The following is a 138,536-nucleotide window of genomic DNA, read 5'->3' as shown; positions in this document are numbered from 1 at the left end:
TGGTCACAAACCACCTAGCTGATCTCCCTGTGCTGTGCGGCTGCTTCTCACTAGCTATCTATTTTACGTTTGGTAGTGTATATATGTCCATGCCACTCTCTGACTGTCACAGCTTACCCTTCCCCCTCCCCATATCCTCAAGTCCATGCTCTAGTAGGTCTGTGTCTTTTTTTTTTTTTTTTGCGGTACGCAGGCCTCTCACTGCTGTGGCTTCTCCCGTTGCGGAGCACAGGCTCCGGACGCACAGGCCCCGGACGCACAGGCCCAGCGGCCATGGCCCACGGGCCCAGCCGCTCCGTGGCATGTGGGATCCTCCCGGACTGGGGCACGAACCCATATCCCCTGCACCGGCAGGCGGACCCTCAACCACTGCGCCACCAGGGAAGCCCAGGTCTGTGTCTTTATTCCCGTCTTGCCCCCAGTTACTTCAGGACACAAAGCATTTTAAATACTTCTACATGAAAAAGATAATCTCTTTAAAATTTAGTAAACCTATAAAATTTGTAGGGACACTCCTTTAAATGAAATTTTTTTTTCACTTCTAGTTATACAATGGCTATCATGGAAGCAGTAACCTTATTCCACTTAATTAAAACTGGTGACGCTTTATCAATTACACACAGCTGTACCTGAGACTATTGGGATTAATATTAGTTTGGAATCAGTAGCATTATAGTAAAATCCCCGAGAACAGGGATTATGCATTAAATTTTATGCTAGAACTTTTGCTGACTAAATTAGTGCTAAAATGTGATAAAGTTAATTGTGAAGTATGCAAAATTTCCTTTCTTCTCTTTATTTGGAACTTTAATTCCCATCCCTAGGCCTTCAGCTAGGATTCGTTTTGCAGTACTTTTTCTCTCTGTAGTATTTTAGATGCACCAATAAGATGTTAGTTACCAAATGCTAACCTTCCTGTCTCAGTAAATGCTATTTTGGATGCAAGTAACAAAATCCTACTCAAATTATGTAGGAAAAATGACGAGAGTTGATTTTATGGTTATAGAAGTATCTTGCTGGAACTAAAGTACCCCAAATCCATCAGGAGATAATTTCTCCATTTTTCCCATCTCTGAGGCTACCTGATCTCCCATTTTTGCCTCTCTGCTCATCTGTTCCATTATCATCTATCTGCAGAGTAGCTTTCTCCACTTTTCTGTACATAGGTAGGACTGTGACTAACTAATGGCCCCTGAGTTTATTTATCCACATTTCTAGGAACCAGCAAAGACTATGATTTCTGGGCCCAGTTTGCTTAGTTGCCGTAGTATCGAAATCAGCGATAGCCAAGGGGTAAGGTGACATAGCAGACATCTGGCCCAGAGCTTCCTATATTTATTTGAACACAGAACACTACCCACCCCCAGTCCCTGGCTCTGGGTAAGGGTATTGTGGGGTATACCCGTTTATATCCTTCAAAAGAGAATTCCTCAAGATAGCAGTTTGGGATGTTCTGATCTAATTTACTCCTTGAATTTTAGGGAGAGGCAAACATAGACCTAAAGAGATAAAATAACTTGCTTAGGGGCTTCCCTGGTGGCGCAGTGGTTGAGAGTCCGCCTGCTGATGCAGGGGACATGGGTTCGTGCCCCGGTCTGGGAGGATCCCACATGCCGCGGAGCGGCTGGGCCCGTGAGCCATGGCCGCTGAGCCTGTGCGTCCGGAGCCTGTGCTCTGCAACGGGAGAGGCCACAACAGTGAGAAGCCCGCCTACCACAAAAAATAAAAAAGTAAATAACTTGCTTAAATTATCAAGATAATGGCAGAGTAGGGATTATGAGTAATGATTATTATTCAGTAATTAGTATGATTAGGGCTGAGTAATTTGACATGTTATACCTTCAATCCAACCTTGATACCAATAAAAGTATAATGGCTACCTGGGCCGAAAGTGAAGGTTGAAAGTTGACTATTTCCTTCCCCCCTCCTCAGCTAGTTTACAAGTTAAGGCTTTTTATCACAAGCAAGGCTATACTAGTGTCCTAGGGCTGCCATCACAGTTTCCACAAACTTGGTGGCTTAAAGCAAAAGAAACTTATTTTCTCACAGTTCTGGAAGCCAGAAGTTGGAAATCAAGGTGTCCGCAAGGCAGTGCCCCCTCTGAAGGCTCTAGGGGCAAAGCCTCCCTTGCCTCTTCCAGCTTCTGGTAGCTCCAGGTGTTCTTTGGCTTGTGACCACCCAACTCCAATCTCTGCTTCAGTTTTTACCTGGCCTTCTCCTCTGTGTCTTCTCCTCTGTTTCTTTTAAGGATGCTTATCATTGGCTTTAGGACCCACCAAAGATAATCCACAGATCCTTAATTTAATTACATCTGCAAAGACCCTTTTATCCAAATAAGCTCACATTCACAGGTTGCAGGGGTGAGGATATGAACATATCTCTTGGGGGCCACCATTCATACCACTACAAAGACCTTATAAGGTACCATATGGTACTTAAAAACATCAAGAGGGTGGCAAAAGGGAAGGGATGAAAGGGTAATGATTTGGTATTTTTCTTCTCAAAAATAAAGGATGCAGAATGGAGGAAGAAAATGTAGTAGAATTTCAAGAAAATACAGTATCCTATTTTCCAGGATATAAAATTTACATTCCTAGATATTTACTAATTCATTAACTAATCTAACATTTGGGCCATGTTTTTCAACCTATCACACAAGTATGGTGCTGTTTTTTGTTTGTAAAAAAATTTTCCTGACAGAAAAATTGTTTGATTGTATGAGAGACAATTCACATCATATGAATTTTGCTACACCATCATAAAAAATCATTCTTTGAAAGGGCTTCATCAGTTTTCCCCTGGTGCTTCTCAATCCTTTGGTATTTAAATCACTCCTTTTGGAAGAAACTATTGTGTCCTAGAGACACCAGTGTTAAACTGAAGTTAGTGCAGGCTAACATTTTTAGAGGTCAGTTCATTAGTGAATATTTTTATCTTATAACGACTCTTGCTTTTCTCCACAAAGTTGTATCTATAGAGATTGAATATTCTGATAAAAGAACTTCCATTAACAAATGAGAATGTGTCAAACAAGTAAAGGGAACAGGAATTGCTCTGTTTGCTCTGGGGTGGAGTCAACTTGAGCTGGGGCAGATGAAGGGGGCATGATACTGTTTACAGTTACTTATACAGTACCTCACACTTTTTAAGCTAAATCAAATGGTAAGACTCATATGGCAAGAAGGATAAGATTTATTTTAATTATGCGAAAGGAGAAAGTCTTAGAAGAAGTTGAAATTACAGAGAGCCAATATTCTTCCCACTGTGAAGAAAGGGTTTCTGATAGAATTGTCCATAAACGGAAAGGATCATCATGCAGAATAGGAAAGCAGCCACCATTAGAAATTTTTCAACCCGAGGCCAATGACTCTGGGGTACATTATCAGTGTCCTTCCGTTGATTTGGGGAATGAGAGAGTATAGGGTGGAGAGGCTGTTGGTTTAAAACTCTATAACCTTTGAATGAAGACAATGTGCCCTAGACTAGATCAGTTCAAGCCTGGAAAAAGAGATTGTCTATCCTCTCCCTGATGTAGCTTCTAAATCAGCCCTGTTCAATAGAAATATGGTATGAAATCATAATATAATTAAGATTCTTCTAGTGGTCACATTAAAAAAGTGCAAAGACAGATCAAATTAGTGTTCATAATATATTTGATTTAACCTGATGGATTTAAAATAGTATTACTTAAACATGGAATCGATATTAAAAAATCATCAGATCGTCTACATTATTCTTTCACAACAGGTCTTTGAAATCCAGTAGATATTTACATTTATGGACTAACCACATTTCAAGTGCTCGACAGCCACACGTGGCTACTGGCTACCATGTTGAATAGCACAGTTCTTGAATTTGCTGTTAATGAAATCACAAATCAGATTTCTGGGAGTTGGAAGAAACTTCATAAATGCATTAAAATGGTTCTAAAATCTAGGTTTCCTGGAATACTGGAAGAATGCAAGTGTTGGGAAAACACTTCTGATTCACACTTACTTGGGTGACTATTCTCCTAATTTCCCCGCTTTCTTACGAAAACCTAATATTAAGTAAAGTAAATAACTTGGCAAACCACTAAGTTTTCTTATCAACTTCCAACAGGATCCACCCTCCAAAAGTGAAACAGTAAATAATAGCCCTCTAGTACTTTTATGTTAATCCTACTATATTTAATTCTTTTATTCCAGGAGCGACTGCAATTACTGATAATATAGCTTTTACTGTTTACTAGCTGTCTCTTCTCCCCACGAGATTTAAGTACTCTCAAGGGAAGCTGTCTCGCAGTATTTCTAGTAACACACCGTCTCTATGCATCTTATACACATGAGACAGGATAAGGAAAGTCATAAAGATAAGCTGGGCTACCTCTGTAACCAAACTTTCTCCAAGGTTCAGTCAAAATAATGTTTTTTAACACCTCTCCCAGGAGACTCTATTATTTATTTACAGTATTTGGGGATTTGACAGATAAACTATATATAATAAGCAAAATTAAAAGTAAAACAGGATTTTCCAGAGTTATCCTATTTTAGTTTTTAATCTAAAAAACTCATACTTGGGGGCTTCCCTGGTGGCGCAGTGGTTGAGTCCGCCTGCCGATGCAGGGGACGCGGGTTCGTGCCCCGGTCCGGGAGGATCCCGCATGCCGCGGAGCGGCTGGGCCCCTGAGCCATGGCCGCTGAGCTTGCGCGTCCGGAGCCTGTGCTCCGCAGCGGGAGAGGCCACAACGGTGAGAGGCCCGCGTACCGCAAAACAAAAACAAAAACAAAAACAAAAACAAAAAAAAACCTCATACTTGGGGCTTTCCTGGTGGCGTAGTGGTTGAGAGTCCGCCTGCCGATGCAGGGGACACGGGTTCGTGCCCCGGGCCGGGAAGATCCCACATGCCGCGGAGCGGCTGGGCCCGTGAGCCATGGCCGCTGAGCCTGCACGTCCGGAGCCTGTGCTCCGCAACGGGAGAGGACACAGCAGTGAGGCCTGCGTACAGCAAAAACAAACAAACAAACAAAAAACCTCACACTTGCATCTGTAAGTATAATCATGACTGTAAGAACACCAAAGCAAGAGTTTGGCACAGACTGCCAAGTGTCTCCCAATATTTGTTATCCTCTTCTCCTGTCCAGTAACAGAATCTCCTGAGTTTAAGCTTGGCACATGGCTGCTCAGTTAGAGGCTAAAAATCTCAGCCTTCCTTGCAGCTCTGTGTGACCAATTGAATAACTCCTTTCCGATGAGATGTGAGCCTAGGTTGTGTGTGCACCTTCCTGGTCACATTCCTTTATGAAGGAAACTGCTTGCCCTCCTCTCTCTCTCTCCCTTCAGGGGAGCTGGAAGGTTTATATGATGCTGGTGAACCAGTTTCTACTGTTGAGATGCCTACCAGGGGACAGAATAGCATCCTGAGTTCCTGAATGACTTCGTGGAGTAGAATTGTCTATCAGGCCTGAATCACGCATCTGCTTCTGAATATTACCTGGGAGAGAAACAACTTTCTATCTTGTATAAATCACTGTATCTGGCATCTCTTTCTTGCAGTCCCTTGGCTTATATCATAATTAATAAAAGGGTTTACCATCAGCACCACTATCATTTGAACTATGTTCAAAACTTTTGTCTATTTTTAAATTAATTTATTTAATTTATTTATTTTTGGCTTTGTTGGGTCTTTGTTCCTGCGTACGGGTTTACTCTAGTTGCGGCGAGCGGGCGCTACTCTTCTTTTTGGTGCGCGGGCTTCTCATTCCGGTGGCTTCTCTTGTTGTGGAGCACGGGCTTTAGGTGCGCGGGCTACAGTAGTTGTGGCATGCGGGCTCTAGAGCACAGGCTCAGTAGTTGTGGCACACGGGCTTGGTTGTTCCGCGGCATGTGGGATCTTCCCGGACCAGGGCTCGAACCTGTGTCCCCTGCATTGGCAGGTGGATTCTTAAACACTGTGCAACCAGGGAAGCCCTTGTCTATTATTTTTAACCATCTTTATACTATATGAGACTACATGCTTAAAAGACATAGGGACTTTTTTTTTCTTTTAGCTTATAAGAAAGGCTTCTATGACTACTTGCTTAGGGGGGTGGTGGGCGACTCTTAGTATTAAATGATACTATACAGTGTTTATGAAATCTTTATAAACTTAAAAGGGTTGCAAATAAAAAGTCAGGATGTTAATCTCAAGCTAACAATCCACAATAGTAGTGGGTTAATGGTATTTCTGCAAACATTTTAGCCAGCTAATGTTTGTAGCCCACCTCCCAGGTGACATAATCCAGTCGACGTGCACTTGCTTCCAGAATAATCAGTTTTTCAGGCACTGTAGTATAGCAGGAGGAACAATGAAGTATACAGAGACATTGTCTTTTCATTCACGTCATAGAAGGGGCTGTTTACTAAACAGCTTTAGAGCCAACTGGAGCTGGCTCTAGTTATTTGGGAGATTGAGTCAGTTCACCACTTAGAAGAGACTTTATAAAGTGGCCTCATAAGGTCTTAACTGTCTAAGTTCTTATATGTTTCATGTGTTAATGTGACAGCAAACCTAATTAAACCTGCCATTGGCATATCACTCTATTAATTTTTCTTTCACCCCTCTCAAATGATTTAATGGATATAATTTTTCTGTCAACATTTACTGAGTATCCACTGCGTACAGAACACTCCTGAGGGAAGTGGCAAGAAAGATAAGGACCTTTCTGTCCTTATCTCATTTGAACTTTCTGCCACATGGGACACTATTGACCACTCCCTCCATGAAACTTTCTCATCCTTTGACTTCTGTGACTCTTTCCAAATATTATGATCTTTTCTTTGCTGTTCTTCCACTTCTTAAATGTTGGAGATCACTGCTGTTTCTTCCTGAACCTTTTCTTTTCACCCTTCATTCTTAGCCTTTTTGGAGTCACAAATTCCTTGGAGAATGTGATGACATATGTCCTGTGGGGAGGGCTTGTTGCATATAATTTTAGGATTACATGGACATCCTGAAGCACCTGGTGACTCCCTGTGGGTCCTTACCCCTCAGGTGAAGAACTACTTTTCCATGGCTTGAACTACTACCTATGGTGCTTGATGACTCTCAAATCTTTTATATTTAGATGGGCTCTCTCCAGACCCAGACATCCAGCTTCTTAATGCATTCCTTCACTTGGATGTCAAATAGGTACCTTAAACTCAAACTCAGCATGTCCCATTTGAACTTACCATCTGTCACTCTCTCCCCAATTGCCCCCATCCTATGGTTTCCGTTTTGGTGAGTGGCACCACCATCCAATAAATTGCTCAAGTTGTAAAGAAATAAAAGCATCAACCCTGATTACTACCTCTGAAAAAGAGTTTGTCAAATGACTAAAAGAATGGAAAGATGGATCAAGCATGATGAAGACAACAAAGGATAACTATTGAGCATGATATAATGAGACTTATGTTCAACTGTACAAATGAGTGCTAAAGGCTGGCTTAATTAAGCAAAGTCTTCAACCAAATGAATATATATTTATTAAGCACCTATTAGGGCGAGGCACTGACTTCATTAAGGATTAGACTTTAACAATATTTTTTTAAATTAATTAATTAATTTATTTTTGGCTGTGTTGGGTCTTCGTTTCTGTGCGAGGGCTTTCTCTAGTTACGGCGAGCGGGGGCCACTCTTCATCGCGGTGCGCGGGTCTCTCACTGTTGCGGCCTCTCCCGTTGCGGAGCACAGCCTCCAGACGCGCAGGCTCAGTAGCCGTGGCGCACGGGCTTAGTTGCTCCGCAGGCTCAGTAGCCGTGGCGCACGGGCTTAGTTGCTCCGCGGCAATGTGGGATCTTCCCAGACCAGGGCTCGAACCCGTGTCCCCTGCATCGGCAGGCGGACTCTCAACCACTGCGCCACCAGGGAAGCCCAAGACTTTAACAATATTTTCAAGGAAATGAGGAGTATGGTTTGTCAGAAAAGAGTAATCTCAGTATTTCAAATGAGATAAATATTATTTACTTAAATCCAATTAATCTTACCTCATGACCAAGAAATGCTAAATTACTAACAGCTTCTTTAGGTCCTTATTATGATACTTTCACAGATCTCATCATAGTTTGCACATAGCAGCTATGACAATGGATACTCAAGGAAATGGGACACTCTTTGGAGTTTAAGATCATTAGATTGGGCAGCTTTGCCTCCCTGAACTCCCTTAGCTCTTTATTTGCCCTTCTCTGATAGCACTTATTTTCTGTTTCATTTTATAATGCTTTGTGGGCATCTCTTATCTCTCTTAGACAGGCCCCACCCGGCACCGCTCTGCCCAAAGACTCTGTGCTTACCCAATTTTGTGTCTTATATCTGGAAGGCGAACAGAAAATATTGAGTCAATGAATGTTTTTCAATGTCAAAAACCCATTTAAAGATAATATCAAATGTCCTATAAGTCAAGGAAATTGTGTTACAATTGGTGTTATAAAGTTTGTCATGTTTTCCAATATGACAGCTGCATGTGGAACAATTAAGCAAGTTACAGATGTTTGTTTTAGTACTTTAAGGCAGCGGGGAACATGCTAACCCATTTTAGAAAGTTTGTCATGAAGCAAGGAATTGGCTGGTTGAACGCCGCCTCCAGGGCCAGACTGCGTGCCTTTGAAACCTGGCTTTGCCATTCAGTGGCTGGGAGGCTGAGGGCCTCTTGGTGTCTCACTTTCCTCATCTGGAAAATGAGAATCGTAATAGTACTTACTTCACAGAATTGTTAAAAGGACAAAAAATAATGTATACACACAATGCACACAGAATGGTGTTCAAATTCATTAGACACTAGCCATCATTTTCTTACAATCCCAACAAGAAGAAAGGGGGGGGATCACGATCACGTTATTAGATTAGGAAAGAATGAGATTTTCTTCTTTGGAAATATGATATAGACAAGATCTGTCCTATCTTCCAAGCTCGAAACACTCCCAGGACGTCCGCCTTGACCATGACACCACAAATGCCTAGTGGGTATTTTTAAGATGTAGGTAAGAGTTGAAACACATTTTATTATCAATCAAATAGGTGTAAATTTCACACAAACCATGTTCTATCCTTTTTAGCATTCCCTACTCAAAAGACTCAAAAAAAAAAAAAAAGACTCATTTGCCCTCCAGGACCAAGGTAACAGATTTTACTGTGTGGTTGTTCCCTTCCCTTCTCCCATCTTCCCCACCCTTTACCCCAAAAAGCTTCCTAGAATTTAAAGAAAGAGGCTGGATCTAACCAAGGGCACAATGCAAAGAATTAATCAGTGAATCCCAAGTTGTCTAGTTGGTCTTGTTGGCCTTCTAGAATGTTCTCAATCTGCCATTGCTGCCAGCCCACTGTTGGCAAGACTTCAGGCAATATCAGAGGTGGGAAGAGGGTGTGGCTGCAGCTTAACCTTAGTGCAGAAGCTACAAAGAATAGTACACTTCAGAGAGGGAACCATTAGAAACACTGAAACAATAGCCTCTGATAGTCAACCCAGTCATGGGATGATGAGTGACAGAGGGCTGCCTTTGCCTCACACAAGAGCGCTTCTCAGTTCTGGAGGCCCGCTCACTATGGGATCACGTGGTGATGTGTCTCTGCCATGGGGAACCCACTGATGAGCAAAGGCCAGCATTTCTCAACCCATATACATCCACAGATGGCTGTATTTATCTTGTAAGAAAAGGTCATGGCAGGGTAAGGAATTTTAGTATTGCTTAGAGAAGGAATGCTCTGAGACAATTTTCAAGGAATCCTAGAGAAGTGCTTTCTAGTTCCCACAACTGAGGTAAATCTAATTCTATACCGAAGATGTGCGTGCGCGCGCGCGCGCGCGCGTGTGTGTGTGCGCGTGTGTGTTTTGAGGTATAACTGACACATAGCATTCGTTTCAAGTGACAATGTAATGCTTCAATATTTGTATATATTGCAAAATGACCACCACAATAAGTCTAGTTAACATCTGTCACCACAGTTACAAAATTTTTCCTTGTGATGAGAACTTTTAAGATCACTCCCTTAGCAACTTTCAAATATGGATTACAGTATTATTAAATACAGTCATGTTGTACATTACATCCCCATGACATTGATTTTATAACTGAAAGTTTGTAACCAAAGGTATGATTTTTATATTATACCTAAGGTGGTAAAAATTGGGTGCAATTTTTTTCTCTTTTAGTAAGGATAAATGGAAACAGACAAAACAGACACCGAATTTAATCAATATGAATGTTCTTGGGCAAACACGGTTGAAAATATAGCTTAACTTCAATAATGGTCTTATTCTTTTTCCCATAATTTTCATCGCATTTTATAATCAGTTACTTCAGTCTGTCCAATTTCTTGGTGACTCATTATTACATCTTTCTTAATAAAGGAGGAGACTTATATTTCCTGTTAGCAGGATTTTCTTTTCCTGAATTTGTGCCACCTAATTATACTGTTTTTTCTCCCTTTTATTCAAAATAGCCTGATGGGGCAAGAAAAAGCCAGGCCAGGCGCACTTGCTTGGTGTGTTCATACATCTGAGAGAATCTGATATAGTTGGGGAATGGAGATCCCTAGATTTTGAAGGCCATGTAATATAGTTTGGATGATTATATGTTATTATTTAAACTGGGACAGTTTTGAAAATGAAAGGGGGCACTAATCGGATAGGATAATATTGTAAATCAAGACTGTCACAGGCAAACCAGAATTTAGGGTCATCCTAATATGGTAGAAATGGTCTGGACTTATATCCAAATCTTGACTGTACCATTTCCCTGCTTTTGACCTGTGCAAAGTGATATAACCTCTCTGAACTTCATTTTCTACATCAGTAAAACAAGGATAATAATTCTCATGTGGTCAGGGCAGGGGCATGTACCTGGCGTACTATATATACTTTGTAAATATTATCATAATGATGTCTGCCTGTATATCTAAAATTCTTTACCATAGGCAGTATGATATTATGAATGGATTAAATTGCACTTGAGGTGCAGTCAGCTGCCCCATCACAAATCCCCGCTCCTGGATGGCAGCCAGAGATCTCATCAGGGAGACTCCCTGTAGAGGTGGGTACTACAAGTACATTTCTCCATCTTATCTCTATTAACATCAAAGATCATTTTATTTAATATAACAAATGTCAAAAATGAATTTTCATTGTTGAAATTAATGGTTAGTCATCATAATGAATGTTAGAAATAGTCTCTCATTGATAGAATTTGTGATTTCCAAGATATACGGACTAGCTAAAATATTTTAGAGGTACTCCCACCCTGGCATGAACAAGTTGTAAAAAGCTGGACCATTAGAAATGGTGTGGGGGATGAAGGGATTCCTTGATGCTTACTAAAAGGATGATAGAATCCTGGCTCTGGAATATTGTTCATATGCCCCCAGTGAATCTTTCATGCAAGGTCATGATTACAGAATCCAAAAGGACCAACACCTGGCATTTCATCAGACTCACAGAACAGGTGGTATATGTTAACTTGTCTCTGCTTGCTAAACAAATGTTTAACAAATGTCTGTATGACAGAAACTGGCCTAAGACTTGGTTTAATTATAAACTGGTTATGAGGTTGTTGGATCAAACAAACAGGTTGTCAAAATCCTGATTCCTGTATTTTGGTTGCTATCACTATCTACCAACAATAAGCCGGCAGTTTTGCATAATTAAATTATTTGCAAGTTATTTGCTCCTTCTTAACCACTGACCACTAATGTGATTCCACAGCTAGAACTTCAGCCTATCTCTGTTGGCCATATGGAATGAAAAAACAAAACAAAATGAAAACCTGAGTCTTAGAGAAACTGACGTGCGTAGAATGGTAAATGGCAGATCCAGGTCGAGAACTCAAGTCATGTGATTTGAAGTTCAATGCTCAGCAGTGGGCACAAAACAAATGTGTGTTTGTGTGTGTGTGTGTGTGTGTGTGTGTGTGTGTGTGTGTGAGACACACACATCCATGCCAGATGAAGAGAAGGAATAGGAAGGAAAGGGAAGTGACGTGAGGGGACATGGAGAAAAACCAGAAAAAAATTAGACATTAGAATGCGGTGCCCTGGGACCCCAAAGAGGGTGCTAAAATTGAGTTTAAGCCCCCAAAGACGGGATAGGAAAGCTCTGAAGATATTTGTTCAAGAACTAGTTCTATAAATAATAATAGAGTCCGTTAGAAAACAAACTTATGGTCACCAAAGAGGAAAGATGGAGGTGAGGGATAAATTAGGAGTTTGGGATTAACATATACACACTACTATAAATAAAATATATAATCAACAAGGACCTACAGTATAGCACATGGAACTCTACTCAATACTCTGTAATAACCTATAATGGAAAAGAATCTGAAAAAGAATAGATACGTGTGTATGTATAACTGAATCACTTTGCTGTACACCTGAAACTAACACAACATTGTAAATCAACTATACTCCAATATAAAATAAAATTTTTTTAAAATTACAAAGTCCATTAATCTTCAGCCGTGGACTAAGAATAGTTCATTTGCACCCTTGAATCCTACTCTGAAAATGGCAAATTTTCTACTGCATAATAATGAGAATATCAATAGCTATTATTTATTGAGCTCTTTCAGACTGTGCTAAATATTTTACACACATCATCTTAACATCTTCACAACACCCCGATAATGAAGGTATTACAACAATTAAACAGTTAAATCCTCCTAAAAAATGCAGGGGTAGGTACTATTATTCCCATTTTACAAGTAAGGAAACGAAGGCACAAAAAGTTGTGTAATTTGCATATGATAACATGGCTAATAAGCAGCAGAGCTGGCTCAGAGTCACCATTAAGCTACCAATGCAAGCTGTGCAGAATGTTGTTGAATGGTACTGACTTAAAACCTTGTGGCCAGACTAACACGTGAAGTAGAAACTAAATTGGTAGTACAAAATGTGGACTTAGGAGAGGGGCCAGAGGCAAGATGCACTTGCTTGTGAAGAGCCATGTGACTTGGAGTTGTTTCTGATACATGAAGTACATGAAAAATGGCTACAGAATGAGAGACACAAGCACAAGGGTGAGATCAACCTTAAACATGCCGTGGGAGAAAAACCTTCTTGCCTGAGAGAGCTGGTGCAGGTGCCACTGAGAGAAGCGAGATAATAATCTAAAGCTGAAGCAATGTGGAAGATCTCAACTCTAACTGAGAGGCGGAAAAAGCCCTGGGGACATCTCTGGGGGCAGTGAATCATTCAAATTTCCCATTCTCTTTCTTGGAATTTAGAAACCTCAGTCAGAGAGCCAATAATGGAGTCAGGCCACAACATTCACCGAGTACCTTTTTCATGAAGTACTCTTTGGTTGTAAATGTAGAATAAGTACTGTCTTCATTTATTTAACGTTTGCAAGACTGAGTTCTCAGGAAGAAAAATGTTCTTGTAAATTCCATACATTCTCGAATAACAGGAAAAGCAATTTGAAGAATGACAAAATCACCACTCCCAAATTACACTAGAGTTTTAGGAGTAATTAGATCTGTCATACTAAAGAATTCAAGTCATTTAGGACCTGCTGCTATCGGTCAGTCTCACACAGCTGGTCGCAGCCTCCTGGGACAATTTCTCAGCCATAATATTAAAGTGGAGACTCTCCTTTAGGTGTGTGAATCCATATGATTCTAACCAGGGCTCCAACCCCTCCCTACTTCCTGATTCTAACCAGGGCTTCAACCCCTCCCTATTTCCTGATTCACCCAGGCAAGCAAGTAATGAGAACACCAGGTGAGCATACATATTTACATAAGCTGCAAGGCTGTGCAAACAAACTCTTATCCAATTAAAGGGCTTTTTATAAATGGCTCTTATTTCCTACCATGTTTAAGGGGCTTAATGCATCTAAAATCTCTTCCATAGTCTTTAAAAGTCCTTATCCCTATTCTCCTTAATGCTTTCCACCAGTGTTTTTCCTGTATAACACACCAAAGTCTCTCGTTTAACTCCTATATGCATTTTTTTAAAACATCTTTATTGGGGTATAATTGCTTTACAGTGTGGTGTTAGTTTCTGCTGTACAACAAAGTGAACCAGCTATATGCATACGTATATCCCCATATCCCCTCCCTCTTGCGTCTCCCTCCCACCCTCCCTATCCCACCCCTCTAAGTGGTTGCAAAGCACCAAGCTGATCTCCCTGTGCCATGCAGCTGCTTCCCACTAGCTATCTATTTTACATTTGGTAGTATATATATATGTCCATGCCACTCTCTCACTTTGTCACAGCTTACCCTTCCCCCTCCCCATGTCAAGTCCATTCTCTATGTCTGTGTCTTTACTCCTGTCCTGACCCTAGGTTCATAAGAATCATTTGTTTTTAGATTCCATATATCTGTGTTAGCATACGGTATTTATTTTTCTCTTTCTGACTTACTTCACTCTGTATGACAGATTCTAGCTCCATCCACCTCACTACAAAGAACTCAATTTCCTTTCTTTTTATGGCTGAGTAATATCCCATTGTATATATATGCCACACCTTCTTTATCCATTCATCTGTCGATGGACACTTAGCTTGCTTCCATGTCCTGGCTATTGTAAACAGTGCTGCAATGAACATTGTGGTACGTGACTCTTTTTGAATTATGGTTTTCTCAGGGTATATGCCCAGTAGTGGGATTGCTGGGTCATATGGTAGTTCTATTTTAAGTTTTTTAAGGAAACTCTATACTGTTCTCCATAGTGGCTGCATCAATTATATTCCCACCAACAGTGCAAGAGGGTTCCCTTTTCTCCACACCCTCTCCAGCATTTATTGTTTGTAGATTTCCTGATGATGGCCATTCTGACCAGTGTGAGGTGATACATTGTAGTTTTCATTTGCATTTCTCAAATGATAAGTGATGTTGAGCATCTTTTCATGTGTTTGTTGGCAATCTGTATAGCTTCTTTGGAGAAATGTCTATTTAGGCCTTCTGCCCATTTTTGGATTGGGTTTTTTTTTGATATTGAGCTGCATGAGCTGCTTGTATATTTTGGAGGTTAATCCTTTGTCAGTTGCTTCATTTGCAAATATTTTCTCTCATTCTGAGGTTTGTCTTTTTAATGGTTTCCTTTGCTGTGCAAAAGCTTTTAAGTTTCATTAGGTCCCATTTATTTATTTTTATTTCCATTTCTCTAGGAGGTGGGTCAAAAAGGATCTTGCTGTGATTTATGTCATAGGGTGTTCTGCCTATGTTTTCCTCTTAGAATTTTAGTGTCTGGCCTTACATTTAGGTCTTTAATCCATTTGGAGTTTTTGTTTGTTTGTTTTTTTGCAGTACGCGGGCCTCTCACTGTTGTGGCCTCTCCCGTTGCGGAGCACAGGCTCCAGACACACAGGCTCAGCGGCCATGGCTCACGCGCCCAGCCGCTCCGCGGCATGTGGGATCTTCCTGGACCGGGACACGAACCTGTGTCCCCTGCATCGGCAGGCGGACTCTCAACCACTGTGCCGCCAGGGAGACCCCTGGAGTTTATTTTTGTGTATGGTGTTAGGAGTGTTCTAATTTCATTCTTTTACATGTAGCTGTCCAGTTTTCCCAGCACCACTTATTGAAGAGGCTGTCTTTTCTCCATTGTATACTCTTGCCTCCTTTATCAAAGAAAAGGTGACCATATGTGTGTGGGTTTATCTCTGGCCTTTCTATCCTGTTCCATTGATCTATATTTCTGTTTTTGTGCCAGTACCATACTGGCTTGATTACTGTAGCTTTGTAGTATAGTCTGAAGCCCAGGAGCCTGATTCCTCCAGCTCCATTTTCTTTCTCAAGATTGTTTTGGCTATTCGGGGTCTTTTGTGTTTCCATACAACTTGTGAAATTTTTTGTTCTACTTCTGTGAAAAATGCCATTGGTAGCTTGATAGGGATTGCACTGAATCTGTAGATTGCTTTGGGTAGTACAGTCATTTTCACAATGTTGATTCTTCCAATCCAAGAACATGGTATATCTCTCCATCTGTTTGTATCTTCTTTAATTTCTTTCATCAGTGTCTTATAATTTTCTGCATACAGGTCTTTTGTCTCCTTAGGTAGGTTTATACCTAGGTATTTTCTTCTTTTCGTTGCAATGGTAAATGGGAGTGTTTCCTTCATTTCTCTTTCAGATTTTTCATCTTTAGTGTATAGGAATGCAAGAGATTTCTGTGCATTAATTTTGTATCCTGCTATTCTACCAAATTCATTGATTAGCTCTAGTAGTTTTCTGGTAACATCTTTAGGATTCTCTATGTATAGTATCATGTCATCTGCAAACAGTGACAGTTTTACTTCTTCTTTTCCGATTTGGACTCCTTTTATTTCTTTTTCTTCTCTGATTGCTGGGGCTAAAACTTCCAAAGCTATGTTGAATAATAGTGGTGAGAGTGGGCAACCTTGTCTTGTTCCTGATGTTAATGGCAATGGTTTGTTTTTCACCATTGAGAACGATGTTGGCCATGGGTTTGTCACATATGGCCTTTATTATGTTGAGGTAGGTTCCCTCTATGCCTACTTTCTGGAGAGTTTTTATCATAAACGGGTGTTGAATTTTGTCAAAAGCTTTTTCTGCATCTATTGAGATGATCATATGGTTTTTCTCCTTCAGTTTGTTAATATGGTGTATCACATTGATTGATTTGCATATATTGACGAATCCTTGCATTCCTGGAATAAACCCCACTTGATCATGGTGTATGATCCTTTTAATGTGCTGTTGGATTCTGTTTGCTAGTATTTTGTTGAGGATTTTTGCATCTATGTTCGTCAGAGACATTGGCCTATAGTTTTCTTTTTTTGTGACATCTTTGATTTTGGTATCAGGGTGATGGTGGCCTTGTAGAATGAGTTTGGGAGTGTTCCTCCCTCTGCTATATTTTGGAGGAGTTTGAGAAGGATAGGTGTTAGCTCTTCTCTAAATGTTTGATAGAATTTGCCTGGGAAGCCATCTGGTCCTGGGCTTTTGTTTGTTGGAACATTTTTAATCACAGTTTCAATTTCAGTGCTTGTGATCGGTCTGCTTATATTTTCTATTTCTTCCTGGTTCAGTCTCGGAAGGTTGTGTTTCCTATATGCATTTTATCACTAAGTATATAAGTTCTAAAATACTGTGTGTAGGTTTTGAAATAATGAATGTCAAACTTTCCTGGTGTTCACAAATTGCCAGTTAGCTAAGAATTTCTATTATTTCCAGTAAGGGGTTTAAATGGGTTCTTTTTTGAAATGCACTTTGTGAATATATTTTTATTTCACTTCCACAGGCTCCACTTTAGATACATTAACTTGCAATGCTTTTTAGGCCACAGCTTTTATCCTTATGGTTTTGCAGAGATTAGTGAAAAATGGACTCAACCATTGGCTAGAAATTGAATTTCAGTAAGAGAGAAAAAGATGCTTATTATTTAGCAAGTCAACAAAGAATATGTTCTGTGTTATCATTATACACCTTTAAAGTGCAGTGTTAGCTTAAAAACAAATAAGCCAAGGGAAAAAAAAATCCCAGAAAATGCTACACATTAAAAGCCAGTACTTTTTCTTTTTGAGAACATTGTTTCTCAGTGACAGTTACTAGTCAATATTGACTTCTTATAAAGGATTGGAACATCAGGAAGGCAAAGAAAATTGACCACATTTCAATATAATTGAAGGTCGCTGACTGTTTTTCTATTTTCTTTGTTCCTAGTTTTCAAATTCTGAATGATTCGTGTTGACCTTTAGCTTGCCATGTTCTCTGTGCCAGAGCCAAGAACAATTCACAGGTATTATTTACTTAGCTAACTTCATCATTAAAGCTGCCAAAGAGGATCCAGGATGGAACCAACATAGGGTTGCAGGTCTGTACAAAGGATAAAATGAAATATTGTACAGAAGTGACCTCATGTGTTTTCACAGCCTCCATGTAAGTAGATAAGAACTATTATTCCTACTTTATAGATACGGAAACTGAAGGGATAAGGAAACAGGTAAGTATACCCAACATTTATTGAGCATGTGTAATATGAGAGGCACAGTGCTGAGTTTTGGAACATACATATAAATAAGGTAAGGTCAATACCCTCCATGCAGTCACAATGTAGTGGACATGGCTGACTGTGAAAAACACAATAATAAGGACACAGAATACAATGGGAGGATGATGTCTAATGGCTGGAAGGTTTTGGAAGGATTTTGTTGAGGTGGAATCTGAGCAGAGACTTAATGGGTAGTGAGTATTCTACAGACAAAGATGGTGGGACAGCAGAGGGGATGGTAACAGCAAAGGCATAGAAAGGATATAGTATGAGAATCTGTTAGTTTTCTCATAGGACTTGAGTGCAGGGCAGGGGTAGAAGGGAGATAACATGTTCAGAGGATTTGTAGATGTCCTTGAATGCCAACTCTGGTAGCAATGTAGAGAAAAGTTAGGGTGGCAAGGAGATAATTTAGGAGGCTATTGTGATGGTTCAGGGAAGAGGTAATGGAGGCTTGAACTGAAAAGAAGCAGGAGTAGAAAGAAAGGTAGTGATAGCAGAAGTAGAATCTATGTAATTGTCAAGTGATTGGGCATAGACTGTGAAGGAGGAGGATGAGTTGAAGATGATTCTGACATATTGAGTCAGTTAACATTATTATATTTGAGCTTACCCTTGGGCCAGACATAAGGGAATTTCTAGTGGGGAGGTGGAAATGTGGGTCTGGAGATCAGGACAGACACTGAGTTAGAAATCAACCACAGGGATATGATGGTACAAAGAGAAACCAACGTAAAGAAAACCTTAAAATTTTAAGACAGAGAGGGGTAATAAAGGTAGAGGAGTCATTGGTGTCACCTGAATGGTCGGTCTGAGAGGGAAGCAGAGGATGTAAGATGATAGAAATCAAGGAAGAACAGCTGAGCTGCTGAGGGTAAGAGTAAGTGTTTTCCTGTGGTCACAGAGGTCACGACCAAGCTCCTAAACTCCGCACCTACCTACTGAATTATTACACAAGAAAAACAGTGTGGTTTTTCAAGAGGATTTTACTCCTCATTTTCCCTCGGCCATCAAAATTAATTGCAAGTACCAATTTTCATTAAACTTTCTTTGCAGCTCACACTAGCTTCCTTACATTGAGCTTTCTAGATGACTATTATTAATCAAGTACGAGGCCCCCCCGTGCCCTCCTTCACTCTTATGGTTACATGCAAGGGCTTCCAAGTCACAGAGGCTGGCTGGAATCTAACCCAGCAGTGTGACGAGGCTCATTACCTAACTTCTCTGGCCTCGGTTTCCTCGTTTGCAAAATGGGGGCGGTGGTACTCACCTATTAGAGTTGAGAAGAGTGCATGAGAGAATGCAAGTAAAACTCTCAGCACATTGCCGTCAAAGGCTCAATTCATTTTTGCTGTTACAGTATTGAAATCTCCCTGAAGGTAGAAGACTACTCCAATAGGACTACTTTTCCCTAAGGTGTGCAGCACTGATCTGAGGCCGTCTGAGCCTCATCCTGCCAGCCCTCAGCGAAACGCACACGTAGGAAGAGGGATAAAGAGCTGACGGGCTCTCCGGGACTCGGCAGCCCACGGAGTAGGGCGGCTGGCTGCAGGGAGCCGGAGGAGGAGGGATCGCAGGAACCGCCCGAGCCCCTCGGGGGACCACACGTCACAGGGTGCAGCGCGCCCACCCAGAGTGGAAATTTAGCCCGGTGGAGTCGGATTGCGAGAGAGCCGCGGAGGAAGCAGTGCACGCTGGGAGCGGTAGTTTTCAGGCCTCAAGTTCACGGGTCGGAGGATGGCCGAGGCGAAAGGTCCCTCCCCGGTCCCGCCTTTTGTCCACGTCTCACTTCTCCCAGCCAATGCTCTCTCCTTTCCCCCGGGCCAGCCCCTCTCCGATCCGGCCCCCATTGGCCTTGAGGCTCAGCGTCTTGGGCCCTACCCGGAAGTAGCGTTTGGGGAGGTGGTTTCCTAGACTACGACACCGGAAAGCTGGGGGAGGCGCTCTGGGCTGCTGAGAGCGGAGGGCGGTGGCAGCGCTGGTGCTGGGGACCGGCTCAGTGGCTTCGGGAAGCAGCTCGGCGACGGCGGCCGCTCGCGTTCCTCCGCATCCCGGCCTCGACACGGCTCGCAGCTCCTTTGCCACCGGCGTCCGGCAATGTGTCCCACCGGCCGGGCGTAGCAGCTGCGCGTGCGCGGAACCGCGGGGCCATGAGCGAAGCCGGCGGCGGCCGGGGCTTTGGGTACTCGGTCCCCCAGCGAGCGCCATGGAGCCTGGTGGCGGCGACGGCCGCGCTCTGCCTGGTGTCGGCCACGTCCGTGTGGACGGCGGGGGCCTCGCCCATGAGTAGGGAGGAGAAACAGAAGCTTGGGTAAGGGTGCTTGGAAGCCTGGGGTGGGTTTCCTCGTGAGGCTGACCACGGGCGAGGTGCCTGTCATTGCGACCCGGGCGCCCAGTGGCCTCTCCTGTCGCGATTGGGACGGCTGTTGCCTCGAAAGAACCCTGGCGGGGTGGACAGGGTCCGGGAAAGTGGGGGTCGCCGCCCGCGATGCTACCTCGCGGGACTGTCGGGGTGTCGCCCGGGCCGTCTGTGACACGTGCAGGCTCCTTAAGGCCAGCCGCGGTGTGTCAACGCGGCTGCCATGTCACTGGCCCGTGAAGGGGGCTACACACCGTTTCCCTGCGCGCGAGAGTTCCGAGGTTGCCTTTCATCAGAGACGTGGTTAGATTTCTTGCACAAGTGAGCTCCCAGGTGGGAAATGTTGCTGATCTCACAGCAGTTAAGGAAATCATGTTTACACCTGTTACGGAATAGGGGGCGTTCATTGGAACTTGAACTTTACACATTTTACCATTTCCTTGCAGTGGTTTTTTGCACTGCATTTTCATAGTAGAACAATATTTGATGGTAGTATTCAAAAGCCTCAATTAAATATACCTATTCACTTTACTCAAAGTAGTTTTATCAGTCTTGAAAGTCATAAAATCATCCGTTATATGTACAGCATTTAATTTAGAGTAAGTGTTCCTAATACACACCAGGTCCCACAAATGAATAAGGAAAAAGCCAAGAACCAGTAGAAAATGGGCAAAGGGCGTGAAGAGTTAATTCACACAAGAGGAAATGCAAATGGTCAATAAACATGAAGTTACTCAACCTCATAAATGTGAGAGATGCAGACTAAAACAATGAAATAGCTGGGTTTTTTGCCATCAGGCTGGTAAATACAAAACACAATACATGGATGGAGTACTGACTGGATAGTTGAGGTGTGAGAAGAAACTTGGTGGGAGTGTAAATTGCTGTAATTTATTGACAGTCTCCTAAAATTTAAATTGTATGTATTCTTTGATTCATTAATCCCATCTCAGGGAATCTATCCTACAGAAATAAAAGCACTATTAAAGTAGAGATAGGTGTACAGGGATTTGCATTTTGAAAGAACAGAGCTGTTCCTTGGAGCATCCATATTACGGAATAATATTCAGATATTAAGGAGGAGTTAGGTCGTCGGAAGGCTACCCAGAATATACTCCCAAGGCCAAAAAGATGTAAGCTGTAGAATACTATATGTAGTATCCCATGTTTAAAAAAAAAACAAAAAAATGGAGAAGAAATTGCTTAAGCTCAGAAAAACATGGGAAGATGACTACCTCCCAGAGTTACAATGGAGGTGAGGTCAAACCATCAGGTTTTATTTTATCGACATATACAGACTTCCATATTGTTTAAATTGTTGCAAGAGTCTTGTCTTAGTTTTTTTTTTTTTTTTTTTTGCGGTACGCGGGCCTCTCGCTGTTGTGGCCTCTCCCGCTGCGGAGCACAGGCTCCGGACGCGCAGGCTCAGCGGCCATGGCTCACGGGCCCAGCCGCTCCGCGGCATGTGGGATCTTCCCGGACAGGGGCACGAACCCGTGTCCCCTGCATCGGCAGGCGGACTCTCAACCACTGCGCCACCAGGGAAGCCCGTCTTAGTTTTTAAATAAAACAGCAATAAAAGACACTTGTTGGAAAATTTAAAGTGTCAGTTATCAAAACAAAATTACCAGTAAACTCTAATAAGTGTCTTAAATTTTCTCTTTGTGAATTTAATGTATCACTGATAACTGCTTTACTGAATACCCTACTCTGTGCCAGGCACTTCACATATACTATCTCTGTAATCCTCTCTACTTCTTAATGAGGTGGATGCGATCCCCATTTTGCAGATGAGGAAATTGAGACTCAAGGTTGACTTGTTCAACGTTGCAGAGCTAAGTAAATGGTGGAGCCAGTATTCAAACCCGGGTCTGTATGACTTCAGAGCCTGTGCTCACTCCACTCTGCTACACTTCTATAAGACTTGGAGAGAGAAGCTTCAAGTCTGTTAAGGACAGCAAGTATTTTTATTTGATCACGACTCCCCTTTCTCCTTTTTTTGTTAAAAATGTTTGTTTGAAGAAAAGTCATTGGATAACTCATTTTTGACCAAAATAAATTTTTAACTGTAGAGCTCCAACCAAATTGGCTTGAGATTTCAGCTCAAATTTTGAGATCATTTATGAAAGTGAAGTTACAATTATTTAGGCTTGTTAATTTAGATTGCCTTACTCTAGGGTAAGAGTAGAATAAGAGTCTATAGCTACAAACCACAAATACACATTGCTTGACTGCTTTCTCATCCAGGAATTTTCAGGAAACGAAACTATGATTTATTAGGTTTACCTGTACAATTTTTTTTGAAAATCCAAATAATGATTTATGATAAAAAACAGAAAATGCCTATCCCTTTCCCTACCCCCCGCCCAAACTAAACTGATGATAAAGACTGAAATTATCATGAATAGTAATAGCAATTGCTCGGTTGCTTGCAGTTTATAGTTTATGGAATTATTTACCTGGTTATATGTAGTCTTATACTTCCTGGAATTCATTTTTTGCTTTTTAAATGTTACAAAAGTTGTTAATGTTTTTACTTAAAAAATGAAGTATAAAACAGTTCAATTTCTGTAGCATGTTGGCAAGCAATGTAACTATAGAAAAAGCTGATTTATAGATCTAATTTCCAATACATTTTTATCCAGTTGTTGAATAGATATAAAACCTTATAGAAAAAAAAATCTCTGTATAATATAGTAATTATTCTACCATTCTGTATTTAAATGAGTGTTAGGACTTATATGTGTAATTAGGAAAGAGAGAGAGCTCAACTGGATATTAAATACCTCCACTTTGAAGTATTTGTTGTGAAATTTGATGATCATGTTCTACATAAGTGTAAGGATTGGAAAATAATGTGTCCTTGTTTGCAGTCGTGATTTATTCATAGTCTTGAAGCTTGAATGCTTGCAAAGTTGGGTTCACAAGTTAAAGCTTATGTTACCTGTAATACACGTGTCTAGGCACTACTATTACCAGTTACAGAAATTTACTTCTTGACAATAATTTTGTATTCTGTTTCAGGGGAAGGAAAAAAGAATTTCCATATTCCATTTATTGATATCAGTGCTTGAAGGGAAAATTTAGCTCCTTTTTTTTGTTTGTTTATTAGCTAATTTGAGAGCTCTTTATCACCTGCAATATAATAAAAAAAAAGTCTAGAAGGATTTTTTGAGATACTCTGTAATTTTCTGAGATAACTTGATCCATATTCTATCATACATATAAACATATAAAGAATTAGTGTTTTGGCAAAGTGACTTATCACCTTGTTAATGATTAGGTGTTTTTAAATGATTATTATTTGTAAAAAGTTGTCAGGACTTAGCTTGTTCAGTTCACAAGTTTGAGTGTACTTGATTCTGCTGGTTATTATAGCCAGGATCTGGAAATAAGTCCTTTTCTGTCTGCTAGCTATATTATAACCAGCATTTCATCATCCATGATTACAATTTTTAAAATGATAATTGCAATATAACCGGAGGTAAAGTAAAAATATACTTTAATATTTAATAGTCTCTTAATATTCTCTTCAATTCTTGCCATTAGTGATTGGAACTTTGGGAATAATAGTAAGAATTAATAAAAGATTATTAAAATATTTTTCTTCTGCTAATTATTGAGAGACTTGGCCTTTCCTGGCCATAACATTTTTTGCAGTTTTTCCTATAACCCTCACTCCCCCAGTTTGAGTGTTTAATTGAAAGACTGATTCCTTGGTCCCAATTTTGCAGGTTTTGACTTAGTAAATCTGGTGTGGGGATCAGAAATTTACATTTTACACAGTCATTTTGGGGATTTTGAGAAACAGAGTTAGCCAAAATACACAGATCTCTTTTCGAGGATTAGTTTTCTCGTATCAGGGGTGAATATTGTTTATTTGACTTTTGACAGAGTTTTTTAAAGGAGCCAAAGGTACATCATAAAATGTATCTTTTGGAAATACGACAAACATTAACAGAAATGTGTTAAACTAGGCATTAGTGATCTTATTCATTTAAGGGGAAAGGCAGAGGCTTCATAGAGTATCGTTATTTCATAGCAATACACACACCAACCCCTTTCTTTTGGTAGAATGTATAGTATAAGCAATAAATGGTAACAATTATTTCTTTTGGGTCTCTTCAATATTTTCCCCTTTCAAGACATTTATTTTAAATAATCTTGTTAAGAGGTAATTGTTTTTCATCATCAGATTTTCTTCTCTCTGCATGGCATGTATCATTCAGCAGTTTTCTTAGGAAATATTATAAAATGACTTTTACATAAATTGCTAGAATAGGAAAACTTTGGCTCATCTCTGTGTGATTCATGAAAGCTTGTCTACTAACATAGGTGTATTTCCTGACCCTTTTTATGTTCCTTCCTAACTAAATTTTTCTTTTGTTTTTTATTGGTATAAGTTTATGAAGGAGCATTAACTTTTTGAAAGACAATAAATAGAATATACTTAACTTTTTCCCATTTCTGCTCTTTTAAAATTAGGAATCAAGTACTGGAAATGTTTGATCATGCTTACGGTAACTACATGGTAAGTAGAAAGCTTATCTTTATATACTATTTATGAGAGCTGATTATTATGTGAGCACAGTCAACTGGGAATTTTAAAACCTGAATTAATAAGTTTTATTTCCTTTAAAAAATTGTTATTAATTTTTTTAAAGGAAGTTTTTAAAAAATAGTACAAACATAGGCTAACAGAGTATTCCTGATATTGGTTCTTAGAGAACCAATTTATTGAATAGGTAAGAATAAATTGAATTAGATTATGAAACTTTGTATTTAAATAGTTTCCTTTGATGCTATCAACAGTGTTTATTAAATATATAGTTAAGGTGGATGTAAACATGAATAAGATGTTATCTCTGGCCTTAAGGAAAATGATTCTCTTAATTAAAAAAAAAACTATTTACAAAATTACTTTATTCACTCTGAAAAAAACAATTGCTTAAGAGAGTCAAACTGTCACCTAGTTTCTGTCCAAATTATATCCTCATAGTATGCCTTGATTTGAATATATTTTGCTTTCTAGATATGCTGATCCATATTGTTTTAAAATGTCTTAGTGCTCACTTGAGATGAAGTAGCAAGTTCAGTTTTACAAGATGAAAAAGTTCTGGAGACCTGTTGCGCCATGGTGAATATACTTAACGCTGCTAAACTTACACTTAAAGATGGTAAATTTTCTGTTACATGTTTTGAACCACAATTAAAAATTTAATCCCCCTATAGTACAGGGGTAGGAGGTGGGGAAGGACATCTGTAGCTGCTCCCCCGCCCTGGCCACCTCTTGCCACTCAATAAAATGATCTTAAACTGCAAAAACATAGTGCTAATAATTTTTAAAAGATAACTAGCCAGCAAATTTTAGAGTTCAAGACATAATTTTACATGTAAATTTGTGTAATAATTTTGAAGAGTTTAATCAAATTATTCTGAGAATTACTTCTTAAGCCTTGTTATGTCAGCAGATCTTCTTTTATGATTAAGGCCTATAAAATGTAGTTGGGAAAAATTTGGCAGAGAACTAACTTTAATTGATTCTGCTTTAAGAATTTTTCAACTGATTCTGAGTCTATTTTTCTGTTACCCAAAAATCTTTATATATTGACATTATCTTTATGAACATGTAAGTACATATGCTTTTATGCATTTTTGTATTTTTTAAACATGTCTTATATTTGATAATTCTTATTCCCTTTTATACTGTACAGTTTTTAAGAGTACATACTGAGTTCTTAAATGTTTTTAGGACATGATGGAGATGAAGTTTCAGGTATTTTTAACCATGTTGAAAACACAGTTTTGAATTCATTTCTCAAGACTCAGCCATTCCCTTAACACTTCTTTCAAAATCATTTATCCCTGGTTAATTCAGTTCGGGCAAAGCATAATTTAACAAACCTAAGCTAGTAGTTTTAAGGCGGCCAAGTGGGTCCAGGATACACCCTCAAACCTAAGCCATGTCATAAATGCGTACTTTTCGTTCCAAAGTTGAATGCAGTGGTGTACAGCTGGATTAATTCAATACATCTCACTCTGAATAGGGTCCTCTCTTTGTAAAGCACGGTATCTTTAACATCTTGTTCCTTATTAGGTAAACAGCTGAAAGTTATATCAGTACATTTTTTCCTACTATAGAAATGGGTTTCTGACAGAGCAGCTACCAAGGGCAGCCCTCAGAGGACTTCCTGGTCCAATTCCTATTTATTGGACCCTAACTGGGTAACTTTCTATTATACCTACCTGCCTACAAGATCTAAAAGAGAGGGATTTCAATTCCAAAGACTGGAAACTCCTGGAATTAACACCCCTCTCCATTTTTCCAGTGAAGTCACACCCATCTGCAGTCTACTGCAATATGTATTTTAAAATATTCAACTGTTTTACAACATGAGTGACTCTTGCAATGTGCTTGTGCTATACTCAATTTATGTGAGGTTTGTAACCCAAGATTTAGTCTAGAATTCACACTTCCCCTTTTCAAGTTCTCAACTAACATGAAACAGTTCTAAAATATTAAACAGAGACCAGGTGCCCTGTACTTGTTATATGAAGTCAGCTGAAAATTTTTTCTAGTTCCTATACTCAGAAACACTGTTAGCTTGCTGTAGAGTAAAAGTGTATATAGGTTTTATAGTGAGACGGGTTTGAGTTCAAATCCTATCTCAGCTATTTAGCTTGGACCCTAAACAGATCATTTAATCCCCCTGAGCAGTGTCTTCCTATGTAAAATGGGGATAAGTACAAAGGATTATTGTAGATTCTAGGATTTTTGAGAACAAGAGACCATTTTCTTTAATTTTTAATAAATTCATCTTCTGTGCCTGTGCCTAGCTAGCATCATGCCTGGTACATAAATGTCTTATGTTTTGGTTTTTTGGTTTTGAAAGAACTGAATTGAATTCTTGTGAAGGTGTAATCAGATTTTTTTTTTGCATTTGATTATTGTGATATATCTTTGCCTTTTAAAATCAAAGAAATCATTTAGTAAATTTTATTAAAAATACAAGTTAATGGTAAATTTGGGGATCTATAACTGTTTACTTTGGTGTAGTCAGTTGCCTAGTATGCTAAAATGTAAAATGCCTGGCACATGGTAGGCATTTAATAAATGTTGAAAACTTTTCATTTCTTACTAGTTTTTAAAAATATTTCTCTCCAGCCTAGTATACAATTACAGCAATTCCTTTTAACTTTCTTGGTTCCCGGGAAAACACTGTTATTTTCCAAAGATTAAGAGCAAGAACTCTGGAAATGAAGCAGGACACCCTGAGGTGGCTCTGCCACCTACCAGCTGGGTTACAATGGGAAAGTTACCAAATCTCCCTGAACCTATTTCTTCATCTCTCTACAATGGTTCACCTGCCTCACAATGTTGTTGTAAGGATTAAACAAGTTAATACAATTAAAGTGCTTAGAACTTGTGTCCAGCAAATAGGAAGCACTGTGTAAGAGTTTACTGCTACCAACTGCTGCTGCTACCATCACTGCTACTAGTAATTCATTCTCTACCTGAGATTGAAATTGCCCTCCTAAAATTTGTCGAGGCTTTAACTCAGAACTCATTCCCCAGATTGTGCATAGAACTTTCTTCAAACACACTCATTCTTGCCTTGTTCTAGGCATGCAGCCTTTGAGCTTTTTTTTTTTTAATGACTCCCCAGGTTCTATTAATGCTGTTTTTCAATAACAGTGCCCTGCCAGCCTTAGGTAGATTACTGCATCTCTACCATCTCTTGGTGTTACATCCAGGAATTTTCTGATTTTATCAATTAATAGCATAAGTACCGACAATCGTAACAACTGTACTTGACAGATCTCTAGCCCCAATTAGACTGCAGTTTATCCACAATGAATTGCACAGATGGCTTTCTCTTTTCCCCAAATAGCATGAAATTAGATGTTTGTTTTGGCAGTTCTTGAGTAAGGTAAATACCTTAGACCACAGCTACTTTAGGGCTTCTATTAGCATGTTTTTAGTATTTGTACTGAGGTCTGTTTGCAGATTAATTTAGATGACAAAATAAATGTATTTAGGCCACCAAATAACCATTTTGGATCTGAGCTCTCTGATCTGATCTTTGTCTTGTAATGTTTTTCCTGTCTACTGTAGATAACTCAATTATTCACTGTTATAAGCAGAAACTACTTTGGTAGAGCCCTAAACATTATAAATAAACTCTAAAATCGTTGGTAAGCACAGTTTCCTTTAACTAGTAGCATCATACCAATAACCACTTTTAAGCTTGATTTTGTGAGTGCACAGTTCAGAGAAAGAGATCAGTCTTTATCATTTAAATAAAAGGAACTGTTTTAAAATGTAACTTTCTTGTGGATTTCTAGATTTATGTAAGTTTTCTTAGAATTATTTTTTTTCTAATTTTTTAAAAACATTTTTTATTGTGGTAAAATATACATAACATAAAATTTACCATTTTAACCGGTTTTAAGTGTACAGTCCTATGGCATTAATTACATTCACATTGTTGTGTAAATATCACAATCCATCTCTAGAACTCTTTCATATTTCCTTTTTGAAACTGTGTACCTAATGTTTCTTTTTGATAGTTTCTTCATCAAAAAGAGTACTTCTGTAAATAAAGTAGTTTAGAAGTGATATTAATAGTTGGGAGGAGGGAAGATATAAATGTATGTACATTTTTTTGCATAGACGATTGTAGGACTACCTTTTATTAACCATTGTTCCTTGGCCTCTACTTATAGAACATCCTAAAAATCTGCCAAAATGACTTAAGAAATTCTCTAGTATCCTCTCATAGTTTTTGTTTTTTTAAATCACACTCTGATACTCCATGTAGGATTTTAATAGAACCAGGTCTTTCTATTTATTTAGGTAGAATTTATAGAGAAAAAGATTTCCAATTTCAAATGCATGGTTCTGAGTCAGACAGTTGTATATAGTTGTTTAACCACCACCACATTTATGATCTAGAACATTTCCATCACCCCAAAAAGCTTCCTCATGCTCCTATGCAGTCAGTTCCTTTTCTCCACCTCTGACCTCTAGCAACCATTGTGATTGGCTCTTTGTCACTAGTTTTCCCTTTTCTAGGATTTCATATCAGTGGCATCTTAAAATATGTATGTAGTGTTTTGGTTCACATTCTTTCCTGTAGCGTGCTGTTTTTGAGATTTGTCCATGTTGTTGGAGATATTGTAGTTCCTATTTATTGCTCAGTAGTATTCGTTGATTTGATAGAACACAGTTTATTTATTCATTCACCAGTTGATAAATATTTAGCTTGTTTCTGGTCTTTGGCTATTACTAAAAGACTGCTGTGAACCTGTGAATGCAAATTTTTATGTGGACGTACATTTTCATACTTAGGAATGGGATTGCTAGGTCATATGGGAAGGTTAAGTTTAACTTTTTATAAGAAACTGCCAAACTTTTCTAAAGTGACTGTAACATTTTGCATTCCACACAAGCAATTATAAGAATTTTAGTTGCTCCACACCTTCTCCAACACTATGTATATTCAGTCTTTTTAATTTTAGCCATTCTAGTGGGTGTGTAGTGGTATTTTGTTGTGATTTTAATTTGATTTTTTTCTGATGACTAATGATGTTGAAAATCTTTCCATGTGCTTAGTAAATCTTTTTTTGGTTAAACATCTGTTCAGATCTCTTGCCATTTTAAAATCAGGTCATTTGTCCTGTTATAACTGAGTCATAAGAGATATATATTTTCTGGATATCAGTCCTTTATCACATATGTGCTTTGCAGGTATTTTCTTCCCATCTGTACTTTGCCTTTTAATTTCTTAATGTCTTTTGAAGTGCAAATGTTTTAAATTGTGACCAAGTCCAATTTATCCTTTTTCTTTTATGATTCATCTCTTTTATAGCCTACCTAAAAAAATATTTGCCTAGCCCAGGGTCACAAAGATTTTCTTGTTTTCTTCTAGCTGTTTTATAATTTTAGCTTTTTCAATGAGATCTATTACCCATTTTGAGTTAATGTTTGTATATATGATGTGAGGTAAAGGTTTCTTTATATATATATTTTTTCTATGTGGATATCCAATTATTCCAGCACTATTTGTTGAAAAAAGTATTTCCTTGCCCCACTGAATTACTTTGGCACCTTTGTAAAATCAATTAGCTGTATATGCATGGATCTGTTTGTAGACTCTGTATTTTTTTCCACTGGTAAATATCTATTTGTACATCAATATCACCCTGTCTTGAGTTACGTGATATTAAGTCCTGAAATCAGGCAATGTAAGTCTTTCAGCTTTGTTCTTTTTCAAAATTGTTTTGAGTATTTTAGGTTCTTTGTATTTCCATGTAAATTTTAGAATCACGTTGTCAGTTTCTACAAAAAAAAGCCTATTGAGCTATTGATTGGGATTATGTTGAAATCTATAGATCAATTTGGAGAGATTGACTTCTTAACAGTATCAAGTCTTTCAATCCATGAATATGATGTCTCTGTCCATTTATTTAGTTCTTAATGTTAGCAATGGTTTGTACTTTCCAGTGTACAGGTCTTGCACATCTTTTGTTAAATTTATTCATAATTATTTCACATTTTTTATGCAATTGTAAATGGTAGTTTTTCAAATTTTAATTTCCAATTGTCCATGTTATACAGAAATACAACTTTTTTCTGATAACCTTAGATCCTTGCTAAATTCACTTATTTCTCGTAGCTTTTTTGGTAGATTCCTTAGGATTTCCCACATGGTCAATCATGTCATCTGCAAACAAAGACTTTTCGTTCTTCCTTCCTCCAAACTATGTGCCTTTTATTTCTTATTATAGCAGTGGCTAGTACTTACAGTATTATGTTGAAAAGAAGTGGTGAGATCCTTGTCTCATTCCTAATCTTATGGAGAAAGCAGTTAGCCTTTCACTGTTAAGTATGATGTTGGCTGTAGGTTTTTCATAGATGCTCTATATTAAGTTCCTTTCTATTTCTAGTTTGCTGAGAATTTTCATAATCACAGGGTATTTATTGAATTATGCCAAATGCTTTTTCTGCATTATTGATAACAATCTTCCTAAAACAATCTGTTGGTAGCAGGACTTTATTTCATTATAACATTATTTATTATCATTTATTTATTTCATATAATATTATTTCATAAGTTCAATTAACTTTATCATTGATCAAAACCAAATTGATTAACATATATTGAAGAATTTGGAAACTTTTGTTCTCATCGTATTTTGATTAGAAACTTTTAAAGCATGCTAACACTCTACTCTGTTGTGATTAATTTAAAATTTTATGAGACAACTGCAGTTTTGTTACTTATTTCTCCTCAGCGCTGAGAAACATTCCAGAAAATATGTTACCTCCAAGGATCATATGTTCAATGTAGAAGTATTAATAATTTAATAGTTTAGATAAATGGAATCCTTAACACCTGAAAAATGGTTTAATAAGTGAGTATAAATAGTGAACAAAAGGAAAAAGGAAAATTTGACTTGGAGTGAAAAGAGAACTGAGAAATTATGCAAGTTCAATCAGTAATTAGCATATGCTATCAATATATGATACATCTATCTTTTATTAAGTATCATTTAGTTTTTATTTTAGGAAGGAATACCTTACCTGCCTCAAGGAGGGAGGTGTTTAACAATAAGGATCTGGAATAAACCATTTGAAATGTATGTAACTTTATGGGAAATTAAATAGATTTGATATCTTCAATAACTCACTATTATAAATAATACTTTTGTCTTATTAGTAGAATAAAGTCTCTTCCCTTTGCCTAGTTTTTGGAATTGGTTTTACTAAAAAGTCAGTTTTGGATGCCACTTTGATTTGAGTGTTTTGAAGCAGAGTTATATCAAAGTGGCAGTAAATTTAGAATCTGATGTGGAGAGTCTACTATGTTTTGTTTTATTTTATGTTTTTGCTCTTACTTTTAGCTAGGCACCTGTTCTACTTAATTGATATAGGACTCTTTTATCACCTGAGTTTTATTTTGAGTGATAATTTTTAAAAGTTTTTTTTTTTTCTGGCTTTGAGTCATAGCAGTATGAATTTCTTATCCTTTGTCTTGGCAATACATTGTGAAGAGAAGGCATTACTGTAACCTCAAATAGCCAGGATGTTTGAAGTGTAATACAGCTGTTTATGTGCCATGTATGCATTTCTCTGAATTTATGCAAACCAACTGTAGTTAGCTTTGTGGTTAACCCAAAGAAAAGGCTGTGGTTTTGTTTCTATCGTTAATGTTGAAACAGGGACATAAAGTATTTTTACACCTGGTTCAAAACTCCCTTATTTGATTATTCTGGTTTGCAGTTGCTATTAATATTTTTCTTACCTGGATGAGCTTCGGGTTTGAGTTTATTTCAGACAAAGGTGTTTGTGTATGTTTGTGAGTGTTTTGCAAAACCCTAAAGGTAGTAGTATTAAGCTTTATAAGCAGCGGTTTAAAAAGTCAAGAGCTCTTTACAATCAGATTAACATTTGAATGATCTCTTACAAAGTACCTTGCAAAATATATCAGCAAGTTTTAAAAAATATTACTTACCTTGAGTTACTTCTAAGTGTTGTTTATATGTGTTAGATATAAAACTATAAAGCAGGTGGGATAGGGAGGGTGGGAGGGAGACGCAAGAGGGAGGAGATATGGGAACATATGTATATGTATAACTGATTCACTTTGTTATAAAGCAGAAACTAACACACCATTGTAAAGCAATTATACTCCAATAAAGATGTTAAAAACAAAAACAAAACTATAAAGCAATAAAAACATTGTGCATTCTGATAAATCACGGTTCTATTGGAATTAACTGAAAAAGTAGTTAGGAACTTGACATCTAAAAGACACATGTAAAAGTAATTAGGAATTTATACTAAAAATATATATATAGTATTAATATTATGAAATATTGAATTCAGAATTTAGTAGCTGCATGTGGATTCTAATTATATCAAAACATTTGTTGCCTGGAATCCTTTCCTCAGGAAATAAATCATTGTAGAGCACAAAACTTTTTAAAATACCTGAAGGATTGAAGTCTGTGGTGCTTTTTGTATTTAGTCTACTTTAATTTAAAAAAAATTTTAATTAATTTATTTTTGGCTGCATTGGGTCTTTGTTGCTGCGCACAGGTTTTCTCTAGTCGCGGCGAGTGGGGGCTATTCCTCGTTGTGGTGTGCGGGCTTCTCATTGTGGTGGCTTCTCTTGTTGCAGAGCACGGGCTCTAGGCACGTGGGCTCTAGAGTGCAGGCTCAGCAGTTGTGGCACATGGGCCTAGGTGCTCCGTGGCATGTGGGATCTTCCTGGACCAGGGCTCGAACCCGTGTCCCCCACATCGGCAGGCGGATTCTTAACCACTGCACCACCAGGGAAGCCCTTTAATTTAAAAAAATTATTTTTGATCTTTCCCTTTGTGTTCACCATGTGTTTAGTGTTCCTGACCTCTGTTCTGTTTTTCTGCTGCTAATGTGCTGTGAGTTTGGAATCTAGATAATCGAGTTTAGTGAGAGGCAGTAGGATAGAGTTGGACATTGGGAATCAGGAATATTTTTGCTGAATTTTAAGAATTAAGAATCATGTGGACATACAGGTATAGGAGGAACAAGTCATCTTCAAGGTACAAAAGATCAGACTAGTCTTAGAAACTTTGCCAAGGTGATACTTAATGAACAAGAAGGTTGTGGAATAGTATTTTCAAATTTCTGAAGCAAAGAACATATGTTGCAGGCATTTTATAACCATTCAGATTGTTCTTCAGGTATAAGGCAAGAGCCAGCCTAACCCAGAAGGACCAGAAAAATAACAGTACTGATGACACTATTTTAAAATAACTAAACAAAAATAACTTACATGAGAACAAAGTTCAGGCAACCAAGAGATGAATCAAAATAAAAACTCAAGAATGGAGAAGCCAAAGAAAAATGGTGTGTGTTGACTCCATTTAAGTAGAATTCTAACACTAGCAACTGTGGGAATTATAGTTCCAGACCAGAATACAAATGTTATAAACCTTTTAAAATCTTTGTCAAACATTAAAAATTTTCTTTCTGATGAATATAAATGTACAGAGAAATTTTTTAAATAGCTGAAACTATTATTTAGTATACCATAATTCAAAATATTAGAGACTTTGAAATTTAAAATGTTATTTCTTTGCAAAAACTTCACTAAGTTAGAACAGTGCTTGCCTTGCTTGCCTTCTTCTCATTGTATAACTCAAGATATGGACCATACATCTCTGCTATACCTTGTATAGAAGGTATAAAAATTTCAATATTTGGATCAGCTTCAAAAATTTTATCCTTTGCCCTCTGTGTCATGAAATATCTCTGGGAATTCCTTTAATGGGGAGTTTTCTGCAGGCAATATTTCCTCTGCAATGTCTTTATCCTTTTATGACACAACCAGTTTTTTCATCTACGTGGATAATTTGGCCTTCACTAAATTCCTCTGGCTGCATATCTAGATACTGTTTGAATGGCAGCAGTATCAACATTCCATGGTCAGCTGTTTCTTCTATAACCCCTTTTATGTTCAATTTGAATTTCACTTACAGTGTTATCACTTTTCATTTCTTTGTGAACTTCCATCCTCGTTGGTTAATTTCCTCTTTTGATTGTTTATTTTTATAAATTGTCAAACTGTCATGTAGGATTATCACTAGGTGACAAGGAGGCACATAACTTCATGCTTGCTGTCTGTGAACTAAACAGTAGATACACAGTGATCAGTCACTAATTCCACTTTGAAAGGAGTTGTGTGATTGATCACTGATTATTTACATAGTGATCTGTGGATTGAAGAACAAGCATCAAGGTTTGCATTCTGTGCAATTACTTAATAATACAGTGGTACCTGAGATTTGAACTATGTTTTTGAGAGTTTATTTAAGTAAATTGTGGATCTCAATTTTTAAGTGTATAGTGAAAACATGCAAAGTGAAAACTGCCTATAATAATATAATTGATAAAAATTCTGAGTTTAATTGGGGAAAGGTATGAGTATATTAATCCTATTATTCTTGTCAAGTAGTCAGTAAATATTGTCTAAAGTTGAAATATGTAAATACAGTGATTCTAGCTTCTAAATGTTTCTCATAGTCACATTTTATTAATTTTAGAAGAATCTTTTAGGGACACTCCCCTGGTGAAGAAAATACAAACTTCAGCAGGTTTTTCTTATTTCCCTCCTTTTCTGTTAAGACCCTCAACCAGTAGGTGGAGATATTCTAGTCCAGTTTCATTGAAGCACCTACCCAACTTAAAGAACCTACTTCACTGGCTTATGGCCATGCATGCAGGGCCAACAGCATCAAATCTCATACCCTTTGGGCATTAACGTATTTCCCACTAAGGCCTGTCTTTTTATTCCTAATGCCCATGTTGTGGTCAGTGCAGCTTCACCTTCTACACTCAGCTATTCAGTTTTAGTACTTGAACATTTCTTTCCTCATTCTCAAGCTCAGCTATGTATTCAAAAGAATTTTAAAAATTTATACAACATTTCACTGTGTGTAGTAGACAGGAGGGAGGATTCTTGCATGTGCTTCATTATCACCTAGACTAGAAATACTGTGTCATGATCATTCATTAAAAAAATCTATTCAATAGTATGCCAGACTATAAAGTGCCTATTAGTTGAATCACTGTTGTACATCTGAAACTGACATAATTTTGTACATCAACCTATTTCAATAAAAAAGCACCTATTAAGAAATATGTGAGACCTATATGAGGAAACTGAATTCATAAAAGAAGATCTGAATTAATACATTGATGTAGTATTCCTAGATTGGAAGATTTAATTGGTAAAGATATCAATTCTCCCCAATTTAAGCTCTTCCAATTAAACTCTCAGTGGAATTTTAAGGAAATTTTAAAGTTATCCAGAAGAGTAAACTTGAAAAAGTCATTAAGAAAATTTAGAAGAAAATAATTGAGGGGAGTGAACTGCTTAACCAAGTAGCAAGGCATGTTGCAAAGATAGAATGATTAAGATAATGGTTTTGAAGCAGGAAGTAGGTTTGTGGAACAAAGTAGAGGCTACACAACTGTATGTTTGTGTAGACACTTTTGAACTAATAAGCTGTATTTCAAGCAATTAAGGAAAGGATGAATATTTTAAAAGGTGGTATGTAAGAAATTGGCTATTTGGGGGAACAAATACAGTTACATCCCTATTTCACATCATAAACAAGATTAGATTCCAGGTGGAGTAAATATCTAGACATAATAAAAATAAAATTATAAGAGTACTGTTTTCAGAGACTCAACATAGCCTTCTTAACCATACCTGAAATTTAGAAACTATGAAGAAAGAGACTAATAGATATAACTACATATATAAAGCTTAAAGTAGAAAGTACCATAAATAAAGTTAAAAGCCAAATGAAAGATGGGAGAAAAATGCTTACTGTGTATAACAGTGTATAAGGAGTCTCTTGGCTAATAAGACAACCAATAGAAAATGAACAAAGGGTATAAACAGACATTTCAAAAAAAGAAATAGCAATGGCTAATACAAAAAGATATTTATCCTCATTAATAATGAAACTTGAGATATCATTTTTTATCCACGCTATTGGCAAAATGTAAACTATTGATCATCTCCTATGTTAGAGTATTGTAGGAGTGTAAATCGGTGTCTTCAGTTTGATAGTAGCTATCAAAAATTAAATATCCATACCTTCGACCCATTGGGTCTGGCTTTAGGGATTTAATCCATAGAAATACAAGTATATGTACAAAAGACATGGGCATATAGCTGTTTATTGAAGCATTTTTTATACAGTGAAAAATTGAGTTCAACCTGCACATTCATCAATAGAGGAATAAATAAATAAATTTTAGCATATTCATTCTTTGGAATAGAATATGAGGAGCAAGTACTATGAAGTAAGTGTATAGGCTCTGGAGTCAGGTTGCCAGGTTCGAATTCTGGATCCATCATTTGCTAGTTGCATAACATAGGCTTACTTAACTTTTCTGGGCCTCAGTTTTCTCATCTATAAAATGGAAATAATTGAATCTGTTTCAGAGGGTTGTGTGATAAATAAAGTATATAGAACAGTGCTTAGAACATAAGTACTCAATAATACTAACTAATATTAAATTATCACTTTGCAGTTATTAAAAAGAATAAAATACATCTGTAAAATTCCAGCATGGAAAACCCCATAGTGATTTAAGTAAACAAATTTTAGGACAGTGTATGCATATGGCATGAGTACCTATTTGTAAATGAAATTTTTCAGTGATATATGTACATGTATTTCAGTGTGTGTGGATAAATCTGGAAGGATAAATGCCAATTGTAACAGTAATTATCTCTGGGGAGTGAGATTGGGTGGAGGGGAAACGGATTGTCAGATTTTCAAAGAAATATTTTCCTGTATTTTTTTTCCAAGCATGTATTGTATTTATAGCTAAAAAGTTTTTTTTTTCTTTTAAGGTTCCATACACTGTAAGGATAGTAGAATTTTTGATTAACTTTTATTTTACTTAAAAAAAAAAAAACCTGTGAAAAGTTGTGTTCTCTAAATGATGGGTGCTTTCTCTTGTTTTCCTTAGTGACTCACTGAGATTTTCCTTGCAGGAACATGCGTACCCAGCTGATGAACTCATGCCTTTGACCTGCAGAGGTCGAGTTAGAGGCCAAGAGCCAAGTCGGGGTGATGTTGATGATGCCTTGGGAAAGTGAGTATTAACAAAGGGATGGCAAGGCATCTGAGAGTTCCCAAGTCTTAAGACATCTCAGAGGCAGTGTACAGTTGTATATCTGGGGATTGGTTAAATTTCAAAGACTGCTTTAAGTATTACATTAAGTTCCTTTATTCCTTTCTGTTACCTTTTTTAAAATATTAATCAGTTTACCTCTTAGATCAGTGAAAAGTTGAGTAGTTTGTTAAGATGGATGTAACTTTTAGAATGTATATAAAGTCACTGATGTGTTATAAGATGTTGATGCTTTAGTATTTTTATTTGCTTTTAAAAGAGCTAATGAATATTTTTATTCATTTTGAAAGATATGTAGTTATGCTGAACATAAATGTGATGTTAAGGCTTTTCAGGTTCTTTCAGTGTTTTACAAGTTACACGGTACTGTAGATGGATGGAAGTCCTAGTTAATGGAAGCTTCCAGTCAGTAGGATGTAGATATGTCTGCTTATACATTCATGGATAAGATATTCAGAATTCTAATGTATATCTTACTATACTTGTTTCTTAGATTTTCCCTGACACTGATTGATTCTTTGGACACTCTTGTGGTAGGTTTGATTCTTCTTGAATTATTTTATATATTTCTTAATATGTGCACTCAAGTATTACGAATATAATCGTTACACAGTAAGTCTGAAATAGAAGCCTTCAGAATTTAAGATGATTTGATCTTTGCTTCTAAATAAATCTTTCACACTCTTGAATTGATAACGTCATATGAATGTCAAGTGAAATTATGTAGAATCATGGAGATACTCAAATAATTTATAAGTATTGTCAGTTTATGTGATGGCCCCTTAATCAGGAAAGTTGTTTCCCTTTGGACAAGGAGGTTGATGATATTGGAAGAAAGTAATTCTAGAAGATGCCCTTGATATTCTTGTTCCAGAAAGACGTGCCACAATCGTACTAAAATTGTTAAATTAGAATTCTTATGTGTTATGTTCATTAAAAATTAAATTTTTTATCAGAAGTGATTTTTAGCACCAAGTGATCACTACTTGGCACTCCTTTTAAACCTCATGGGATACAAAATCATTTAAATTAATTCTAGTTGGGGACAGTTTGTGATGGCAGAGGGGAACGATTGAATTCCAGATGTCATGATTTCTAAAGGTAGTATCTTTCTAGTTCTTCACTCTCAGATCATTTATGGTATAAAAATTAGGCTTGTTTCAGGATTTTCCTTAAGGCATAGTTCTCAACTTTGAGTTAATGTCTGAAGTATTGATTAATATTTTTTTAAAAAGACAAAAAACCTTTGTGGTGGCAGAAATTTTTCAGAACCTGGCTTTTCTTCCCAGTATTGATTCTACATTCTTCTTTCACTGGGTGATTCTTTTTTCTTTTTCTTTTTTAACCAGAGACTGTCAACTATATCAGCACCTTGGAAATATTACCTGTGAAGTTTTAAAAAATACACTTCTCTCCCAAGTTACTCTGATTTAATTTTCCTGGAGTGGGACTGGGCATTATTATTTATTCCTCTAAAGCTTCTTCTTGCTTATAAAATTCAGCCATGGTTGAGAAGACCTTTTTTGTTAAGAAGACCGTGGTTGTTTAGACCTTTTTAGCTGTATCAGGGTTTTGAAAGTTGTGACTTCAGTTTTCAGAGATTAAAGGAATGTGTGAACCATGTTATAATGGCTATGAGAATGAGAGAATATTGTGTACCTTATTTTTGGTTTAGTGGTCTTATTTTTGGTATAGTGTTCTGCTGTAATAGAAGAGAAAAAGATAAACAAGTATCCCAGGAGGCACAAATTACCACCCTGGGAGAAGCTAAGTGGTGTTATTTATTTATAGGTATAGCTGGATGATGCACATCAGCTCGATCTTGATATGGTAGGGTGAGTGAGGAGCAGTAGCTGTGTATTAGGAAAGACCATAGGTGGACTTAAGTTTGTTTCTCATACTGTCATCTTGGCTTTATCCTTATATACAGTAGGTTCTCCATCATCTCTCTGTAAGCTCTTACTGATTTTTATGAACATGGACCTCAGATATTCTCTGTGTTTTTAAAATTTTTATCAGAAATGAAGGAGAAAATGTGTTTCTAGGCTGCCTAACTTTCCTATATTTAGAAACCTATTGGTCTCTAATTGAGCAGCCATTATTATAAAGGTTCTATTCTGCTTTGAAGTTATACCACTTCGACATTGGTTCTCAAAATATGATTCCAGCACCACCAGCATCAGCATCACTTGGCAGCTAGTTAGACATGCAAATTGTAGGGCCTCATCCCAGACATTATTGAATCAGAAAGTCTGGGAGTACGGCCCAGCAGTCTGTTTTTTTAACAAGCTTCCAGATGATTCTAACGTATGCTAAACTTTGAGAACCACTGTGTAATAATGCAGTGCTTTTTAAACTTCAGTGTACTACAAGTCATCTGGGGATCTTGCTAAAATAAAATGCAGATTGTGATCCAGTAGACTGAAGATGGGGCCCAAGGACATGTGTTTCTAGTAAGTTGCCACTTGGTGGTGCTGTTGCTGCTGGTCCATGGACCACACTTTCAGTAATGTTTGGTGTAACTTGAGTTCTAACTCCTCGTAGCCGGGAGTACCAAGAAGTGATCACCTAATATTGATATGTGACCTTGGCCAAATTATTTAGCTTCTCTGGGCCCCTGTTTTCACTTCAGAAGGACCTAGATTAAATATCTAAGATATCTATCAATAGATACCTATTTAAACAGAAGTAGTAGAAGAAATTAAAGTAGTTTGGAAGTTGTTTCCTACGTTTAGAAGGAAAGTTATCTTGTACATTTTATCAATACAACTATTAATATTTCTAATTTACTTTGTGATCTTTTTTTTAGATGTTGGGTATAGGATTTTATTAATTAATTAATTTTTGCTGTGTTGGGTCTTCGTTTCTGTGCAAGGGCTTTCTCTAGTTGTGGCAAGCGGGGGCCACTCTTCATCACGGTGCGCGGGCCTCTCACTATCGTGGCCTCTCTTGTTGCGGAGCACAGTCTCCAGACGTGCAGGCTCAGTATTTGTGGCTCACGGGCCTAGTTGCTCTGCGACATGTGGGATCCTCCCAGACCAGGGCTCGAACCCGTGTCCCCTGCATTAGCAGGCAGATTCTCAACCACTGCGCCACCAGGGAAGCCCCTGTGATCATTTTTTGATTTGTGGTTTGTTTATTTGAAAATCTTAGAGGACATATCACTTGGGACAGGATGCAACCTTATTGTTTTTATTTTGGTCATACCATAATATGTAAAGTAGAACTTCTCTTGTCAAGTTTGATCTTTCAATTTAAACTCTTGTTCATAATTCTAGCCATCTAGTTTCTATTGATTGTAATGAAGTCAAGCACTAAAACTTTAAATTTACCACTAAATTCAACATGGCCATGAAATCTACAGAAAGAAAGATATTGAACAAATTAAAGATAATGGGGGAAGGGAAGAGACCTGAATTTGTTCTTTGTTATCAGCTAGGTGCTTAAGAAACTCATCAGCTAATGGAGATGTTAGAATGAATTTTTAGCTAATTATGGACAAAGAACTCTCTTCCCATTTTTATTCTCCTTTGAAACAAATAGCGTTGGTACTATTCTTGGGAACAGTTCTCGGGAGATAGACTTTGGAAGAATAAAATGAACAAAATGATACTAAGAAGGGGTGTGTGTGTAAGGAGTGAGTAGAACAGTTGTGTTTCCTTCTAGAAGTGATAGAGGGCTGTGCGCATCTGCATTTGTGGCTGCAGAATTTGAGGACTTTGAGATTAAGAAGGGAAAGCACTCAATTTAAAATCAGGTTTTGTATTATATTTTACTCAAGGCTTACCCTAAATTTTACTTGAATTTTAGTCAGACGCTCTTATGGAATGTTTAATACCTAAATTAGAATTTTTAGTGAAGTATCAAATCAAGTGAGAAAGCACTATAAAATATTATCAAACAAAAAGATTAAACAGTCAAGTAAAGGGAAACCACTTTTAATGGACCTGGGATCTAAGTAACATCTACTTGTGCAGCCTTAATTTAGACTGAAAAATTAAAGCAACCTGTGTAATGACAGTGACCCCCCCCCACCCCCCCCACCCTCCCTTCATGGAGCTCATTGCAAGCATCCAGAGTTCTTAACTTAGGATTGTAGACCCTTATGGTAATAATGGTAATAATAGTAATGATATCAAGCACTTAACTAAGTCAGGTGCTCTACTAAAAGTACTTTACATACATTACCTCATTTAGGAAAACAAACCTATGAGAGTAGGTGTTCCCTCTTTTTGTAGATGAAGGAATAGGCTCAGAGATAGAAGTAAGAAGCACAATTCAAATCAGGGCTTGGTCTTGACCCCAACATTGCACTGCCTCCTTAGTTAGGGGCTGCGGCATCCATGGGGTGAAGACGGCAAGTGGTGTATGATTTAGGATCAGTTGAAGGATGTGCTTTCTTCTGAGACTAAGCAACTTTTTAAATGATGTTTGGTGAATAGGGCGGTTTTTGTTTTGTTTTGTTTTGACTTGGAAGCCAAATCCCAGTAGAGCTCACCTCTTGTAGCTCTAAGTCATGGGTCATACACACCAGCTAACAGTTCGGATGATGATTGTTTTAAAGTCCTAGTGATATTTCAGTGTGTCTAAAAAAAGAAATGTGTCTAAATAAAGATTCCTTGCAATATAAATAAGCATTTAATTTTTTTCAGTTTTCAATAGTATCACATTTTTATAATAGGTTTAAGAGAAAAGTTTTTTGTATGTGTTACTTTTTAGAGTCTTAAGGTATTAATTTGCTATTAGCAGCTCATTTTGAGGGTATTTCTCTATGTCTTGGTCAAAAAAGACTTTGTTTTCAATAATTTTCTTCTCCTAGGTATTAAATAAAACTAAAGAATTTGAAGATGCGGTGAGAAAAGTTTTAAGAGATGTTAATTTAGATAATGATGTAGTTGTATCAGTCTTTGAAACAAACATCAGAGTTCTTGGGTAAGTATGTGAGACACTAAAGCTCTAATTTTAATAACAGAAAAGCCAAGGGTACACTCTTTATTTCTTGATGGTAATAAAGCAAGAAATTTCTTATGTTTAAAAGATAAAAGTTGGGGTATTATAAAACACAGAGGCTGTGGGATGACCCTGCATTATATGAGGCACAGAGAGCAACAGGCTTTGGGAATAGTTGTAGACTCAAATCAAAGGCAATCTTTGTTTGTTGTTAAAAAATGACTGACTATAGGTTGAATATTTGAGTATTAGCTACGTCGCAGGTTTTTCGCCAGATTATCTAGTTTACTAACCTTAAGCAGCACCTCTTCAAGCCAAATGAAACTGAATTTATAGAATTACCTTTGAACTAAACAGTTTGAAATATTCTTGGAACACAGGAATTACAGGATTTATTAATTCATGTTTCAACATGTAGTTTTATATTTAATGGTTACTTTTGTGTTATTGTAACTCATTTCCTTTTTCAAAAAAAGTGAATCTATTCTTCAGTTAAATTTAAGAAGTAGCTTTGTAGTTTTTCACAGAGTGTATTAGTCTATTACATTTAATACAGAGTGGGGAGTTGTTTTTTTTTTAATGTTATGCTAAGAGTCAGAGATTTCATGATACTATAATTAAATTTAAAATTTCTTAAAATCAAATCTGTTAAATTTGTTAAGATAAATGATTTCTAGGATGTTTTTTATTTTAAGAAAATTTAAGGTATTTAAGAATGCCAAACACTTTACAACAGATAAAACATCTGATTTTTATTTTTTTTTAATACTGGCTATGTAATATGGTTTGCCACAAAATGAGTAGCCAGAGTTAGGGAAGAAGTTAAGTTCTTCTGTGATCTTTGCTTATGTACTCTAAATTGTTGATAATAAGATACCCACATCTTTTTAGGTGATGATGTTTAAGTATCTGTACAATGTGGCTAATGTTTCACCTCTGTGATTTTAGGGGTCTTTTGGGTGGACACTCATTGGCCATCATGCTGAAAGAAAAAGGCGAGTACATGCAGTGGTACAATGATGAACTTCTCCAAATGGCAAAGCAATTGGGTTACAAACTTTTACCAGCTTTCAATACTACCAGTGGCCTTCCTTATCCAAGAGTAAGTAATTCTGAAAAATATGGCAGTCTTTTTATCCTTCTTCACTATTGTAAAAAAATCAATTTTTGTGATCCAGCCATTGTTCCTCACCTGCTTGAGGCTGGAAAAAAAATTCTTCAAGCTATATAAGAAATTTATATTGACATTTCAGTTAGTTTGCATTTGAATGGTGTGAGAATTTAGATTAGTTAAAGCCTTTTATGTGTCATTGCATAACACAATAGATTATGCTGCAGAAGGAAGAAACAGATGCCAGACTGGAATTTGGGCACAGAATTATTTGTGCAGGAGATATGGAAGCGTAAGAGTAGGTGTTAACTCTCCAGAGGAGAGGGTATAGAGAGAATATAGAACAGAGAGGAATGAGGAGGAAGTAGAGCAGTGAAAAGGAGATTGTTCGGAGACTGAGGAGGAGAACCACAAAGTAGTGTAAGGTATTATAAATTCCTAAAAAGAGAGTTTCAAAAGGAGATGTTCCAGCAAACATTAGGAGAATTAGGTGCAAACAGAGCCTTGAAGGATATAATGTGGCAGAATAAAGGGGGAAGAAGGATTCAAAGTAGGTGGAATCTCATTTTGAGATTTCCTCTATGTTGGTAGTTAAAGAGAGTTGGCAGCAGAGTCAGTTGAGGGAGTTTTGTTGCTTTCTCCCCAAGAAAATTGTGTATTTAAGGCAGAGGGAAAGAAGCCATTGAGATGGAAAGAACGCTCTCCTGGTATATTTCATTCTTTATTAACACTACTACTCTTTCCCTCTTATCCAGGCCAGACACCTCAGCCATTACCAAGCTCTATTAATTTTTTTCTCTTCTTACTGCTGCTATGCTTGTTGAAACTAATATAATTTTATTCCTAAGCTATTATAAATACCTATTTTACTCTTTTCTCTCTGGTTTTTGCTTCAGAGACTTAAAAAATTAATCTTACTAAAACATAACTTTTATCAAATTACACTACTCTCAGAATTTTACTGACTCTGCCTGTTGCACTGAATGTCCTTTAGCTTTCAGGTTTCTTTATGGTTTGACAATAGACTTTCTTTCTGAAGTTCTTTCATACCCCATACTCCAATGAAATGAATGTCCCATTTCAGCCAGAATAATCTATTTGTGTTCCCCAAAGCACCTAGGGATTTTTTGTTTTTGTTTTTGTTTTCATTTCCATGCCTTTTGACTTGCTGGAGTAACTTCTCTACCAATATAAATAAGACTCATTTCCTCCATCAAGAAATCTCTGACTGGAGATCCAGCATGATATAGCGTGCTTTTCAAACGGGGAGGTCACAGCTCATTCGTTTACCCATTGATTTAGTGGATCGTGACCAACACCATTTTTTATTTTTTTTAAGAAACAGACTAGTATTAAATTTCTTATTTAAATTTCTAGTTTGTGATATTTTTAAACAGCTCTTCTTTGAATATCCTTATATACATCTTTTTAACTTATTTCTCCCTTAGGATAAATTACTAGAAGAGGAAATAACAAGTCATAAAACAGGGAGAGCTTTTTAAGGCTTTGTGTACTTACTGATCAGTTGCTCTCCAGAAAGGTTCTACTTTTATACTTCCTGTGTTGTGTAAAAGTGCATGTGTCGTACTGCTGCCCACACTGTATATTATCATTCTTTTGCGAATTTAAGGAGGAAAAAAATGGAAACATGTTCTAATTTGAAATTTCTTTGCTTGTGTGGTTTAAAATTTGAAATTTCTTTGCTTATTAGTGTGGTTTAAACTTGTTAATCTTTTTGTTTTCTTAGCATATTAAAATTGAAAGCAAAGTTATTTTAAACCATCTGATGTTTATTTAATTAAATTTACTTTTAGTAAATATATTTAGTTTTTGTTATAAATGGAGGCACTGAATTTTGAAGAATCTGGCATGTCTTCACTTTTGCCATAACACGAGAAGCAGACAAGAAATTGAAACAGAAGCTACTAAGAGCACTATAGTAAAACAAAGAAAATTGTATTATTTTCTTATCCTCTGAAGTATCAAGAAAATTTTTTTTTTATGAAACTCAATTTATCTATTTTTATTTTTTTTAACATCTTTATTGGGGTATAATAACACACAATGGTGTGTTATTTTCTGCTTTATAACAAAGTGAATCAGTTATACATATACATATTTTCCCATATCTCTTCTCTCTTGCATCTTCCTCCCTCCCACCCTCCGTATCCCACCCCTCTAGGTGGTCACAAAGCACCGAGCTGGTCTCCCTGTGCTATGCGGCTGCTTCCCGCTAGCTATCTACCTTACATTTGGTAGTGTATATATGTCCATGCCACTCTCTCACTTTGTCACAGCTCACCCTTCCCACTCCCCATATCCTCAAGTCCGTTCTCCAGTAGCTCTGTGTCTTTATTCCTGTCCTACCCCTAGGTTCTTCATGACATTTTTTTTTCTTAAATTCCATATATATGTGTTAGCATATGGTATTTGTCTTTCTCTTTCTGACTTACTTCACTCTGTATGACAGACTCTAGGTCTATCCACCTCACTACAAATAGCTCAATTTCGTTTCTTTTTATGGCTGAGTAATATTCCAATGTATATATGTGCCACATCTTCTTTATCCATTCATCCGATGATGGACACTTAGGTTGTTTCCATCTCCGGGCTATTGTAAATAGAGCTGCAATGAACATTTTCGTACCTGACTCTTTTTGAATTATCGTTTTCTCAGGGTATATGCCCAGTAGTGGGATTGCTGGGTCATATGGTAGTTCTATTTGTAGTTTTTTAAGGAACCTCCATACTGTTCTCCATAGTGGCTGTACCAATTCACATTCCCACCAGCAGTGCAGGACTGTTCCTTTTCTCCACACCCTCTCCAGCATTTATTGTTTCTAGATTTTTTGATGATGGCCATTCTGACTGGTGTGAGATGATATCTCATTGTAGTTTTGATTTGTATTTCCCTAATGATTAATGATGTTGAGCATTCTTTCATGTGTTTGTTGGCAATCTGTATATCTTCTTTGGAGAAATGTCTATTTAGGTCTTCTGCCCATTTTTGGATTGGGTTGTTTGTTTTTTTGTTATTGAGCTGCATGAGCTGCTTGTAAATTTTGGAAATTAATCCTTTGTCAGTTGCTTCATTTGCAAATATTTTCTCCCATTCTGAGGGTTGTCTTTTGGTCTTGTTTATGGTTTCCTTTGCTGTGCAAAAGCTTTGAAGTTTCATTAGGTCCCATTTGTTTATTTTTGTTCTTATTTCCATTTCTCTAGGAGGTGGGTCAAAAAGGATCTTGCTGTGATGTATGTCATAGAGTGTTCTGCCTGTGTTTTCCTGTAAGAGTTTGATAGTGTCTGGCCTTACATTTAGGTCTTTAATCCATTTTGAGCTTATTTTTGTGTATGGTGTTAGGTAGTGATCTAATCTCATACTTTTACATGTCCCTGTCCAGTTTTCCCAGCACCACTTATTAAAGAGGCTGTCCTTTCTCCACTGTACGTTCCTGCCTCCTTTATCAAAGATAAGGTGACCATATGTGCGTGGGTTTATCTCTGGGCTTTCTATCCTGTTCCATTGATCTATCTTTCTGTTTTTGTGCCAGTACCATACTGTCTTGATTACTGTAGCTTTATAGTATACTATGAAGTCGGGGAGCCTGATTCCTCCAGCTCCGTTTTTCGTTCTCAAGATTGCTTTGGCTATTCGGGGTCTTTTGTGTTTCCATACAAATTGTGAAATATTTTGTTTTAGTTCTGTGAAAAATGCCAGTGTTAGTTTGATAGGGATTGCATTGAATCTGTAGATTGCTTTGGGTAGTAGAGTCATTTTCACAATGTTGATTCTTCTCAAGAAAATTTTAAAGCTTACTTTCTTAGAAGAGGACTACAGGTAGAATATAACTGCCTTCCCATCCTTTCTTAAACACGCTTAGGAAATACTTCTTTTGCTCATGAAAATTTGTACAATCAACCTCTTGGATATGAATTCATAATTGATAGCATTTGCATTAATGGGTTTAACTCAGAAGTGTTTGCTGGATAGAAATGCTACTGTAATTGTCCATAGTCATTTTTAAAACTCACATAAAACCTTAAAGCTAGTTTCTGGTCAGGTTGGTTTTGGTTAATCCAGGTTTATATTGTGGTATTATTTGGCCGGCTGAAAAAGTTTTCTTTGTGTTATTTGTTAGTCTATCAGCAAGGTAATATACTCTATATTTCAAAATTATTTAAACCTGTAAATAAAATTTTAATCTCCTTTTAAATATATACTATAACTTAATTAGGTTTTTCTCTGTGAAAGACTATTTAATATAGTACTGCTTTTTCACAAATTCTGAATTAAACCTAATTTCTTTTAGGACTGGTATGGTTTCTATTCTGGTACTAACTAGTTCAAACTGTCCAGAGAACAGGATTGTAATAGAAGGTATTTCCTCTGTGTAATTATTATAATGATATTGAATTTTGATATCATTGAGGAAGGAGCTAAGTGAAAACTTATTTATCCCATGAATATTATGTGCTTAGAATGTACTTCCCTAGATGTTAATTGGGTCACAGTGATCATCAGATAAAATTTCAGTGTTTAGTTATTTTATCAGTTATTTTCATGACTTGATTAAAAGTCTTGTTTGAAAAATGGTTTCTTATCCAGAAGTCATTATCTCTTGATAATTGCTAATGATAATCTTCTGATTTTATTTAGATTAATTTAAAGTTTGGTATCAGAAAACCAGAAGCTCGGACAGGAACTGAAACAGATACCTGTACAGCTTGTGCAGGTACCTTGATCCTTGAGTTTGCTGCTTTAAGTCGATTCACGGGAGCAACAATATTTGAGGTTTGCTTTTCATAGTCTTTGATTTCCTGGGTATTGGGCATAACTAACTTTATAGCTTTTCTTCATTGATCAAGTATTAAGATAATGAACTGGATGATTTCTGTTATTTTAGTGAACTTTTTGTCTAAATTCCAGCACATAGTTTTTAATTTTGAAAAACATAGAAGTTATATTAAGTACAACTTTGCTTTTTGTTCACGAACTATAAAGTAAATTTTTAGATTTATTCTTACAAAATGTTTTAGCCATATTACCTATATGAAATTTGATATCACAAATGTCTTACATGAAATACTATCTGTGTTTTATTGTTATACTTCTAGATGGTCTATTTCATTTCTGAAAACTTCACTTATCTTCTAAAACATAGTGAAATTTTCGCACTTAAGTCTCATTGAGTTTGTTTTTTGCACTTAAGTCTCATCTGTAAGTTTGTTTACTCCAAGGGGAAATATTATTCATCATCCAAAGACTTAATGTCCCCCAAATAGTTTGTTGTGGACTAGCTATGTCTTGCAGTTTTTATTTTAGCTAATTGTTTAACCATGTCATTGGAGTGCAATAGTAACAGCCAATTTTTAAAACATTTAACTTAGAAGAATTTTTTTTTTTCTTTTTTTTTTTGCGGTACGTGGGCCTTTCACTGTTGTGGCCTCTCCCGTTGCGGAGCACAGGCTCAGGACGTGCAGGCTCAGCAGCCATGGCTCACGGGCCCAGCCGCTCCGCGGCATGTGGGATCTTCCCGGACCGGGACACAAACCCGTGTCCCCTGCATCGGCAGGCGGACTCTGAACCACTGCACCACCAGGGAAGGCCTAGAAGAATTTTTTTTAATTCAGCAAATGGTACACATAGAACAATCAGAAATAGGGACTATATACTAGCATTAGAGACCTTGGATCTGAGTGTAAATAAAGCAAGTTAAATGGTCTTTGTGTGGTTGTATGTTCAAAGTATCTTAAGGACAAGTTTATCTTGTTTGGTTTAATTTTTGTTCTATAACTTGCTGTGATATTTTCCCTTCATTTACAAAAATGTCATTTTTGCATACTTTCTAATTTAATTTGATCTACAGACTCTGAGATACTGATGCATCTACACGTGAGGAAAGTGAGGTTCAAAGATATTTGACTAAAGGGTGAATGAGTGGAACCAGAATTAGAATCCATGCCTTTCTGAATTCAAAGCCCAACCTTTTTTCACTGGGTTATTTTATATTTTAAAACTGTGATTTTTCTTTAACTTCTTGAATGTACAGTGATTTATTATGAGAGAAGCAACCTAATGCAGTTGACAGAGACTCAAGCTAATACAGGGCTGGTAAACTACAGTCTGAGGTGAAATCCAGCCACTGCCTGTTTTTGTAAATAAAGTTTTATTGGAACACAGCCACACTCATTGATTTATTTTTGTCTATGGCTGTATTTATGCTACAGTGGCAGAGTTGAGTAATTGTGACAGTGACCGAATGGCCCATAATGCCTGAAGTATTTACTGTCTGGCCCCTGTCAGAAAAAAGTTTGTTGACTTTTTGGTCTAATATATTGCTATATAAAGAGATCTGAATTCTCATATTAGTTGTTCTATTATTCGGTTTTAAACTTTTGTTAAATCTTTGATTTCACTGGGCCTCTTTCCTTAGCTATAAGATAGGAATAGGGAAATGTAATCTTTATGAAACTTTCCAGCTCTGAAATTATACCATTAAGTAAAGTTGCAATCTGCCTTTGTTTAAAAAATTCAGCATAAATAGTCAAGAATTAAGACTATTTTACATCCTATTCTTCAATCTGCAGAGTGACAAATTGGTTTAATGATTTCTTTTATAGAAGTACTTCTGCAATGCTGAGTAGATTCATGCTCTGAAATTAATTTTAACTTAGAAACTCTTTTGTACATGTTCTTTGCTTTTGTTTTGTAACATCTTTTCATCCAAAGCCAAAAATTTGACCAGAAATAATTTTAATTTAGTGTCTAAGTGACAAAAATAAATGAAAAAAGAAGAGAAAAATATTATTATAAGGTTATAATTTTGGTATTGTCAAATGAATACTAGTTGATTTACTTACTCTTCACTAATGAAGTTGCTGGCTGTTTAAAATGTAGGATTTGAAATGTCTATTCTGTTTCAAAGATGGCATACCAACTTTGAAATTCTCTTCCAGTTTAGAGTATCTAAGGAGATTTTTACTTTGCATTTGAAAGATAGAAATTGAGTCTGCCTGCTGATGCAGGGGATGTGGGTTCGTGCCCCGGTCTGGGAGGACCCCGCATGCCGCGGAGCGGCTGGGCCCGTCAACCATGGCTGCTGGGCCTGCGCACCGCAAAAAAAAAAAATAAAAGATAGAAATTATTTTAATAATTTAATTATGCCAGTTCTTTTTACTTTAATAATACATGTGTGTGAATGCAGACCTGTACTACAAGAGTAGATGAACGAGGATGGTCTCAAAGTGAGACCATTGGCACTAAATAGCATTTTTAGAGTCATTCTTTTTAACTAAACTCAATTGGCTGAAAGAGCCAGTAGTTTTGACTTGCAAGGAAATTTAATGTATGTTATAAGTATCTTTGGAATTTTTCTTAATCCTTGAAATATACTATGGGCCTTTGATTTTTGTTTCTTTGTTTCCTGTTTGCCAAAGATATGCAGTTCTTCAAGTATACTTTTCTTTTTTTATTATAGGAATATGCAAGAAAAGCTCTTGATTTTCTCTGGGAGAAAAGACAGCGAAGTAGTAATTTAGTGGGCGTGACTATAAATATTCATACTGGAGATTGGGTACGAAAAGGTATGTAAGTTGGGCTTTTCAAATTAAGCCTTGTCATCCTCAAAATGGTTGGGAAATAAAGGATTTTTATTTGTTAAAATAGTCTTTATGACAGTATAAAGCATAGTTTCTCAACAAGATTGCTAGAATTTTAACCAGTGTAGCCAAATTTTCTTCCTTGGTGCCAAATAATAATAGCACACTTAATCTAGATGGCTAAGTGTACTATTTCATGCCTTATAGCATTATAGATGAAACAATAGAACTAATTTCTTTGAAGATTAGAGGATCAGAATACCTCAGCCATCTCATATCAAGGTGTAATTAAGTGGAAATCTGTATTTAATAATGTTATCACCAACCCTTATGTTTTTTCTTCCTACCTCCAGAAGTAGTATATAGCATGGTAGCTAAGAGCATAGACCCTGGATTCATATTGTTGGAATTGAAGCCATGTGATCTTGGGCAAGTTATTTAACCTCTGTGTGCCTCTGTATCTGTAAAATGAGGATAATAGTACTTACTTCATAGAGTTATTATGATTTTTGTTTTGTTTTTTTATATAATCTTTATTGGAGTATAGTTGATTTACAATGTTGTGTTAGTTTCTGCTATACATCAAAGTGAATCAGTTAGAATTATGATTAAATGAGTTAATGTAAAGAACTTATAACAGTGCCTGGCATATGCTACACTTACTATGAAGTAAGTGCTCACGATGTTAGTTCCTTTGATTAAGAATTTCACTTTTGGACATCTAGCCTGAGGAAACAATATAAAAGGTAGAAAATCATTTGTTCCCAAAGATGTTAATCACATAAAATTATTTGTAGTAGTGGAAAACTTGGAAACAGTCTAAGTGATCACCAGTAAAGAATAACATCAGTGTTTGAGAATTATTTCGCATCAGTGTTGAAACAGTAAGTTTTTAAATTGAATTGGATCAGGGGACAAAGCATATAACAATGTTTTATGAACAAACAGGATGTAAGATCATATAAAAAATATTTTATCTTTATAAGACACTCCTATAAAACAGGCATAGACAAATGGAAATATACTAGACTATTCCTAATGAGATTTGATTGTCTAATTTACACATTTCTCTGTTTTCCTAAAGGCTTATGTTATATATAAAATAAATAACTGCATATATTTAAATGAATGAAAATGATATAAATATTAATTTGAACATATTAAAATAAAATTATTGCCTCTATTCACTAATAGAGGCAATATTGTCTAAAATTTTTCAAAGTGTTATCTAAATGGTCCCTTCCTGAAACTGATCTGAATCCTGGCTTCAGAATTTTATAATTTCTTTTGTTAATTCTTATTTCACTCTCCTCATTGGCCCATGCATGGCCTGTTTTATTTAGTCATTTTTAATAATGTAGTAACCACCCACAGATGGACCATCCATTATAAAAGCAACTAACTTGATAACATACTACTTCTGCATATGGTCCTTGACTCTCCATACCTCTGTAATCTCATACCTCTGTCTCTAACTGAAATAACCATCATTCTGATACTGTATTGATCATTCCCTTGCTTTCCTTTTAGTACAGTTTTATTGCATCTATATGTATTCCTTAAAAATATATTTTTTGTTTTGTTTTTAACTTATAAAACGGCATCATGTCGTATGAGACATTTTGAGACTTTTCACTTAAAATTATATTGCTACAATTCTTGCACATTGTTGCATGTAGTTCTTTCTTTTTGACTGCTGCATAATATTTTATTGTGTGAATAAACCATTATTTCTGAGCATTTAGATTGTTTCTACGATTTTACTCTTGTGAACCCTAGTGCCATGAATATTTTTGTTTCTTCTGTTATACATGTATAAAAGTTTCTTTTGTCTGTATATCTAGAATTTTTAGGTCATAGGATAAGTTAAAGTTCAACTTCAGGAGACATGTCAAATTGTTTTCTAAAGTTGTTTCACCACTTTACACTTTCACCTGCAACATAAAAGAGATCCTGTGGATCAGCATCCTCTCCCAACACTTTGCATTGTCATACTCAAAGATTTTGCCAATCAGATGGGTGTACAAATGATTTCCCATAGTGGTTAGATTTGTATTTCTTTGATCACCAATGATGTTGAACACTTCTTCGTATTTATTGGCTATATATGTTTCCTTTTTTTTTTTTTAACGTGGATGTTCTTATATATTGTCCATTTTCTATTGGGTTACTTGTGCTTTTAAAAAATATTATTGATATTATATGATACTTATGATCTATGTGATACCTATACCTTTGAAATTTATTAAGGTTATCTTTTTGCCCTAGAACATGGTCAGCTTTCACTTGTGCTTAAGAAAAAATATATATATTTTCTAATTTTTGGTTATAAAATTCTATATATGTCAGTTTGTTCAGTTAATAATGCTGTGCAGGTCCTTGCTGATTTTCTGTTTGCTTGACATATCAAGAATTAAAGAAGGTGGATAAAATTTCTAATAATGATTGTGGACCTATTAGTATCTCCTTTTAGTTGTATTTTTGCTTTATACATTGGGTGCATTCATTTAAAATTGCTGTCTCTTCTTAGTTGAACCTTTCATCATTATGCAGTGACCATCTCTAATAATACTGTGTTAAAGTCTATTTTATATGTTGGTAGTGCAGCTACACTGGCTTTATTTTGCTTAATATTTGCCTGATAAGACTTTTTCTGTCCTTTTACTTTCAATTTTTGCAGGGGCTCATGCCATAAGTGTAACTTCTGTAAAATTTATAGATTTTACAGATTTACTGACAAAAATCCATTTGTCAGTCTTTGTCTTTTAATTGGTAAATTTAGTCCATTCTTGTTTATTGGTATTTTAAATATATTTGGGTTTATTTATACTACCTTATTATTTCAGTGTGTCTCACCTTTTCTGTTTCCTTTTAATCCTTTTGTTTTTAATTGAAAGCTATATTTACCTTCTAGTGAGACATGAACTTTAGCATGCTCTCCCATCCTTTTGTTTCCTTCTGTTCAAACCCTCATCCTCTGTTATGTTGATATCATATAGATATTTAGTTCTTTTTGATTATGAATGTTTTCTTTTTTTTCTTTTGCTCTTAGTGCTGCCCCCTCCCTCTTTCTTTAAGATAATAAACTTTAACAAGGTGTTTTGTCACCTGTACTTTGTATATTTCTTGCAACATCTCTTAGATTTGCCTCTCTTCTTATATAAGTATTTATCCCAAACTGTTCTCAGTAGCTTTTAATAGCTTCTGAGGCCTTACATGTCTAACAATAATTTTATTATGCTTTCATATTTGAGAGACTGTTAGGCTGTAAATAATTTTCTGTTCAAGTTCTTTTCTTTCAAGTCTTTGAAAATATAACTGTATTGTTTTCTTACATCCTGTTAAAAAATCTGTTATTCTGATTTTTATGCCCTTATTTGTGATCTTTTTCTCTGGAAAATTAAGAATATCAGTGACAAAGAGAAATTTCTGAAAATGTCACAATAATTTTATGTGTAGAATTTTCTTTATCTCTCCTTTTGGTATTCTGTGGGCCCTTTCAATATATAATTGGTGTTTTTAATTGCTGAAAGTTGATCTTTTTTTAAAAGTTATTTTATCTCTTTCATTTTTATATATCTCTTTTTGCAATTCCTTTTATTACATGCAGTCTTATAGTTTGCTAATTTGTTCTATGTATCGCATCTATTATGGAATTTTGTTATATTTTTATTCCATAATTTCTTCTCAATTAATGATTTATTTTATTCTCCTTTTGTGTTGCTGATATCTTCCCTATCTCTTTAGTGTGTTTATTACACTAATTTTATTCTTTTTATTTATTTTATTTATTTATTTATTTTTACATCTTTATTGGAGTATAATTGCTTTACAATAGTGTGTTAGTTTCTGCTTTATAACAAACTGAATCAGTTATACATATACATATGTTCCCATATCTCTTCCCTCTTGCATCTTCCTCCCTTCCACCCTCCCTATCCCACCCCTCTAGGTGGTCACAAAGCACCGAGCTGATCTCCCTGTGCTATGCGGCTGCTTCCCACTAGCTATCTATTTTACGTTTGATAGTGTATATATGTCCATGCCACTCTCTCACTTTGTCACAGCTTATCCTTCTCCCTCCCCATATCCTCAACTCCACTCTCTAGTAGGTCTGTGTCTTTATTCCTGTCTTACCCCTACGTTCTTCATGACATTTTTTTTTCTTAAATTCCATATATGTGTCTTAGCATACGGTATTTGTCTTTCTCTTTCTGACTTATTTCACTCTGTACAACAGACTCTAGGTCCATCCACCTCATTACAAATAGCTCAATTTCGTTTCTTTTTATGGCTGAGCAATATTCCATTGTATATATATGCCACATCTTCTTTATCCATTCATCCAATGATGGACACATAGGTTGTTTCCATCTCCGGGCTATTGTAAATAGAGCTGCAATGAACATTCTGGTTACATGACTCTTTCTGAATTATGGTTTTCTCAGGGTATATGCCCAGTAGTGGGATTGCTGGGTCATATGGTAGTTCTATTTGTAATTTTTTAAGGAACCTCCATACTATTTTCCATAGTGGCTGTACCAATTCACATTCCCACCAGCAGTGCAGGAGTGTTCCCTTTTCTCCACACCCTCTCCAGCATTTATTGTTTCTAGATTTTTTGATGATGGCCATTCTGACTGGTGTGAGGTGATATCTCATTGTAGTTTTGATTTGCATTTCTCTAATGATTAACGATGTTGAGCATTCTTTCATGTATTTCTTGGCAGTCTGTATACCTTCTTTGGAGAAATGTCTATTTAGGTCTTCTGCCCATTTTTGGATTGGGTTGTTTGTTTTTTTGTTATTGAGCTGCATGAGCTGCTTATAAATTTTGGAGATTAATCCTTTGTCAGTTGCTTCATTTGCAAATATTTTCTCCCATTCTGAGGGTTGTCTTTTGGTCTTGTTTATGGTTTCCTTTGCTGTGCAAAAGCTTTGAAGTTTCATTAGGTCCCATTTGTTTATTTGTGTTTTTATTTCCATTTCTCTAGGTGGTGGGTCAAAAAGGATCTTGCTGTGATGTATGTCATAGAGTGTTCTGCCTGTGTTTTCCTGTAAGAGTTTGATAGTGTCTGGCCTTACATTTAGGTCTTTAATCCATTTTGAGCTTATTTTTGTGTATGGTGTTAGGTAGTGATCTAATCTCATACTTTTACATGTCCCTGTCCAGTTTTCCCAGCACCACTTATTGAAGAGGCTGTCCTTTCTCCACTGTACATTCCTGCCTCTTTTATCAAAGATAAGGTGACCATATGTGCATGGGTTTATCTCTGGACTTTCTATCCTGTTCCATTGATCTATCTTTCTGTTTTTGTGCCAGTACCATACTGTCTTGATTACTGTAGCTTTGTAGTATAGTCTAAAGTCAGGGAGCCTGATTCCTCCAGCTCCGTTTTTCGTTCTTAGGATTGCTTTGGCTATTCGGGGTCTTTTGTGTTTCCATACAAATTGTGAATTTTCTTTTTCTAGTTCTGTGAAAAATGCCAGTGTTAGTTTGATAGGGATTGCATTGATTCTGTAGATTGCTTTGGGTAGTAGAGTCATTTTCACAATGTTGATTCTTCCAATCCAAGAACATGGTATATCTCTCCATCTATTTGCATCATCTTTAATTTCTTTCGTCAGTGTCTTATAATTTTCTGCATACAGATCTTTTGTCTCCTTAGGTAGGTTTATTCCTAGATATTTTATTCTTTTTGTTGCAGTGGTAAATGGGAGTGTTTTCTTGATTTCACTTTAAGATTTTTCATCATTAGTGTATAGGAATGCAAGAGATTTCTGTGCATTAATTTTGTATCCTGCAACTTTACCATATTGATTGATTAGCTCTAGTAGTTTTCTGGTAGCATCTTTAGGATTCTCTATGTATAGTATCATGTCATCTGCAAACAATGACAGCTTTACTTCTTCTTTTCCGATTTGCATTCCTTTTATTTCCTTTTCTTCTCTGATTGCTGTGGCTAAAACTTCCAAAACTATACTGAATAAGAGTGGTGAGAGTGGGCAACCTTGTCTTGTTCCTAATCTTAGTGGAAATGCTTTCAGTTTTTCACCATTGAGGACGATGTTGGCTGTGAGTTTTTCATATATGGCCTTTATTATGTTGAGGAAAGTTCCCTCTATGCCTACTTTCTGCAGGGTTTTTATCATAAATGGGTGTTGAATTCTGTCAAAAGCTTTCTCTGCATCTATTGAGATGATCATATGGTTTTTCTTCTTCAATTTGTTAATATGGTTTATCACATTGATTGATTTGCGTATATTGAAGAATCCTTGCATTCCTGGACTAAACCGTACTTGATCATGGTGTATGATCCTTTTAATGTGCTGTTGGATTCTGTTTGCTAGTATTTTGTTGAGGATTTTTGCATCTATGTTCATCAGTGATATTGGCCTGTAGTTTTCTTTCTTTGTGACATCCTTTTCTGGTTTTGGTATCAAGGTGATGGTGGCCTCGTAGAATGAATTTGGGAGTGTTCCTCCCTCTGCTATGTTTTGGAAGAGTTTGAGAAGCATAGGTGTTAGCTCTTCTCTAAATAGAATTCATCTGTGAAGCCATCTGGTCCTGGGCTTTCGTTTGTTGCAAGATTTTTAATCACAGTTTCACTTCCAGTGCTTGTGATTGGTCTGTTCATATTTTCTATTTATTCCTGATTCAGTCTTGGAAGGTTGTGCATTTCTGAGAATTTGTCTGTTTCTTCCAGGTTGTCCATTTTATTGGCATAGAGTTGCTTGTAGTAATCTCTCATGATCTTTTGTATTTCTGCAGTGTCAGTTGTTACTTCTTTTTCATTTCTAATTCTATTGATTTGAGTCTTCTCCCTTTTTTTCTTGCTGAGTCTGGCTAATGGTTTATCTGTTTTGTTTATCTTCTCAAAGAACCAGCATTTAGCTTTACTGATCTTTGCTATTGTTTCCTTCATTTCTTTTTCATTTATTTCTGATCTGATTTTTATTATTTCTTTCCTTCTGCTAACTTTAGGGGTTTTTTGTTCTTCTTTCTCTAATTGCTTTAGGTGCAAGGTTAGGTTGTTTATTCGAGATGTTTCCTGTTTCTTAAGGTGGGATTGTATTGCTATAAACTTCCCTCTTAGAACTGCTTTTGCTGCATCCCATAGGTTTTGGGTCGTCGTGTCTCCATTGTCATTTGTTTCTAGGTATTTTTTTATTTCCTCTTTGATTTCTTCAGTGATCACTTCGTTATTAAGCAGTGTATTGTTTAGCCTCCATGTGTTTGTATTTTTTACAGATCTTTTCCTGTAATTGATATCTAGTCTCATAGCGTTGTGGTTGGAAAAGATACTTGATACCATTTCAATTTTCTTAAATTTACCAAGGCTTGATTTGTGACCCAAGATATGATCTATCCATGAGCACTTGAGAAAAATGTGTATTCTGTTGTTTTTGGATGGAGTGTCCTATAAATATCAATTAAGTCCATCGTGTTTAATGTATCATTTAAAGCTTGTGTTTCCTTTTTTATTTTCATTTTGGATGATCTGTCCATTGGTGAAAGTGGGGTGTTAAAGTCCCCTACTATGAATGTGTTACTGTCGATTTCCACTTTTATGGCTGTTAGTATTTGCCTTATGTGTTGAGGTGCTCCTGTGTTGGGTGCATAAATATTTACAATTGTTATATCTTCTTCTTAGATCGATCCCTTGATCATTATGTAGTGTCCTTCTTTGTCTCTTCTAATAATCTTTATTTTAAAGTCTATTTTGTCTGATATGAGAATTGCTACTCCAGCTTTCTTTTGGTTTCCATTTGCATGGAATATCTTTTTCCATCCCCTTACTTTCAGTCTGTATGTGTCTCTAGGTCTGAAGTGGGTCTCTTGTAGACAGCATATATATGGGTCTTGTTTTTGTATCCATTCAGCCAATCTGTGTCTTTAGGTGGGAGCATTTAGTCCATTTACATTTGAGGTAATTATCGATATGTATGTTCCTATTCCCATTTTCTTAATTGTTTTGGGTTCGTTATTGTAGGTCTTTTCCTTCTCTTGTGTTTCTTGCCTAGAGAGGTTCCTTTAGCATTTGTTGTAATGCTGGTTTGGTGCTGCTGAACTCTCTCAGCTTTTGCTTGTCTGTAAAGGTTTTAATTTCTCCATCAAATCTGAATGAGAACCTAGCTGGGTAGAGTAATCTTGGCTGCAGGTTTTCCTCCTTCATCACTTTAAATATGTCCTGCCAGTCCCTTCTGGCTTGCAGAGTTTCTGCTGAAAGATCAGCTGTTAACCTTATGGGGATTCCCTTGTGTGTTATTTGTTGTTTTTCCCTTGCTGCTTTTATTTTTTTATTCTTTATTTATTTATTTAGGGCTGTGTTGGGTCTTCCTTTCTGTGCGAGGGCTTTCTCCAGTTGTGGCAAGCGGGGGGCCACTCTTCATCGCAGTGCGTGGGCCTCTCACTATTGCGGCCTCTCTTGTTGCGGAGCACAGGCTCCAGACGCGCAGGCTCAGTAGTTGTGGCTCACGGGCCTAGTTGCTCTGCGGCATGTGGGATCTTCCCAGACCAGGGCTTGAACCCGTGTCCCCTGCATTAGCAGGCAGATTCTCAACCACTGCGCCACCAGGGAAGCCCCCTTGCTGCTTTTAATATGCTTTCTTTGTTTTTAATTTTTGACAGTTTGATTCATATGTGTCTTGGCATGTTTCTCCTTGGATTTATCCTGTATGGGACTCTGTGTGCTTCCTGGACTTAATTAACTATTTCCTTTCCCATATTAGGGAAGTTTTCAACTATAATCTCTTCAAATATTTTCTCAGTCCCTTTCTTTTTCTCTTCTTCTTCTGGAACCCCTAAAATGCGAATGTTGGTGCGTTTAATGTTGTCCCAGAGGTCTGTGAGACTATCCTCAGTTCTTTTCATTCGTTTTTCTTTGTTCTGCTCAGCAGTAGTTATTTCCACTATTTTATCTTCCAGGTCACTTATCCGTTCTCCTGCCTCAGTTATTCTGCTATTGATCCCATCTAGAGTATTTTTCATTTCATTTATTGTGTTGTTCATTGTTGCTTGTTTCATCTTTAGTTCTTCTAGGTCCTTGTTAAATGTTTCTTGCATTATGTCTATTCTATTTCCAAGATTTTGGATCATCTTTACTATCATTATTCTGAATTCTTTTTCAGGTAGGCTGCCTATTTCCTCTTCATTTGTTAGGTCTGGTGGGTTTTTATCTTGCTCCTGCATCTGCTGTGTGTTTTTCTGTCTTCTCATTTTGCTTATCTTACTGTGTTTGGGGTCTCCTTCTTGCAGGCTGCAGGTTCGTAGTTCCTATTGTTTTTGGTGTCTGTCCCCAGTGGCTCAGGTTGGTTCAGTGGGTTGTGTAGGCTTCCTTGTGGAGGGGACTAGTGCCTGTGTTCTGGTGGATGAGGCTGGATCTTGTCTTTCTGGTGGGCAGGTCCACGTCTGGTGGTGTGTTTTGGGGTGTCTGTGGACTTATTATGATTTTATGCAGCCTCTGCTAATGGGTGGGGTTGTGTTCCTGTCTTGCTAGTTGTTTGGCATAGGGTGTCCAGCACTGTAGCTTGCTGGTCGTTGAGTGAAGCTGGTGCTGGTGTTGAGAATGAGATCTCTGGGAGATTTTCACCGTTTGATATTATGTGGAGCTGGGAGGTCTGTTGTGGACCAGTGTCCTGAAGTTGGCTCTCCCACCTCAGAGGCACAGCACTGACTCCTGGCTGCAGCACCAAGAGCCTTGCATCCACACGGCTCAGAATAAAAGGGAGAAAAAGAAGAAAGAGAGAGGGAGGGAGGGAGAGAGGGAGGGAGGGAGGGAGAGAGAGAGAGAGAGAAAGAAAGAAAGGAAAGAAAGAAAAGGAGGGAGGGAGTGAGGAAGGAAGGAGGGAGGGCAGAAAGGAAAGAAAGAAAGAAAACAAAATAAAGTAAGATTAAATAAAATAAGGTTATTAAAATAAAAAATAATTATTAAGAAGAAAAAAAATTTTTTAAAGAAAAAAGAAAACCCCCAAAAACAACAGAAAAAGGTCGGATAGAACCCTGTGACAAATGGTGGAAGCAAAGCTATACAGACAAAATCTCACACAGAAGCATACACATACACACTGACAAAAAGAGGAAAAGGGGAAAAAAATCATAAATCTTGCTCTCAAAATCCACCTCCTCAATTTGGGATGACTCGTTGTGTATTCATGTATTCCACAGATGCAGGGTACATCAAGTTGATTGTGGAGCTTTAATCCGCTGCTTCTGAGGCTGCTGGGAGAGATTTCCCTTTCTCTTCTTTGTTCTTACAACTCCCAGGGGCTCCGCTTGGATTTGGCCCCACCTCTGAGTGTAGGTCGCCGGAGGGCATCTGTTCTTCACTCAGACAGGTCGGGGTTAAAGGAGCAGCTGCTTCGGGACCTCTGGGTCACTCAGGCCGAGGGGAGGGAGGGGTACGGAGTGCGGGACGAGCCTGCGGCGGCAGAGGCCAGCATGACGTTGCACCATCCTGAGGCGCGCCATGCGTTCTCCCGGGGAAGTTGTCCCTGGATCCCGGGACCCTGGCAGTGGCGGGCTGCACAGGCTCCCCAGAAGCGGGGTGTGGAGAGTGACCTGTGCTCGCACACAGGCTTTTTGGTGGCCGCAGCAGCAGCCTTAGCGTCTCATGCCTGTTTCTGGGGTCCACTCTTTTAGCCGCGTCTCACGCCCATCTCTGGAGCTCCTTTAAGCAGCGCTCTTAATCCCCTCCTCAGGAAACGAGAAGAGGGAAGAAAACGTCTCTTGCCTCTTCGGCAGGTCCAGACTTTTCCCCGGACTCCCTCCCGTCTAGCCGTGGCGCACTAACTCCCTGCAGGCTGTGTTCACGCCGCCACCCCCAGTCCTCTCCCTGCGCTCCTCCGAAGCCAGAGCCTCAGCTCCCAGCCCCGCCCACCCTGGCGGGTGAGCAGACAAGCCTCTCGGGCTGGTGAGTGCTGGTCTGCACCGATGCTCTGTGCGGGAATCTCTCCGCTTTGCCCTCCGCACCCCTGTTACCGTGCTCTCCTCCGCGGCGCGGGAGCTTTCCCCCTTCGCCACCCGCAGTCTCCACCGGTGAAGGGGCTTCCTAGTGTGTGGAAACCTTTCCTCCTTCACAGCTCCCTCCCACTGGTGCAGGTCCCATCCCTGGCCTTTTGTCTCTGTTTATTCTTTTTTCTTTTGCCCTACTCAGGTACGTGGGGACTTTCTTCCCTTTTCGGAGGTTTGAGGTCTTCTGCCAGCGTTCAGTAGGTGTTCTGTAGGAGTTGTTCCACGTGTAGATGTATTTCTGGTGTATCTGTGGGGAGGAAGGTGATCTCCGCGTCTTACTCTTCAGCCATCTTCCCCTCGTCCCCCCATTAGATTAATTTTAAATTCTTGGTTTGCCTGTTCTAATATTTTCTTCCTCTGATAAACTCCTACTCCAGTACTTTCTTCTTCTTTTCAAAAAGTCATGCATCTTAAATGTTTTTGTCCTATAAGTTCATGTTCACTTGTCACCTACTTTGTGGGGAGGTCAAATTCCAATCCCTATCAGCCCCAGTTATCTTAGGGATGAATTCTAAGAAGTTTTTAAAAATACCAATGCCTTGATGCCTAGAGATTCTGATTTGATTGGCCTGGAGTGTGCCCTGAGTATAGGGATTTCTAAGATTGTAATTGTAATTATAATTTAGATTGTGATTCACCAGCCTTAAGAGTTTGGAGGGGAAAGGGTGGGGAAGAGAATGTCTAAAATTAGTTCCCACCTCTTTTTGAGTTCAGTTCCTCACACAGTACTTCTGTGGTGCCCTGATTTTATTCCTGAGGCTACCTGGAGCATAGATCTGAGTTGTAGCAGGCATGGGAGGAGACTTTGTATCTTAAGGCAGTGGTAGGAGAGAGGCAGGAGCAAAGCTCCAGCAGTTTTTCTACTGTTTGATCCTTCCATAGCTATGCCTGGCTGCTTCTGCTCCAGTACAAAGCCCTCCCCCTCCATCCCCCACCAAGTTCTTAACAGTTTTCTTCTTGTTATTTTCTTTCTTTGGTCCTCTATGATGATCTTAGAGGAAGAAGCCAGCAGTTGTGCTAGCTTCAGCAATTAGAACTGTCACCTTCAAACAGCAGCAGTGTTGTTTTCATATATATTATAACTGTAAAGATTGATGTCTAACTGTTTAAGGATCCAGTAATTGCATAATAATACCTGCTAGTGCTTTCTCTTTGAAGTTCCTCATTAAGAAAGTAAGCTTTAAAAATATTCTTAAAACTAGTATCTTCTGCTTTTAAATAAGACTTTAAAATAAGACTTCTGTAGCCAATTTTGCAAAGCAAGATTTTTTTTTAACATACAAACTATTGTCAACAAAGGAACTATTATTCATGTAGTAAGGTTAATATTTCTGTAAATGTGTAACTTTTACTTTCAACAATTTCATGTTTAGACTAATTTTTCATTCTTAGTGTACTGGTACCTTTACTATATTCTATGAAGAATTTTTAAGACTTGTTTAATAAAAAAATTACATTTATATGTATTTTCCATAGATAGTGGAGTTGGAGCAGGGATTGATTCATATTATGAATATCTGTTGAAAGCCTACGTCTTGCTTGGAGATGACAGCTTTCTGGAAAGATTTAATACAGTAAGTTGTTCCAATTTTGTATTAAGTTTAGAGCCAATTTAATTTGCCAGATTTTGATAGAAACTCAATCATCTAAGTGACATTCTGAAAAATTACTTTTAAATGTGTAGTAGTTTTTTGGTCAGTATTCCCTGATGATGTTGGACAGGGACAGGGTAAACACTACGTACATTGCAAAAACTAGACTACAAAGTCGTTTTATTTTCATCTATCAGAAGTTTTCAAGATTTTCCAGTGAGTAATATGTAGATTTGAGTTTTACCTAATCTTTTACACAAGGAAGGGAATTTATTGAAATCCAAAGACTTCTCCTTTGGATTCTAATTCTTTTTGGAATAGTTTGGAAGTTTGGCCTAGTCCTTGACCACATCAAGTGTGCAGGGCTTTGGAGACTTGAACAAACCAGTGGGAATTCATTTCAAAAGAAGGTCTGTTAAGTCTTAAGTGTGGATCAGACTCACAGGCATGTTTTTAGGGGAGAAGGGAGAGATTATTGAACCCTATTGGATCGCCTTTGTCTGTAATTAAAGCAAATTGAAATTAACTGTAGTAAACTCATCAGCTGTGTCAGTACATTCTTTTCAAAATAATTTACCATTTCTTTGCCCACCCATGAGTTCACCCACATTATTGTGAGATAGTACAATATAGTGGTTAAAAGTATGAGAGTTCTCCTGTGTGGGTTTAAATCCTGGTTGTGCCACTGGTTTTGTGGCGTTGGGCAAGGCACTTAGATATTTTCCTCTATTCCTTATCCACAAAATGGGAATGCTAGTACTATTTATTGGGAGGATTAAATGAGCTAATGCATATGAACTGATTAGAACAGTGCTTTAAGATCTGTCAGGTACTCAATAATAGTTAATAAATAATAGATGAGTTAGGGGAAAAACCTGGTAAAAGTCCTAATAAGTCATCACTGAATACTTGTAGAAACACTATTACATATATCATTTAATATATCATTTATTAGATTATAACAAGATTTTCTTGAGGTGCATGAGGACAGATTTTTTTTTTATTGGTTTTTTTTAATCAGTCATTGACTCTGACAGCTCAACCTGTTGTCAAGGCTGAGAAATATCTAGGAGAAGATAAAAGAAGGGGAAAAGAGTTTTTAAGACCATAAAAGGCAGAGGTAGTGGACCGTAAGAGTGGCAACAGTGATGGGATTCATTAGTTTAGGTAGACAAGCACCAGAATGTTATGTTAGCTGCCTAGGGAGCAAACTTCCTAGACAAAGGAGAAAATGAATCTAATTCTGTGATATAGAAGCCTGTAACTATATTTCAAGAGGACGTAAGAGCATCCTTGGGCCACAGTCCTGCAGGATAGTGATGTTCAGGTCTATACCCTTCAGAAGGTCCCATTTTATCTATAGTTTTTAGTACTCTGCATCAGAGTTTAAGAACACAGGGGAGTATATATAGTATATTTTACAAAGATTTCCATCTAAAGGAATTTAACTATTTCCATAGTTAATTAACAGTTACTTAGTAAATTTATTCATATGTAAATTCGGGTTTCATTTCTTCATATATTTAATGATATTCTGTGTTTAGAATAGTACAGCTTTTTTCATCTACTTTCATGAACACATATTGTGATCTTTTTTAGCACTACGATGCCATAATGAGGTACATAAGCCAGCCACCTCTTCTACTTGATGTGCATATCCACAAGCCAATGCTGAATGCTCGGACTTGGATGGATGCTTTGCTTGCCTTTTTTCCAGGTTTGCAGGTAAAAAAACCCTCTTTTATTTCTTTTAATATTAAAGTAAAATGATTATAATTCAGTGCATTTGTGATCTCTAAAATTGAATTACCAAAACAGAGTCACACTTCAAAATTGTATTAATCTACATTTTTCTGTTTATATAATGATTATAGATAAAGTCAACTCATATTTTACTGGATAATTTTGTTGTTATTGTTGGTTTCTAGGTCTTAAAGGGGGATATTAGACCTGCTATTGAAACTCATGAAATGTTGTATCAGGTGATTAAAAAACATAATTTTCTACCAGAGGTAAGCAAATCATCTTTGGAATTCTAGTTTACATATACTATAGATTGCTAATTTAAAGGTAGAAAATGCCATCTTCAAGGTTGGTTTGTTCTTTTTCATTTTTCCTGGTTAAATAGCTTATTTAATATATTTTTGGTTTACACAGTATTGTATATGTTTTTCCTTTTCCTCGTGTATTAAGAGAAGCCTAGTTTAGGATAATGCTGATAGTTTACTAATTTAATGTTAAAAAAAATCCCAAATTGGTATTTCTCAACCTTTTCTAATCCATGCCATTGCATAGTGTCTCATTCTAACTTTTACACTTATCCACCAGCTAGGGAGACTTTTGTACTTTTTATTTTCTAAAGCTTATTTTATGAAAACAGTATACATTGAACATACTCTTGCTGATCACACATGCTCCCTGGAAATTTGGAAATGTTAGCTCTTCTTCACGCTGCTTAAGAATTATTCTCCCTGGTTTTTATATGTTAGTAATAAGTATTCTTGCTAGCTTGATACCATAAGATTTTAATAGCATACCTTTTGGCTTTCCAGAAATGTACCATTAAAAATTTCCAAATTTGTGTATGGCCTTGTTCTATCCCTACTTATTGACTACCCTCTGTGAGATATCGCCTAAGCATCTCACCAATTTAGAAGGCTTCCTAAAGTGTTTGTTTCAAGCCACAGAGGATTTGAGACTCATAAAAAAGCATATGCTAAAATAGAAATAGGAGAGTGAGAGACTTAATAATTAAGAGAAAAAAGTGGAGATAAGAAAAAAGAAGAGAACACTATTATGCAGACAATGAGGACCTGTGTAGTGGCATTAATGAGGTCATAGCTTTTCCTAAGCTTCCTAATAAGCCAAAGTGATCATTTAAAAAAGGAATTCCATTTAATTGGTAAAAATAACAGCCTTCACAAAAATGAATTGTGATTTTAAGCAGTGATAATTTTCATTTTATATATGAAAATTGTTATCAATATTTTAACTATTTTTTCTTGTTTGTGGTCTAATTTATATACTATATATTCTACAACTACATACTTTTTTAAATTACATTTTTATGCCTATTTATGTGTTGTTTTGTCTAGGCATTTACCACAGATTTCAGGGTGCATTGGGCTCAACATCCTTTAAGGCCAGAATTTGCAGAAAGTACCTACTTCTTGTATAAAGTAAGCTAATTTAACTCTCTTTTTGCTATTTAGCTCCTGTTCTCTGTTGGATAACTCACTATCTTATAGTAATAGTATCGGCTTTCAAAGTTCTTGTTTAATATTATAATGATTGGATATATCATGGTTCTTATTCACCCAGTTCATAGAGTTATTGAAAGATGCAAGAACTGACATCTAAGTTTTATGCCTTTTCAAAATACTTACGAAGCATTTCTTTAAAGAGAAATTTTATATTCTAGAGCTGCTTTCTAAAGCATGTCTCTTGCCTTCCTTTAATCAGGCAACCTTTCTGGGCATTAGAAATTTCATCCAAAGCCTAAGATGTACAGTTGTGCAGCTTTCCAGCTGTGTATTTAAGAAATTCATAAAGCAGATCCATGACTTACTTTCAGAGCTAGGTTCTATGTAACATGTGTTCTAGTGCCTGATATAATGCCTGGCACCTGGTAGGTACTCAATAAATATTTGATAAATAAATGGTTATATGGTACTATGTAAGCTATGTATATGTATACATATATTCTCCTTTTTAATAGGCTACAGGAGATCCTTACTACCTTGAAGTAGGGAAAACACTTATTGAAAATTTAAATAAATATGCTAGAGTGCCTTGCGGATTTGCTGCCATGAAGGATGTTCGTACTGGAAGTCATGAGGACAGGTAAAACAATTCCTAACCTCCCCTTTCCTCAGGGTAACTCTGAAACAACACAAAATATTATGAGTCAGATTTCAGATCAGCTTAATGCTTTTACAAAGGGTATTTGAAGATGCAAACCTTAGTTCATTGTGCTTATTTTTTAAACTCTCTTGAATAGGCTTATTTTAAATTGTTTGAAAAGTCTGTGTTTTTACCATGGTGCCTGGCATATAGTTGGTGCTCAAATGATTTTTAAATAGATGAATAAATGATTGTTAAACTTCAGAACCTTGGTCTTTGGAGTTTTAGGAAAGTTGGAGTTTTCTTCTTTGTTAATAGTTTTTTATATTATGTAAAATGTTAGAAATTATCAAGATGATGACTAATGATCTGGATTATGATTCCTGTTCAGTCAAGAATTCCTCAAAAGCAATATCGTGGTTAATGTGTATATTCTTATTCTGTTGTCGTGGTTAATGTGTATATTCTTATTGTGTTGCTGATTTGGAGAGCTGGGGAGGCCCAGTGGCAGTTTCTATTTCATTGGATACTGGATAGATGTAGTCGACATGGAATATTCAAGATATGAAAAGCACCCTTTGGTTAATACGATATTCACTAACATTCCACTTATTCTGAGATCATTTGGTTCTGTTATTTTAACTGTCCAGAACATAGCAACACATTTCTAAATGAACACTAAAGTTTGTTCATTTGGTTAGCAAGTGTTCATTCCACAAATATTTACTGAGGTGTCTTATGTGCCAGAGTTATACTAGGTTTTGAAGATTAAAGATAAAAAGACATGTCTTTTCTATCATTGAATCACGGGGGCAGGCAGATAAACAGGCTTTAAAGCATTGTATATGTGCTATGAAACATACTAAAGGGACGTGAAATGCAGATTGGGATATGACAGTCACTTGAGCGTCCTGTGTCCTGAAGGATCAGGACTAGAAAACTAGAAAAAGGAAAGTAGTAAAAGGAGTTTCCGGCAGAGGAACTAGGGACAGGTGAAATACAACACTCATTATCTACTCACAGAATTGACCCTCAGTCCTTCTCTTGGAGCATTTAGATAATAGTTAATTAGGCTTGGGACCTCCTTCCCCGACCACAGCTGATAAGAAATGGATAGGTTTCTGGAAGCAGACACACAGAAAACAGCAAGAAATGAAAGCAGATAGCTTTTGTATTTATCTGTAACATTTACTGGCTGCTTCCTACATTTCAGGCACTCTTCTAATTAAGCACTTTCTATGTTTAATTCATTTGATCCTTTACAGCCACCCTCTGAAGTATAATTTCTATTATTATCTTCATTTTATAGATGAAGAAACCAAGGCACAGGGAGTTGGGGAGCTTGCCTGAGGTCACACAGTTAGTAAGGTTAATTCTAATCAAGGCAGATAGGCTTTTGACTATATGCTCTACTGGCAGCTCATTCAAGGAACAGTAAATTAATCGCCCGCTGTGCGCCAGACGCTGCACTTGGGTAAGAGGATGAAAAGATAAATTAGAATCAGTCCCTGCCCGCCTGTGACTTATGGTCAGTGAAGAAGATAGGTATGTAAAGAAGTAATCACAGCCACGTGACGAGCGCTAGAGCAGAAGGAAACGTAGCAGGTGGAGGAATTACAGAGGAAGACATGATTTGCTCTGTTCAGAGTTCCGTGTTTCTAAATTCAGCCTCCTTCCTCTTCCTCCTGCTGAGTGTCCCTCCCGCGGCGCTGTTTCTGGATCTCTGACGGCCCGTGCCGCACTCTGGTTGCGCAGTCCAGTGTGCAGAGTGCCCCTTGAAGCATCACGCCCAGAATTAACGATGCCCGAGGTGCACTTGGTGCAGCAGCGCTGTTGCCGTCTGGGTCCAGGCGCAAGACGGGTCATCTTCTGAGGGGCTGGTGGGCTTACAGCCTTTCTCCACCTGAGGATCACCACTGGGTCTGCTCACTGTTCCTCGTGGTAGTGTTGCGTCTCTCCCGTGCAGTTGGCCCAACAAAAGGTTGAGGACTCCTAATCCTTGTCTGACCACGTTCTTGGATGTGCTTTAGCAGCTTTCTTACGTTTAACAGACAGTGAACTTATGGCCAGTTGACCTCAGATACTTGACAATGACTTGCTGACAAATGGGTGTTCTCTACCCTGCTCTTAAGAAACTGATTGATTTTTTGAAAGTGCAAACTTAGAACTTAATACTCATCCCAGCAAAATTTCATTTTGTTGGGGTTTTTTTTGTGTGTGTATGCGTTTCTAGACCAAAAAGAAGGCTTAAATTTCATCTCAGTCATCTAATGTATTAGCTAAATTACTGTTTTCAGGGATCTGGGGTTTAGATAATTATGCCTTAAAATTTTCCATGTAATGCTCTTTGCATTTGGTTGCTTGTTCCCCTACGGAGCTACCAGTGCTGTTGTCTGGCTCACCAGTGTCTCCATTCCCTGGCCCCCCACACACAGTTTTCAAAAAAGAAATAGCTGTATTTTTCTTATAATAAATGATCAGTTAAAGAATTTAAATGGCAAAAAAAATATGAAAATCTTCCCTACGATACTTTCCCTACTTGCCATCCTAAGATAATCACTGTTGGCAGTTTTAGAAACAGTCTTCCAGACATTTTTCATGCCTGTGTGTTTGCATTTGTGTACATATTTATGGTTTTAAAGTACAAAATAGATTATGTGATACGATACCCAAACTTGCTAGCTCTACCCAACTCATACTGCAGTGATCTTACCACGTCTCTAGTCTTTTCTAAACATTTACAAATCATCTGTTTCAGAATCACTTGTGGAATTTGCCAAAAATCAAAATCTTGCACATCAGTTTACAGTTCTTAAGCTAACATTTGCTTATGGTAATAACCGTCAGTCCTCCAGAAAAAGTTAAATTACCGTAAGTGTATTGCGGATTGACAGGGAAGTATTTTATCCGTTATAAAATGATTAACATCCAAAATGTTCAAAGAAGTGTTGAAACATTACAGTTGTTGTTCCAAAATAAAACATCATTTATGTCTGGGAAAAATAATGATAGCGCTGTTTTTGAGCTCATACGCATGCCGGGTGCTATGCTAAATAGTTGACGTTATAGTATGTCATTTAGTCTTTGCACCACTGTTAGGCATGTATTGTTATTATGTCCTTTCAGAATAAACTGAAGCTCACAGTCCTTATATAATATCCCCCTTGGTCACATAGCTCGTCATCAGAAGTTCTTTTCTATTTCCAAAGCCCCAGCTCTTTACCGCTATGTCCAGCTGCCTCTCCAGTTCATTCTTTAGTAATGCTGTTTAAACTTGCATTCGCAAACATTTATCAAGTGCCAGCTGTGTGCCAGGAATTGTGCTTGGCCAGTTACGAAACTATGCAGCCTGTCTAGTAACTGCTAAAAGCTAGGATGCTTTGGGAAGTAGCACATATAATTAAATTCCTTGTTATTGTAACTCCATCTAACGACTGTGCTCTTTTCCTATACTTTTTATAAAAGCTTTCCTTTAAAGTGTTTATTAAAACGTTACAACATTAAATCATTTGTAAAGTCACACTGGGCAGGTATTTAAATGTTTACAAAGTTATCATCATAGTCCATGTGATTTTGTGTTGTACTTTTTTCATGTAACTTTTTGTAAATGATTACTTTTAAGCCTTCTTGATTATCACTTAAATGGCTGCATCAAAATCGTATTACTTTATCCAGTTCAATTAATATTAATTGAAGATTCTTATATGGTCCTCAGTAGTAAAGATCATCTGTGTTACCTCCCTGCTATTGGTTCCCTGTAGAAGAAATGGAAAACTCCCTCAGAAGGTCCATAGAAAAACCTTGTCTGCAGTATTGACAAGATTTAGTGCACCTGTGTGGTAGGCAGCCCTTCTGGTCTTTTTCATTTCCTTGGAATATGCTTGGAGTCAAGGCTATTACCACCAGGGGATAGATACATTCTATAGTTCTTTGGATGTCTGTACTGGTGTAGACAGGTTTATTGACCTTGATTCTGTGGCTTTCAGATAGTTGACATTTGGATATTTTTATGTTCTTAGATTTATTTGTAACCTTTTATTTTAGAATGGATTCCTTCTTCTTGGCCGAAATGTTTAAATATCTTTACCTGTTATTCGCGGATAAAGAAGACGTTATTTTTGACATAGAAGATTACATTTTTACAACAGAAGCTCATCTGTTACCTCTTTGGCTCTCTACTACAAATCAAAGAATCTCTAAAAAAAACACAGTAGGTTATGTTTTTCAACTAAATGTCTTACTCTCTTTTTTACTCCTGTGTGTTTGTTTTGCTTTTCCAAGGAAAAAGTAATCCATGACTAGAATTCTATAAATATAGTGTGGCAGGAGAAGTACCCTTGATGTTTTCTTATTTTGTTTTCTTGTATTACATCCTGTGTATACTTACATTTCACTTAATGTTTCCTTTGAACAAACTATAAAGTAAAATAATTATTTACATAACATTCTTTTATATTTTTAGACTTCAGAATATACAGAACTGGATGACAGTAATTTTGATTGGACTTGTCCAAACACTCAGATTCTCTTCCCTAATGACCCACTGTATGCTCAGAGCATTCGTGAACCCTTGAAAAATGTGGTGGACAAGAGCTGTCCTAGAGGCATCATCAGAGTGTAAGATGTCTTATTTTATATTTGTTAATATCAAAATTAATTCTTAGTAAATGACAGAGAATGTAAGGAACATATAACAGCCAAGAAGACATTCATTTAGATTTAAAAAATATTGAGTATGTACTTATCACTGATTAAAATTAAAAATTGGTGAGTAAAGTTAGATAGCAAAGTTTATTCTGCAGTAATGTCTTTTTATTATTATGGAAATTTTCTGTGTATCTTTTGTTTAATGAACCAAGTAATAATGGCAGCGTATGATAGTTTGTAACTTCCACAGCACATTTTTTTTTAACATCTTTATTGGAGGATAATTGCTTTACAATGGTGTGTTAGTTTCTGCTTTATAACAAAGTGAATCAGCTATACATGTACATATATCCCCATGTCTCCTCCCTCTTGCATCTCCCTCCCACCCTCCCTATCCCACCCCTCTAGATCCAGAGCACATTTTTACACAACAGTTTCATCAAATATTTCCACGTTTTATATATGTAGAAAATATTTTTCCTTTCATCTGTAGTTTCTGTATAGGAAAAATAACAGTGTTTTGATTTGACTTTTTTGACGAGGTACTTATTCTTGGTTGTTGAATAAAGCTTTTTGCCTTAATGAGTGCATTTTCTTCCAAATAGTTACATTAGAAAAACCGTTACTAGGAAATTTTAAAAAATTATTTTTCTTAAGTGAATGTTATTGTTCACTGATATAAGTATTGTTTTGCTTTTAAAATATTGAGAGAAACATCTGTTTTTTTTTGGGGGGGGGGTTGTGTTTTTTTTGCGTTACGCGGGCCTCTCACCGTTGTGGCCTCTCCCGCTGCGGAGCACAGGCTCCGGACGCGCAGGTTCAGCAGCCATGGCTCATGGGCCTAGCCGCTCCGCGGCATGTGGGATCCTCCTGGACCGGAGGAACCCGGTCCCCTGCATAGGCAGGCAGACTCCCAACCACTGCGCAACCAGGGAAGCCCCAACATCTGATTTTTGAGGGAGAAATAAATAGTAATAAATCTCTAAGCCAACCTATTGTGTACCTTCAAATAATTGTAATGCTGTTGATTAATACTGCCTTATAGATAATATACAAGCTTTTGTAACTGTAAAATATATTTGAAAGCTATACCACTTATTAAAAACCTAAGTTATATGTAGGTAAGTAACTCTTTCTAGTTATTCCATTTTTCACTAGTTTAAAACTAGCAATTTGTTTGCCTTATGCTTTTTTTCCCAATTCTGACTTGTGGGTTTTTTTAAGCCTTGCCTATAATTACTTTTAGCAGAGAGGAGAGTTTCAGGAGTGGAGCTAAACCCCCTCTGAGAGCCAGAGATTTCATGGCCACTAACCCTGAGCATTTAGAAATCTTGAAGAAGATGGGGGTGAGTTTGATTCACCTCAAAGATGGGAGAGTCCAGTTGGTTCAACATGCAATCCAAGTAAGACATTGCTGTACTAATTAGCTACCATCTCTGTCCTCTTTGGTCTCAGTAGCTTTAATAAGATAATGACATTTGGCTTTTTAAAAACCTTCAGTGTGTGGTTTAAAGTCAGAGTATCAGAATTTTAGGACTTGGAAGTATTTTGGAAAGCCATCTGATTCAACCCCTTTGTAGTATAAATCAATCAAGTCACAAGTAGGTTGAGTAATTTGCTTACGTTAATATGGTCAAATATAGGACTCAGATCTAAGTTTTCTGTTTCTCAGTCGCTTGTCTTTCCACTATTTTATTTAGAACATAATCTTAAAAGCTAATAATTCATTTTAATATTTATATCTCTATTTTATACTATTTTAGTTTCCAAAGAGCTGAATTTAAATACTTTTATTCATTATAGAAATCAAAATATGCATTTATTTATCTATGCCTAGGAAACATAACATACCTCTTTGGGAAATTTTTATTGATTTTTGCTTTAAAAGCTTTCATAACCCGAGGGCTTTAAATTATTCACCTTATTACTGCATTAATTCTGAGAAAACTACAGTTTGAGAAATAATTTCAACGTAGAACCATATTCGGATACCCCATAATCTCGGATTCAGCCTTCCCACCACCTTGCCTTCTCCTCACTTTGCCTTCCCCTCAGGTTTCTGTCTCATCCCTATTCTTGCCACGTCATCCCTCCTTCCCTAACAAGACTCTGTCTGCTTCCTTACGTTTCACTCATCCTCACTCCCCAGCGGTGGGAATGACATCCCTGATGACATTGCTTTCACATGGGTCACCAGTGACATAATTGCCAGCCAGTAGCCCCTTAGTCCTCCTCTGATTGAACTTTTATGTAACTATTGGCTGGCCTCTTTTTAAAACCTACCCCTTTCTTGGCTTCCAGGGTATTCCAGCAACACCTTTCCAAATACTCTGTGCAATATTTTGTAGATTCCTTTGCAGCTCTTCTCGGCACGACTCAGTGTAGGCACTACCAAAGAATCTGGATCGTATGTTTTTCTTACTATACTCTTCTTCAATAGTGTCATCTATTTCTACAGGCTCTGCTGTCATCTTTGTACACGTGATATATGTATGTAATCCTGATTTTACTTTACTTCTTAAACCCAACTTTACTTTACTTTTTAAACCCAACTTTACTTTACTTTTTAAACCCAGCTATAATCTACCTGTCATACATTTCTGCATCTCAATCTCAATCTGTCCAATCTGTTCTCTCTCCCTGCTCCCACTACAGTCTGTCTCTCTGCCCTTTCGTTCTCCATCTCAGTCAACCCTATCATCATTCTCTACGTCACCAAAACTAGAAATCTCAGAATGGGCTTGCATTTCTTTCTCCCAGCTCCTTTCCATTCTCCTCTATCCTCTATCCCTTGTCAGGTTCCATTGACTTTTTCTATAAGGTGTTAGGAATTCATCCTTTTCCTCCTGTAGTCAGGCACTCTTCAACTTTTCCTCTATTAAGATTCAATTTGAATCATTACAAATATTTCCCAGATACACACTGACAGAATCAGTCCTTCCTTTGTCTATGTTACTAGTCCACTTTCCCACTCGAGAAATTTTTTCATAGCTAATTTTACATGTCTCTCTCCTCTAGATACAAACTTCTTAAAGTAAAAGATTATGTCCCTAGTGCCTAGTCAAGTACTGAGATGTAATAGGTGCCTGATACTTATGTTTTGAATTTAATCTGGTTGTTGGTTCATAATTTCGAAGAAGATGGGGAATATGGGTCAGTTATGAGGTTTATTTCTTAAAAGGGCAACCAGAGGAGAGAACAAGCAAAGTGAGCATTTAGTGGAAGTGCACTTCTCAATTTGTACCAAAAGTGGTTTATAGGACAGTGAAAGAGACATTAATAAAAATTACAGATGTTATATTCAGAAAATATTTCCAGAAGTAATATTTTTGAGAACAAATAAGGCCATAAACATTTGGTAGAGACCAAAACTGATAGGATAAATTTTAGAGTAGAAAACTATAGTGCAGTAGTATTTAAGAAATCAAAAAGTTGAAAGTTTCCAGAAAGAAAGGATAAAATTAATTTGTTTCTTTCCTAGGCTGCTAGTTCAATTGACGCGGAAGATGGGTTGAGGTTTATGCAGGAGATGATTGAATTGTCAAGTCAACAACAAAAAGAGCAGCAGCTGCCTCCACGAGCTGTACAAATTGTTTCTCACCCATTTTTTGGCCGGGTAGTGTTAACTGCTGGTCCAGCTCAGTTTGGGCTAGATCTGTCTAAACATAAAGAGGTATGTACACCTATAATATGCTTGTTGAAATTGAACTCAAATATTATTTAAGTATTGTCTAATTTCTTAGTCTCTTTTCTAATTTAGTAGTTTTAACTTATTTAAAACACCTAAATATTTAATCTCCCAGATTAAAGTAGATTAAAATTAAAAGTGTATCTTGAAAATATTGAGTCATAATTTATGTATGCAGTATGGTTATAGAATTTTACTTAAAATGTTCAGATATTGTTCTCTAATTCAATGCCTTTAACTTATCTAAAAATGGTTTTCAAACTTTTTAACTACTGAAACCTTTCTTTGAACAAAAATCTAACTCAGAGGCTTAATGTAGGGAACAGCTAAAGCAGAGGTGCTTCCGGACAAGTGGCTGTGGAGAGCATCAGACACTGAGGTTCCACTGAGCAAATTTGGAAGGCCATTAAGCTAGTCTATCCTATTAGTTTTACTGTAGGAAATGAAGTTCACAGGTTCAACTGTCTGACTAACTGGTAGCAAAGCTAGCCACTAGACCAGAACCCAAGTATTCTGATCATCTAAAGCCAGTGGCCTTTGAACTCTGTTACCCCCAATTTAAACTTTTTCTAGTGTATATTTTAAAGCTATGTAGGTTTATAGTTGATGCATTTATTCAATAACTCTTATTCTAGGTAGTATTTTAGATATTTGCTATGTATCAAGTTTACAAAAACCAGTGAAGATTTATGCCCTCATGGAGTTTACCTTCTAAGAGAGAGAAGGATCTTAAAACATCTTTACACTCACATCTTTAAAATCAGTTCTCTGGTGGATTTAATTTTTCTAGGAAGAAGAACTGCTTGCAGATTCATGTAGATTAAATCCATTTTTCCCCTCTTTTCAAAAATTTTTCCTGTTACCAGTGATGGTTTAAAAATGGTTCCCAGCTTCTTGTAAGTGTAGGTATGGGTACGTAGTGAGTCAGCCTGAGGTTCCAACTTTACCACTTACTAACATAGTGACTTTGAGCAAATTATGTAAACTGAATCTCCGTTTTCCCATACGTAAAATGGAAATATCATCTGTATTACTTCACTCAGAGTCATTATAAAGATCTGGTTTAGTAATTTACGTAAAAATGCTTCATAAACTGCAAAGCACAGTAGAAATATTGGTTGGGTACTATAATATACAAACTGTTCAAAACAAAAATTTATGCTAAATATATATTGTATATGTTATCATTAGAAAAGAAGTGAGGTCTACTTAAAGCTCTAGATATTGAATTTTAATGACTAGGTAGTGATTGGAGAAGATAAAATATTACTTAAGTTACTTTTATTTCTGCCAGACAAGAGGATTTGTTGCAAGCAGTAAACCGTACAATGGTTGTTCAGAGCTTACTAACCCTGAGGCAGTGATGGGAAAGATTGCTTTGATACAAAGAGGACAGTGCATGTTTGCAGAAAAGGCACGCAACATCCAGAATGCTGGAGCCATTGGTGGCATTGTTATTGGTAAGTAAGCCTCCATGTCATTGTGTTGACTAAGACATAATTTTTCGGATTTTTCCTTTCATTTTCCAAACTTTTATCAGAGTTTGGCATTATTTTTGCTTCACTAGCTGGCATAATGTATAGGTAATCCAATAACTCTCTTAAGAATGTGTATATATCTCATATCTTGTTTGAAAGTCTAGATTTGGGTTTCTGTATATTAATGCCAATAAAAGTACTTGGGGTCCGGTGTGAAGGTGCAGTAGGAGTGAGTGCTAAAAACACCCAATACCACGGATAAAAAAATGGGCCCATGAGATCCAAAGCCCCCTAGGAGCAAGAATTACACCCTGCCACCTCCAGTGGGGAGTCACTGAAAGTATCCATGACTCCACATAGGTGCCAGCTGTGGAGTCAGACACGTGGGGTTGTAGTTCCTGGCTCTACCACAAAATCATGGTGTAACCTTGGCCCAGCTTTAGTTTCTTTATCTGTTTATTCCATAGCGTATTTTTTAGCTCCAGTGAAAATGGTAATAAATATCTTTTAGGTGGTTGTAAGGTTTGAAGATAGTATACATAAAATTTCCTAAAATAACTGACATATCATGGGTATAAGCACTAGTTGCTAGCAAGTTTTTATCTCCTTGGGTCTTTTTCCACTGAAATTACAAACTTAATATTATTTTACGCATGTATTTCAACCAGTGTGTTTGCCTTTTCATTTTCCACAGAAAAATCACTGATATCGTGACAAGCAGGGCATGACTATCAGGGAAAATATAAATTTTTCTATGCTTTAAGTAAATATGAGTTTACATTCAGAAAGAACTGGAAAACCTGAGGTCACATCCTATTTGTGAAGTTAGTTCTTCTGTATAGATTGTCTCCCAGGGGAACTCCATTTTGAATTTGTTCTTTCTAATTAGGATAGATTTCCTTTTTGAACTCAGGGTAAATAAACATTAAGAGATTTAAAATAAAACAGTAGGATTTATTTCAGTGAAACATTGTTTACTATGCCATTTGCTTATCTCATATCGGCACGCCAGTGTTAATTTAATGAATGCATGAATTTCATTAGTCTAAGTAAGTATTAGGAGAAATTCTGCTTCATAACTTAAATGAGTGGTTGGCAAACTACAGCCTGCAAGCCAAGTTCAGCTCACTGCCTGTTTTTGTAAATGAAAGTTTTCTAGAACACAGCATGTCAGTTTGTTTCCATGTCATCTATAGCCACTTTCAAGCTACAGTGGTGGAGTTGAGTGGTTGTAACAGTGACAAGCAGCAGAGAGACTGAAGGTCAGGTAACCATCCTTTGTCTAGTCAGTTACTGCTAAGGGGATGGGTTCTACATGGTATTCTCCACTTAGAAGGGCCTATCCACGCAAGCCGTCTGTGAAGGGATGGGCAAGTTCTCCAGGGAGACTGGCATGTAAGATTAGGGCTGGACATAACTGGCATCACCAGTAAAACAGTATTTAGCAGTCGTACTCCTATTATTTAGCCGGCATAAACTAACAATAGTGTTTCATTCAACTTACAGAGGAAAAAACAGTATAGTCATAATTATTCCTTGTGCACAGTATCTTAAAAAGAACTGTCAATTTGTAGTTTGGTAAAACAATATAATGCCATTCGAAGAAATCCTAAACAACGATAAAATTTCATAGTTCTATCATTGTAATTCAAGTCTTTGAATTTTTCCATTTTTAGGCTTTTTCATAAGCATGTGAAATCTTTATAGTCATAATCCTAGAATTTTGTGTTCTACTTTTTTTATGTAATAATAACATTTTGTTTTTCTGTGTGTTCCCTCAGGTAGTTCGTTATAATTTACTTATAATAGTTTACAGTTGTTGACAGTTACAAAAAGCACTCCAGTAAACTTTTTCAGGCATAGATCATTTTGCTTCTTTTGAATTATTTCCTCAGGATAGATTTCTAGGAGTAGAATTAGTGGGCCCCAAAAGTATGAGTGTTTCTGTGGTTCTTGATGCAGAAAATTAATGCTGTCAACAGGTAAACAACAGTAAAGATTGGTAGCTAGACCTTTTTAATGGATGAACGTTTTTATGTTTGCTGTATTCATTTTCTGGCTAGATGACAATGAGGGGAGCAGCAGTGATACTGCCCCTCTGTTCCAGATGGCAGGTGATGGAAAGGACACAGATGACATCACAATTCCCATGCTGTTCTTATTCAGTAAAGAAGGAAGTATCATATTGGACGCCATCCGGGAATATGAGGAGGTAGAGGTCCTCCTTTCTGACAAAGCAAAAGATCGAGGTAAGGGTAAAAAATCATTTGTATTCAGCTTAGCATTAATTTTCCTAACTTGATAACAAAAATGAGTTACAAAAAGATTATTTATGGTTCACTGGTTAAAAGAAGTAAACTTTTTAGAAGATGGTTTCAAAATATATTTTTCTTTTGGAAAAAAGGGTAGTAAAATGTTTATTTTGCTTTGTTCGCTGAGTTAGAATGTTTCTAGAATTATATTTTTGTATGTAATTTATAATTTTTGCTATAATTCTGCCCAGTGATAAAAATACAAGAGATTACACTGAGTCATTTTTAATATCCACAGATGTTCACCATTCAATTTCACTGATACTACATCTTCTATTTTTTTAATAAGGAATAATAAGAGATTGTATAGAAGGGTGTTGTATACAATATAATAGTAGTGGGGTTTTACCAGGCCACCTATAATCAAATGACCACTGTCTTGATGAAGGCAATAGAAATCTAGCAGCTTCTTTCCACTGAGATCCAAGTTCATCACATAGGTATTTATAAGTTACAAGAGTTATACATGGCTGATGCCTGAAGAACAAGATAGCATGCCTTAATTCATGATATAGTCCTCTCTAGGCCAAAATGTTTGTTAGTAACTTGAAAGCTCTTTGAAACCCAAATTGCTGTATAAATGCAAGGTCTTAACTAGTATTCTTTCATAGTTTCACATCTAGGAATAGAGGAGAAATGAGGGAAAGTGAACCATCAGATATAGACTGAAATCCTGCTTATAACAGCAGTCTTTCTTATCCACTGGTGATACCTATAGAGAGAGCTGTACTCCTCCCACCCCCCCTTAAATGGATAAAGTTGTATAATCTGCACAGGGTTGTTGATGTTGGGATGTTTGCTTGGTAGATAGGTAGGAAACTTATTCATTTCAATTCAGTATATCTTCCAAGTGGAACAATAAAAAAAAAAAGTTTAGCAATAATCTAGTGCTAGCCAAATTAGTGTTTTGTCTTCTTGTATTGCTTTATTCTTTGAGATTCATTGAGATGTCAACTATTTAAGGACTGTGGAGTGAGTAGGATGTATGTAAGGATGTATAAATAGAAACAGTAGAAAGGATTTCTGATCTTCTTAAATCCGCCTATGTGCCTGTTTTTTTTTTTTTTCTGAGCCCTTTTTTCCAACTCAGATCTTCTTTCCTATATACATGCATTTAAGCACGTCAAACACAGGCAAAATATTATTCCATATAACTCTTTAATGCCTTTGCTTTTTTCCCCCCTATTTTGTGCTACCATTGGAATTTCAGCAGCAATATTAAAAGGTAAAATGATTCCAAGCTACATTATTAATAGTAGTAAGTATCTTTAATAAGCCTTAAATTACATATATATATGTGTATATATACATGTATATACACACATGTGTGTGCACATATATATATTTCAGTGGCTACCATGATAATATCTGGTTTAAAGTAATTAGATTATTTTCATGTCTAGTCAGCTGTCCCATAATGATGATTCTTCTTTTTTTATTTATTTATTTATGGCTGTGTTGGGTCTTCGTTTCTGTGCAAGGGCTTTTCTCTAGTTGCGGTGAGCTACTCTTCATCACGGTGCACGGGCCTTTCACTGTCGCGGTCTCTCTTGTTGCGGAGCACAGGCTCCAGATGCTCAGGCTCAGTAGTTGTGGTGCATGGGCTTAGTTGCTCCGCGGCATGTGGGATCTTCCCAGACCAGGGCTCGAACCCGTGTCCCCTGCATTGGCAGGCAGATTCTCAACCACTGCGCCACCAGGGAAGCCCCCATAATCATGATTCTTTATTGATCTATAAATCAGTTTATGTATGTATAAATGAAATATCTAATAGGTGAATTCAGTAGTCCATACCAATGCAAGAGTCACTCTAACAAAGACGTTGTATGGCATGTGTTATTTTTGATTACTTTTTATTTGAATGCAGTGTAAAATATTTAAAAGAGCGACTTGTTTAAAAAACCCGTATATGTGTAGGAGTGTGTGGGGTGAGGACTGGAAGACTGGTAAAGCATGTGCTTCTTATACCAGAGAAAAATTATGAAAAAAGATCAGTTCTACTATTTAAAAAAAGTCTGAACAGTGTAACAGTATTCCCTTAAGGACCTTGAAATAAAAGGGCTTTATTTAAATTATATATATATTTTTAAGTTTTGATAGTCAATTTTTTGAACTGTATTTCTGTTATAGAGTGATATTTTGACAAAAAGTCTTGAAAAATTGCCCTTTTGGTATAGCTTTTTAAAGAACTGTACGGCATTATTAACTATCAGCAATGAGTTATAGTATAATTGTTAATATTTATCAGTGTAACTAAAGTCAATGATAATAGTTTTATTAAATCAACTGCTTTATTCACTTAGGAAAATACTCTAAGTTAACGTCTGTAGTGGTTATCATTAATTTGTCCTTTGCCATTACTGCATGCATCAGTGTTTCTCTTCTGCATCAGAATCAGCTGATGTAGGAGTTAAAAGTGTAGATTCCTGAGTCCTACTCCAGAGTATTGAATCAGACTCTCTGAAAGTGGGGGATCAGAATCTGAAATTTTAAACAAGCATCCCAGTTAATTGCCCACAGCTATACTTTGAGAAACACTAAACAAGACCAAGAAGGCACCCCACGCCCCTCTTTTTTTTATCTCCTAGCTCTGTATCTGGCCGTATTGTGCCATCAGGGGTACTAGGTGGGATTATATAAATACACCAAATCATAGCAGCCTTAAATCCGAACGATCACATGTCATCCAGATTGGCTTTTCTAAAAATCTCATTCCACAGATACGTATTTCCCTTAAAAAGTCACACAGTTTTGATTGAGGCATTCTTCCCACGTATTAAGACAGAAAACAGAAACCCCAGAACAAGCCCCTACTCCCACCTTCTAATTCTGATAAGTCCCAGCTATTAATATAGAAGTATCTGCAACAGTCCTATCTGCTAGCAAAAATGTCCAGATAACTTACTACACATTCTTCTTCCGAAATAAAGCATTAGTAATTTATCAAGTGGAAATGCTGCTTCCTCAGATCAAACCAGTCACACTTCTAAAAATTAAGTTATCCATAGGAGTGTTAATATCGTGTCTGTCATGTGTCCGTTGCCAAAATTTCAAGAATTTGTAAAGGTACTTAATAATAATTCCCACCCTGTGCCCACAAACAAAGGACACTGTGTTGTTTACCCTTAGATCCAAATTGAAACAATTTACAATTGAGATTCAATTGACTTTTCCCAGTAGTATTTCTCAATGGGGAAAAAAACATCAGCATTTAAAAATTTCAATACATTGTCATACTTATAGTTTATAGTGTAGAATTCCAATGCCTTAAGAGCTATAGACAGATATTCTCAGGGCTACTCCTATATTTGTGTCTGTCTGGTAAAGAGGCAGACAGAGAAAACAGGAAATAAAAGAAAGGTCTCATGGTTTGAACTGCTCAAGATTTAAGTGTGGCAGTGTTACTTTTCCTAAGATTATCCTCCACTCAACTTGATTGCAGTGAATCTGTCCTTTGGTTGATCTGTAGAACTTAGATTGCTATTGGAAGGAATTTGATTCTGAGGAGACAAATCTAGTATGCAAACAGATGGCATCTTTGCCTGGAAAGGGGCAACTGAAACATTAGCAGAATCAATACTTACCTACCCCAGCTTCTCTTCTCCAACCACCGCGTGTTTTCTCGTGCACTTTTGCATTTGCTCATCTCTTCCGTCTTTCTGGAAATGCCTTGTTAATCCCTATCCCACTCCCACAACCTTTTCCTCTTTAAAAAGTTCAGTCATTCTAAATACCAAGTATTTTAAATGCTATCTTTTCTATGAACTTTTCTCTTATTTTCATAAATAAAATGTATGGACATCTTCTTAATATGGTTGCACAGATACTTTGACATTTATATTACATTGTACTTCTTTACCTGTGCGTCAGCTCTGTATTCCTTGCTTTCAGTAAATGCTGGTTGTGTGGATGAATGAATGATTGTAGAACATCCAGTTTCGAAGTCTTTGCCAAGGTTCCTTTGTCCTCTCATTATTAAAACTTAGTACTTTTCTTTTTTTTTTTTGGTATCTTGAGATTTTTTTCATTCTTTTTTTTCTTTTTGCTTCCTGTGTTTCTGGTACACCATTCCTGAATGTAATGATGTAGTCATTACACTCTTAGGACTATGATACTCCATACTGTGACAGCAGGCACCTTAGAATGAAGATTTGTAATGGTGTGGTAGATTCTTTCTTCCTTTTTGTACTTTTCCAACTGCCATTTTTATTTAGCTGGTTGTTGCCACTTTGCTATATATCAGATATTCTTATATATTCGATCTGTTTTTGGACTTGCTCTTCTTTTCCACTAATCTGTTTATTCCTGTGCCAATAATAAAAGTTTGCTATTTTGAATAAATTTTATTATCTGATAAGGCAACTCTCCTGTCACTAATACTTTTCAGAATTTCTTGACTTCTCTGTGATGTATACTCTTCCATAGGAATTTAAAAATAATTCTGTCTGGTCCCAAAAGAAAAGAAAAAGAAGTAGAATTGGGATTCATTTTGGAATTGTATAATTGCACACCTTACATGTAAACAGGAAAATTTTGTTAAATATTGACTTTCCATCCAGGAACATACACTTACCTGTAAATTGGATCAGATCTTGTTTTAAGTTTTCATTGAGATTTTATAGTATTAAGCAATAAGATTTCTTAATAAATTTAATTCTGTGTTGTAGCTTCTACTTTTATTGGGGTTATTTGTATTTTATTAGCATTATTTGTATTTTATTGGGGTTATTTGTATTTGCCTACTTATTTTTACCCTCCTTATCAAATTCTTTTATCTTGATAGTGTTTTTAAAAATTGAGTTGCTTTGAGTTTAAGTATAAAACACAATCTGAAAATACACTTGATCTTTCCTTTTCCTATATTACACTGTTACTTTTTTAAATTGAAGTATAGCTGATTTACAATGTTGTGTTAATGTCTGTTGTACAGCAAACTGATTGAGTTATATATATATATATATATATTCTTTTCCAATATCATTTATCAGAGGATATTGAATATAGTTGCCTGTGCTATACAGTAGGACCTTGTTGTTTCTTTATGCATCCTATATATACTAGTTTGCATATGTTAATCCCAAACTCTCAGTCCTTCCCTCCACCACCTCCCCTCTCCCTTGGCAACCAGAACTCTGTTCTCTATGTCTGAGAGTCTGTTTCTGTTTTGTAGATATGTTGATTTGTGTCGTATTTTAGATTCCACATGTTAAGTGATATCATATGGTATTTGTCTTTCTCTCTCTGACTTACTTCACTTAGTGTGATAATCTCTAGGTCCATCCATGTTGCTGCAAATGACATTATTTCTTTTTTATGGCTGAGTAATATTCCATTGTGTGTGTGTGTGTGTGTGTGTGTGTGTATACACACACACCACACCTTTTTTTTTTTTTTTACATCTTTATTGAAGTATAATTGCTTTACAATGGTGTGTACACCACATCTTCTTTATCCATTCATCTATTGATGGACATTTAGGTTGCTTCCATGTCCTGGCTATTTTAAATAGTGCTGCAATGAACATTGGGGTGCATATATCTTTTCTTTCTCTTAACATCTTTATTGGAGTATAATTGCATTACAATGTTGTATTAGTTTCTGCTTTATAACAAAGTGAATTAGCTATACATATACATATATCCCCATACCTCTTCCCTCTTGCATCTCCCTCTCTCCCACCCTCCCTATTCTACCCGTCTAGGTGGTCACAAAGCACTGAGCTGATCTCCCTGTGCTATGCAGCTGCTTCCCACTAGCTATCGATTTTACATTTTGTAGTATATATATGTCCATGCCACTCTCTTACTAAGTCCCAGCTTACCCTTCCTCCTCCCCATGTCCTCAAGTCCATTCTCTAGTAGGTCTGCGTCTTTATTCCCGTCTTGCCCCTAGGTTCTTCATGACCTTTTTATTTTTTTAGATTCCATATATATGTGTTAGCATGCAGTATATGTTTTTCTCTTTCTCACATAACTCTGTATGACAGACTCTGGATCCATTCACCTCACTACAAATAACTCAATTTCGTTTCTTTTTATGGCTGAGTAATATTCCATTGTATATATGTACCACATCTTCTTTTTTCCTTTACATCCTTATTGGAGTATAATTGCTTTACAATGGTGTGTTAGTTTCTGCTTTATAACAAAGTGAATCAGTTATATATATACATATGTTCCCATATCTCTTCCCTCTTGCGTCTCCCTCCCTCCCACCCTCCCTATCCCACCCCTCCAGGCGGTCACAAAGCACTGAGTTGATCTCCCTGTGCTATGCGGCTGCTTCCGACTAGCTATCTACCTTACGTTTGGTAGTGTATACATGTCCATGCCTCTCTCTCGCTTTGTCACAGCTTACCCTTCCCCCTCCCCATATCCTCAAGTCCATTCTCCAGTAGATCTGTGTCTTTTTTCCTGTCTTACCCCTACGTTCTTAATGACATTTTTTTCTTAAATTCCATATATATGTGTTAGCATACGGTATTTGTCTTTCTCTTTCTGACTTCACTCTGTATGACAGACTCTAGGTCTATCCACCTCATTACAAATAGCTCAATTTCGTTTCTTTTTATGGCTGAGTAATATTCCATTGTATATATGTGCCACATCTTTATCCATTCATCTGTCGGTGGACACTTAGGTTGCTTCCATGTCCTGGGTATTGCAAATAGAGCTGCAGTGAACATTGTGGTACATGACCCTTTTGGAATTATGGTTTTCTCAGGATATATACCCAGTAGTGGGATTACTGGGTCGTATGGTAGTTCTATTTGTAGTTTTTTAAGGAACCTCCATACTGTTCTCCACAGTGGCTATATCATTTTACATTCCCAGCAGCAGTGCAAGAGGGTTCCCTTTTCTCCACACCCCTCCAGCATTTATTGTTCGTAGATTTTTTGATGATGGCCATTCTGACTGGTGTGAGGTGATACCTCATTGTAGTTTTGATTTGCACTTCTCTACTGATTAGTGATGTTGAGCATTCTTTCATGTGTTTGTTGGCAATCTGTATATCTCCTTTGGAGAAATGTCTATTTAGGTCTTCTGCCCAGTTTTGGATTGGGTTTTTTGGTTTTTTGCTATTGAGCTGCATGAGCTGCTTGTAAATTTTGGAGATTAATCCTTTGTCAGTTGCTTCATTTGCAAATATTTTCTCCCATTCTGAGGGTTGTCTTTTCATCTTGTTTATGGTTTCCTTTGCTGTGGAAAAGCATTTAAGTTTCATTAGGTCCCATTTGTTTATTTGTGTTTTTATTTCCATTTCTCTAGGTGGTGGGTCAAAAAGGATCTTGCTGTGATTTATGTCATAGAGTGTTCTGCCTATGTTTTCCTCTAAGAGTTTGATAGTTTCTGGCCTTACATTTAGGTCGTTAATCCATTCTGAGTTTATTTTTGTGTATGCTCTTAGAGAGTGTTCTAATTTCATTCTTTTACATGTAGCTGACCACTTTTCCCCGCACCTCGTATTGAAGAGGCTGTCTTATCTCCATTTTATATTCTTGCCTCCTTTATCAAAAATATGGTGACCATATGTGTGTGGGTTTATCTCTGGGCTTTCTATCCTGTTTCATTGATCTATATTTCTGTTTTTGTGCCAGTACCATACTGGCTTGATTACTGTAGCTTTGTAGTATACTCTGAAGTCAGGGAGCCTGATTCCTCCAGCTCCGTTTTTCTTTCTCAAGATTGCTTTGACTATTCAGAGTCTTCTCTGTTTCCATACAAATTGTGAAATTTTTTGTTCTAGTTCTGTGAAAAATGCCAGTGGTAGTTTGATAGGGATTGCATTGAATCTGTAGATTGCTTTGGGTAGTAGAGTCATTTTCACAATGTTGATTCTTCCAATCCAAGAACATGGTATATCTCTCCATCTATTTGTATCATCTTTAATTTCTTTCATCAGTGTCTTATAGTTTTCTGCATACAGGTCTTTTGTCTCCTTAGGTAGGTTTATTCCTAGGTATTTTATTCTTTTTGTTGCAGTGGTAAATGGGAGTGTTTTCTTGATTTCACTTTCAGATTTTTTTATCATTAGTATATAGGAATGCCAGAGTTTTCTGTGCATTAATTTTGTATCCTGCTACTTTACCAAATTCATTGATTAGCTCTAGTAGTTTTCTGGTAGCATCTTTAGGATTCTCTATGTATAGTATCATGTCATCTGCAAACAGTGACAGCTTTACTTCTTCTTTTCCGATTTGGATTCCTTTTATTTCCTTTTCTTCTGATTGCTGTGGCTAAAACTTCCAAAACTATGTTGAATAAGAGTGGTGAGAGTGGGCAACCTTATTCTTGTTCCTGATCTTAGTGGAAATGGTTACAGTTTTTCACCATTGAGGATGATGTTGGCTGTGAGTTTGTCATATATGGCCTTTATTATGTTGAGGAAAGTTCCCTCTATGCCTACTTTCTGCAAGGTTTTTATTATAAATGGGTGTTGAATTTTGTCGAAAGCTTTCTCTGCATCTATTGAGATGATCATAAGGTTTTCATCTTCAATTTCTTAATATGGTGTATCACGTTGATTGATTTGCGTATATTGAAGAATCCTTGCATTCCTGGACTAAACCCCACTTGATCATGGTGTATGATCCTTTTAATATGCTGTTGGATTCTCTTTGCTAGTATTTTGTTGAGGATTTTTGCATCTATGTTCATCAGTGATATTGGCCTGTAGTTTTCTTTCTTTGTGACGTCTGTGTCTGGTTTGGTATCAGGGTGATGGTGGCCACATAGAATGAGTTTAGGAGTGTTCCTCCCTCTGCTATATTTTTAAGGAGTTTGAGAAGGATAGGTGTTAGTTTTTCTCTAAATGTTTGATAGAATTCACCTGTGAAGCCGTCTGGTCCTGGGCTTTTGTTGCAAGATTTTTAATCACAGTTTCACTTTCAGTGCTTGTGATTGGTCTGTTCATATTTTCTATTTCTTCCTGGTTCAGTCTCAGCAGGTTGTGCATTTCTAAGAATTTATCCATTTCTTCCAGGTTGTCCATTTTATGGGCATAGGGTTGCTTGTAGTAACTTCTCATGATTCTTTGTATTTCTGCAGTGTCAGTTGTATTTCTGCAGTTCTCCTTTTTCATTTCTAATTCTATTCATTTGAATCTTCTCCCTTTTTTTCTTGATTAGTCTGGCTCATGGTTTATCAATTTTGTTTATCTTCTCAAAGAACCAATTTATAGTTTTATTGATCTTTGCTATTGTTTCCTTCATTTCTTTTTCATTTATTTATGATGTGATCTTTATGATTTCTTTCCTTCTGCTAACTTTTGGGTTTTTTTGTTCTTCTTTTCTAATTGCTTTAGATGCAACGTTAGGTTTGTTATTTGAGATGTTTCCTGTTTCTTAAGGTAGGATTGTATTGCTATAAACTTCCCTCTTAGAACTGCTTTTGCTGCATCCCATAGGTTTTGAGTCGTTGTGTTTTCATTGTCATTTTTTTCTAGGTATTTTTTGATTTCCTCAGTGATCTCTTAGTTATTAAGTAGTGTATTGTTTAGCCTCCATGTGTTTGTATTTTTTACAAATTTTTTCCTGTAATGGATATCTAGTCTCATAGCGTTGTGGTCGGAAAAGATACTTGATACAATTTCAATTTTCTTAAGTTTACCAAGGCTTGATTTGTGACCCAAGATATGACCTATCATGGAAAGTGTTCCATGAGCACTTGAGAAGATAGTGTGTTCTGTTGTTTTTGGATGGAATGTCCTATAAATATCAATTAAGTCCATCTTGTTTAATGTATCATTTAAAGCTTGTGTTTCCTTATTTACTTTCATTTTGGATGATGTCCATTGGTGAAAGTGGGGTGTTAAAGTCCCCTACTGTAGTTGTGTTACTGTCCATTTCCCCTTTTATGGCTGTTAGCATTTGCCTTATGTACTGAGGTGCTCCGATGTTGGGTGTATAAATATTTACAATTGTTATATCTTCTTCTTGGATCGATCCCTTGATCATTATGTAGTGTCCTTCTTTGTCTCTTGTAATAGTTTTTATTTTAAAGTCTATTTTGTCTAATATGAGAATTGCTACTCCAGCTTTCTTTTGATTTCCATTTGCATGGAATATCTTTTTCCATCCGCTGACTTTCAGTCTGCATGTGTCCCTAGGTCTGAAGTGGGTTTCTTGTAGACAGCATATATACCGGTCTTGTTTTTGTATCCATTCAGCCAATCTATGTCTTTTGGTTGGACCATTTAGTCCATTTACATTTAAGGTAATTATTGATATATATGTTCCTATTACCATTTTCTTAATTGTTTTGGGTTTCTTATTGTAGGTCTTTTCCTTCTCTTGCGTTTCCTGCCTAGAGAAGTTCCTCTAGCATTTGTTGTAAAGCTGGTTTGGTGGTGCTGAATTCTCTTAGCTTTTGCTTGTCTGTAAAGGTTTTAATTTCTCCATCGAATCTGAATGAGATCCTTGCTGGGTAGAGTAATCTTGGTTGTAGTTTCTTCCCTTTCATCACTTTAAATATGTTCTGCCACTCCCTTCTGGCTTGCTGAGTTTCTGCTGAAAGATCACCTGTTAACCTATGGGGATTCCCTTGTATGTTATTTGTTGTTTTTCCCTTGCTGCTTTTAATTGTTTTTCTTTGTATTTAATTTTTGATGGCTTGATTAATATGTGTGTTGGTGTGTTTCTCCTTGGATTTATCCTGTATGGGACTCTGTGTGCTTCCTGGACTTGAGTAACTATTTCCTTTCCCATATTAGGGAAGTTTTCAACTATAATCTCTTCAAATATTTTCTCAGTCCCTTTTTCTCTTCTTCTTCTGCAACCCCTATAATTTGCATGTTGGTGTGTTTAATGTTGTCCCTGAGGTCTCTGAGACTGTCCTCAGTTCTTTTCGTTCTTTTTTCTTTATTCTGCTCTGCAGTAGTTATTTCCACTATTTTATCTTCCAGGTCACTTATCTGTTCTTCTGCCTCAGTTATTCTGCTATTGATTCTTTCTAGAGAATTTTGAATTTCATTTGTTGTGTTGCTCATCATTGTTTGCTCTTTAGTTCTTCTGGATCCATGTTCAATGTTTCATTCTGTTTCCAGGAGTTTGGATCATCTTTACTATCATTACTCTGAATTCTTTTTCAGGTAGACTGCCTATTTCCTCTTCATTTTTTTGGTCTGGTGGGTTTTTACCTTGCTCCTTCGTCTGCTTTGTGTTTCTCTGTCTTCTCATTTTGCTTAACTTACTGTGTTTGGGGTCTCCGTTTTGCAGGCTGCAGGTTCGTAGTTCCCATTGTTTTTGGTGTCTGTCCCCAGTGGCTAACGTTGGTTCAGTGGGTTGTGTAGGCTTCCTGGTGGAGGGGACAAGTGCCTGTGTTCTGGTGGATGAGGCTGCATCTTGTCTTTCTGGTGGGCAGGTCCACGTCTGGTGGTGTGTTTTGGGGTGTCTGTGACCTTATTATGATTTTAGGCAGGCTTTCTGCTAGTGGGTGGGGTTGTGTTCCTGTCTTGCCAGTTGTTTGGCATAAGGTGTCCATCACTGTACCTTGCTGGTCCTTGAGTGGAGCTGGGTCTATCGTTGAGATGGAGATCTCTGGGAGATTTTCACCATTTGATATTACATGGAGCTGGGAGGTCTCTGGTGGACCAATTTCCTGAACTCAGCTCTCCCACCTTAGAGGCACAGGCTTGACACCAGCCAGTGCACCAGGACCCTGTCATCCACATGGCTCAGAATAAAAGGGAGAGAAAAAAAAAAGAAAGAATAAATAAATAAAATAAAGTTATTAAAATAAAAAATAATTATTACAAATTAAAAAGTAATTTTAAAAAAGGAAGAAAGAAGAGAACCACCAAACCAAAAAACAAATCAACCAATGATAAGCGCTAAAAACTATACTAAAAAAAATGGACAGCCAGAACCCTAGGACAAGTGGTAAAAGCAAAGCTATACAGAGAAAATCACCCACAGAAGCCATACACATACACTCTCACAAAAAGAGAAGAAGGAAAAAAATATACATATCATTGCTTCCAAAGTCCACCACCTCAATTTGGGATGATTCGTTGTCTATTCAGGTATTCCACAGATGCAGGGTACATCAAGTTGATTGTGGAGATTTAATCTGCTGCTCCTGAGGCTGCTGGGAGAAATTTCCATTTCTCTTCTTTGTTCCCACACCTCCTGGGGTTCAGCTTTGGATTGGCCCCACCTCTGCATATAGGTCACCTGAGGACATCTGTTCCCACTCCGACAGGATGGGGTTAAAGTAGCAGCTTATTAGGGGGCTCTGGCTCACTCAGGCAGGGGGTAGGGAGGGGTACGGAATGCAGGGTGAGCCTGCGGCGGCAGAGGCCGGCGTGATGTTGCACCAGCCTGTGGCACGCCATATTTTCTCCCAGGGAAGTTGTCCCTGGATCCTGGGACCCTGGCAGTGGCGGGCTGCACAGGCTCCTGGGAGGCGAGGTGTGGAGAGTGACCTGTGCTCGCACACAGGCTTCTTGGTCGCTGCAGGAGCAGCCTTAGTGTCTCATGCGCATCTCTGGGGTCCTTGCTGATAGCCACGGCTTGCACCTATCTTTGTAGCTCGTTTAGACGGTGCTCTTAATCCCCTCTCCTCACTCACTGCAAAACAAAGAGGCAAGAAAAAGTCTCTTGCCTCTTCGGCAGTTGCATACTTTTTCCCGTACTCCCTCCCAGCTAGCTGTGGCACACTAGCCACCCCCCCAGGCTGTGTTCACGCAGCCAACCCCGGTCTTGTCCCTAGAATCTGACCTCGGAAGCCGGAGCCTCAGCTCCCAGCTCCCCCCTGCCCCGGCGGTTGAGCAGACAAGCCTCTTGGGCTGGTGAGTGCTGGTCAGCACCTCGGGAATCTCTCCCTCTCCGCTTTGCCCTCTGCACCCTGTTACTGCACTCTCCTCTGTGGCTCCGAAGCTTCTACCCCTCTCCGCCACCCGCCGTCTCCACCAGTGAAGGGCCTTCCTAGTGTGTGGAAACTTTTCCTCCTTCACAGCTCCCTCCCACTGGTGCAGGTCCCGTCCCTATTCTTTTGTCTCTGTTTTTTCTTTTGCCCTACCCAGGTACGTGGGGAGTTTCTTGCCTTTTGGGAGGTCTGAGGTCTCCTGCCAGCATTCAGTAGGTGTTCTGTAGGAGTTGTTCCACGTGTAGATGTATTTCTGATGTATTTGTAGGGAGGAAGGTGATCTCCACATCTTACTCTTCCACCATCTTGAAGGTCTTCCCAGGGTGCATATATCTTTTAGAATTATGGTTTTCTCCAGATATATGCCCAGGAGTGGGATTGCTGGATCATATGGTAGTTCTATTTTTGTTTTTTTAAGGAACCTCCATACTGTTCTCCATAGTGGCTGCACCACCAGTAGTGTAGGAGGGTTCCCTTTTCTCCACACCCTCTCCAGCATTTATTGTTTGTAGACTTTTTGATGATGGCCATTATGACCTGTGTAAGGTGACACCTCATTGTAGTTTTGATTTGCATTTCACTAATAATTAGCAATGCTGAGCATCTTTTCATGTGCCTGTTGGCCATTTGTATGTCTTCTTTGGAGAAATGTCTGTTTAGATCTGCCCATATTTTGATTGGGTTGTTTGGTTTTTGGTATAGGGCTGCATGAGCTGGTTGTGTATTTTGGAGATGAATCCCTTATCAGTAGCATCATTTGCAAATATTTTCTCCCATCCTGTGGGTGGTCTTTTCATTTTGTTTATGGTTTCCTTTGCTGTGCAAAAGTGTTTAGGTTAAATTACATCCCATTTGTTTATTTTAGTTTTTATTTTCATTACTCTAGGAGGTGGATCCAAAAAGATATTGCTACGATTTATGTCAAAGAGTGTTCTGCCTGTGTTTTCCTCTAAGAGTTTTACAGTATCCTGCTTTACATTTAGGTCTTTAATCCATTTTGAGGGGTTTTTTTTGGGTCGTGTTAGAGAATATTCGTATTTCGTTCTATTATGTATAGCTGTCCAGTTTTCCTAACACCACTTATTTAAGAGACTGTCTTTTCTCTGTTGTATATTCTTGCCTCCTTTGTCATAGATTAATTGACCATAGGTGTGTGGATATATTTCTGGGCTTTCTGTCCTGTTCCATTGATCTGTATTTCTGTTTTTGTGCCAGTACCGTACAATTTTGATTACTATATCTTTGTAGTATAGTTTGAAGTCAGGTAATCTGAATCCTCCAACTCAATTTTTCCTTCTCAGGATTGCTTTGGCTATTTGGGGTCTTTTGTATTTCTATACAGATTTCAAATTTTTTTGTTCTAGTTTTGTGAAAAATGCCACTGGTAATTTGATAGGGATTGCACTGAATCTGTAGATTACTTTAGGAAGTATAGTCATTTTGACAATATTAATTTTTCCAATCCGAGAACATGGTTTATTTTTCCATTTGTTTGAGTCATCTTTGATTTCTTTCATCAACATCTTATAGTTTTCAGAGGACAGGTCTTTTGCCTCCTTAGGTAGGTTTTTTCCTATGTATTTTATTCTTTTTGGTGTGATCATAAATGGGATTGTTTCCTTGATTTCTTTTTCTGATCTTTTGTTGTTAGTGTATAGGAATGCAAGAGATTTCTATGTTTTAATTTTGTATCCTGCAACTTTACTGAATTTATTGATGAGCTCTAGTAGTTTTCTGGTAGCCTCTTTAGGATTTTCTATGTATTGTATCACGTCATCTGCACACAGTGACAGTTTTACTTCTTCTTTTCCAATTTGGATTCCTTTTATTTCTTCTCTGATTGCCAAAACTATGGACTTCCAAAACTATGTTGAATAAAAGTGGTGAGAGTGGACATCCTTGTCTTGTTCCTGATCTTAGAGGAAATGTTTTCAGCTTTTTACTGTTGAGAGTGATGTTAGGTGTGGGTTTGTCATATATGGCCTTTATCACGTTGAGGTAGGTTCCCTCTCTTCCCATTTGCTGGAGTTTTTATCATAAATTCGTGTCATATTTTGTCAAAAGCTTTTCTTGCATCTATTGAGATGATCATATGGTTTTTATTCTTTAGTTTGTTAATGTGGTATATCACAATAATTGATTTGCATATGTTGAAGAATCCTTGCATCCATCGGATAAATCCCACTTGAACATGGTGTCTGATCCTTTTAAGGTATTGTTGGATTCAGTTTGCTAGTATTTTTGGAGGATTTTTGCATCTATGTTCATCAGTGATATTGGCCTGTAATCTTTTTTTGTGGTATCTTTATCTGGTTTTGCTATCAGGGTGATGATGGCCTCATAGAATGAGTTTGGGAGTGTTCCTTCCTCTGCAGTTTTTTGGAAGAGTTTCAGTTTCTAAATGTTTGATAGAATTAGCCTGTGAAGCCATCTGGTCCTGGACTTTTGTTTGTTGAAAGTTTTTTAATCACAGTTTCAATTTCAGTACTTGTGATTGGTCTGTTCATATTTTCTATTTCTTCCTGGTTCAGTCTTGGAAGGTTGTACCTTTCTATGATGTCCGTTTCTTCTAGGTTGTCCATTTTATTGGAATATAGTTGCTTGTAGTAGTCTCTTATGATCCTTTGTATTTATGTGGTATCCATTGTAACTTCTTTTTCATTTCTTATTTTATTGACTTGAGCCCTCTCCCTTCTTTTCTTGATGAGTCTTGCTAATGGTTTATCAATTTTGTTTATCTTCTCAAGGAACCAGCTTTTAGTTTCATTGATCTTCTCTATTGTTTTCTTCATCTCCATTTCATTTATTTCTGCTCTGATATTTATGATTTCTTTCCTTGTAACTTTTAGTTTTGTTTGTTCTTTGTCTAGTTGCTTTAGGTATAAGGTTAGGTTGCTTTTTGGAGATTTTTCTTGTTTCCTGAGGTAAGATTACTATAAACTTTCCTCTTAGAACTGTTTTTGCTGCATCCCATAGGTTTTGGATTGTCATGTTTTCATTGTCATTTCTCTTGGTATTCTTTGATTTCCTCTTTGATTTCTTCAGTGATCCATTGGTTGTTTAGTAACATATTGTTTAGCCTCCACGTGTTTGTGTTTTTTACAGTTTTTTTCTTGAAATTGATTTCTAATCTCGTAGTGTTGCTGTTTGAAAAGATGCTTGATATGATCTCAATTTTCTTAAATTTACTGAGAATTGATTTGTGGCTCATGATGTGATCTAGTCTGGAAAATTTTCCATGTGCACTTGAGAAGAAAGTGTATTCTGCTGCTTTTGGATGGAATGTTCTGTAAATACCAAGTCTGTTTGGTCTAATGTGTCATATAAGGCCTGTGTTTCCTTTTTGATTTTCTGTCTGGATGATCTGTCTGTTGATGAAAGTGGGGTGTTAAATGCCCCCACTATTATTGTGTTACTATTGATTTCTCCCTTTATGGCCGTTAGCGTTTGCCTTACGTATTGAGGTGCTCCTATGTTGGGTGCATACATATTTACAGTTGTTATATCTTCTCTTTTGATTGATCCCTTGATTGTTATATAGTGTCCTTCTTTGTCTCTTGTAATAATCTTTGTTTTAAAGTCTATTTTGTCTGATATGAGTATTGCTACTCCACTTTTCTTTTGATTTCCATTTGCGAATATCTGTTTCCATTCCCTCCCTTTCAGTCTGTATGTGTCTCTAGATCTGAAGTGGGTCTCTTGTAGACAGCATATATAGGGGTTTAGTTTTTGTATCCCTTCAGCCAGTCTATGTCTTTTGGTTGGAGCATTTAATCCACTTACATTTAAGGTAATTATTGATATGTATGTTCTTATTGCCATTTTGTTAATTGTTTAGGAATTGTTTTTGTAGGTCTGTTTTCTTCCCTTCCTCTTTTGCTCTCTTCTCTTGTGATTTGATGACTGTCTTTAGTGTTATGTTTGGATTGCTTTTTCTTTTTTGTGTGTGTATCTCTTGTGATTTGATGACTATCTTTAGTGTTATGTTTGGGTTGCTTTTTCTTTTTTGTGTTTGTATATATTGTAGATTTTTGGTTTGCGGTTCCCATGAGGTTTTGATGTAGGAGTCTATATATATATTTTTACACACAAGACTTTTTAAAAGTTGTTGGTCTCTTAATTTCAAATGCATTTCCAGTATCCTGCATTTGTACTGTCTTCTCATGATTGCTGGTTTTGATATCATATTTTTGTGTGGATGATTTCCTACCTTTACTTAATGTTTGTCTTTACTGGTGAGCTTTCCCATTCATAATTTTCTTGTTTCTAGTTGTAGGCCTTTTCTTTTCCACCTAGAGAACTTCCTTGAGGATTTGTTGTAGAGCTGGTTTGGTGGTGCTGAATTCTCTTAGCTTTTGCTTGTCTGTAAAGCTTTTCATTTCTCCATCAAATCTGAACGAGAGCCTTGATGGGTAGAGTATTCTTGGTTGAAGGTTCTTTCCTTTCATCACTTTAAGTATATCATGCCACCTTTCTTCTGGCCTGCAGAGTTTCTGCTGAAAAATCGGCTAGTAACCTTATGGGGATTTCCTTGTATGTTATTTGTTGCTTTCCCTTGTTCCTTTTAATATTTTGTCTTTAATTTTTGTCAGTTTGATTAATATGTGTCTTGCCGTGTTCCTCCTTGGGTTTGTCTTGTATGGGACTCTCTGCACTTCCTGGAGTTGAGTGAATGTTTCCTTTCTCATGTTAAAGAAGTTTTCCGCTATCATCTCTTCAGATATTTTGTCAGGTCCTTTCTCTCTCTCTTCTCCTTCTAGGACCCCTATAATGTGAATGCTGGTGTGTTTAACGTTGTCCCAGAGGTCCCTTAAACTGTCGTCACTTCTTTTCATTCTTTTTTCTTTATTCTGTTCCACGGCAGTGATTTCCACCGCTGTGTCTTCCAGCTCACTTATTTGTTCTTCTACCTCATTTATTCTGCTGTTGTTTCCTTCTAGTGTATTTTTTCATTTCAGTTATTGTATTATTCATCTCTGTTCTTTAAGTCCTCTATGTCTTTGTTAAACATTTCTTGTATCTTCTTGGTCTGTGCCTCCATTCTTTTTCTGAGATCTTGGACCACCTTTACTGTCATTACTCTGAATTCTTTTTCAGGTAGATTGACTATCTCTAATTCACTTAGTTGTTCTTCCGAGTTTTTATCTTGTTCCTTAGTTTAAAACATATTTCTCTGCCGTCTCATTTTGTCTAACTTACTGTGTTTGTGGTCTCCTTTCCACAGGCTGCAGGATTGTAGTTCCTCTTGCTTCTGGTGCCTGTCCCCTGGTGGATAAGGTTGGTCCAGTGGCTTGTGCAGGCTTCCTGGTGGGAGGGACTGGGGCTCTCCACTGGTTGGTGGAGCTGGGTCTTGTCCTTCTGGTGGGCAGGACCGTGTCAAGGGGTGTGTATAGAGGTGGCTGTGAGCTCAGTATGACTTCAGGCAGCCTGTCTGCTGATTGGTGGAGCTGTGTTCCACCCCTCCTGATTGTTTGGCTTAGGCGTTGCACCACTGGAGCCTGCAGGCTCTTGGGTGGGGCCAGGTCTCAGTACCAAAATGGTGACCTCCAGGAGAGCTCAGCCGACCAATATTCCTTGGAGCCTCCACCACCAGTGTCCTTGCCCCCACAGTGAGCCACATCCAACCCCCACCTCCCCAGTAGACCCTCCAAGATCCTCGTGTAGGTCTAGCTCTGGCTCCTATGGAGTCAGTAGTTTGTGCTGGGTTCTAGTGCACATGAAATCTTGTGTACACCCTCAAGAGTGGAATCTCTGTTTCCTCCAGTCCTGTGGAGCACCTGCACTCAAGTCCTGCTGGGCTTCAAAGCCAAATGCTCTGGGGGCTCCGCCTCCCAATGCCAGCCCCGCAGGCTGGGGAGCCTGACAAGGGGCTCAGAACTTACTGCTGTGGGAGTACCTCTGCCATATAATGATTTTCCAGTTTTGTGGGTTGCTCACCTAGTGACTATGAGATTTGATTATATTGCAAAAGCTCCTCCTACCATCTCATTGTAGCTGCTGCTTTGTCTTTGGATGTACCTTTTTTTGTAGGTTCCAGTCTTTTGTTGATGGTTGTTCAGCAGTTAGTTGTGGTTTTAGCGTTTTCATGAGAAGAGGTGAGCTCAAGTCCTTCCACTCCACCATCACGTCCAGAATCAAGGGGTGCTTTTGGTTTGGATGCTTGCTGCTTCTTTCCTAAGCGTGTGCTGGCCATTACCCCTTGATATGGGATGTTTAGGTGCGGTGGCCTGTGTGCATTCCCTGTACGGCGGGGCACAATTCGTGCCCACCTGTGGGACTCCCAGCAGTGGCAGTGGGCTGTGAGTGCCCAGAACAGCAGGGGCAAGTGCTTGCAGTCTGCTCGTGGGTCCCCTAACTGTGGCGGCGGCCCACGCACCCATGGAACAGCAGGGGCAGCAACTGGCGCCTGCTCCTGGGTCGCCTAGTGTCAGCAGCTGCCCTTGCACTCCCAGGACAGCAGGGGCAGTGCTTGGCACCCACTGCTGTGTCTCCCAGCAGTGGCGACGTCCCGGGGCAGCAGGGAAAGTGATTGGCGCCTGCTTGCAGGTTTCCCAATGGTGGAGGTGGCTGGCACACTCCCGGGACAGCTGGGGCAGCACTTGATGCCTGCTCACAGGTTGTTTAGCTGTGGCAATGGCCCATGCCCATCTCTGGAGCCCACAATGGCAGCAGTGGCTTGTGCCTGCACCTGAAGCTCGTGTAGGTGGCGTCCTGTTGCCTGAAAGCCCACACGCACAGAAAGAAGCTCCTATGGCAGTCCCGTACCTCTCCTCGTGTGCCCCCCAACAATGGTGCCTTGCCTCTCTGTCAGGTCCAGACCTCTTCCAAGTGTATCCTCAGCTGCCACACTCCAGCCTCTTCAGGCTGTCTCCCTGCAGCCAACCCTTGGTCCTCTCCCTGGGTCTGACCTCCAAAGCCAGAGCTTCAGCATCTAGCCCCTGTCCATACCAGCAGATGAGCATCTCAGGCTGGGGAACGTAGGGTGGTGGTACCAACCATCTGTGCAGGTCTCTGTCTGTTTTGCCTTCTGCAAACTGGTTGCTGCACTTTCCTCTGAGTCTCCAAAGCATCCCCTCTGTCCAGGCTGATCTCTCCACTGGTGAGGGGACTTCCCAGGGTGGGGGAACGTTTCCTTCTTCACAGCTCCCTCCCTGGGGCACAAGTCCCATCGTGATTCCTTTCTCTCTCTTTTTTTTTTCTTTTTTCTTTCATCCCACCTGTTTACGTTGAGGTTTTCTTGCCCTTTCGGAAGTCTGAGTTCTGCCAGCATTCAGTAGATGTTCTGTGTGAGTCGTTCCACTTGTAGATGTGTTTTTGATGTATTTGTGGCAGAAGGTAAGCTCCACGTCCTACTCCTCTGCCATCTTGATTCCTCCCTGATTATTTTTTTATTGTTTTTTCTAATCTCTATTTATTTCCTCTCTGATCTTTATTATCTCCTTCCTTCTGTTGACTTTAGGTTTTGTTTGTTCTTTTTCTAATTCTTTTAGGTGGTGGGTTAGGTTGTTTATTTGAGACTTTCCTTGTTTCTTAAAGAAGGCCTGTATCACTATGAACTTCCCTCTAAGAGCTGCTTTTGCTACATCCTATGTTATTTGTATGGTTGTGTTTTCATTGTCATTTACCTCAAAGTATTTTATTTTTTATTTTTGGCTGTGTCAGGTCTTAGTTGAGGCACGCGGGATCTTTATTTCAGCAAACGGGCTTCTCTCTAGTTGTGGCACGCGGTCTTCTCTCTAGTTGTGGCGTGTGGGTTTTCTCTCTGTAGTTATGACACTCAGGCTCCAAAGTGTGTGGGCTGTGTAGTTGTGGCACATAGGCTCTCTAGTTGAGGCCCGTGGGCTCAGTAGTTGTGGCACCCAGCTTAGTTGCCCCACAGCATTTGGGATCTTAGTTCCCTGACCAGGAGTTGAACCCACGTCCCCTGCATTGGAAGGCAGATTCTTTACCACTGGACCACTGGGGAAATGCATCAAAGTATTTTTTAATTTTTTTTTCATCATTGTCCCATTGGTTTTGTAGTAGCATGTGGTTTAGTCTCCATGTAATTATTTTTTCCCATTTCTTTTCTTGTGATTGTTTTCTAGTTTCATGCTGTTGTGGTCAGTAAAGATGCTTGAAATAATTTTTATACTCTTAAATTTGCTGAGGCTTGTTTTGTGGCCTAGTATGTGGTCAATCTTAAGAGAATGTTCCATGTGCACTTGAAAAGAATGTGTATTCTGCTTTTTTGGGGTGTAATGTCCTGAAAATATCAATTAAGTCTAACTGTTCTATTGTATTATTTAGGATCTCTGTTGCCTTATTGATTTTCTGTCTCAAAGATCTTTTCATTGATGTGAGTGGGGTGTTAAAGTCTCCTACTATTATTGTATTCCCATCAGTTTCTCCCTTTATGTCTGTTAGTGTTTGTTTTATGTATTTGGGTGCTATATTGGGTGCATATGTGTTGATAAGTGTAATAACCTCTCCTCGTATTGATCCTTTTATCATTATATGGTGTCTTTCTTCATCTTTCTTTATAGCCTTTGTTTTGAAGTCTGTTTTGCCTGATAAAAGAGTATTACGACCCCTGCTTTCTTGTCATTTCTGTTTGAATGAAATATCTTTTTCCATCTGCTCATTTTCAATCTATGTGTGTCCTTTGCTCTAAAGTGGGTCTCTTGTAGACAGCATATTTTAGGCCCTTGTTTTTCTAATCTAATCTGCCACTCTGTCTCTTGATTGGAGCATTTGATCCATTGACATTTAAGGTAATTATTGATAGATATGTATTTATTGCCATTTTATTTTATTTTCACCAAAAATTTTATTTTATTTTTCTTTTTAACATCTTTATTGGAGTATAATTGCTTTACAATGGTATGTTAGTTTCAGCTTCACAACAAAATGAGTCAGTTACATATATACATATCTTCCCATATCTCTTCCCTCTTGCATCTCCCTCCCTCCCACCCTCCCTATCCCACCCCTCCAGGTGGTTACAAAGCACTGAGTTGATCTCCCTGTGCTATGCGGCTGCTTCCCACTAGCTATCTACCTTACGTTTGGTAGTGTATATATGTACATGCCTCTCTCTCGCTTTGTCACCGTTTACCCTTCCCCCTCCCCATAGCCTCAAGTCCATTCTCTAGTAAGTCTGTGTCTTTATTCCTGTTTCACCCCTAGGTTTTTCATGACATTTTTTTTCTTAAATTCCATATATATGTGTTAGCATACGGTATTTGTCTCTCTCTTTCTGACTTACTTCACTCTGTATGACAGACTCTAGGTCTATCCACCTCACTACAAATAGCTCAATTTTGTTTCTTTTTATGGCTGAGTAATATTCCATTGTATATATGTGCCACATCTTCTTTATCCATTCATCTGATGATGGACACTTAGGTTGTTTCCATCTCTGGGCTATTGTAAATAGAGCTGCAATGAACATTTTGGTACATGACTCTTTTTGAATTATGGTTTTCTCAGGGTATATGCCCAGTAGTGGGATTGCTGGGTCATATGGTAGTTCTATTTGTAGTTTTTTAAGGAACCTCCATACTGTTCTCCACAGTGGCTGTATCAATTTACATTCCCACCAACAGTGTAAGAGGGTTCCCTTTTCTCCACACCCTCTCCAGCATTTATTGTTTGTAGATTTTTTGATGATGGCCATTCTGACTGGTGTGAGATGATATCTCATTGTAGTTTTGATTTGCATTTCTCTAAAGATTAGTGATGTTGAGCATTCTTTCATGTGTTTGTTGGCACACTGTATATCTTCTTTGGAGAAATGTCTATTTAGGTCTTCTGCCCATTTTTGGATTGGGTTGTTTGTTTTTTTGTTATTGAGCTGCATGAGCTGCTTGTAAATTTTGGAGTTAATCCTTTGTCAGTTGCTTCATTTGCAAATATTTTCTCCCATTCTGAGGGTTGTCTTTTGGTCTTCTTTATGGTTTCCTTTGCTGTGCAAAAGCTTTTAAGTTTCATTAGGTCCCATTTGTTTACTTTTGTTTTTATTTCCATTTCTCTAGGAGGTGGGTCAAAAAGGACCTTGCTGTGATGTATGTCGTAGAGTGTTCTGCCTGTGTTTTCCTGTAAGAGTTTGATAGTGTCTGGCCTTACATTTAGGTCTTTAATCCATTTTGAGCTTATTTTTGTGTATGGTGTTAGGGAGTGATCTAATCTCATACTTTTACATGTCCCTGTCCAGTTTTCCCAGCACCACTTATTGAAGAGGCTGTCCTTTCTCCACTGTACATTCCTGCCTCCTTTGTCAAAGATAAGGTGACCATATGTGCGTGGGTTTATCTCTGGGCTTTCTATCCTGTTCCATTGATCTGTATTTCTGTTTCTGTGCCAGTACCATACTGTCTTAATTACTGTAGCTTTGTAGTATAGTCTGAAGTCGGGAAGCCTGATTCCTCCAGCTCCGTTTTTCGTTCTCAAGATTGCTTTGGCTATTTGGGGTCTTTCGTGTTTCCATACAAACTGTGAAATTTTTTGTTCTAGTTCTGTGAAAAATGCCAGTGGTAGTTTGATAGGGATTGCATTGAATCTGTAGATTGCTTTGGGTAGTAGAGTCATTTTCACAATGTTGATTCTTCCAATCCAAGAACATGGTATATCTCTCCATCTGTTGGTATCATCTTTAATTTCTTTCATCAGGGTCTTATAATTTTCTGCATACAAGTCTTTTGTCTCCTTAGGTAGGTTTATTCCTAGATATTTTATTCTTTTTGTTGCAACGGTAAATGGGAGTGTTTTCTTGATTTCACTTTCAGATTTTTCATCCTTAGTGTATAGGAATGCCAGAGATTTCTGTGCATTAATTTTGTATCCTGCTACTTTACCAAATTCATTGATTAGCTCTAGTAGTTTTCTGGTAGCATCTTTAGGATTCTCTATGTATAGTATCATGTCATCTGTAAACAGTGACAGCTTTACCTCTTCTTTTCCGATTTGGATTCCTTTTATTTCCTTTTCTTCTCTGATTGCTGTGGCTAAAACTTCCAAAACTATGTTGAATAAGAGTGGTGAGAGTGGGCAACCTTGTCTTGTTCCTGATCTTAGTGGAAATGCTTTCAGTTTTTCACCATTGAGGACGATGTTGGCTGTGGGTTTGTCATATATGGCCTTTATTATGTTGAGGAAAGTTCCCTCTATGCCTACTTTCTGCAGGGTTTTTATCATAAATGGGTGTTGAATTTTGTCAAAAGCTTTCTCTGCATCTATTGAGATGATCATATGGTTTTTCTCCTTCAATTTGTTAATATGGTGTATCACGTTGATTGAAATGCATATATTGAAGAATCCTTGCATTCCTGGAATAAACCCCACTTGATCATGGTGTACAATCCATTTAATGTGCTGTTGGATTCTGTTTGCTAGTATTTTGTTGAGGATTTTTGCATCTATGTTCATCAGTGATATTGGCCTGTAGTTTTCTTTCTTTGTGACATCCTTGTCTGGTTTTGGTATCAGGTGATGGTGGCCTCGTAGAATGAGTTGGGGAGTATTCCTCCCTCTGCTATATTTTGGAAGAGTTTGAGAAGGATAGGTGATAGCTCTTCTCTAAATGTTTGATAGAATTTGCCTGTAAAGCCATCTGGTCCTGGGCTTTTGCTTGTTGGAAGATTTTTAATCACAGTTTCAATTTCATTGCTTGTGATTGGTCTGTTCATATTTTCTCTTTCTTCCTGATTCAGTCTTGGCACGTTGTGCATTTCTAAGAATTTGTCTATTTCTTCCAGGTTGTCCATTTTATTGGCATAGAGTTGCTTGTAGTAATCTCTCATGATCTTTTGTATTTCTGCAGTGTCAGTTGTTACTTCTTTTTCATTTCTGATTCTATTGATTTGAGTCTTCTCCCTTTTTTTCTTGATGAGCCTGGCTAATGGTTTATCAATTTTGTTTATCCTTTCAAAGAACCAGCTTTTAGTTTTATTGATCTTTGCTATCGTTTCCTTCATTTCTTTTTCATTTATTTCTGATCTGATTTTTATGATTTCTTTCCTTCTGCTAACTTTGGGGTTTTTTTGTTCTTCTTTCTCTAATTGCTTTAGGTGCAAGGTTAGGTTGTTTATTCGAGATGTTTCCTGTTTCTTAAGGTAGGATTGTATTGCTATAAACTTCCCTCTTAGAACTGCTTTTGCTGCATCCCATAGATTTTGAGTCGTCGTGTCTCCATTGTCATTTGTTTCTAGGTATTTTTTTATTTCCTCTTTGATTTCTTCAGTGATCACTTCGTTATTAAGTAGTGTATTGTTTAGCCTCCATGTGTTTGTATTTTTTACAGATCTTTTCCTGAAAGTAATTGATATCTGGTCTCATAGCGTTGTGGTCGGAAAAGATACTTGATACAATTTCAATTTTCTTAAGTTTACCAAGGCTTGATTTGTGACCCAAGATATGATCTCTCCTGGAGAATGTTCCATGAGCACTTGAGAAAAAAGTGTATTCTGTTGTTTTTGGATGGAATGTCCTATAAATATCAATCAAGTGCATCCAGTTTAATGTATCATTTAAAGCTTGTGTTTCCTTATTTATTTTCATTTTGGATGATCTGTCCATTGGTGAAAGTGGGGTGTTAAAGTCCCCTACTATGAATGTGTTACTGTAGATTTACCCTTTTATGGCTGTCAGTATTTGCGTTATGTATTGAGGTGCTCCTATGTTGGGTGCATAAATATTTACAATTGTTATATCTTCTTCTTGGATCGATCCCTTGATCATTATGTAGTGTCCTTCTTTGTCTCTTCTAATAGTCTTTGTTTTAAAGTCTATTTTGTCTGATATGAGAATTGCTACTCCAGCTTTCTTTTGGTTTCCATTTGCATGAAATACCTTTTTCCAACCCCTTAGTTTCAGTCTGTATGTGTCTCTAGGTCTGAAGTGGGTTTCTTGTAGACAGCAAATATATGCGTCTTGTTTTTGTATCCATTCAGCCAATCTGTGTCTTTTGGTGGGAGCATTTAGTCCATTTACATTTAAGGTAATTAACAATATGTATGTTCCTATTCCCATTTTCTTAATTGTATGGGTTCATTATTGTAGGTCTTTTCCTTCTTTTGTGTTTCTTGCCTAGAGAAGTTCCTTTAGCAGTTGTTGTAGAGCTGGTTTGGTGGTACTGAACTCTCTCAGCTTTTGCTTGTCTGTAAAGGTTTTAATTTCTCCATCAAATCTGAATGAGATCCTTGCTGGGTAGAGTAATCTTTGTTGCAGGTTTTTCCTTCAACACTTTCAATATGTCCTGCCACTCCCTTCTGGCTTGCAGAGTTTCTGCTGAAAGATCAGCTGTTAATCTTATGGGGAGTCCTTTGTGTGTTATTTGTTGTTTTTCCCTTGCTGCTTTTAATATGTTTTCTTTGTATTTAATTTTTGACAGTTTGATTAATATGTCTTGGCGTATTTCTCCTTGGATTTATCCTGTATGGGACTCTGTGTGCTTCCTGGACTTGATTAACTATTTCCTTTCCCATATTAGGGAAGTTTTCAACTATAATCTCTTCAAATATTTTCTCAGTCCCTTTCTTTTTCTCCTCTTTTTCTGGAACCCCTATAATTCGAATGTTGGTACGTTTAATGTTGTCCCAGAGGTCTCTGAGACTGTCCTCAGTTCTTTTCATTCTTTTTTCTGCTCTGCAGTAGTTATTTCCACTATTTTATCTTCCAGGTCACTTATCCGTTCTTCTGCCTTAGTTATTCTGCTATTGATCCCATCTAGAGTATTTTTCATTTCATTTATTGTGTTGTTCATCATTGTTTGTTTCATCTTTAGTTCTTCTAGGTCCTTGTTAACTGATTCTTGCATTTTGTCTATTCTATTTCCAAGATTTTGGATCATCTTTACTATCATTATTCTGAATTCTTTTTCAGGTAGACTGCCTATTTCCTCTTCATTTGTTAGGTCTGGTGGGTTTTTATCTTGCTCCTTCATCTGCTGTGTGTTTTTCTGTCTTTTCATTTTGCTTATCTTACTGTGTTTGGGGTCTCCTTTTTGCAGGCTGAAGGTTCGTAGGTCCTGTTGTTTTTTGTGTCTGTCCCCAGTGGCTAAGGTTGGTTCAGTGGGTTGTGTAGGCTTCCTGGTGGAGGGTACTAGTGCCTGTGTTCTGGTGGATGTGGCTGGATCTTGTCTTTCTGGTGGGCCTGTCCACGTCTGGTGGTGTGCTTTGGGGTGTCTGTAGACTTATTATGATTTTGGGCAGCCTCTCTGCTAATGGGTGGGGTTGTGTTCCTGTCTTGCTAGTTGTTTGGCATAGGATGTCCAGCACTGTAGCTTGCTGGTCATTGAGTGAAGCTGGGTGCTGGCGTTGAGATGGAGATATCTGGGAGATTTTCACCGTTTGATATTATGTGCAGCTGGGAGGCCTCTTGTGGACCAGTGTCCTGAAGTTGGCTCTCCCACCTCAGAGGCACAGCACTAACTCCTGGCTGCAGCACCAAGAGCCTTTCATCCACACCGCTCCTTAATTTGGGATGATTCGTTGTCTATTCATGTATTCCACAGATGCAGGGTACATCAAGTTGATTGTGGAGCTTTAATCCGCTGCTTCTGAGGCTGCTGGGAGAGATTTCCCTTTCTCTTCTTTGTTCTCACAGCTCCCAGGGGCTCAGCTTTGGATTTGGCCCCGCCTGTGCGTGTAGGTCGCCGGAGGGCGTCTGTTCTTTGCTCAGACAGGACGGGGTTAAAGGAGCTGCTGATTCGGAGGCTCTGGCTCACTCAGGCCGGGGGTAGGGAGGGTCACGGAGTGCGGGGCTGCCCCGCGGCAGCAGAGGCCAGCGTGACGTTGCTAGCCTGAGGCGCGCCATGCGTTCTCCGGGGGAGTTGTCCCTGGATCCCGGGACCCTGGCAGTGGCGGGCTGCACAGGCTCCCTGGAAGGGGGTGTGGATAGTGACCAGTGTTCGCACACAGGCTTCTTGGTGGCGGCAGCAGCGGCCTTAGCGTCTCATGTCTGTCTCTGGGCTCCGCACTTTTAGCCGCGGCTCGCGCCCGTCTCTGGAGCTCTCTTAAGCAGCGTTCTTAATCCCCTCTCCTCGTGCACCAGGAAACAAAGAGGTAAGAAAAAGTCTCTTGCGTCTTCGGCAGGTCCAGACTTTTCCCTGGACTCCCTCCCGGCTAGGCTAGCCGCGGTGCACTAACGCCCTGCAGGCTGTGTTCACGCCGCCAACAGTCCTCCTCCTCAGGCTGTGTTAACGCCGCCGTCAGTCCTCTCCTGGCTCTCTCCGCTTTGCCCTCCGCACCCCTGTTGCTGTGCTCTCCTCCGCGGCTCTGAAGGTCCCCCACTCCGCCACCCGCAATCTCCGCATCCGAAGCTCCCCCACTCCGCCACCTGCAGTCTCCGCCCGTGAAGGGGCTTCCTAGTTTGTGGACACTTTTCCTCCTTCACAGCTCCCTCCCGCTGGTGCAGGACCTGTCCCTATCCTTTTGTCTCTGTTTATTTTTTTCTTTTGCCCTAACCAGGTACGTGGGGGTTCCTTGCCTTTTGGGAGGTCTGAGGTCTTCTGCCAGTGTTCAGTAGGTGTTCTGTAGGAGTTGTTCCACGCGTAGATGTATTTCTGGTGTATCTGTGGGGAGGAAGGTGATCTCCGAGTCTTACTCTTCCGCCATCTTCCCGGAAATCTCCTATTGCCATTTTAAACCTTGTTTTCCTGTTGATTTTATATTTCTTCTTTGTCCCTTTCTCTTTCTTTCCATTTTTCCGTTTGTGGTCTGATGATTTTCTTTTGTTTTATGAATCTGTTGTATGTGATAGATTCATAAAATCTGGTGTTGGTTTTTGTGTATCTATTGTATGTTTTTAAGTTGTGGTTACCCTGTTTTTCAAGTATATTAACCCCTTCCTATATCTGCTTGCTTTAGACTGGTAGTCATGTAGGCTCAAATACATTCTAGAAAAAATAAATCTACATCTTCTTTCTCTCCTCCCCCACATTTTATGATTTTGATGTCCTCTTTTACATCTTCATCCTTTTGCTGTTCGTTGTGGTTATCATTGCTTTCACAGAAAATTTTTTTTTAATTGTGATTTTTAAAAATCTGTGTATTGGCTTATTTAAATGATTTACTTTCCATTTATGATTTTTTTCCGTAAAGATTCTAACTTTTTTTCTATTTAGAGAAGACCTTTCAATGTTTCCTTTAGGATAGGTTTACTATTGCTATATTCCTTTAGTTTTTGCTTGTCCAGGAAATTCTTTCTCTGATTTTAAATTTGATAATTTTGCTGGACAGAGTATCCTACATTTCACATTTTTCCCTTTTAGGACTTTGAATGTATCTTGCCACTCCCTTCTGACCTGCAACATTTCTGTAGAGAAAGCAACTGATATATAGCCTTATGGGGGTTTCCCTTCTAATTAACTCTTTTTCTCTTGCTGCCTTTAGAATCTTCTTTAACTTTTGCCATTTTTATTATAATATGTCTTGGTGTAGGTCTGTTTGAGTTTATCTTGTTTGGGACCCTCTGTGCTTCTTGTACCTGGATATCTGTTCCCTTTGTTAGGTTTGGGAAGTTTTCAGCCATAATTTCTTCAAAGACATCTTCAATCCTGTTTTCTCTCTCTTCTGGGATCCCTACTAAGTGTACATTGGCATGCTTCATTTATTCTTATATTGCTTTCTTATATTGCTTTCATTTTATTTTTCATGTGGCTTTCTGTTGTTCTGACTGGGTGATTTCCATTATTCTATCTTCCAGATCACTTATTTGTTCTTCTGCATTTTTTCTGCTATTCATTGCCTTTAGCTCAGCTTTTGTCTCAGTGAATGAGTTCTCTAATTTTTCTTGGTTCCTTTTTATAGTTTCTAGTAATAGTAATCTGCATTTCTATCAATAGTCCTTCTTATCTCCTTTTTGAACTCGATGTCTGTTAGACTGAAGAGGCCTGTTTCATTGTTTGTTCTTTCAGGGGAATTCTCTTGATCTTAATAATTGGGAGTGGTTCCTCTGCTTCCTCATTTTACTTATACTTCTCTTGCTCTATGAGTTTAGGAGAAACAATTATCTATGTGGTCTTGGAGGGCTCTTTTTATGTGGGAGCATCCCTGTATAGCCTGTGTGGGTTTAATATTTTTTGGTGTGAGGGCTGTTTTTAGTGTGGATGCCTGTTGCCTCTTTCCTGTGTATGCTGGCTGTTATCCCCTTGATAGGAGGTGTGACTGGGGTTGTGGTGACCAGAGCCTGCACTGGATATTGATCGGGGCCTCCTCCTTTGCTCTGTGGTTGTTACTGCCCTGTCAGGGGCTGGGTCTGTTCCCTAGCTGTTGGAGTAGAAGCCCCCAGATCCGTTTCTGAGCTGCAGTGTGAGGTAGGTGGGATTGGAGCGTTCCCACAGGGAGAGGAGCCACTGAGTATTCCTCTACCAGAGCTGTTCACCAGTGAGTGTGCTCTGTTGTGTCACCTGTCACCCATTGTGTGGGCTCACAAAGTATACTGCCCTCAGCCCCATCTCAACCTTGGGAATGCTGGCAGTCAGCCCTGGTGTCCCTCAGGTGTTGTTTTCACAAGGCCACCAGCACAGATCCACTAAAGCCGGGTCCCAGGACTGCAGTAGTTGCACACCTGGACCTGCTGTGGGAGCTATGGAGGCAGCTCAAACCCAGGCCCAGCCCAGCCCCCATGTGCACGCGCCCGCAAAGCCCACAGCTGCTAAGGCCAGACCCAGCCCAGCATGGGAGCACCTATGGTCTACTCAGATGTCCTGCAGATGCTGAATTTACAAAGCCAGCAGCGAGGGTGTAAATACACGGCTCACACGGCTGCAGGGAGAGATTGCAACCCTGCATCCAAGTCACGCGGCCCCTGGGGCTCCGCTGTGGTTTCAGGCCTGTTTCTGTGCGTGGGCAGCTCACTGGTGTCTGCTCCTGGGGCCTGCCGAGGTGGTGGTTGGTGCAGGTGCCAGCCTAGGCGGTGGCTGGGACCCCTGAGCCCGGCCAGGTGGGAGCCTGAGGCGGCAGCTGGGTTGCAGGAATCTGCTGAGTGTGGAGCCCCTGAGGCTGTGGCTGGTGTGCAGTGTCCCAGAGTCTGTGGAGGCAGAGGCTGGCATGTGGAGAAAGGGGCTGCCATGGCACCCTTCCCTTTGTGCCCCACTTGACAATGGCTCTTCAGTTCTGTGGCAGGTCTGGGCTTCTGCAGACACCCCCGGCTGTAGCCATACCACACTCCAGCCCCTTCAGGCTTTCTCTGAACGTCCAACAGTAGTCCTCTCCCTAGGTCTGTCCTCTAAACTCTGAGTATCAGCACTCGGCCCCTGCCTGTACCAGCGGGCACATGTCTCAGGCTGGGGCACGCAGGGTAGCGGTACAGCAGTCTGTGTGGATCTCTCTCCTGCCTGCCACAAACTGGTTGTTGCACTCTCCTCTGTGCCTCTGAAGCTGCCTTTCTGTCCCAGCTGATCTGAGGGGGCTTCCCAGGGTGCAGGAACCTTTCCTCTTTTCAGCTCCCTCCCAGGGGCATAGGTCCCGTCCCACTTCCTCTTTTTTTTCCCGCTTCGTCCTACCTGGTTACGTAGAGCTCTTTCTTGTCCTTTCAGGTGTTTGAGGTCTTCTGCCAGTGTTCAGTAGGTGTTCTGTGAGAATTGTTCCATTTGTAGATGTATTTTTGATGTATTTGTGGGAGGAGGTGAGTTCCACGTTCTTCACTGCTGCCATCTTGATTGGAGCCTATACTATTCTTACTCCATTTTATTAACTAGATTTCCAAAATAATATTATATAACATGTAACCCTAGAGTGATTTTTTGCCAAAATCAGTCTTTATTACTAGAAGAAATAACCTTACACTTTTTCCTATTCTTCTAAGCTAGATTAATGCAATCTAGAAACAAAGTTGAAGGTTCTTCTCCCTTCTCCCTCAAACTTAGGGTAGCCTAGCATAAATGAGCCCTAAGCAGCCAGACACTGCTTTCTCTTCTTTGGGCCCCACCATAGTTTGCCTTGATGTCAAATTAAAATGTACCCTTTCCACAGCTGAGAGAATGTGTGGGGACTCCTCCCCCTTGCCCTCCTTCCCCCTGACAAACCCCACCTAAGAACTATCTTAAACTTCCCTAGTCAGGTAATCCTACCTAATTAGGGTATATGTATACACACCCTCCTCTACCTCCCTGAATGCCTGTATTTTCCTTCAGTTTTTCTGGTTTTATAATAAGTCCATCTTCCCTTTCTTCTTTGACTAATTAACTCTGATTATCTTTTATATCACAGTTAAGTATCACTTTCTGAAGGAAGCCCTCAAATCTCCATATTCTTTCCTAACACCATGACATGTGTCACAGAGTTTTCTATTATGTGATTATTCCTAAACGTTGTTTTCCCCAGCTGGACTATAAGATTCAGAAGGGCAGGTCAGATGTTTGTTTTCACCTCGTTTTATCCCTAGCACAGTGTCTGCCACACGGTGGACACTCGGGAGATCTTTACCAACTGACTGCAGTCTGAGAATGCAGCATGTGGGTGTCGACGCTAATATTTAAGCACTTTCTTGTAGGAACCCTAAATAAAATGCCTCTAGTGGTTTTATTTTATATTCATTACAAGAAGTTTAAACTGCTTTTCATCTTTCCAGTGGATTTGATGATTATATCTTAGAATTCATAGATCTCCAATAATGAAATAGAAGTTTTGTAAACTGGTTTTGTGTTTATGAAAATATTGTATTTGATCAATCACATTGATATCCATGAATCATTCAAAGTTTTGTATTATCTGCATTTTCATGGTTTACTGAGTGGGAATTTCATTTTTCAAAGAATATTATCTTAAAATACAGCAATGTCATGTGCTGTTTAAAATGTATTCTAGTTATAAAGACGCAGTTGTAGAGAATGGACTTGAGGACACTGGGAGGGGAAATGTAAGGTGAGACAAAGTGAGAGAGTAGCATTGACATATATACACTACTAAATGTAAAATCGATAGCTAGTGGGAAGCAGCTGCATAGCACAGGGAGATCAGCTCGGTGCTTTGTGACTACCTGGAGGGGTGGGATAGGGAGGGTGGAAGGGAGATGCAAGAGGGAGCGGATATGGGGATATATGTATACATATAGTTGATTCACTTTGTTATACAGCAGAAACTAACAACATCGTAAAGCAGTTATACTCCAATAAAGATGTTTAAAATAAATAATTAAAATAAATAAAATGTATTCTATTTAATATGTTCTCATGTGCAGGCTTTCCTGAACTTAAATATTTAATAAATCTGAGACATAATACAAATTTATATGCATTTTCATAGTATTATTGTTTAGTATATTTCTTGGCACTTACTAATATCCATTGAAGGCAGTCTTATTAGTTATTAGAGTCATTCTGCATTAACATGATTTTCTTTAACTTTTATTATCAAAACCAGTATGGTTTTGAGAATGTGATAGTACATGTTTTGTGGGGAAAGTAGCATGAAGTTTGTTTCTTTCATATACAGATCCTGAGATGGAAAATGAAGAACAACCATCCTCTGAAAATGATTCTCAGAATCAGAGTGCTGAACAGATTGCATCAAGTTCTCAGGAGGTTGATTTGGTTGGTCAGGAGTCTCCTGAGGAAAGTTCTCTAAACTCTCACCCAGAATCTTTGTCTCCAGCAGATACGGACAATGCTGCAAGCATTTCTCCTTCTGAACAGAATTCTAATCCCACGGAAAACCATGAGACTACAAGTCTTGATGGTGAATGTACAGATTTAGATAACCAACTTCAAGAACAATCAGAAACTGAGGAGGATTCCAATCCTAATGTTAGCTGGGGTAAAAAGGTCCAACCTATAGACTCCATATTAGCAGACTGGAATGAAGATATAGAAGCATTTGAAATGATGGAGAAGGATGAGCTCTGACTCACTAAAGTCTACCTGGTGGTAGGTATTTCAAAAGAAAAGGTAAACTGTGGATAATAGATACCCTGATACTAAGCAGGCTCTCTCATGGGAGGCTCTGAGTATGGTGATGAACAACCACGTTCTGACTGGGAGAGTTAGTTATCATAGGAATCTGGAACATGCTGTGTTAGAACTGACCTTGTTTATAACTGTCCCATCAAAAATGCAAACTCACAGTTTCCCCCTCAGGTGACAGCATTGCACCATCCTGCTGCATCTCAGGCCAGGAAAAGATTATTGGGCGTTTCTAGGAACCAGATTTCTGCACTCTCTAGATGGTAGATAAGAAACAAATTCAGTTAACTGTGAGGTGGGGAATACGAATTTGTACAACTTTCTAATTGAAGGAAGCTCTCGGTTTTCTTGGTTCTGGGGTTAGAGGCTCTTTGGGGAAAACACATAGGAGTATTTTGGGCATTCTGGTTATGCTGCCTTCACAGAAACACTCAAAAGTGACCTAAGTGGTTATGAAGCAAATACATTCATGGTGAAAACAGTCTTTGCTCATTATTTTCACTTGCTTCATTGTGTAACATGATCAAGATGACTTGATTTTTTTTTCCCTCTTTAACAGTGTCCTTTTCATTTAAACCAAAGGTGAAGCCAGTGTACTTTCTCAGTGAGTTCTCTGCATAAAGACTAATCATTGGGACCAGGTAAAAAGGTCATATATCGTGGAAATTGGTTACTTAATACTTTTGAAAAATGGAGCAAGGGAGAAACTATAATGTTGCAATATGAACTTGCCATTGGGCCTTCCGTAAGGAAAGCTGTGACTACTCTGAAATGGAACTTAAAGTTAATATCTTTGTAGGGTAAATTATAAATCTTTTCCAGTTCATTTCATTGGAGGTGATTACCTCTAGCCATCAGCCTTACTCCATCCCATGTTTAGAATGCATTTTGAGCCACAAGGCCTATGTTGCCAATAGCTGAATACATTTTGTTCCATTTTTCTATCTTAGGGAGCCATGATAAAACTGTGGTAGTGATCTAAAAATTCTGGAGTAACTACTATTTTCCTCCTTTGAAACTAGTTTCTAAAGTTGCACCTAAGGAGTCTGTCACATTTTCTGTTGAATCATGGTTTTTTTAAGTTTGCTTTTTTTTTAAACAAATATTCCTTTTGATATGGACTTGAAAATTAGTCTACAGTAACCTGTGTAAAACACACAGTAGCAACTAACATATAGCCATATAGCTTAATGAGAATTTTTTTTCCTTTGCCTGAGTGTGTGTGTGTGTGTGTGTGTGTGTGTGTGTGTGTGTGTGTGTGTGTGTGGCAGTCTGGTGCTGGCCACATTTAAGTTTTAAAAACTTTGTTGTTGATATCTGTAGACAGCCCTGTAATTGAAATCATGGCTTTACTCATTTTATTTATTTTTTTAAACTTACCTGAACCAGTTCTAAAGGAATATTTGAGACTTAATTTCTTTTTTCTGTACCATGACATTGTATAACAAACAACCCTTTTTCTTAAAACATAGTTTTTGAGGTACTGATGAACTTAAACTGTATATGGAGCTGTTAAAAGAACAGCAGTGCTGTATTGTAGTTGTGTATATTCATGTACAGTATGTCTTAGATCCCAGGTAAACATGTTATTTTATAAGGGGATAAATAGCTGCTTTCAAAAATTCCAGCTAAACTTAATTGGGTCAGTGAGTAATAAACCTAATAGAGAATTCACTTTGAGGGGGGGAAAAAAGAGTAGTATACCAGACCTTTATTGGCCCTTAATTAAACCTGACACCAAAATGGATATATTTAGTCTCTCTGCATGTGAAATTTGGTGTAAGAAGATAGAACTATAATACATATAGTATACAGAAGGATAGACATAGTGCTTTGTTCATCTTAGTTTCAAAGCTGCCAAAATAGCTGAAGCTTAATTACTTGACTTGCCTTGAGTTATAGGACTGGGGCTTGGAGAAAAGGAGATGTTCCTTTTAAGACTTGGATTACAGAAGCCTTATATACATTGATTTGATTTTCTTTTTGTATCTCAGAGCCATTGTTGTCTAAATCTAAATTTTCTAAGTTATCAAAGCAACATAATTTTATTTCCAGCAGAGATCTTGTGGCATACAAGGAAAAGCCAGCTTACTGCCACTTACCCTTTCTTTGGCCATTAGGGGGAGTTGTTGCAATTCATTGTGGTTTAGAAGCAAATTGCTGGCTTGTTTAGAAAAATGAATCCTTAAAAAAAAAGAAAGGAAAAAAATTTAACAAATTATACTTAATACCCAGAAGGAATTATATGTGATTTTTCCCTAGCTAGGAAAAGAAGGTATAGTGTTCAGCTTCAAAACTCCAACATTGTCATTGACTCTCCATTCTTAATTGACATACTGCCACAAAGTTTTTTATTTCATTAAAAAATTTCAACATCATTAGGCATTTTTAAAAATGTTTTGTTTTTAAATCTTTTATAGCATTTTATTTACTTCCTAAAGGTTCAGGGGATTCTATGTAACCCTGAATTTTAGAAACATCTGGTCTACCTCAGTTAGATGTTGACTGCATAGAGATAGAGCTGAAGTGATCACCACAGCCATAAGATTGATTGACTAAGAAGGATTTATACAGTGTTTACAAACCCGGAATCAAGTAAGGATTTTATCTGAAAGTTAAAAGTTAGTTAGATATTAGAGAAAGTATTTAATTCAGGTATTTTCAAGTTTTAAAACTTCACTTGTTTACCTACTAAAAATAGTTATAGTTTTTTCTGCTTAGGAAGGTCCATTAAAATGATATACCCTAATTTGCAGTGCTTTTCCCATAAAGTTTTAGATGTGAAAGAATTGTAATTTACCAGATATGTTTGGGATGGGATATTTTGTTGGGTAGGTTTTCTTTTTAACTTTTAATAGGCTTCCAACAAGAATACAGTTGTTTCAGAACAATTTTTTTTTAACATTATACTTTTCCCTTTTTCTTCACAGTGTTAAGAGGGTAAAATAAAAAATTGTGCACTCTGTGATTTTAACTTCTCTAATATGCTCTCGAGATTTTTTAAATTTAAATTACCATCTCACAGCCCTTATAATAGTAAAACCAGCATTTGTTCCCTCACCAAACCCCATGCCAAATTCATCATAAAGAAAGCTCAGCGTCAGTAATTCAAATAGTGCTTATAATTGTAGAGGCAGGGGTGGGGGCATTTAATAAATATTCCAACCGGTCGTTTTATGCACAAGGCTTCAGTCAGAACATAGAAAAAAATAACATTCTGTGAATGAAATATTGTATGTTCAGATTTTATAAAAGACATTTTTAAAAGCCCAATTTACAGCCGTATATTTTCTTATGATGTAATTTATGAAAAAGATGTCTGTACTAACAGGTGCTGTAACACTACTGTTGTTGGATTTTATTGTTTGGTGATAAATGTATACAATATTTCTAAGGGAAACTATGTACTGTGATGTAAAAGTCTGGGCAAAATGTATATAATCCTTGTATATAATTGTGTATTTGATTATAATGACTGATTGTAAAGATTAATAAAATATGTAAATATCCTGGTCTAGTTTTAATTTTAATTTTTAGCATCATTTTGCATATCTTTATACTTTGATATCTTTACATTTTTTTCACCACTGTCTTCCCTTTAATTTTCATTTTACCCTACGAGAGTAAATTTGGGGGACAACTTAGAGTATAGACATGCAAACATATGTTGAACAGTTCCACAACTCAACTAGGACCCTCAGAGTGGAGTTAGTAATTCACAGTGTCAATATTGGTAACGTGTTTATTTTTTGAGTTTACTAATATTTAATAAAATCACTTGTCCTTTTAATATTGTCATCAAGAGTAATACTGACCTCTCTTGTTAATTCCAGTGAGACCATTTCATTTAGCAGCCACTTTCAGGTACTGTGATACTATGCTTTTCATCTGTACTGTTTCAGGGTTTCTGAACACAGATATCTTGAAAGATCTGATAATAATCACTATTATTTATTGATAATTGTTTTAAGATCAGCAAGCTGAGAGTTGAACAAGTTCTAAGCATCTTACGTGAAGTCCGACATTTTGTGCCTGGGCAATGGAACAGGAGCCCTGGTTTATTTCCAGAGCCTATGCTCCTTCCGGTGTGCCACCCTCTCCCTTCCTTTCTCAGCCCTTCTCACCCCTCCTTCCATCCCCATTTCAGTTTCTGCTCACCTTTTGCTCAGCCACTACCTTCCCACCTGACCACTTTCTCCCCACCTGGGATTGAAGTTTAGAAATGTTAGCATCCATTCTCAGGTTCTCTGGGCATTAATTCCAGTTTCAGTGTGCCTCCATTCCTCTAGGACAAAGCACCGCTATTTCAGGAAGAGTTAAAGGATCCAGGAGTATCTCTTGGAAGATTTCAAAGGGGAGGTTGCTTCTCTTTTCTGGGTAAAGCAAGCTTTAAGAGGTCTGTCTACTAAGAGAAGCTAAGTAATTTAAGGGTTGAAACGAGTAAGTGTCAGCATCTACCTGCTAGGAAGGCTTATACTTCTCAAAGCCTTGCTCTTAACTTAGCCTAATAAGCCTGGAGGTCTATAGTTTCTATCCATCCTTTACAGTGAAGTAGTCAATGGGAGGCCACTGATTGATAGAACCCTGGTGATTCTCTTAATCCATAAAAGAATGCACTCATCATCCCAGATGATAGTGGGAGAAATAACTTTAGAAGTCCTATGGTGTTAGAGTGCATTTCTATCCTTATTTCAGTCTCAGCTGTCTAAGAAGTGGTACTGTCTTAAGAAATAGCAGCAGCAGGTAATAACGAAAAAATACTTTGGATGTAATAGTAGGATGGGGTTTCTTAAAAGATTGAAAACCTTCCTCACAGGTTAAGGGAGAGAACCAAAGTCATTAAATAGAGGAAGAAGAACTTAACACCAAGGGACTGGCTGCTACCCTCCCACCACCATCACCACCACCACGCTGGTGTTGGGAGTTGTGCAGCAACTGGAGGCACATCCTACACAAGAACCCCCTACTTTATCTTTTCCCAATTTCTGGGAAAAGCCATTGACCTTGGGTCAAGAGGCAATCTGACAAACACTGCCAGCTAGCTTGTCCTAAACCTTTGCCCACTCTCCCATCCAGCTTCCTCCACTGTAGAGTAGGTGAAGTTCTCAAGGCAGTCCTAGACAGCTGCTACCTTTAGAAGGACTAATCTGTTCATTAGTCCTTTATTACGTGAGGTCTTAAGCTAAGAGAATTCCAGCCCCAATTGTCTTATTACATTAATATTAGTAATAAAATATGTAAATATTTTTAAGCCCTGTGATCTCAGTCTCTAATCATTACTTTCAACTCAGTCTTGTCCACTCACTTGGATAGTTCTTCAGGACCTCCAATCTACTGATTCTTCCAGTTTCTCAGAATCCATCACCCCTCCCCATGACCTCACTTCCCAATTTACCCACCATTAATGTCTCTTCTTCTTTTGAACAAACTTGGCAAAACTTTAAATCTTATTAAACCCAACTACTCACTGATTTTCACCTAAACTTAAGTAGCTGTTGGAACTGGATGAAATCACACCACCAGTGCTGACTGGCCTGACTTTAAATCATGAACACAAATCTCAAATGAGATTCAATACTTCCTGCAATTCCAACCACATTTCTCTAGCTAATTTATTTTCCCACTCTGAGACTACAGTTTCACACCACCTTTCTTTTCAAATATCCTATGCTCTTCCCGTCACTCACGTGATGACCTCACCACATATATTTCATTGAGAAAATAGATGCAGATGAGAATGACTTCAGCTTCCACCAACTTCTCTACCTACTGAATCCACATGACTTTATTTGCATTTATTTTGATGGAAATTTCCCTACACATATTCTAGGACAATCATCCACTTTTTCTACTTTGATAATTGGAGAGCAGGAACCCCCAGACTCGAACTAGAGGTACTGAAAAATAGAAGAATCAGGCCGCTAGACTCGAACACAAAGGTGAAGGAATTCCCACCCACCCCCGCCTTACTATTCCCTCCCATATGTGTATTCTAATACTGAAGGGAACATTAAATTATCTCCATCACTGGGAGTTGTGAAAATAAATATCGGACACCATACATACACAGGGATGCCTCAAGATCCAGAAATCTAATTCTCCCCCAAACCTACAAAACACAGATTTACACTCCTTTCTGAGAAACTGGGCAATAAAATATTCACCAAAATTTTATTTAACAAGCTCTTTTCCATATACTTTTCATTAGTTTATGCTTATTTTTGTTTTATTTTTACTGCTAACAGAAGTATTAAGTTCGTTCAATCTTTTTAGAAATCAACTCAGCAGTATACATTAAAGCCTTAAAATGGTTTATTTCCTTTTAACTCAGTTTACCTATTACTAGGAATCTAAGGAAATAGAGGGACAGATACAGATTTCCATCCTAATATTGTGAATAAGAGTAAAAATTTGGATATAATATAGATGTCTATGGAGTAAATATTAAGAACAGTAGGGCCCATCAATAAAAATAATGTGCATTCATTAAAACAATGTTTATAAAAAGTTTTTTAATATGTAAGAGCATGCTCTTCAATTTGGATTAATTGAGCAAAGATTTATTGCCCTTCCTATTCACCATGCACTGAACTAAGCTCTGGGAAGAAGGTGATGTTCAACACAGTTCCAAGTCTTGTTCTCATGTATTTTACAGTCGAATCCAAAAGGCAGACATGGAACAAGTAATTACAAATGTGATGAGGGTTGTGTTTTTTTTTTTGTTTTTTTGTTTTTTGTAGTACATGGGCCTCTCACTGTTGTGGCCTCTCCCGCTGTGGAGCACAGGCTCCGGACGCGCAGGCTCAGCAGCCATGGCTCACGGGCCCAGCCACTCCGCAGCATGTGGGATCTTCCCGGACGGGGGCACGAACCTGTGTCCCCTGCATCGGCAGGCAGACTCTCAACCACTGCGCCACCAGGGAAGCCCATGATAAGGGTTTTAAAAGGGGATGACACTGATGCTATGGGAGCATATAAAGTGGGGACCTAGTCTGGTTGCTGTCATGGAAAAGTTGTCTGAAAAGTGAAATTTAAGCTGAGATCTCAAATAAGAGGAGAGACAGAAGGAACAACTAGTTCAAAGCCTTGTGTTATGGGTTGAATCACGTACCCCAAAATCTTATGTTGAAGTTCTAATCCCAAATACGTCAGTCTGTGACTGTATTTGGACACAGGATCTTTAAGGAGGTAATTAAGGTTAAATGAGGTAATTAGAGTGTCTGGTGTCCTCATAAGATGGGGAGATTGGGACACAGATACGCATGAGGACAGACCATGTGAAGACATGAAGAAAACAGCCATCTATAAGCCAAGAAGAAAGGCCTTGGAAGAAATGAACCCTACCGACACCTTGGTCTTGGACTTCTAGCCTCCAGAATTGTGAGAAAATAATGTCTGTTGTTAAGCCACCCAGTGTACTTTTGTTACAGCAGCACTAGAAAACGAATATGCCCCAAGACAAGAGAGGGTATGGTGTGTTGGTGGAAATTATAAGGAGCCCAGCATGGCTGGAAGGGAGAAAATGGGAAGGAAAGCCTGGAGCTGGGCTATGTTGATTCTGAGGATTTGAGATGCTGTAGCTCCAAAGATAAGGATTGTGTGTCTTTCCAAAGACCAACATCTTTCAGGATGTAGTAAAGATTTTAGGCTTTGCTCTAAGGGTAATGAGAAAGGGTTTTAAACCCTTCACTGAAGGGTTTTAAACTAGTCAGTGGCATGATGAAATATAATGCTAAATGAATAAAAATTTAGACCTGTATGTAAAGTATGACCTCAGCTCTGTTCTATATATAAAAAGAGACTCATTTATTCAACAGAAATTTACTGAGCACCTCCCGTGTCCCAGTCATTATTATAGGGCCTGGGGTTTGCAGCAGTGGGCTAAACATAGTAAAGAAGATAGAAAACAAAGTAGTAAGTAAATATGATAATGAGCTCATGAAGAAAAAGAACTTACAGTGAGAGGATAGTGATGGATATCAGCATAGCAAACAATTCTCCTTTAAATAACCAAAATATTAATAATGGTTATCTCTGGATTATAGGCAATTTCTGTTTATTTATAACTAGCTGTGTTTGGATAAATTTCCAAAATGAACATTATGGTCTTAAAAATAAAAACAGTCTAGGTCAAAGGAGTTGAAAGACTTATATGCTGAGAACTATAGAATATTAATAAAGGAAACTGAATATGATTCAAAGATGTGGAAAGATATCTCATGCTCTTGGATTGGAAGTGTTAATATTGTTAAAATGGCCATATTACCCAAAGCAATCTACACATTTAATGCAATCTCTATCAAATTACCCATGACATTTTTCACAGAACTAGAACAAATAGTCCTAAAATTTATATGAAATGATAAAAGACCCAGAATTGGCAAAGAAATCCTGAGGAAAAAGAACAACGCTGGAGGCATAACCTTCCCAGACTTCAGACAATATGACAAAGCTACAGTAATCAAAACCGCATGGTATCGGCACAAAAACAGACAAGGATCAATGTAATAGAATAGACAGCCCAGAAATAAACCACTCACCTATGGTCAATTAATATTCAACAAAGAAGGCAAGAGTATACAGTGGAGAAAAGACAGTCCATCACTAGCAAGCAGTGTTAGGAAAGTTGGACAGCTGTATGTAAATCAATGAAGTTAGAATACACCCTCACACCATACAAAAAATAAACTCAAAATGGCTTAAGGACTTAAAGACATGACACCATAAAACTAGAAGAGAACATAGGCAAAATATAAACTTACATAAATTGTACCAATTAATTCTTAAGTCAGTCTCCCAAGGCAATAAAAGCAAAAGTAAACAAATGGGATCTAATCAAACTTACAAGCTTTTGTACAGTAAAGGAAACCACAAACAAAATGAAAAGACAACCTACAGAATGGGAAAAAATTTTCAAATGATGCAACCAAAAAGGGATTAATTTCCAAAATGTGCAAACAGCTCATACAGCTCAATAACAAGACGTGGAGGAGAAGATGGCCAAAGAGTAAGATGCGGAGATCACCTTCCTCCCCACAGATACATCAGAAATATATCTACACGTGGAACTGCTCCTACAGAACACCTACTGAACGCTGGCAGAAGACCTCAGACCTCCCAAAAGGCAAGAAACTCCCCACGCACCTGGGTAGGAGAAAAGAAAAAAGAAAAAACAGAGACAAAAGAATAGGGATGGGACCTGTACAAGTGGGAGGGAGCTGTGAAGGAGGAAAGGTTTCCACACACTAGGAAGCCCCTTTGCGGGCAGAGACTGTAGGTGGCGGAGGGGGAGCTTTGGAGCTGGGGAGAAGAGTGCAGCAACAGGGGTGTGGAGGGCAAAGCAGAGAGATTCCCGCACGGAGGATCGGTGCCGACCAGCACTCACCAGCCCGAGAGCTTTGCTCACCCGCCAGGGTGGGCGGGGGCTGGGAGCTGAGACTCCGGCTTCGCTCGGATCAAAGGGAGAGGACTGGGGTTGGAAGCGTGAACAGAGCCTGAAGGGGGCTAGTGCACCACGGCTAGCCGGGAGGGAGTCCGGGGAAAAGTCTGGACCTGCCGAAGAGGCAAGAGACTTTTTCTTCCCTCTGTTTCCTGGTGCACGAGGAGAGGGGATTAAGAGCGCTGCTTAAAGGAGCTCCAGAGACGGGAGCGAGCCGCAGCTATAAGCTCGGACCCCAGAGACGGGCATGAGATGCTAAGGCTGCTGCTGCTGCCACCAAGAAGGCTGTGTGCGAGCACAGGTCACTATCCACACCTCCCCTCCAGGGAGCTTGAACAGCCCGCCACTGCCAGGGTCCTGTGATCCAGGGACAACTTCCCTGGGAGAACACATGGCACTCCTCAGGCTGGTGCAACGTCACGCTGGCCTCTGTGGCTGAAGGCTCACCCCGCACTCCGTACCCCTCCCTGCCCCCGCCTGAGTGAGCCAGAGCCCCTGAATCAGCAGCTCCTTTAACCCCGTCCTGTCTGAGCAAAGAACAGACACCCTCCGGCTCCCTACACGCAGAGGTGGGGCCACATCCAAAGCTGAACCCCGGGAGCTATGCGAACAAAGAGAAAGGGAAATCACTCCCAGCAGCCTCAGAAGCAGTGGATTAAAGCTCCACAATCAACGTGATGTACCCTGCATCTGTGGAATATATGAATAGACAACAAATCATCCCAAATTGAGGAGGTGGACTTTGTGAGCAAGATATATTATTTTTTCCCCTTTCCCTCTTTTTGTGAGTGTGTATGTGTATGCTTCTGTGTGAGATTTTGTCTGTATAGCTTTGCTTTCACCATTTGTCCTATGATTCGGTCTGTCCGTTTTTTGTTTTTTTTTTTTACTTTGAAAATATTTTCATAATAATCATTTTTTATTTTAATAACGTTATTTTATTTTATCCTACTTTATTTGATTTTATTTTACTTTATCCTCTTTCTTTCTTTCTATTATTCCTCCTTTTTATTCTGAGCTGTGTGGATGAAAGGCTCTTGGTGCTCCAGCCAGGAGTCAGTGCTGTGCCTCTGAGGTGGGAGAGCCAACTTCAGGACACTGTTCAACAGGAGACCTTCCAGCTCCACATAATATCAAATGGTGAAAATCTCCCAGAGATCTCCATCTCAAAACCAACACCCGGCTTCACTCAACGACCAGCAAGCTACAGTGCTGGACATCCTATGCCAAACAACTACCAAGACAGGAACACAGCCCTACCCATTAGCAGAGAGGCTGCCTAAAACCATAATAAGGCCACAGACACCCCAAAACACACTACCAGACATAGACCTGCCCATCAGAAAGACAAGATCCAGCCTCATGCACCAGAACACAGGCACTAGTCCCCTCCACCAGGAAGCCTACACAACCCACTGAACCAACCTTAGGCACTGTGGACAGACACCAAAAACAACGGGAATTACGAACCTGCAGCCTGCAAAAAGGAGACCCCAAACACACTAAGACAAGCAAAATGAGAAGACAGAAAGACACACAGCAGATGAAGGAACAAGGTAAAAACCTGCCAGACCTAACAAATAAACAGGAAATAGGCAGTCTACCTGAAAAAGAATTCAGAATAATAATAGTAAAGATGATCCAAAATCTTGGAAATAGAAGAGACAAAATGCAAGAAACATTTAACAAGGACTTAGAAGAACTAAAGATGAAACAAGCAACAATGAACAACACAATAAATGAAATTTAAAATACTCTAGATGGGATCAATAGCAGAATAGCTGAGGCAGAAGAACGGATAAATGACCTGGAAGATAAAATAGTGGAAATAACTACTGCAGAGCAGAAAAAAGAAAAACGAATGAAAAGAACTGAGGACAGTCTCAGAGACCTCTGGGACAACATTAAATGCACTAACATTCGAATTATAGGGGTTCCAGAAGAAGAAGAGAAAAAGAAAGGGACTGAGAAAATATTTGAAGAGATTATAGTTGAAAACTTCCCTAATATGGGAAAGGAAATAGTTAATCAAGTCCAGGAAACACAGAGTCCCATACAGGATAAATTCAAGGAGAAATACGCCAAGACACATATTAATCAAACTGTCAAAAATTAAATACAAAGAAAACATATTAAAAGCAGCAAGGGAAAAACAACAAATAACACACAAGCAAATCCCCGTAAGGTTAACAGCTGATCTTTCAGCAGAAACTCTGCAAGCCAGAAGGGACTGGCAGGACATATTTAAAGTGATGAAGGAGAAAAACTTAAAACCAAGATTACTCTACCCAGCAAGAATCTCATTCAGATTTGATGGAGAAATTAAAACCTGTACAGACAAGCAAAAGCTGAGGGACTTCAGCACCACCAAACCAGCTTTAAAACAAATGCTAAAGGAACTTCTCTAGGCAAGAAACACAAGAGAAGGAAAAGACCTACAATAACAAACACAAAACAATTAAGAAAATGGTAATAGGAACATATATATCAATAATTACCTTAAATGTAAATGGATTAAATGGTCCAACCAAAAGATACAGACTGGCTGAATGGATACAAAACCAAGACCCGTATATATGCTGTCTACAAAAGACCCAATTCAGACCTAGGGACACATACAGACTGAAAGTGAGGGGTTGGAAAAAGATATTCCATGCAAATGGAAATCAAAAGAAAGCTGGAGGAGCAATTCTCATATCAGACAAAATAGACTTTAAAATAAAGACTATTACAAGAGACAAAGAAGGACACTACATAATGATCAAGGGATCGATCCAAGAAGAAGATAAAACAATTGTAAATATTTATGACCCAACATAGGAGCACCTCAATACATAAGGTAAATACTAACAAGGATAAAAGGGTAAATCTACAGTAACACAATCATAGTAGGGGACTTTTAACACCCCACTTTCACCAATGGACAGATCATCCAAAATGAAAATAAATAAGGAAACACAAGCTTTAAATGATACATTAAACTGGATGCACTTGATTGATTTTTATAGGACATTCCATCCAAAAACAACAGAATACACATTTTTCTCAAGTGCTCATGGAACATTCTCCAGGATAGATCATATTTTGGGTCACAAATCAAGCCTTGGTAAATTTAAGAAAATTGAAATTGTATCAAGTACCTTTTCTGACCATAATGTTATGACACTAGATATCAATTTCAGGAAAAGATCTGTAAAAAATCCAAACACATGGAGTCTAAGCAATACACTACTTAATAACCAAGAGATCACTGAAGAAATCAAAGAGGAAATCAAAAAATACCTAGAAACAAATGACAATGAAAACATGATGACCAAAAACCTATGGGATGCAGCAAAAGCAGTTCTAAGAGGGAAGTTTATAGCAATACAATCCTACGTTAAGAAACAGGAAACATCTCAAATAACAAACCTAATGTTGCATCTAAAGCAATTAGAGAAAGAAGAAAAAAAAAAAACCCAAAGGTTGGAAGAAGGAAAGAAATCATAAAGATCACATCAGAAATAAATGAAAAAGAAATGAAGGAAATGATAGCAAAGATCAATAAAACTAAAACCTGGTTCTTTGAGAAGATAAACAAAATTGATAAACAATTAGCCAGACTCATCAAGAAAAAAAGAGAGAAGACTCAAATCAATAGAATTAGAAATGAAAAAGGACAAGTAACAACTGATACTGCAGAAATACAAAGGATCATGAGAAATTACTACAAGCAACTCTATGCCAATAAAATGGACAAACTGGAAGAAATGGACTAATTCTTAGAAATGCACAACCTGCCGAGACTGAACCAGGAACACAAAATACGAACAGACCAATCACAAGCACTGAAAGTGAAACTATGATTAAAAATCTTCCAACAAATAAAAGCCCAGGACCAGATGGCTTCACGGGCAAATTCTATCAAATATTTAGAGAAGAGCTAACACCTATCCTTCTCAAACTCTTCCAAAAAATTGCAGAGGAAGGAACACTCCCAAACTCATTCTATGAGCCCACCATAACCCTGATACCAAAACCAGACAAAGACGTCACAAAAAAAGAAAACTACAGGCCAATATCACTGATGAACATAGAGGCAAATGTCCTCAACAAAATACTAGCAAACAGAATCCAACAGCACATTAAAAGGATCATATACCATGATCAAGTGGGGTTTATTCCAGGTATGCAAGGATTCTTCAATATATGCAAATCAATCAATGTGATACACCATATTAACAAATTGAAGAATAAAAACTATATGATTATCTCAATAGATGCAGATACAGGTTTCGACAAAATTCAACACCTATTTATGATAAAAAACCTTGCAGAAAGTAGGCATAGAGGGAAATTTCCTCAACATAATAAAGGCCATATATAACAAACCCACAGCCAACATTGTCCTCAATGGTGAAAAACTGAAACCATTTCCACTAAGATCAGGAACAAGACAAGGTTGCCCACTCTCACCACTATTATTCAACATAGTTTTGGAATTTTTAGCTGCAGCAATCAGAGAAGAAAAAGAAATAAAAAGAATCCAAATCGGAAAAGAAGTAAAGCTGTCACTGTTTGCAGATGACATGATACTATACATAGAGAATCCTAAAGATGCTACCAGAAAACTACTAGTGCTAATCAATGAATTTGGTAAAGTACCAGGATACTAAATTAATGCACAGAAAACTCTGGCATTCCTATACACTAATGATGAAAAATATGAGAGTGAAATTAAGAAAGCACTCCCTTTTACCATTGTAACAAAAAGAATAAAATATCTAGAATAAACCTACCTAAGGAGACAAAAGACCTGTATGCAGAAAATTATAAGACACTGATGACAGAAATTAAAGGTGACAAAAATAGATGGAGAGATATACCATGTTCTTGGATTGGAAGAATCAATATTGTGAAAATGATTCTACTACCAAAGCAATCTACAGATTCAATACAATCCCTATCAAACTACCACTGGCATTTTTTCACAGACCTAGAACAAATAATTTCACAATTTGTATGGAACCACAAAAGATCCCGAATAGCCAAAACAATCTTGAGAAAGAAAATGGAGCTGGAGGAATCAGGCACCCTGACCTCAGACTATACTACAAAGCTACAGTAATCAAGACAGTATGGTACGGGCACATAAACAAACATGTAGATCAACTGAACAGGATAGAAAGACCAGAGATAAACCCATGCACATATGAACACCTTATCTTTGATAAAGAAGGCAAGAATATACAGTGGACAAAAGATGGCATCTTCAATAAGTGGTGCTGGGAAAACTGGACAGCTACATGTGAGAGTATGAAATTAGAACACTCCCTAGCACCATACACAAAAATAAACTCAAAATGGATTAAAAACCTAAGTGTAAGGCCAGACACTGTCAAATTCTTAGAGGAAAACATAGGCAGAATACTCTATGACATAAATCTCAGCAAGATCCTTTTTGACCCACCTCCTAGAGAAATGGAAACAAAATCAAAAATAAACAAATGGGACCTAATGAAACTTCAAAGCTTTTGCACAGCAAAGGAAACCATAAACAGGATGAAAAGACAACACACAGAATGGGAGGAAATATTTGCAAATGAAGCAAGTGACAAAGGATTAATCTCCAAAATTTATAAGGAGCTCATGCAGCTCAATATCAAAAATATAAAAAACCCAATCCAAAAATGGGCAGAAGACCTAAATGGACATTTCTCCAAAGAAGATATACAGACTGCCAACAAATACATGACAGAATGCTCAACATCATTAATCATTAGGGAAATGCAAATCAAAACTACAATGAGATATCAACTCACACCAGTCAGAATGGCCATCATCAAAAAATTTAGAACAATAAATGCTGGAGAGGGTGTGGAGAAAAGGGAACACTCTTGCACTGCTGGTGGGAATATAAATTGATACAGCCACTATGGAGAACAGTATGGAGGTTCCTTAAAAAACTAAAAATAGAATTACCATATGACCCAGCAATCCCACTACTGGGCATATATCCTGAGAAAACCATAATTCAAAAAGAGTTATGTACGAAAATGTTCATTGCAGCTCTATTTACATAGCCAGGACATGAAAGCAAGCTAAGTGTCCATCAACAGATGAATGGATAAAGAAGATGTGGCACATATATACAGTGGAATATTACTCAGCCATAAAAAGAAACGAAATTGAGTTATTTGTAGTGAGGTGGATGGACTTAGAGTCTGTCATACAGAGTGAAGTAAGTCAGAAAGAGAAAAACAAATACCGTATGCTAACACATATATATGGAATCTAAGAAAAGAAAAAAAGTCACGAAGAACCTAGTGGTAAGATGGGAATAAAGACACAGACCTACTAGAGAATGTACCTGAGGATATGGGGAGGGGGAAGGGTTAGCTGTGACAAAGTGAGAGAGAGGCATGGACATATATACACTACCAAATGTAAAATAGATAGCTAGTGGGAAGCAGCCGTATATCACAGGGAGATCAGCTCGGTTTGTGACCACCTAGATGGGTGGGATATGGAGGGTGGGAGGGAGGGAGACGCAAGAGGGAAGAGATATGGGAACATATGTATATGTATAACTGATTCACTTTGTTATTTAGCAGAAACTAACACACCATTATAAAGCAATTATACTCCAATAATGATGTTTACAAATATACATATACATATATACATATATATACACACACAACTGAAAAACAACAACAAAAAACTGAAGTCAATCAAAAAACAGGCAGAAGCCCTAAATAGACATTTCTCAAAAGAAGACATACAAATGGCCAATAGGCACATGAAAAGATGCTCATCATCGCTAATTATTGGAGGAATGCAAATCAAAACTACAATGAGGTACCACTTCACACCTATCAGTATGGCCATCATTAAAAGTCTACAAATAACAAATGCTGGAGAGGGTGTGGAGAAAAGCGAATCTTTCTACACTGTTGCTGGGAATACAAATTGGTGCAGCCACTATGGTAAATAGTGTGGAGTTTCCTCAAAAAACTAAAAATGGAAGTGCTATATGGAGGAGAGGAACCAAGATGGCGGAGTAGAAGGACATGCTCTCACTCCCTCTTGCGAGAACACCAGAATCACAACTAGCTGCTGGACTATCATCAACAGAAAGACACTGGAACTCACCAAAAAAGATACCCCACATCCAAAGAAAAAGGAGAAGCCACAATGAGATGGTAGGAGGGGCGTAATCACAGTAAAATCAAATCCCATAATTGGTGGGTGGGTGACTCACAGACTGGCAAACACTTATACCACAGAAGTCCACCCCCTGGAGGGAAGGTTCTGAGCCCCACGTCAGACTTCCCACCCTGGGAGTCCGGCAACAGGAGGAGGAATTCCTAGAGAATCAGACTGTGAAGCCTAGTGGGAATTGATTGCAGGACTTCAACAGGACTGGGGGAAACAGAGATTCCACTCCTGGAGGGCACACACAAATTAGTGTGTTCATTGGGACACAGGGGAAGGAGCAGTGACCCCAGGGGAGACTGAAGCAGACCTACCTGCTAGTGTTGGATGGTCTCCTGCAGAGGTCGGGGGTGGGAGGGAAGGCTGTGCTTACTGTGGGTACAGGGAACTGGTGGCAGAACCTCTGGGAAGTACTACTTGGCATGAGCCCTCCCAGATTCTGTCATTAGCCCCACCAAAGAGCCCAGGTAGGCTCCAGTGTTGGGTTGCCTCAGGCCAAACAACCAACAGGGAGGGAACCCAGCCCCACCCATCAGCAGTCAAGTGGATTAAAGTTTTACTGAGCTCTGCCCACCAGAGCAGCAGCCAGCTCTACCCACCACCAGTCCCTCCCATCAGGAAACTTGCACAAGCCTCTTAGATAGCCTCATCCACCAGAGGGCAGACAGCAGAAACAAGAAGAACTACAATACTGCAGCCTGTGGAACAAAAACCACATTCACAGAAAGAGAGAGAAGATGAAAAGACAGAGGCCTATATACCAGATGAAGGAACAAGATAAAACCCTAGAAAAACAACTAAATGGAGACAGGCAACCTTTCAGCAAAAGAACTCAGAATAATGATAGCGAAGATGATCCAGGACCTCGGAAATAGAATAGAGGCAGAGATCGAGAAGATGCAAGAAATTCTTAACAAAGACCTAGAAGAATTAAAGAACAAACAAACAGAGATGAACAGTACAATAACTGAAAACTACACTAGAAGGAATCAATAGCAGAATAATTGAGGCAGAAGAACGTATAAGTGACCTGAAAGACAAAATAGTGGAATTCGCTGCTGTGGAACAGACTAAAGAAAAAGAATGAAAAGAAATGAAGACAGCCTAAGAGACCTCTAGGACAACATTAAATGCAAAAACATTCGCATTATAGGGGTCCCAGAAAGAGAAGAGAGAGAGAAAGGACCCGAGAAAATATGTGAAGAGATTGTAGTCGAAAACTTCCATAACATGGGAAAGGAAATAGCCACCCAAGTCCAGGAAGCACAGCAAGTCCCATACAGGATAAACCCAAGGTGAAACACGCTGAGATACATAGTAATCAAACTGGCAAAAATTAAAGACAAAGAAAAATATTTGAAAGCAGCAAAAGAAAAATGACAAATAATATACAAGGGAACTCCCATAAGGTTAACAGCTGATTTCTCAGCAGAAACTCTATAAACCAGAAGGGAGTGGCATGATACACTTAAAGTGATGAAAGGGAAGAACCTACAACCAAGATTACTCTACCCAGCAAGGAACCCATTCAGATTCGATGGAGAAATCAAAAGCTTTACAGCTAAGCAAAAGCTAAGAGAATTCAGCACCACCAAAACAGCTCTACAATAAATGCTAAAGGAACTTCTCTAGGTGGGAAACACAAGAGAAGAAAAGGACCTACAAAAACAAACACAAAACAATTAAGAAAATGGTCATAGGAACATACCTATCGATAATTACCTTAAATGTGAACAGATTAAATGTTCCAACCAAAAGACACAGGCTTGCTGAATGGATACAAAAAAAAGACCCATATATATGCTGTCTACAGGAGACCCACCTTAGACCTAGGCATACACACAGATTGAAAGTGAGGGGATGGAAAAAGATATTCCATGCAAATGGAAATCAAAAGAAAGCTGGAGTAGCTATATTCATATGAGATAAAATAGACTTTAAAATAAAGAATGTTACAAGAGACAAGGAAGGACACTACATAATGATCAAGGGATCAATCCAAGAAGAAGATATAACAATTATAAATATATATGTACCCAACATAGGAGCACCTCAATACATAAGGCAACTGCTAACAGCTCTAAAAGAGGAAATCGGTAGTTAACACAGTAATACTGGGGGACTTTAACACCTCACTTACACCAATGGACAGATCATCCAAAATTAAAGTAAACAAGGAAACAGAAGCTTTAAATGACACAATAGACCAGATAGATTTAATTGATATTTATAGGACATTCCATCCAAAAACAGCAGATTACGCTTTCTTCTCAAGTGCGCATGGAACATTCTCCAGGATAGATCACATCTTGGGTCACAAATCAAGCCTCAGTAAATTTAAGAAAATTGAAATCATATCAAGCATCTTTTCTGACCACAACACTATGAGATTACAAATGAATTACAGGGGAAAAAAAAAAAACAGGGCTTCCCTGGGGGAGCAGTGGTTGAGAGTCTGCCTGCTGATGCAGGGGACACGGGTTTGTGCCCCAGTCCGGGAAGATCCCACATGCTGTGGGGCGGCAGGTCCTGTAAGCTATGGCCGCTGAGCATGCCGTCCGGAGCCTGTGACCGGCAGCAGGAGAGGTCACAACAGTGAGAGGTCCGCATACCAGAAAAAAACAAAAAAAAGTAAAAAACACAGACACATGGAGGCTAAACAATACGTTACTAAATAACCAAGGGATCACTGAAGAAATAAAAGAGGAAATCAAAAAATACCTAGACACAAATGACAATGAAAACACGATGATACAACACACATGGGATGCAGCAAAAGCAGTTCTAAGAGGGAAGTTTATAGCTATACAAGCCTACCTCAAGAAACAAGAAAAATCTCAAGTAAACAATCTAACCGTACACCTAAAGACTCTAGAGAAAGAAGAACAAACAAAACCCAAAGTTAGCAGAAGGAAAGAAATTATAAAGATCAGAGTAGAAATAAATGAAATGGAAACAAAGAAAACAATAGCAAAGATCAATAAAACTAAAAGCTGGTTCTTTGAGAAGATAAACAAAATTGATAAACCATTAGCCAGACTCATCAAGAAAAAGAGGGAGAGGACTTAAATGAATAAAATTAGAAATGAAAAAGGAGAAGTCACAACAGACACCATAGAAATACAAAGCATCCTAAGAGACTACTACAAGCAACTCTATGCCAATAAAATGGAAAACCTGGAAGAATTGGACAAATTCTTAGAAAGGTATAACCTTCTAAGACTGAACCAGGAAGAAACAGAAAATATGAACAGATCAATTACCAGTAATGAAATTGAAACTGTTATTAAAAATCTTCCAACAAACGCACGCCCAGGACCAGATGGCTTCACAGGTGAATTCTATCAAATATTTACAAAAGAGATAACACCCATCTTCTCAAACTCTTCCAAAAATTGCAGATAAAGGAACACTCCCAAACTCATTCTATGAGACCACTATCACCCTGATAGCAAAACCAAAGATACTACAAAAAAAAAAATTACAGACCAATATTACTGATGAATATCAATGCAAAAATCCTCAAAAAAAATACTAGCAAACAGAATCCAACAACAGATTAAAAGGATCATACACCATGATCAAGTGGGATTTATCCCAGGGATGCAAGGATTCTTCAATATATGCAAATCAATCAACGTGATACACCATACTAACAAATTGAAGAATAAAAACCATATGATCATCTCAATAGATGCAGAAAAAGCTTTTGACAAAATTCAACATCATTTATGATAAAAGCTCTCCAGTAAGTGGGCATAGAGGGAACCTACCTCAACACAAAAAAGGTCATATACGACAAACGCACAGCAAACATCATTCTCAATGGTGAAAAACCGAAAGCATTTCCTTTAAGATCAGGAAGGAGACAAGGATGTCCACTCTCACCACTATTATTCAACATAATTTTGGAAGTCCTAGCCATACCAATCAGAGAAGAAAAAGAAATAAAAGGAATACAAACTGGAAAAGAAGAAGTAAAACTGTCACTGGTTGCATATGACATGATACTATACATAGAGAGTCCTAAAAATGCCACAAGAAAACTACTAGAGCTAATCAATGAATTTGGTAAAGTTGCAGGATATAAAATTAATGCACAGAAATCTCTTGCATTCCTATACACTAATGATGAAAAAATCTGAAACAAATTATGGAAACACTCCCATTTACCACTACAATAAAAAGAATACAATACCTAGGAATAAACCTACCTAGGGAGACAAAAGACCCGTATGCAGAAAACTATAAGACACTGATGAAAGAAATTAAAGATGATTCCAACAGATGGAGAGATATACCATATTCTTGGATTGGAAGAATCAATATAGTGAAAATGACTATACTACCCAAAGCAATCTACAGATTCAATGCAATCCCTATCAGATTACCAATGGCATTTTTTACGGAACCAGAACAAATCATCTTAAAATTTGTATGGAGACACAAAAGACCCCAAATAGCCAAAGCATTCTTGAGGAAAAAACACGGAACTGGAGGAATCAGACTCCCTGACTTCAGACTATACTACAAAGCTACAGTAATCAAGACAATATGGAAAAAAAGACTAAGGACGGAGAGGGGGAAGATGGCAGAAGAGTAAGACGCAGAGATCACCTTCTTCCTCACAGATACACCAGAAATACGTCTACACGTGGAACAACTCCTACAGAACACCTACTGAACGCTGGCAGAAGACCTCAGACCTCCCAAAAGGCAAGAAACTCCCCCACGTACCTGGGTAGGGCAAAAGAAAAAAGAATTAACAGAGACAAAAGAATAGGGATGGGACCTGCAACAGTGACAGGGAGCTGTGAAGGAGGAAAGGTTTCCACACACTAGGAAACCCCTTCGTGGGTGGAGACTGTGGGTGGCGGAGGGGGGAAGCTTCACAGCCGCGGAGGAGAGCACAACAGGGGTGCAGAGGGCAAAGTGGAGAGATTCCCACACAGAGGATCGGTGCCGACCAGCACTCACCAGCCTGAGAGGATTGTCTGCTCACCCGCCAGGGCAGGAGGGGCTGTGACCTGAGGCTCAGGATTCGGTTGGAGCGCAGGGAGAGGACTGGGGTTGGCTGCCTGAACACAGCCTGCAGGGGGTTAGTGCACCACGGCTAGCCAGGAGGGAGTCCGCGGAAAAGTCTGGACCTGCCAAAGAGGCAAGAGACTTTTTCTTCCCTCTTTGTTTCCTGGTGTGCGAGGAGAGGGGATTAAGAGCACTGCTTAAAGGAGCTCCAGAGATGGGCGCGAGCCGCGGCTAAAAGCATGGGCCCCAGAGACGGGCATGAGACACTAAGGCTGCTCCTGCCTCCACCAAGAAGCCTGTGTGCGAGCACAGGTCACTATCCACATCTCCCTTCCGGGGAGCCTGTGCAGCCTGCCACTGCCAGGGTCCCGGGATCCAGGGACAACTTCCCCGGGAGAATGCACGGCGTGCCTCAGGCTGGTGCAACGTCATGTTGGGCTCCGCCGCCGCAGGCTCACCCCGCATCCAAATCCCTCCCTCCCGCTGGCCTGAGTGAGCCAGAGCCCCCGAATCAGTGGCTCCTTTAACCCCGTCCTGTCTGAGCAAAGAACAGACACCCTCCGGCTCCCTACACGCAGAGGCGGGACCAAATCCAAAGCTGAGTCCTGGCAGCTGTGTGAACAAAGGAAAGAAAGGGAAATCTCTCCCAGCAGCCTCAGAAGCAGCGGATTAAAGCTCCACAATCAACTTGATGTACCCTGCAACTGTGGAATACCTGAATAGACAATGAATCATCCCAAAATGAGGAGGTGGACTTCGGGAGCAAGATTTATTATTTTTTCCCCTTTTCCTCTTTTTGTGAGTGTGTATGTGTATGCTTCTGTGTGAGATTTTGTCTGTATAACTTTGCTTTCACCATTTGGCCTAGGGTTCTATCTGTCCATGTTTTTTTTTTTCTCACTTAGAAAAATTTTTTTTCTTAATAATTATTTTTTATTTTAATAACTTTATTTTTTCTTACTTTAATTTTCTTTTATCCTCTTCCTTCCTTCCTTTCTTTCTTTTTCCTTTCTTTTCTTTCTTTCTTTCTATGTTTTCTCCCTTTTATTCTGAGCCGTGTGGATGAAAGGCTCTTGGTGCTCCAGCCAGGAGTCAGTGCTGTGCCTCTGAGGTGGGAGAGCCAACTTCAGGACACTGTTCAACAAGAGACATTCCAGATCCACATAATATCAAATGGTGAAAATCTCCCAGAGATCTCCATCTCAACACCAACACCCAGCTTAACTCAACAACCAGCAAGCTACAGTCCTGGACAACCTATGCCAAACAACTACCAAGACAGGAACACAGCCCTACCCATTAGCAGAGAGGCTGCCTAAAACCATAATAAGGCCACAGACACTCAAAAACACACCACAAGACGTGGACCTGCCCATCAGAAAGACAAGATCCAGCCTCATGCACCAGAACACAGGCACTAGTCCCCTCCACCAGGAAGCCTACATAACCCACTGAAGCAACTTTAGCCACTGGGGACAGACACCAAACACAACGGGAACTACGAACCTGCAGCCTGCAAAAAGGAGACCCCAAACACACTAAGACAAGCAAAATGAGAAGACAGAAAGACACACAGCAGATGAAGGAGCAAGATAAAAACCCACCAGACCTAACAAATAAACAGGAAATAGGCAGTCTACCTGAAAAAGAATTCAGAATAATAATAGTAAAGATGATCCAAAATCTTGGAAATAGAATAGACAAAATGCAAGAAACATTTAACAAGGACCTAGAAGAACTAAAGATGAAACAAGCAACAACGAAAAACACAATAAATGAAATTAAAAATACTCTAGATGGGATCAATAGCAGAATAACTGAGGCAGAAGAACGGATAAGTGACCTGGAAGATAAAATAGTGGAAATATCTACTGCAGAACAGAATGAAGAAAAACGAATGAAAAGAACTGAAGACAGTCTCAGAGACCTCTGGGACAACAATAAATGCACTAACATTCGAATTATAGTGGTCCCAGAAGAAGAAGAGAAAAAGATAGGGACTGAGAAAATATTTGAAGAGATTATAGTTGAAAACTTCCTTAATATGGGAAAGGAAATAGTTAATCAAGTCCAGGAAGCACAGAGAGTCCCATACAGGAGAAATCCAAGGAGAAATACGCCAAGACACATATGAATCAAACTGTCAAAAATTAAATACAAAGAAAACATATTAAAAGCAGCAAGGGAAAAACAACAAATAACACACAAGGGAATCTCCATAAGGTTAACAGCTGATCTTTCAGCAGAAACTCTGCAAGCCAGAAGGGACTGGCAGGACATATTTAAAGTGATGAAGGAGAAAAACCTGCAGCCAAGATTACTCTACCCAGCTAGGTTCTCATTCAGATTTGATGGAGAAATTAAAACCTTTACAGACAAGCAAAAGCTGAGGGACTTCAGCACCACCAAACCAGCTTTAAAACAAATGCTAAAGGAACTTCTCTAGGCAAGAAACACAAGAGAAGGAAAAGATCTACAATAACAAACCCAAAACAATTAAGAAAATGGGAATAGGAAAATACATATTGATAATTACCTTAAATGTAAATGGATTAAGTGCTCCCACCAAAAGACACAGACTGGCTGAATGGATACAAAAACAAGACCCATATATATGCTGTCTACAAGTGACTCACTTCAGACCTAGGGACACATACAGACTGAAAGTGAGGGAATGGAAAAAGATATTCCATACAAATGGAAACCAAAAGAAAGCTGGAGTAGCAATTCTCATATCAGACAAAACAGACTTTAAAATAAAGACTATTAGAAGAGACAAAGAAGGACACTACATAATGATCAAGGGATCAATCCAAAAAGAAGATATAACAATTGTAAATATTTATGACCCAACATAGGAGCACCTCAATACATAAGG

The 138,536-nt window shown here is 38.1% G+C and overlaps 1 protein-coding gene across 3 annotated transcripts; it reads left to right on the top strand.

The window, feature by feature from the left end:
- Positions 1-24,804: 24,804 nt before the first annotated feature.
- Positions 24,805-117,476, top strand: EDEM3 (ER degradation enhancing alpha-mannosidase like protein 3). Of its 3 annotated transcripts, XM_082678529.1 has the most exons (20): positions 24,805-24,840; positions 37,877-37,977; positions 38,510-38,549; positions 42,836-42,948; positions 43,915-44,068; positions 48,735-48,869; positions 51,556-51,661; positions 64,167-64,264; positions 65,882-66,007; positions 66,211-66,294; positions 67,378-67,461; positions 68,001-68,125; positions 72,170-72,335; positions 72,588-72,742; positions 74,019-74,175; positions 76,254-76,445; positions 77,755-77,920; positions 80,002-80,187; positions 113,531-113,961; positions 114,557-117,476. In XM_082678529.1, exons 1-19 carry the CDS (start codon positions 24,811-24,813, stop codon positions 113,938-113,940), a joined length of 2,628 nt encoding a protein of 875 aa, XP_082534655.1. In that variant the 5' UTR covers positions 24,805-24,810; the 3' UTR covers positions 113,941-113,961; positions 114,557-117,476. The 3 variants fall into 3 exon arrangements, with proteins under 3 accessions (XP_082534655.1, XP_082534656.1, XP_082534654.1); XM_082678530.1 differs by having other exon boundaries at positions 74,022-74,175; positions 113,531-117,476; XM_082678528.1 differs by having other exon boundaries at positions 113,531-117,476.
- Positions 117,477-138,536: the final 21,060 nt, after the last annotated feature.

This window comes from Grampus griseus (genome assembly GCF_964374135.1).
Source record: "Grampus griseus genome assembly, chromosome: 1".
Classification (NCBI taxonomy): domain Eukaryota; kingdom Metazoa; phylum Chordata; class Mammalia; order Artiodactyla; family Delphinidae; genus Grampus; species Grampus griseus.
This window is presented reverse-complemented; position numbering and strand designations above follow the sequence as displayed.

Excerpts from the sequence above, each read along its gene's own strand:
- EDEM3 (XM_082678529.1), top strand. The coding sequence starts at position 24,811 with ATGTTTGATCATGCTTACGGTAACTACATG. Across the intron at positions 48,870-51,555 it reads CGGGAGCAACAATATTTGAG|GAATATGCAAGAAAAGCTCT; the intron begins GTTTGCTTTTCA and ends TTTTTATTATAG. Across the intron at positions 68,126-72,169 it reads ACTGGAAGTCATGAGGACAG|AATGGATTCCTTCTTCTTGG; the intron begins GTAAAACAATTC and ends CTTTTATTTTAG.